Raw genomic sequence first — 140,060 nt, 5'->3', positions numbered from 1 at the left:
ACGAGATTCTGCAGGTGCTGGAAATCCAAAGCAACACAGGCAAGGTCCTGGAGGTCAGGCAACATCTATGGAAATGAATAAAGGGTGGATGTTTCGGACCAGAACGGAAGGGGGCAGAAGCCAGAATAAGAAAGTGGGAGGGGGGAAGGAGTAAAAGCTGGCAGGTGCTTGGTGAAATAGGTGAGGGGCTCGGCCTGAAATGTCGACTCTATTCCTTTCCATAGACGCTGCCTGACCTGCTGCATTTCTCCAGCACTTTGTGTGAGAATTTAGGAATTTATGGAAAGCTATACATAAGGAAAAGCGGACAAACAACCAAGGTGCAAAAGAAGACGAACTGCAAATAATAGAACTAAATACTGAGAACATGGGTTGTAGAATCCGTGAAGGATGGTGACTTTTTGAAAGCAACTTCACAAATGTTTTCTTGCTAGTACTTGACATCTCCACCCTGGCGGAAAAGAGAGTTGTGGACGCAGTAAAGCACATCACTGACTCCAACCTCTCCTCCAGGGACTTTGTCTGCACTTCTTGCTGCCTCAGTGAAACAGCCATCGTAATCACCCACCCACCCCAGCCATTCTCTCTTCTCCCGTCCGTGTGGCTGGTAAAATGCATAACATTCGACCAGGTTAAATGAACATAGAAATACAAGTTACTATCAGTTCACAACTTCTGTTTGCCTGGTGCTTGGATTCGATCGGTTGATTAGGATGAAAAACTTTGTGTAGTACAGGCAGACAGATAAATTGCAAGGGTCACAATGAGGTAGATTGGGAGATTAAAAATTCATCTTTAGTGTATGTGAGATCCATTCAAGAGTCTGCTCGCAGTGCAATAAAAGCTGTCCTTGAGCCCATGTTTTGTATTGTGTTTGTATTGTCACATGTATCAAGGTACAGTGAAAAGCTGGTCTTCCCTACTATTCATGCAATTACACAGAGCATCGACGTAGAACAAGGGAAAACAATAACAATGTGGAATAAAGTGTAACAGACACAGGGAGAGTGCAGTACAGGCGAATGATAAAGTGCAAAATCATAACGAGGTGGACTCCATCTCATCGTACAGGCTCATTCACGAGTCTGCTAACGATAGAAGCGGAAGGAAGCCGACCTTGAGCCTGGCAGTACGTGCTTTCAGGTTTTAGTATCTTCTGTCTGATGGGAAGGACCATAAGATATAGGAGCAGAATTAGGCCATTCGGCCCATCAAGTCTGCTCCACAGAGAAGAGGGAATGCCCAGGGTGGATAGGGGCTTTGATTCTGCAGGCTGCGTGCCTGAGGCAGCGAGAAGTGCAGAGTCCATGGAGGGCAGGTTAGTCTCTGTGACGTGTTGAGCTGTGTCCACTACTCCCTGCAGTTTCTGGCAGTCACGGGCAGAGCGGTCGCCGTACCCAGCTGGGATGCATCCAGACGGAATGCTGTACGTGATGCTTCAGGGAGGGTCATCAGGGACATGCCAAATATTTTTCAGCCTCCTGAGGAAGTTGGTGAGGTGCCTTGGCCGTGACATCAGAGTGGTTGGACCAGGACAGGGATATTGGAGATGGCCCAGGAACGTGGAGCTCTCAACACCATTCTCAGGCTTCTGAAAATGGGAGGGCAAGAGGAGAGAATGAGGGTGATTACACTGGGTGCTTTACTGGGGCAGCAGCAAGTGTAGACAGGGCAGTTTGAATGAGGGCCTGGGCTGTGCTCACAACTCTCCGTAGTTCCTTATCCTTCAAGCACCAGACTCCCGAGCCAGCGCAGATCACCACTCACCTCAGCTTCGAACTGATTCCACAACCTGACTCCTCAATGTCAAGCGCTCTACAGCTCACGCTTTCAGTTACTTTTAATTGATTGATTAATTGTTTCATTCGTTTATATTTGCACAAATTGTCTTTCTTTGTACATTGGTTTTTATCAGTCTTTGTGTGTCATTCTTCATTGATTCTATTGTATTTCTTTGTCCTACTGTGAATGCCTGCAAGAAAATAGTGACAGATACATAGTTTGATGTTGAATTTAATTTAAACTTTGCGATTTGTGGTTGAAGGAGCTGCTTGGAGACTGGGGATAAGGGTTAATTTCTCTTGCAGGTCCCTGAGTCAGTGCTGGTGGATTCCAGCATGTTCAATGCCTGGCAGTGTGAGCACAAAAGAAAACACACAGAGACTGTTCTCAGTTTCCTCCCTGGCTCTGGGGCTGAGGGAGAGCTCTGCTTCATGGGCCATGAACCTCCCCGTCCGTGGGCCTCTGGAGGAATGCGTTCCCAGAACTGGCTGCACATTGGAAGCCGCAAACGGCTTCTGCTGCCAACTTGTGTCACCCTCGCACATCTCCTTTAAACGTTACCCCTCTCGCCCTGAAGGTAAGGAAACGAAAACTGGACAGAACACTTCAGCCACGGAACATCGACGTTAGAACAGTCCAGCACAGTACAGGCACTTTGGTCCACAATGTTGTGCCAACTTTTTAACCTACTCCAAGTTCAATGTTGCACTTTCCTCCGACATAGCTTTCAGTTTTCAATCATTCATCTATCTAAGAGTCTCTAAAGGATCTGCCTCTACCAGCACCTCTGACACCCCCACAACGTTCTGTGTAAAGCGCCTACCTCTAACACCCCCACCACGTTCTGTGTAAAGTATCTACCTCTGACACCCCCACCACGTTCTGTGTAAAGAGCCTACCTCTGACACCCCCACCACGTTCTGTGTAAAGAGCCTACCTCTGACACCCCCACCACGCTCTGTGTAAAGAGCCTAACTCTGACACCCCCACCACGCTCTGTGTAAAGAGCCTACCTCTGACACCCCCACCACGTTCTGTGTAAAGAGCCTACCTCTGACACCCCCACCACGTTCTGTGTAAATTATCTACTACAGACACCCCCACCACGTTCTGTGTAAAGAGCCTACCTCTGACACCCACACCACGTTCTGTGTAAAGAGCCTACCTCTGACACCCCCACCACGTTCTGTGTAAAGAGCCTACCTCTGACACCCCCAACACGTTCTGTGTAAAGAGCCTACCTCTGACACCCCCACCACGTTCTGTGTAAAGAATCTACCTCTGACACCCCCACCACGTTCTGTGTAAAGAGCCTACCTCTGACACCCCCACCACGTTCTGTGTAAAGTATCTACCTCTGACACCCCCACCACGTTCTGTGTAAAGAATCTACCTCTGACACCCCCACCACGTTCTGTGTAAAGAGCCTAACTCTGACACCCCCACCACGTTCTGTGTAAAGAATCTACCTCTGACACCCCCACCACGTTCTGTGTAAAGAGCCTAACTCTGACACCCCCACCACGTTCTGTGTAAAGAATCTACCTCTGACACCCCCACCACGCTCTGTGTAAAGTATCTACCTCTGACTCCCCCACCACGCTCTGTGTAAAGAGCCTAACTCTGACACCCCCACCACGTTCTGTGTAAAGAGCCTAACTCTGACACACCCACCACGTTCTGTGTAAAGAGCCTACCTCTGACACCCCCACCACGTTCTGTGTAAAGAGCCTACCTCTGACACCCCCACCACGTTCTGTGTAAAGAGCCTACCTCTGACACGCCCACCACGCTCTGTGTACAGAATCTACCTCTGACACCCCCACCACGTTCTGTGTAAAGAACCTACCTCTGACACCCCCACCACGTTCTGTGTAAAGTATCTACCTCTGACACCCCCACCACGTTCTGTGTAAAGAGCCTACCTCTGACACCCCCACCACGTTCTGTGTAAAGAGCCTACCTCTGACACCCCCACCACGTTCTGTGTAAAGAGCCTACCTCTGACACGCCCACCACGCTCTGTGTAAAGAATCTACCTCTGACACCCCCACCACGTTCTGTGTAAAGAACCTACCTCTGACACCCCCACCACGTTCTGTGTAAAGAGCCTACCTCTGACACCCCCACCACGTTCTGTGTAAAGAGCCTACCTCTGACACCCCCACCACGTTCTGTGTAAAGAGTCTACCTCTGACACCCCCACCACGTTCTGTGTAAAGAGCCTACCTCTGACACCCCCACCACGTTCTGTGTAAAGAACCTACCTCTGACACCCCCAACACGTTCTGTGTAAAGAGCCTACCTCTGACACCCCCACCACGTTCTGTGTAAAGAGCCTACCTCTGACACCCCCACCACATTCTGTGTAAAGAGCCTACCTCTGACACCCCCACCACGTTCTGTGTAAAGAACCTACCTCTGACACCCCCACCACGTTCTGTGTAAAGAGCCTACCTCTGACACCCCCACCACGTTCTGTGTAAAGAGCCTAACTCTGACACCCCCACCACGTTCTGTGTAAAGAACCTACCTCTGACACCCCCACCACGTTCTGTGTAAAGAGCCTACCTCTGACACCCCCACCACGTTCTGTGTAAAGAGCCTAACTCTGACACCCCCACCACGTTCTGTGTAAAGAGCCTAACTCTGACACCCCCACCACGTTCTGTGTAAAGAGCCTACCTCTGACACCCCCACCACGTTCTGTGTAAAGAGCCTAACTCTGACACCCCCACCACGTTCTGTGTAAAGAACATACCTCTGACACCCCCACCACGTTCTGTGTAAAGAGCCTACCTCTGACACCCCCACCACGTTCTGTGTAAAGAACCTACCTCTGACACCCCCACCACGTTCTGTGTAAAGTATCTACCTCTGACACCCCCACCACGTTCTGTGTAAAGAGCCTACCTCTGACACCCCCACCACGTTCTGTGTAAAGAGCATACCTCTGACACCCCCACCACGTTCTGTGTAAAGAACCTACCTCTGACACCCCCACCACGTTCTGTGTAAAGAATCTACCTCTGACACCCCCACCACGTTCTGTGTAAAGAGCCTACCTCTGACACCCCCACCACGTTCTGTGTAAAGAGCCTACCTCTGACACCCCCACCACGTTCTGTGTAAAGAACCTACCTCTGACACACCCACCACGTTCTGTGTAAAGAGCCTACCTCTGACACCCCCACCACGTTCTGTGTAAAGAACCTACCTCTGACACCCCCACCACGTTCTGTGTAAAGAGCCTACCTCTGACACCCCCACCACGTTCTGTGTAAAGAATCTACCTCTGACACCCCCACCACGCTCTGTGTAAAGAGCCTACCTCTGACACCCCCACCACGTTCTGTGTAAAGAGCCTACCTCTGACACCCCCCACCACGTTCTGTGTAAAGAGCCTACCTCTGACACCTCCACCACGTTCTGTGTAAAGAGCCTACCTCTGACACCCCCACCACGTTCTGTGTAAAGAACCTACCTCTGACACCCCCACCACGTTCTGTGTAAAGAGCATACCTCTGACACCCCCACCACGTTCTGTGTAAAGAGCCTACCTCTGACACCCCCACCACGCTCTGTGTAAAGAGCCTACCTCTGACACCCCCACCACGTTCTGTGTAAAGAATCTACCTCTGACACCCCCACCACGTTCTGCGTAAAGAGCATACCTCTGACACCCCCACCACGTTCTGTGTAAAGAGCCTACCTCTGACACCCCCACCACGTTCTGTGTAAAGAGCGTACCTCTGACACCCCCACCACGTTCTGTGTAAAGAGCCTACCTCTGACACCCCCACCACGTTCTGTGTAAAGAGCCTACCTCTGACACCTCCACCACGTTCTGTGTAAAGAGCCTACCACTGACACCCCCACCACGTTCTGTGTAAAGAATCTACCTCTGTCACCCCCACCACGTTCTGTGTAAAGAGCGTACCTCTGACACCCCCACCACGTTCTGTGTAAAGAGCGTACCTCTGACACCCCCACCACGTTCTGTGTAAAGAGCCTACCTCTGACACCCCCACCACGTTCTGTGTAAAGAGCGTACCTCTGACACCCCCACCACGTTCTGTGTAAAGAGCCTACCTCTGACACCCCCCACCACGTTCTGTGTAAAGAGCCTACCTCTGACACCTCCACCACGTTCTGTGTAAAGAGCCTACCTCTGACACCCCCACCACGTTCTGTGTAAAGAGCCTACCTCTGACACCCCCATCACGTTCTGTGTAAAGAGCCTACCTCTGACACCCCCACCACGTTCTGCGTAAAGAGCATACCTCTGACACCCCCACCACGTTCTGTGTAAAGAGCCTACCTCTGACACCCCCACCACGTTCTGTGTAAAGAATCTACCTCTGACACCCCCACCACGTTCTGTGTAAAGAGCATACCTCTGACACCCCCACCACGTTCTGTGTAAAGAGCCTACCTCTGACACCCCCACCACGTTCTGTGTAAAGAGCCTACCTCTGACACCCCCACCACGTTCTGTGTGAAGTATCTACCTCTGACACCCCCACAACGCTCTGTGTAAAGAGCCTACCTCTGACACCCCCACCACGTTCTGTGTAAAGAGCCTACCTCTGACACCCCCACCACGTTCTGTGTAAAGAGCGTACCTCTGACACCCCACCACGTTCTGTGAAAAGAGCGTACCTCTGACACCCCCACCACGTTCTGTGTAAAGAGCGTACCTCTGACACCCCCACCACGTTCTGTGTAAAGAGCCTACCTCTGACACCCCCACCACGTTCTGTGTAAAGAGCCTACCTCTGACACCCCCACCACGTTCTGTGTAAAGAGCCTACCTCTGACACCCCCACCACGTTCTGTGTAAAGAGCCTACCTCTGACACCCCCACCACGTTCTGTGTAAAGTATCTACCTCTGACACCCCCACAACGCTCTGTGTAAAGAGCCTACCTCTGACACCCCCACCACGTTCTGTGTAAAGAGCCTACCTCTGACACCCCCACCACGTTCTGTGTAAAGAGCCTACCTCTGACACCCCCACCACGTTCTGTGTAAAGAGCCTACCTCTGACACCCCCACCACGTTCTGTGTAAAGAGCCTACCTCTGACACCCCCACCACGTTCTGTGTAAAGAGCCTACCTCTGACACCCCCACCACGTTCTGTGTAAAGAGCCTACCTCTGACACCCCCACCACGTTCTGTGTAAAGAGCCTACCTCTGACACCCTCACCACGTTCTGTGTAAAGAGCCTACCTCTGACACCCCCACCACGTTCTGTGTAAAGAGCCTACCTCTGACACCCCCACCACGTTCTGTGTAAAGAGCCTACCTCTGACACCCCCACCACGTTCTGTGTAAAGAGCCTACCTCTGACACCCCCACCACGTTCTGTGTAAAGAGCCTACCTCTGACACCCCCACCACGTTCTGTGTAAAGAACCTACCTCTGACACCCCCACCACGTTCTGTGTAAAGAGCCTACCTCTGACACCCCCACCACGTTCTGTGTAAAGAGCCTAACTCTGACACCCCCACCACGTTCTGTGTAAAGAGCCTAACTCTGACACCCCCACCACGTTCTGTGTAAAGAGCCTACCTCTGACACCCCCACCACGTTCTGTGTAAAGAGCCTAACTCTGACACCCCCACCACGTTCTGTGTAAAGAACCTACCTCTGACACCCCCACCACGTTCTGTGTAAAGAGCCTACCTCTGACACCCCCACCACGTTCTGTGTAAAGAACCTACCTCTGACAACCCCACCACGTTCTGTGTAAAGAGCCTACCTCTGACACCCCCACCACGTTCTGTGTAAAGAGCCTACCTCTGACACCCCCACCACGTTCTGTGTAAAGAACCTACCTCTGACACCCCCACCACGTTCTGTGTAAAGAGCCTACCTCTGACACCCCCACCACGTTCTGTGTAAAGAACCTACCTCTGACACCCCCACCACGTTCTGTGTAAAGTATCTACCTCTGACACCCCCACCACGTTCTGTGTAAAGAGCCTACCTCTGACACCCCCACCACGTTCTGTGTAAAGAGCATACCTCTGACACCCCCACCACGTTCTGTGTAAAGAACCTACCTCTGACACCCCCACCACGTTCTGTGTAAAGAATCTACCTCTGACACCCCCACCACGTTCTGTGTAAAGAGCCTACCTCTGACACCCCCACCACGTTCTGTGTAAAGAGCCTACCTCTGACACCCCCACCACGTTCTGTGTAAAGAACCTACCTCTGACACACCCACCACGTTCTGTGTAAAGAGCCTACCTCTGACACCCCCACCACGTTCTGTGTAAAGAACCTACCTCTGACACCCCCACCACGTTCTGTGTAAAGAGCCTACCTCTGACACCCCCACCACGTTCTGTGTAAAGAGCCTACCTCTGACACCCCCACCACGTTCTGTGTAAAGAGCCTACCTCTGACACCCCCACCACGTTCTGTGTAAAGAGCCTACCTCTGACACCCCCACCACGTTCTGTGTAAAGAGCCTACCTCTGACACCCCCACCACGTTCTGTGTAAAGAACCTACCTCTGACACCCCCACCACGTTCTGTGTAAAGAGCCTACCTCTGACACCCCAACCACGTTCTGTGTAAAGAGCCTACCTCTGACATCCCCACCACGTTCTGTGTAAAGTATCTACCTCTGACACCCCCACCACGTTCTGTGTAAAGAGCCTACCTCTGACACCCCCACCACGTTCTGTGTAAAGAGCCTACCTCTGACACCCCCACCACGTTCTGTGTAAAGAGCCTACCTCTGACACCTCCACCACGTTCTGTGTAAAGAGCCTACCTCTGACACCCCCACCACGTTCTGTGTAAAGAACCTACCTCTGACACCCCCACCACGTTCTGTGTAAAGAGCATACCTCTGACACCCCCACCACGTTCTGTGTAAAGAGCCTACCTCTGACACCCCCACCACGCTCTGTGTAAAGAGCCTACCTCTGACACCCCCACCACGTTCTGTGTAAAGAATCTACCTCTGACACCCCCACCACGTTCTGCGTAAAGAGCATACCTCTGACACCCCCACCACGTTCTGTGTAAAGAGCCTACCTCTGACACCCCCACCACGTTCTGTGTAAAGAGCGTACCTCTGACACCCCCACCACGTTCTGTGTAAAGAGCCTACCTCTGACACCCCCACCACGTTCTGTGTAAAGAGCCTACCTCTGACACCTCCACCACGTTCTGTGTAAAGAGCCTACCTCTGACACCCCCACCACGTTCTGTGTAAAGAATCTACCTCTGTCACCCCCACCACGTTCTGTGTAAAGAGCGTACCTCTGACACCCCCACCACGTTCTGTGTAAAGAGCGTACCTCTGACACCCCCACCACGTTCTGTGTAAAGAGCCTACCTCTGACACCCCCACCACGTTCTGTGTAAAGAGCGTACCTCTGACACCCCCACCACGTTCTGTGTAAAGAGCCTACCTCTGACACCCCCACCACGTTCTGTGTAAAGAGCCTACCTCTGACACCTCCACCACGTTCTGTGTAAAGAGCCTACCTCTGACACCCCCACCACGTTCTGTGTAAAGAGCCTACCTCTGACACCCCCATCACGTTCTGTGTAAAGAGCCTACCTCTGACACCCCCACCACGTTCTGCGTAAAGAGCATACCTCTGACACCCCCACCACGTTCTGTGTAAAGAGCCTACCTCTGACACCCCCACCACGTTCTGTGTAAAGAATCTACCTCTGACACCCCCACCACGTTCTGTGTAAAGAGCATACCTCTGACACCCCCACCACGTTCTGTGTAAAGAGCCTACCTCTGACACCCCCACCACGTTCTGTGTAAAGAGCCTACCTCTGACACCCCCACCACGTTCTGTGTGAAGTATCTACCTCTGACACCCCCACAACGCTCTGTGTAAAGAGCCTACCTCTGACACCCCCACCACGTTCTGTGTAAAGAGCCTACCTCTGACACCCCCACCACGTTCTGTGTAAAGAGCGTACCTCTGACACCCCACCACGTTCTGTGAAAAGAGCGTACCTCTGACACCCCCACCACGTTCTGTGTAAAGAGCGTACCTCTGACACCCCCACCACGTTCTGTGTAAAGAGCCTACCTCTGACACCCCCACCACGTTCTGTGTAAAGAGCCTACCTCTGACACCCCCACCACGTTCTGTGTAAAGAGCCTACCTCTGACACCCCCACCACGTTCTGTGTAAAGAGCCTACCTCTGACACCCCCACCACGTTCTGTGTAAAGTATCTACCTCTGACACCCCCACAACGCTCTGTGTAAAGAGCCTACCTCTGACACCCCCACCACGTTCTGTGTAAAGAGCCTACCTCTGACACCCCCCACCACGTTCTGTGTAAAGAGCCTACCTCTGACACCCCCACCACGTTCTGTGTAAAGAGCCTACCTCTGACACCCCCACCACGTTCTGTGTAAAGAGCCTACCTCTGACACCCCCACCACGTTCTGTGTAAAGAGCCTACCTCTGACACCCCCACCACGTTCTGTGTAAAGAGCCTACCTCTGACACCCTCACCACGTTCTGTGTAAAGAGCCTACCTCTGACACCCCCACCACGTTCTGTGTAAAGAGCCTACCTCTGACACCCCCACCACGTTCTGTGTAAAGAGCCTACCTCTGACACCCCCACCACGTTCTGTGTAAAGAGCCTACCTCTGACACCCCCACCCACGTTCTGTGTAAAGAGCCTACCTCTGACACCCCCACCACGTTCTGTGTAAAGAACCTACCTCTGACACCCCCACCACGTTCTGTGTAAAGAGCCTACCTCTGACACCCCCACCACGTTCTGTGTAAAGAGCCTAACTCTGACACCCCCACCACGTTCTGTGTAAAGAGCCTAACTCTGACACCCCCACCACGTTCTGTGTAAAGAGCCTACCTCTGACACCCCCACCACGTTCTGTGTAAAGAGCCTAACTCTGACACCCCCACCACGTTCTGTGTAAAGAACCTACCTCTGACATCCCCACCACGTTCTGTGTAAAGAGCCTACCTCTGACACCCCCACCACGTTCTGTGTAAAGAACCTACCTCTGACAACCCCACCACGTTCTGTGTAAAGAGCCTACCTCTGACACCCCCACCACGTTCTGTGTAAAGAGCCTACCTCTGACACCCCCACCACGTTCTGTGTAAAGAACCTACCTCTGACACCCCCACCACGTTCTGTGTAAAGAGCCTACCTCTGACACCCCCACCACGTTCTGTGTAAAGAACCTACCTCTGACACCCCCACCACGTTCTGTGTAAAGTATCTACCTCTGACACCCCCACCACGTTCTGTGTAAAGAGCCTACCTCTGACACCCCCACCACGTTCTGTGTAAAGAGCATACCTCTGACACCCCCACCACGTTCTGTGTAAAGAACCTACCTCTGACACCCCCACCACGTTCTGTGTAAAGAATCTACCTCTGACACCCCCACCACGTTCTGTGTAAAGAGCCTACCTCTGACACCCCCACCACGTTCTGTGTAAAGAGCCTACCTCTGACACCCCCACCACGTTCTGTGTAAAGAACCTACCTCTGACACACCCACCACGTTCTGTGTAAAGAGCCTACCTCTGACACCCCCACCACGTTCTGTGTAAAGAACCTACCTCTGACACCCCCACCACGTTCTGTGTAAAGAGCCTACCTCTGACACCCCCACCACGTTCTGTGTAAAGAGCCTACCTCTGACACCCCCACCACGTTCTGTGTAAAGAGCCTACCTCTGACACCCCCACCACGTTCTGTGTAAAGAGCCTACCTCTGACACCCCCACCACGTTCTGTGTAAAGAGCCTACCTCTGACACCCCCACCACGTTCTGTGTAAAGAACCTACCTCTGACACCCCCACCACGTTCTGTGTAAAGAGCCTACCTCTGACACCCCCACCACGTTCTGTGTAAAGAGCCTACCTCTGACATCCCCACCACGTTCTGTGTAAAGTATCTACCTCTGACACCCCCACCACGTTCTGTGTAAAGAGCCTACCTCTGACACCCCCACCACGTTCTGTGTAAAGAGCCTACCTCTGACACCCCCACCACGTTCTGTGTAAAGAGCCTACCTCTGACACCCCCACCACGTTCTGTGTAAAGAGCCTACCTCTGACACCCCACCACGTTCTGTGTAAAGAGCCTACCTCTGACACCCCCACCACGTTCTGTGTAAAGAGCCTACCTCTGACACCCCCACCACGTTCTGTGTAAAGAGCCTACCTCTGACACCCCCACCACATTCTGTGTAAAGAGCCTACCTCTGACACCCCCACCACGTTCTGTGTAAAGAGCCTACCTCTGACACCCCCACCACGTTCTGTGTAAAGAGCCTACCTCTGACACCCCACCACGTTCTGTGTAAAGAGCCTACCTCTGACACCCCCACCACGTTCTGTGTAAAGAGCCTACCTCTGACACCCACACCACGTTCTGTGTAAATTATCTACTACAGACACCCCCACCACGTTCTGTGTAAAGAGCCTACCTCTGACACCCCCACCACGTTCTGTGTAAAGTATCTACCTCTGACACCCCCACCACGTTCTGTGTAAAGAGCCTACCTCTGACACCCCCACCACGTTCTGTGTAAAGAGCCTACCTCTGACACCCCCACCACGTTCTGTGTAAAGTATCTACCTCTGACACCCCCACCACGTTCTGTGTAAAGAGCCTACCTCTGACACCCCCACCACGTTCTGTGTAAATTATCTACCTCTGACACCCCCACCACGTTCTGTGTAAAGAGCCTACCTCTGACACCCCCACCACGTTCTGTGTAAAGAGCATACCTCTGACAACCCCACCACGTTCTGTGTAAAGAGCCTACCTCTGACACCCCCACCACGTTCTGTGTAAAGAGCATACCTCTGACACCCCCACCACGTTCTGTGTAAAGAGCATACCTCTGACAACCCCACCACGTTCTGTGTAAAGAGCCTACCTCTGACACCCCCACCACGTTCTGTGTAAAGAGCATACCTCTGACACCCCCACCACGCTCTGTGTAAATTATCTACCTCTGACACCCCCACCACGTTCTGTGTAAATTATCTACCTCTGACACCCCCACCACGTTCTGTGTAAATTATCTACCTCTGACACCCCCACCACGTTCTGTGTAAAGAGCCTACCTCTGACACCCCCACCACGTTCTGTGTAAAGAGCCTAACTCTGACACCCCCACCACGTTCTGTGTAAAGAGCCTACCTCTGACACCCCCACCACGTTCTGTGTAAAGAGCATACCTCTGACACCCCCACCACGCTCTGTGTAAAGAGCCTACCTCTGACACCCCCACCACGTTCTGTGTAAAGAGCATACCTCTGACACCCCCACCACGTTCTGTGTAAAGAATCTACCTCTGACACCCCCACCACGTTCTGTGTAAAGAGCCTACCTCTGACACCCTCACCACGTTCTGTGTAAAGAATCTACCTCTGACACCCCCACCACGTTCTGTGTAAAGAGCCTACCTCTGACACCCCCACCACGTTCTGTGTAAAGAATCTACCTCTGACACCCTCACCACGTTCTGTGTAAAGAGCCTACCTCTGACACCCCCACCACGTTCTGTGTAAAGAGCCTACCTCTGACACCCCCACCACGTTCTGTGTAAAGAGTCTACCTCTGACACCCCCACCACGTTCTGTGTAAAGAGCCTACCTCTGACACCCTCACCACGTTCTGTGTAAAGAGCCTACCTCTGACACCCCCACCACGTTCTGTGTAAAGAACCTACCTCTGACACCCCCACCACGTTCTGTGTAAAGTATCTACCTCTGACACCCCCACCATGTTCTGTGTAAAGAGCGTACCTCTGACACCCCCACCATGTTCTGTGTAAAGAGCGTACCTCTGACACCCCCACCACGTTCTGTGTAAAGAGCCTACCTCTGACACCCCCACCACGTTCTGTGTAAAGAGCCTACCTCTGACACCACCACCACGTTCTGTGTAAAGAATCTACCTCTGACACCTCCACCACGTTCTGTGTAAAGAGCCTACCTCTGACACCCCCACCACGTTCTGTGTAAAGAATCTACCTCTGACACCCCCACCATGTTCTGTGTAAAGAATCTACCTCTGACACCCCCAACACGTTCTGTGTAAAGAATCTACCTCTGACACCCCCACCACGTTCTGTGTAAAGCGCCAACCTCTGACACCCCCACCACGTTCTCTGTAAAGAATCTACCTCTGACACCCCCACCACGTTCTGTGTAAAGAGCATACCTCTGACACCCCCACCACGTTCTCTGTAAAGAATCTACCTCTGACACCCCCACCACGTTCTGTGTAAAGAGCCTACCTCTGACACCCCCACCACGTTCTGTGTAAAGAGCCTACCTCTGACACCCCCACCACGTTCTGTGTAAAGAACCTACCTCTGACACCCCCAACACGTTCTGTGTAAAGAATCTACCTCTGACACCCCCACCACGTTCTGTGTAAAGCGCCAACCTCTGACACCCCCACCACGTTCTCTGTAAAGAATCTACCTCTGACACCCCCACCACGTTCTGTGTAAAGAGCATACCTCTGACACCCCCACCACGTTCTCTGTAAAGAATCTACCTCTGACACCCCCACCACGTTCTGTGTAAAGAGCCTACCTCTGACACCCCCACCACGTTCTGTGTAAAGAATCTACCTCTGACACCCCCACCACGTTCTGTGTAAAGAGCCTACCTCTGACACCCCCACCACGTTCTGTGTAAAGAGCCTACCTCTGACACCCCCACCACGTTCTGTGTAAAGAGCCTACCTCTGACACCCCCACCACGTTCTGTGTAAAGAGCCTACCTCTGACACCCCCACCACGTTCTGTGTAAAGAGCCTACCTCTGACACCCCCACCACGTTCTGTGTAAAGAGCCTACCTCTGACACCCCCACCACGTTCTGTGTAAAGAGCCTACCTCTGACACCCCCACCACGTTCTGTGTAAAGAGCCTACCTCTGACACCCCCACCACGTTCTGTGTAAAGAGCCTACCTCTGACACCCCCACCACGTTCTGTGTAAAGAGCCTACCTCTGACACCCCCACCACGTTCTGTGTAAAGAGCCTACCTCTGACACCCCCACCACGTTATGTGTAAAGAGCCTACCTCTGACACCCCCACCACGTTCTGTGTAAAGAGCCTACCTCTGACACCCCCACCACGTTCTGTGTAAAGAGCATACCTCTGACACCCCCACCACGTTCTGTGTAAAGAGCCTACCTCTGACACCCCCACCACGTTCTGTGTAAAGAGCCTACCTCTGACACCCCCACCACGTTCTGTGTAAAGAGCCTACCTCTGACACCCCCACCACGTTCTGTGTAAAGAACCTACCTCTGACACCCCCACCACGTTCTGTGTGAAGAATCTACCTCTGACACCCACACCACGCTCTGTGTAAAGAGCCTACCTCTGACACCCCCACCACGTTCTGTGTAAAGAGCCTACCTCTGACACCCCCACCACGTTCTGTGTAAAGTATCTACCTCTGACACCCCCACCACGTTCTGTGTAAAGTATCTACCTCTGACACCCCCACCACGTTCTGTGTAAAGAGCCTACCTCTGACACCCCCACCACGTTCTGTGTAAAGAGCCTACCTCTGACACCTCCACCACGTTCTGTGTAAAGAGCCTACCTCTGACACCCCCACCACGTTCTGTGTAAAGAGCCTACCTCTGACACCCCCACCACGTTCTGTGTAAAGAGCCTACCTCTGACACCTCCACCACGTTCTGTGTAAAGAGCCTACCTCTGACACCCCCACCACGTTCTGTGTAAAGAATCTACCTCTGACACCCCCACCACGTTCTGTGTAAAGAGCCTACCTCTGACACCCCCACCACGTTCTGTGTAAAGAGCCTACCTCTGACACCCCCACCACGTTCTGTGTAAAGTATCTACCTCTGACACCCCCACCACGTTCTGTGTAAAGTATCTACCTCTGACACCCCCACCACGTTCTGTGTAAAGAGCCTACCTCTGACAGCCCCACCACGTTCTGTGTAAAGAGCCTACCTCTGACACCCCCACCACGTTCTGTGTAAAGAGCCTACCTCTGACACCCCCACCACGTTCTGTGTAAAGAGCCTACCTCTGACATCCCCACCACGTTCTGTGTAAAGTATCTACCTCTGACACCCCCACCACGTTCTGTGTAAAGAGCCTACCTCTGACACCCCCACCACGTTCTGTGTAAAGAGCCTACCTCTGACACCCTCACCACGTTCTGTGTAAAGTATCTACCTCTGACACCCCCACCACGCTCTGTGTAAAGAGCCTACCTCTGACACCCCCACCACGTTCTGTGTAAAGAGCCTACCTCTGACACCCCCCACCACGTTCTGTGTAAAGAGCCTACCTCTGACACCCCCACCACGTTCTGTGTAAAGAGCCTACCTCTGACACCCCCACCACGTTCTGTGTAAAGAGCCTACCTCTGACACCCCCACGACGTTCTGTGTAAAGAGCCTACCTCTGACACCCCCACCACGCTCTGTGTAAAGAGCCTACCTCTGACACCCCCACCACGTTCTGTGTAAAGAGCCTACCTCTGACACCCTCACCACGTTCTGTGTAAAGAGCCTACCTCTGACACCCCCACCACGTTCTGTGTAAAGAGCCTACCTCTGACACCCCCACCACGTTCTGTGTAAAGAGCCTACCTCTGACACCCCCACCACGTTCTGTGTAAAGAGCCTACCTCTGACACCCCCACCACGTTCTGTGTAAAGAGCCTACCTCTGACACCCCCACCACGTTCTGTGTAAAGAGCCTACCTCTGACACCCCCACCATGTTCTGTGTAAAGTATCTACCTCTGACACCCCCACCACGTTCTGTGTAAAGAGCCTACCTCTGACACCCCCACCACGTTCTGTGTAAAGAGCCTACCTCTGACACCCCCACCACGTTCTGTGTAAAGAGCCTACCTCTGACACCCCCACCACGCTCTGTGTAAAGAGCCTACCTCTGACACCCCCACCACGTTCTGTGTAAAGAGCCTACCTCTGACACCCCCACCACGTTCTGTGTAAAGAGCCTACCTCTGACACCCCCACCACGCTCTGTGTAAAGAGCCTACCTCTGACACCCCCACCACGCTCTGTGTAAAGAGCCTACCTCTGACACCCCCACCACGCTCTGTGTAAAGAGCCTACCTCTGACACCCCCACCACGTTCTGTGTAAAGAGCCTACCTCTGACACCCCCACCACGTTCTGTGTAAAGAGCCTACCTCTGACACCCCCACCACTTTCTGTGTAAAGAGCCTACCTCTGACACCCCCACCACGTTCTGTGTAAAGAATCTACCACTGAGACTCCCACCACGTTCTGTGTAAAGAGCCTACCTCTGACACCCCCACCACGTTCTGTGTATCGAGCCTACCTCTGACACCCCCACCACGTTCTGTGTAAAGAGCCTACCTCTGACACCCCCACCACGTTCTGTGTAAAGAGCCTACCTCTGACACTCCCACCACGTTCTGTGTAAAGAATCTACCTCTGACACCCCCACCACGCTCTGTGTAAAGAGCCTACCTCTGACACCCCCACCACGTTCTGTGTAAAGAGCCTACCTCTGACACCCCCACCACGTTCTGTGTAAAGTATCTACCTCTGACACCCCCACCACGTTCTGTGTAAAGAGCCTACCTCTGACACCCCACCACGTTCTGTGTAAAGAGCCTACCTCTGACACCCCCACCACGTTCTGTGTAAAGAGCCTACCTCTGACACCTCCACCACGTTCTGTGTAAAGAGCCTACCTCTGACACTCCCACCACGTTCTGTGTAGAGCCTACCTCTGACACCCCCACCACATTCTGTGTAAAGAGCCTACCTCTGACACCCCCACCACGTTCTGTGTAAAGAATCTACCTCTGACACCCCCACCACGTTCTGTGTAAAGAGCCTACCTCTGACACCCCCACCACGTTCTGTGTAAAGAGCCTAACTCTGACACCCCACCACGTTCTGTGTAAAGAGCCTACCTCTGACACCCCCACCACGTTCTGTGTAGAGCCTACCTCTGACACCCCCACCACGTTCTGTGTAAAGAGCATACCTCTGACACCCCCACCACGTTCTGTGTAAAGAATCTACCTCTGACACCCTCACCACGTTCTGTGTAAAGAGCCTACCTCTGACACCCCACCACGCTCTGTGTAAAGAGCCTACCTCTGACACCCCCACCACGTTCTGTGTAAAGAGCCTACCTCTGACACCCCTACCACGTTCTGTGTAAAGTGTCTACCTCTGACACCCCCACCACGTTCTGTGTAAAGAGCATACCTCTGACACCCCCACCACGTTCTGTGTAAAGAGCATACCTCTGACACCCCCACCACGTTCTGTGTAAAGTATCTACCTCTGACACACCCACCACGTTCTGTGTAAAGAGCCTACCTCTGACACCCCTACCACGTTCTGTGTAAAGTGTCTACCTCTGACACCCCCACCACGTTCTGTGTAAAGAGCCTACCTCTGACACCCCCACCACGTTCTGTGTAAAGTATCTACCTCTGACACCCCCACCACGTTCTGTGTAAAGAGCCTACCTCTGACACCCCCACCACGTTCTGTGTAAAGAGCCTACCTCTGACACCCCCACCACGTTCTGTGTAAAGAGCCTACCTCTGACACCCCCACCACGCTCTGTGTAAGGAGCCTACCTCTGACACCCCCACCACGTTCTGTGTAAAGAGCCTACCTCTGACACCCTCACCACGTTCTGTGTAAAGAGCCTACCTCTGACACCCCCACCACGTTCGGTGTAAAGAGCCTACCTCTTCACCCCCACCACGTTCTGTGTAAAGAATCTACCTCTGTCACCCCCACCACGTTCTGTGTAAAGAATCTACCTCTTCACCCCCACCACGTTCTGTGTAAAGAATCTACCTCTGTCACCCCCACCACGTTCTGTGTAAAGAATCTACCTCTGACACCCCCACCACGTTCTGTGTAAAGAACCTAACTCTGACACACCCACCACGTTCTGTGTAAAGAGCCTACCTCTGACACCCCCACCACGTTCTGTGTAAAGAGCCTACCTCTGACACCCCCACCACGTTCTGTGTAAAGTATCTACCTCTGACACCCCCACCACGTTCTGTGTAAAGAGCCTACCTCTGACACCCCCACCATGTTCTGTGTAAAGAGCCTACCTCTGACACCCCCACCACGTTCTGTGTAAAGAGCCTACCTCTGACACCCCCACCACGTTCTGTGTAAAGAATCTAACTCTGACACCCTCACCACGTTCTGTGTAAAGAGCCTACCTCTGACACCCCCACCACGTTCTGTGTAAAGAGCCTACCTCTGACACCCCCACCACGTTCTGTGTAAAGAGCCTACCTCTGACACCCCCACCACGTTCTGTGTAAAGAGCCTACCTCTGACACCCCCACCACGTTCTGTGTAAAGAATCTACCTCTGACACCCCCACCACGTTCTGTGTAAAGAGCCTACCTCTGACACCCCCACCACGTTCTGTGTAAAGAATCTACCTCTGACACCCCCACCACGTTCTGTGTAAAGAGCCTACCTCTGACACCCCCACCACGTTCTGTGTAAAGAGCCTACCTCTGACACCCCCACCACGTTCTGTGTAAAGAATCTACCTCTGACACCCCCACCACGTTCTGTGTAAAGAATCTACCTCTGACACCCTCACCACGTTCTGTGTAAAGTATCTACCTCTGACAGCCCCACCACGCTCTGTGTAAAGAGCCTACCTCTGACACCCCCACCACGTTCTGTGTAAAGAGCCTACCTCTGACACCCTCACCACGTTCTGTGTAAAGAATCTACCTCTGACACCCCCACCACGTTCTGTGTAAAGAGCCTACCTCTGACACCCCCACCACGTTCTGTGTAAAGAGCCTACCTCTGACACCCCCACCACGTTCTGTGTAAAGAATCTACCTCTGACACCCCCACCACGTTCTGTGTAAAGTATGTACCTCTGACACCCCCACAACGTTCTGTGTAAAGAATCTACCTCTGACACCCCCACCACGTTCTGTGTAAAGAGCCTACCTCTGACACCCCCACCACGTTCTGTGTAAAGAGCCTACCTCTGACACCCCCACCACTCTCTGTGTAAAGAATCTACCTCTGACACCCCCACCACGTTCTGTGTAAAGTATCTACCTCTGACACCCCCAGAACGCTCTGTGTAAAGAGACTAACTCTGACACCCCCACCACGTTCTGTGTAAAGTATCTACCTCTGACTCCCCCACCACGTTCTGTGTAAAGTATCTACCTCTGACACCCCCACCACGTTCTGTGTAAAGAGCCTACCTCTGACACCCCCACCACGTTCTGTGTAAAGAATCTAACTCTGACACCTCCACCACGTTCTGTGTAAAGAGCCTACCTCTGACACCCCCACCACGTTCTGTGTAAAGAGCCTAACTCTGACACCCCACCACGTTCTGTGTAAGGAGCCTACCTCTGACACCCCCACCACGTTCTGTGTAAAGAGCCTACCTCTGACACCCCCAGCACGTTCTGTGTAAAGAGCCTACCTCTGACACCCTCACCACGTTCTGTGTAAAGAGCCTACCTCTGACATCCCCACCACGCTCTGTGTAAAGAATCTACCTCTGACACCCCCACCACGTTCTGTGTAAAGAGCCTACCTCTGACACCCCCACCACGTTCTGTGTAAAGAGCCTACCTCTGACACCCCCACCACGTTCTGTGTAAAGAGCCTACCTCTGACACCCCCACCACGTTCTGTGTAAAGAGCCTACCTCTGACACCCCCACCACGTTCTGTGTAAAGAGCCTACCTCTGACACCCCCACCACGTTCTGTGTAAAGAGCCTACCTCTGACACCCCCCACCACGTTCTGTGTAAAGAGCCTACCTCTGACACCCCCACCACGTTCTGTGTAAAGTATCTACCTCTGACAACCCACCACGTTCTGTGTAAAGAGCCTACCTCTGACACCCCCCACCACGTTCTGTGTAAAGAGCCTACCTCTGACACCCCCACCACGTTCTGTGTAAAGAGCCTACCTCTGACACACCCCCACCACGTTCTGTGTAAAGTATCTACCTCTGACACCCCCACCACGTTCTGTGTAAAGAGCCTACCTCTGACACCCCCACCACGTTCTGTGTAAAGAGCCTACCTCTGACACCCCCACCACGTTCTGTGTAAAGAGCCTACCTCTGACACCCCCACCACGCTCTGTGTAAAGAGCCTACCTCTGACACCCCCACCACGTTCTGTGTAAAGAGCCTACCTCTGACACCCCCACCACGTTCTGTGTAAAGAGCCTACCTCTGACACCCCCACCACGTTCTGTGTAAAGTATCTACCTCTGACACCCCCACCACGTTCTGTGTAAAGAGCCTACCTCTGACACCCCCACCACGTTCTGTGTAAAGAGCCTACCTCTGACACCCCCACCACGTTCTGTGTAAAGAGCCTACCTCTGACACCCCCACCACGCTCTGTGTAAAGAGCCTACCTCTGACACCCCCACCACGTTCTGTGTAAAGAGCCTACCTCTGACACCCCCACCACGTTCTGTGTAAAGAGCCTACCTCTGACACCCCCCACCACGTTCTGTGTAAAGAGCCTACCTCTGACACCCCCACCACGCTCTGTGTAAGGAGCCTACCTCTGACACCCCCACCACGTTCTGTGTAAAGAGCCTACCTCTGACACCCTCACCACGTTCTGTGTAAAGAGCCTACCTCTGACACCCCCCACCACGTTCGGTGTAAAGAGCCTACCTCTTCACCCCCACCACGTTCTGTGTAAAGAATCTACCTCTGTCACCCCCACCACGTTCTGTGTAAAGAATCTACCTCTTCACCCCCACCACGTTCTGTGTAAAGAATCTACCTCTGTCACCCCCACCACGTTCTGTGTAAAGAATCTACCTCTGACACCCCCACCACGTTCTGTGTAAAGAACCTAACTCTGACACACCCACCACGTTCTGTGTAAAGAGCCTACCTCTGACACCCCCACCACGTTCTGTGTAAAGAGCCTACCTCTGACACCCCCACCACGTTCTGTGTAAAGTATCTACCTCTGACACCCCCACCACGTTCTGTGTAAAGAGCCTACCTCTGACACCCCCACCATGTTCTGTGTAAAGAGCCTACCTCTGACACCCCCACCACGTTCTGTGTAAAGAGCCTACCTCTGACACCCCCACCACGTTCTGTGTAAAGAATCTAACTCTGACACCCTCACCACGTTCTGTGTAAAGAGCCTACCTCTGACACCCCCACCACGTTCTGTGTAAAGAGCCTACCTCTGACACCCCCACCACGTTCTGTGTAAAGAGCCTACCTCTGACACCCCCACCACGTTCTGTGTAAAGAGCCTACCTCTGACACCCCCACCACGTTCTGTGTAAAGAATCTACCTCTGACACCCCCACCACGTTCTGTGTAAAGAGCCTACCTCTGACACCCCCACCACGTTCTGTGTAAAGAATCTACCTCTGACACCCCCACCACGTTCTGTGTAAAGAGCCTACCTCTGACACCCCCACCACGTTCTGTGTAAAGAGCCTACCTCTGACACCCCCACCACGTTCTGTGTAAAGAATCTACCTCTGACACCCCCACCACGTTCTGTGTAAAGAATCTACCTCTGACACCCTCACCACGTTCTGTGTAAAGTATCTACCTCTGACAGCCCCACCACGCTCTGTGTAAAGAGCCTACCTCTGACACCCCCCACCACGTTCTGTGTAAAGAGCCTACCTCTGACACCCTCACCACGTTCTGTGTAAAGAATCTACCTCTGACACCCCCACCACGTTCTGTGTAAAGAGCCTACCTCTGACACCCCCACCACGTTCTGTGTAAAGAGCCTACCTCTGACACCCCCACCACGTTCTGTGTAAAGAATCTACCTCTGACACCCCCACCACGTTCTGTGTAAAGTATGTACCTCTGACACCCCCACAACGTTCTGTGTAAAGAATCTACCTCTGACACCCCCACCACGTTCTGTGTAAAGAGCCTACCTCTGACACCCCCACCACGTTCTGTGTAAAGAGCCTACCTCTGACACCCCCACCACTCTCTGTGTAAAGAATCTACCTCTGACACCCCCACCACGTTCTGTGTAAAGTATCTACCTCTGACACCCCCAGAACGCTCTGTGTAAAGAGACTAACTCTGACACCCCCACCACGTTCTGTGTAAAGTATCTACCTCTGACTCCCCCACCACGTTCTGTGTAAAGTATCTACCTCTGACACCCCCACCACGTTCTGTGTAAAGAGCCTACCTCTGACACCCCCACCACGTTCTGTGTAAAGAATCTAACTCTGACACCTCCACCACGTTCTGTGTAAAGAGCCTACCTCTGACACCCCCACCACGTTCTGTGTAAAGAGCCTAACTCTGACACCCCACCACGTTCTGTGTAAGGAGCCTACCTCTGACACCCCCACCACGTTCTGTGTAAAGAGCCTACCTCTGACACCCCCAGCACGTTCTGTGTAAAGAGCCTACCTCTGACACCCTCACCACGTTCTGTGTAAAGAGCCTACCTCTGACATCCCCACCACGCTCTGTGTAAAGAATCTACCTCTGACACCCCCACCACGTTCTGTGTAAAGAGCCTACCTCTGACACCCCCCACCACGTTCTGTGTAAAGAGCCTACCTCTGACACCCCCACCACGTTCTGTGTAAAGAGCCTACCTCTGACACCCCCACCACGTTCTGTGTAAAGAGCCTACCTCTGACACCCCCACCACGTTCTGTGTAAAGAGCCTACCTCTGACACCCCCACCACGTTCTGTGTAAAGAGCCTACCTCTGACACCCCCACCACGTTCTGTGTAAAGAGCCTACCTCTGACACCCCCACCACGTTCTGTGTAAAGTATCTACCTCTGACAACCCACCACGTTCTGTGTAAAGAGCCTACCTCTGACACCCCCACCACGTTCTGTGTAAAGAGCCTACCTCTGACACCCCCACCACGTTCTGTGTAAAGAGCCTACCTCTGACACCCCCACCACGTTCTGTGTAAAGTATCTACCTCTGACACCCCCACCACGTTCTGTGTAAAGAGCCTACCTCTGACACCCCCACCACGTTCTGTGTAAAGAGCCTACCTCTGACACCCCCACCACGTTCTGTGTAAAGAGCCTACCTCTGACACCCCCACCACGCTCTGTGTAAAGAGCCTACCTCTGACACCCCCACCACGTTCTGTGTAAAGAGCCTACCTCTGACACCCCCACCACGTTCTGTGTAAAGAGCCTACCTCTGACACCCCCACCACGCTCTGTGTAAAGAGCCTACCTCTGACACCCCCACCACGTTCTGTGTAAAGAATCTACCTCTGACACCCTCACCACGTTCTGTGTAAAGAGCATACCTCTGACACCCCCACCACGTTCTGTGTAAAGAGCCTACCTCTGACACCCCCACCACGTTCTGTGTAAAGTATCTACCTCTGACACCCCCACCACGTTCTGTGTAAAGAGCCTACCTCTGACACCCCCACCACGTTCTGTGTAAAGTATCTACCTCTGACACCCCCACCACGTTCTGTGTAAAGAGCCTACCTCTGACACCCCCCACCACGTTCTGTGTAAAGAATCTACCTCTGACACCCCCACCACGTTCTGTGTAAAGAGCCTACCTCTGACATCCCCACCACGTTCTGTGTAAAGAGCCTACCTCTGACACCCCTACCACGTTCTGTGTAAAGTATCTACCTCTGACACCCCCACCACGTTCTGTGTAAAGAGCCTACCTCTGACACCCCCACCACGTTCTGTGTAAAGAGCCTACCTCTGACACCCCCACCACGTTCTGTGTAAAGTATCTACCTCTGACACCCCCACCACGTTCTGTGTAAAGAGCCTACCTCTGACACACCCACCACGTTCTGTGTAAAGAGCCTACCTCTGACACCCCCACCACGTTCTGTGTAAAGAATCTAACTCTGACACCCCCACCACGTTCTGTGTAAAGAGCCTACCTCTGACACCCCCACCACGCTCTGTGTAAAGAGCCTACCTCTGACGCCCCCACCACGTTCTGTGTAAAGTATCTACCTCTGACACCCCCACCACGTTCTGTGTAAAGAGCCTACCTCTGACACCCCCACCACGTTCTGTGTAAAGAGCCTACCTCTGACACCCCCACCACGCTCTGTGTAAAGAGCCTACCTCTGACACCCCCACCACGTTCTGTGTAAAGAATCTACCTCTGACACCCCCACCACGTTCTGTGTAAAGAGCCTACCTCTGACACCCCCACCACGCTCTGTGTAAAGAGCCTACCTCTGACACCCCCACCACGTTCTGTGTAAAGAGCCTACCTCTGACACCCCCACCACGTTCTGTGTAAAGAGCCTACCTCTGACACCCCCACCACGTTCTGTGTAAAGAGCCTACCTCTGACACCCTCACCACGTTCTGTGTAAAGAGCCTACCTCTGACACCCCCACCACGTTCTGTGTAAAGAGCCTACCTCTGACACCCCCACCACGTTCTGTGTAAAGAGCCTAACTCTGACACCCCCACCACGTTCTGTGTAAAGAGCCTACCTCTGACACCCCCACCACGTTCTGTGTAAAGAGCCTACCTCTGACACCCCCACCACGTTCTGTGTAAAGAGCCTACCTCTGACACCCCCACCACGTTCTGTGTAAAGAATCTACCTCTGACACTCCCACCACGTTCTGTGTAAAGAGCCTACCTCTGACACCCCCACCACGTTCTGTGTAAAGAATCTACCTCTGACACTCCCACCACGTTCTGTGTAAAGAGCCTACCTCTGACACCCCCACCACGTTCTGTGTAAAGAGCCTACCTCTGACACCCCCACCACGTTCTGTGTAAAGAGCCTACCTCTGACACCCCCACCACGTTCTGTGTAAAGAATCTACCTCTGACACTCCCACCACGTTCTGTGTAAAGAGCCTACCTCTGACACCCCCACCACGTTCTGTGTAAAGAGCCTACCTCTGACACCCCCACCACGTTCTCTGTAAAGAATCTACCTCTGACACTCCCACCACGTTCTGTGTAAAGAGCCTACCTCTGACACCCCCACCACGTTCTGTGTATCGAGCCTACCTCTGACACCCCCACCACGTTCTGTGTAAAGAGCCTACCTCTGACACCCCCACCACGTTCTGTGTAAAGAGCCTACCTCTGACACCCCCACCACGTTCTGTGTAAAGAATCTACCTCTGACACCCCCACCACGCTCTGTGTAAAGAGCCTACCTCTGACACCCCCACCACGTTCTGTGTAAAGAGCCTACCTCTGACACCCCCACCACGTTCTGTGTAAAGTATCTACCTCTGACACCCCCACCACGTTCTGTGTAAAGAGCCTACCTCTGACACCCCCACCACGTTCTGTGTAAAGAGCCTACCTCTGACACCCCCACCACGCTCTGTGTAAAGTATCTACCTCTGACACCCCCACCACGCTCTGTGTAAAGAGCCTACCTCTGACACCCCCACCACGTTCTGTGTAAAGAGCCTACCTCTGACACCCCCACCACGTTCTGTGTAAAGTATCTACCTCTGACACCCCCACCACGTTCTGTGTAAAGAGCCTACCTCTGACACCCCCACCACGTTCTGTGTAAAGAGCCTACCTCTGACACCCCCACCACGTTCTGTGTAAAGTATCTACCTCTGACAACCCACCACGTTCTGTGTAAAGAGCCTACCTCTGACACCCCCACCACGTTCTGTGTAAAGAGCCTACCTCTGACACCCCCACCACGTTCTGTGTAAAGTATCTACCTCTGACACCCCCACCACGTTCTGTGTAAAGAGCCTACCTCTGACACCCCCACCACGTTCTGTGTAAAGTATCTACCTCTGACAACCCACCACGTTCTGTGTAAAGAGCCTACCTCTGACACCCCCACCACGTTCTGTGTAAAGAGCCTACCTCTGACACCCCCACCACGTTCTGTGTAAAGAGCCTACCTCTGACACCCCCACCACGTTCTGTGTAAAGTATCTACCTCTGACACCCCCACCACGTTCTGTGTAAAGAGCCTACCTCTGACACCCCCACCACGTTCTGTGTAAAGAGCCTACCTCTGACACCCCCACCACGTTCTGTGTAAAGAGCCTACCTCTGACACCCCCACCACGCTCTGTGTAAAGAGCCTACCTCTGACACCCCCACCACGTTCTGTGTAAAGAGCCTACCTCTGACACCCCCACCACGTTCTGTGTAAAGAGCCTACCTCTGACACCCCCACCACGCTCTGTGTAAAGAGCCTACCTCTGACACCCCCACCACGTTCTGTGTAAAGAATCTACCTCTGACACCCTCACCACGTTCTGTGTAAAGAGCATACCTCTGACACCCCCACCACGTTCTGTGTAAAGAGCCTACCTCTGACACCCCCACCACGTTCTGTGTAAAGTATCTACCTCTGACACCCCCACCACGTTCTGTGTAAAGAGCCTACCTCTGACACCCCCACCACGTTCTGTGTAAAGTATCTACCTCTGACACCCCCACCACGTTCTGTGTAAAGAGCCTACCTCTGACACCCCCACCACGTTCTGTGTAAAGAATCTACCTCTGACACCCCCACCACGTTCTGTGTAAAGAGCCTACCTCTGACATCCCCACCACGTTCTGTGTAAAGAGCCTACCTCTGACACCCCTACCACGTTCTGTGTAAAGTATCTACCTCTGACACCCCCACCACGTTCTGTGTAAAGAGCCTACCTCTGACACCCCCACCACGTTCTGTGTAAAGAGCCTACCTCTGACACCCCCACCACGTTCTGTGTAAAGTATCTACCTCTGACACCCCCACCACGTTCTGTGTAAAGAGCCTACCTCTGACACACCCACCACGTTCTGTGTAAAGAGCCTACCTCTGACACCCCCACCACGTTCTGTGTAAAGAATCTAACTCTGACACCCCCACCACGTTCTGTGTAAAGAGCCTACCTCTGACACCCCCACCACGCTCTGTGTAAAGAGCCTACCTCTGACGCCCCCACCACGTTCTGTGTAAAGTATCTACCTCTGACACCCCCACCACGTTCTGTGTAAAGAGCCTACCTCTGACACCCCCACCACGTTCTGTGTAAAGAGCCTACCTCTGACACCCCCACCACGTTCTGTGTAAAGAGCCTACCTCTGACACCCCCACCACGTTCTGTGTAAAGAATCTACCTCTGACACCCCCACCACGTTCTGTGTAAAGAGCCTACCTCTGACACCCCCACCACGCTCTGTGTAAAGAGCCTACCTCTGACACCCCCACCACGTTCTGTGTAAAGAGCCTACCTCTGACACCCCCACCACGTTCTGTGTAAAGAGCCTACCTCTGACACCCCCACCACGTTCTGTGTAAAGAGCCTACCTCTGACACCCTCACCACGTTCTGTGTAAAGAGCCTACCTCTGACACCCCCACCACGTTCTGTGTAAAGAGCCTACCTCTGACACCCCCACCACGTTCTGTGTAAAGAGCCTAACTCTGACACCCCCACCACGTTCTGTGTAAAGAGCCTACCTCTGACACCCCCACCACGTTCTGTGTAAAGAGCCTACCTCTGACACCGCCACCACGTTCTGTGTAAAGAGCCTACCTCTGACACCCCCACCACGTTCTGTGTAAAGAATCTACCTCTGACACTCCCACCACGTTCTGTGTAAAGAGCCTACCTCTGACACCCCCACCACGTTCTGTGTAAAGAATCTACCTCTGACACTCCCACCACGTTCTGTGTAAAGAGCCTACCTCTGACACCCCCACCACGTTCTGTGTAAAGAGCCTACCTCTGACACCCCCACCACGTTCTGTGTAAAGAGCCTACCTCTGACACCCCCACCACGTTCTGTGTAAAGAATCTACCTCTGACACTCCCACCACGTTCTGTGTAAAGAGCCTACCTCTGACACCCCCACCACGTTCTGTGTAAAGAGCCTACCTCTGACACCCCCACCACGTTCTCTGTAAAGAATCTACCTCTGACACTCCCACCACGTTCTGTGTAAAGAGCCTACCTCTGACACCCCCACCACGTTCTGTGTATCGAGCCTACCTCTGACAACCCCACCACGTTCTGTGTAAAGAGCCTACCTCTGACACCCCCACCACGTTCTGTGTAAAGAGCCTACCTCTGACACCCCCACCACGTTCTGTGTAAAGAATCTACCTCTGACACCCCCACCACGCTCTGTGTAAAGAGCCTACCTCTGACACCCCCACCACGTTCTGTGTAAAGAGCCTACCTCTGACACCCCCACCACGTTCTGTGTAAAGTATCTACCTCTGACACCCCCACCACGTTCTGTGTAAAGAGCCTACCTCTGACACCCCCACCACGTTCTGTGTAAAGAGCCTACCTCTGACACCCCCACCACGCTCTGTGTAAAGTATCTACCTCTGACACCCCCACCACGCTCTGTGTAAAGAGCCTACCTCTGACACCCCCACCACGTTCTGTGTAAAGAGCCTACCTCTGACACCCCCACCACGTTCTGTGTAAAGTATCTACCTCTGACACCCCCACCACGCTCTGTGTAAAGTATCTACCTCTGACACCCCCACCACGTTCTGTGTAAAGAATCTACCTCTGACACCCCCACCACGCTCTGTGTAAAGAGCCTACCTCTGACACCCCCACCACGTTCTGTGTAAAGAGCCTACCTCTGACACCCCCACCACGTTCTGTGTAAAGAGCCTACCTCTGACACCCCCACCACGTTCTGTGTAAAGAGCCTACCTCTGACTCCCCCACCACGTTCTGTGTAAAGTATCTACCTCTGACACCCCACCACGTTCTGTGTAAAGAGCCTACCTCTGACACCCTCACCACGTTCTGTGTAAAGAGCCTACCTCTGACACCCCCACCACGTTCTGTGTAAAGAGCCTACCTCTGACACCTCCACCACGTTCTGTGTAAAGAGCCTAACTCTGACACCCCACCACGTTCTGTGTAAAGAGCCTACCTCTGACACCCACACCACGTTCTGTGTAAAGAGCCTACCTCTGACACCCCCACCACGCTCTGTGTAAAGAGCCTACCTCTGACACCCCCACCACGTTCTGTGTAGAGCCTACCTCTGACACCCCCACCACGTTCTGTGTAAAGAGCCTACCTCTGACACCCCCACCACGTTCTGTGTAAAGAGCCTACCTCTGACACCCCCACCACGTTCTGTGTAAAGAGCCTACCTCTGACACCCCCACCACGTTCTGTGTAAAGAGCCTACCTCTGACACTCCCACCACGTTCTGTGTAAAGAGCCTACCTCTGACACCTCCACCACGTTCTGTGTAAAGAATCTACCTCTGACACCCTCACCACGTTCTGTGTAAAGAGCCTACCTCTGACACCCCACCACGCTCTGTGTAAAGAGCCTACCTCTGACACCCCCACCACGTTCTGTGTAAAGAGCCTACCTCTGACACCCCTACCACGTTCTGTGTAAAGTGTCTACCTCTGACACCCCCACCACGTTCTGTGTAAAGAGCATACCTCTGACACCCCCACCACGTTCTGTGTAAAGAGCATACCTCTGACACCCCCACCACGTTCTGTGTAAAGTATCTACCTCTGACACACCCACCACGTTCTGTGTAAAGAGCCTACCTCTGACACCCCTACCACGTTCTGTGTAAAGTGTCTACCTCTGACACCCCCACCACGTTCTGTGTAAAGAGCCTACCTCTGACACCCCCACCACGTTCTGTGTAAAGTATCTACCTCTGACACCCCCACCACGTTCTGTGTAAAGAGCCTACCTCTGACACCCCCACCACGTTCTGTGTAAAGAATCTACCTCTGACATCCCCACCACGTTCTGTGTAAAGAGCCTACCTCTGACACCCCCACCACGCTCTGTGTAAGGAGCCTACCTCTGACACCCCCACCACGTTCTGTGTAAAGAATCTACCTCTGTCACCCCCACCACGTTCTGTGTAAAGAATCTACCTCTGACACCCCCACCACGTTCTGTGTAAAGAACCTAACTCTGACACACCCACCACGTTCTGTGTAAAGAGCCTACCTCTGACACCCCCACCACGTTCTGTGTAAAGTATCTACCTCTGACACCCCCACCACGTTCTGTGTAAAGAGCCTACCTCTGACACCCCCACCATGTTCTGTGTAAAGAGCCTACCTCTGACACCCCCACCACGTTCTGTGTAAAGAGCCTACCTCTGACACCCCCACCACGTTCTGTGTAAAGAATCTAACTCTGACACCCTCACCACGTTCTGTGTAAAGAGCCTACCTCTGACACCCCCACCACGTTCTGTGTAAAGTATCTACCTCTGACAGCCCCACCACGTTCTGTGTAAAGAGCCTACCTCTGACACCCCCACCACGTTCTGTGTAAAGAGCCTACCTCTGACACCCTCACCACGTTCTGTGTAAAGAATCTACCTCTGACACCCCCACCACGTTCTGTGTAAAGAGCCTACCTCTGACACCCCCACCACGTTCTGTATAAAGAGCCTACCTCTGACACCCCCACCACGTTCTGTGTAAAGAGCCTACCTCTGACACCCCCTCCACGCTCTGTGTAAAGAGCCTACCTCTGACACCCCCACCACGTTCTGTGTAAAGAGCCTACCTCTGACACCCCCACCACGTTCTGTGTAAAGAGCCTACCTCTGACACCCCCATCACGTTCTGTGTAAAGTATCTACCTCTGACACCCCCACCACGTTCTGTGTAAAGAATCTACCTCTGACACCCCCACCACGTTCTGTGTAAAGAACCTAACTCTGACACACCCACCACGTTCTGTGTAAAGAGCCTACCTCTGACACCCCCACCACGTTCTGTGTAAAGTATCTACCTCTGACACCCCCACCACGTTCTGTGTAAAGAGCCTACCTCTGACACCCCCACCATGTTCTGTGTAAAGAGCCTACCTCTGACACCCCCACCACGTTCTGTGTAAAGAGCCTACCTCTGACACCCCCACCACGTTCTGTGTAAAGAATCTAACTCTGACACCCTCACCACGTTCTGTGTAAAGAGCCTACCTCTGACACCCCCACCACGTTCTGTGTAAAGTATCTACCTCTGACAGCCCCACCACGTTCTGTGTAAAGAGCCTACCTCTGACACCCCCACCACGTTCTGTGTAAAGAGCCTACCTCTGACACCCTCACCACGTTCTGTGTAAAGAATCTACCTCTGACACCCCCACCACGTTCTGTGTAAAGAGCCTACCTCTGACACCCCCACCACGTTCTGTATAAAGAGCCTACCTCTGACACCCCCACCACGTTCTGTGTAAAGAGCCTACCTCTGACACCCCCTCCACGCTCTGTGTAAAGAGCCTACCTCTGACACCCCCACCACGTTCTGTGTAAAGAGCCTACCTCTGACACCCCCACCACGTTCTGTGTAAAGAGCCTACCTCTGACACCCCCATCACGTTCTGTGTAAAGTATCTACCTCTGACACCCCCACCACGTTCTGTGTAAAGAATCTACCTCTGACACCCCCACCACGTTCTGTGTAAAGAGCCTACCTCTGACACCCCCACCACGTTCTGTGTAAATAGCCTACCTCTGACACCCCCACCACGTTCTGTGTAAAGAGCCTACCTCTGACACCCCCACCACGTTCTGTGTAAAGTATCTACCTCTGACACCCCCACCACGTTCTGTGTAAAGAGCCTACCTCTGACACCCCCACCACGTTCTGTGTAAAGTATCTACCTCTGACACCTCCACCACGTTCTGTGTAAAGTATCTACCTCTGACACCCCCATTCCTCTAATTGTTGCAGCAATCCATCCAACATCAGCCTCACGATTTTTTAAATTATTAGCTTTATTTGTTCGATTTCAAGTTTAGTTGTCATTTAACCAAACATATTAATACTGCCAGATAAAACTTGTCTAGTGCCAAGGGGTAAAACACAGAACCAGTAGTCACACACAGCAGATGTAATTATGACAGCAGAAAATCATGCAGTTACAGAACGAAAGATAGCCCAAGCCCCTGCGTGTCATGGCCCGTACTGATGCTCCATGGTCGTGCTGCAGCCATGTTTCTGCAGTACTGACCCGTAGCAGTTCCTCATCTCATGCAAGTGTATCTTCAGGCGAATACAATCCAGCTCGCCTTCACCCGAGCGAACCCTGGAGAGCAGCACTGATGGGAGGGGCCGGTCCCAACCCAGTACGGAATGTACATCCGGCTCTGCTGCCTGCCTACCCTAACCCTAACCCTGCCTGCTTTTCCGGCCGCCACAACAGGGCCTGAGGACTTTGTCCGCTAACAACCGAGACAACGCAGCTCCCCCGCCGCCGGTCTCTCTCCGGTGAACCAGTGAGTCGGAGTCACAGCATTTTACATTACCGACGTCCGACAGGATCTTACAATCACAGCGATCACCAGCACCGTCACTGGATCCATGCATCACCTCTGACCATCTCTTCCCAGTCTGTAACAAGCCCGGCTCCACTGCTACACTGTAGACCTGTCTATCGAAACATCCAACCATACCAACACAATCTGAGAGTGAGCTGGGGCGCCTGCAAGTGTCACCGTGCTTCCAGCATCAACGTAGCATGCTCACAACTTACTGACCCTAACCTGTACGCCTTTGGAAACCGGAGCACCTGGAAGTCATGGGGAGAATGTACAAACTCCTTATAGACGGTGGTGGGAATTGAACCCCGATTTTACAGCTGGCTCTCTAAAGCGTTACGCTAACTGCTACACTAGTGTGTGGTCCTCGCATGGCCCTCAGCAAGGAGGGGAGGTCTCATCATTTGGATGGCATTTGCGAGAAACAGCACAGTAACCGGCTCTTCCAACCCAACAAGTTCGCGTCACCCCAATTACACCCCGTGACCAACTAACCCATAATCCAAACGCCTTTCGAATGTGGGAGGAAACCGGACACCCTGAGGAATATCCACACCATCCCAGGGAGAACACACAATTTCTACCCAGACTGTGGTGGAAATTAAATCCTGGTCCCTGGAACCGTAAAGCTTTACACTATCTGATACGCTCCTGTTTTCATTAAGCTGAGCTACCTTCTTAAATTCCAAATTATTATTGGACGACAGTGGCGGGTTCTGAACACAATTCTCTGGGTCTCCTGTCCAGACCTCTGGGTTAGAATTCCAGGAACCACTTACCATCAGCTCAACCACGAATAAACTGAAAGATGTAACAAAGCTTCTGAGTGGAGAGGCTTGCTGCTACTGATATTTGTAAGTGGTAACACGTGTTGTAAGAGAGGTTGGACAAAATTGAGTTGAGTATGCATTATGATCAGAGATTAAGGGAGCTAGGGCTTTACTCTCTGGAGAGAAGGAGGATGAGAGGAGACATGATAGAGGTGTACAAGATATTAAGAGGAATAGACAGAGTGGACAGCCAGCGCCTCTTCCCCAGGGCACCACTGCTCAATACAAGAGGACATGGCTTTAAGGTAAGGGGTGGGAAGTTCAAGGGGGATATTAGAGGAAGGTTTTTTACTCAGAGAGTGGTTGGTGCGTGGAATGCACTGCCTGAGTCAGTGGTGGAGGCAGATACACTAGTGAAATTTAAGAGACTACTAGACAGGTATATGGAGGAATTTAAGGTGGGGGGTTATATAGGAGGCAGGGTTTAAGGGTCGGCACAATATTGTGGGCCGAAGGGCCTGTACTGAGCTGTACTATTCCATGTTCTATGTTTTCTCTGGAGCGGCGGAGGCTGAAGGGAGCTATGATAGAGGTTATAAGGTTATGGGAGGCATAGATAGAATACACAGAAAATAACTTTCTCATGGGATTGAGATGTCTAATGCCAGAGGAATGCATTTAAGGTTAGAGGGGATAATTCCAAAGGAGAAATGAGGGGCAAGTTGTTTTGTGCAGACAGTGGTGGGCACCTGAAATGTGTGGCAATAGAGGCAGGTTCATTAGGGACCTTTAAGAGGTGTTCAGTGAATGTGAGAAAAATGGAAGGATATGGCATTGTGTAGGGAGAAGAGATTAGTTTAGCTGGTCGATGAATTATTAATTTAGTTGTGGGCCAAAGGGCCTGTACTGTGCTGTTCTATGTTCTATGTCCTGTGGGTGGCAATGAGATTAGTTAGTGGACTTTTGCCAGTTAGTTGCTCTGAGCGGATTCTTGTCCTCTGGGTCCACACCGTTCTGCTGAACACCAGACAATCCATTGGCAAATCCTTGGGAATCTCAGAGAATGATCAATGAACCTTCAGACTACGGGCAAAAAAAAATCCTACAGATAAGAGAAGTCATAAAGTAATGGAATGCTGCATACTATCTGCTCATGTAGCCTCCGCCCACTCGAAACAGATACTCCCGACTTCCTCTAAAGCCCTTTGAACGCCTTCATTACCCCAAGCATTATCTCCTAGGTATGTGGTCCTGAGTGAACACAATCATAGTCATGAGACACTACAGCTCAGAAACTGGCCCTTTGGCCCATCTACTTTATGCTGTACCGTTAGTCTGCCTAGCTTCATCGACCCACACCTGGGCCATATTTCTCCATACCCCTCTCTTCCATGTACCGATCTAAACTTCATTTAAATGTCGCAATTGAGCCTACATCCATCACTTCCGCTGGCCCGACTCTGGAACTACCCTCTGTGTGAAGAAGAACCCCTTCAGGTTCTGCTTAATTATTTAAACCTTTCACTCTTAACCTATGGCCTCTAGTTCTAGTCTGAATAGGAAAGTTTTAACTATCAGTTGACACTGAGCTGGTTGCCGCTATTACAGGAAGGATGTGGAGGGCTTGGAAGGGTGCAAAGCTGGGTGGGACTGGGGCAGTATAATGCTCTGCAGCAGCAGGGCAGTGGTGAGTCCAAGCGGATGGAAACAAGCCCTTTGGCCCAACTTGTCCATACTGTGTTGCCCAGCGAACTAGTCCCATTTGGTCCATAACCTCTCCTATCCATGGACTTATCTGGATGTCTTTTAAACACTGCTAATAGTTCTGCATCAGCCACTACTTAGTCAAAGAGTAACAGAACACTACAGCACAGAGACAAGCCCTTCAGCCCATCTAGTCTGTGCTGAACCTTTAATCTTCCTGGTCTCATCGATCTGCACTGGGACCATAACCCTCCATACCACTCCCACCCATGTGCCCATCCAAACTTCTCTGAAATACAACCCACATCCAACACTTCCACAGGCAGCTCGTTCTTCACTCTCACCACCCTCTGAGTGAAGACCTTCACCCTCATGTTCCTCTTAAACATTTCACCTTTCACCCGTAACCCATGACTTCTAGTTCTAGTCTCATCCAATCTCTGTGGAAAAGACCTACATGTATTTATCCTATCCATACCCCTCAAAATGCTGCATTCCTCTATCAAAGTTCAAAGTTCAGAAGTTCAAAGTAAACTTTATTATCAAATTACATATATGTCACCATATACAACGGCAAAATTCATTTTCTTGTGATTTCTTCTTCATCAGATCTATAGAATAGTAACTACAACAGCATCAGTGCCAGAGTGTAGAAAATGCAAAGAGAGGAAGCAATAATATACATAGATAAAACATAAATATCAAGAACATGAGGTGAAAAGTCCTTGAAAGGGAGTGGGAACATTTCAAAAATGGGGCAAGTAAAGTTGAGTGAAGTTGTCCACTTTGGTTTAAGATGATGGTTGAGGGGTAATAACTGTTCCTAAGCCTGGTGGTGCGAGTCCTGAGCTCTTGTATATTCTTCCTGACTGCAGCAGTGAGACGAGAACATGTCCTGGGTGGTGGGGGTCCCTGATGATGGATGCTGCTTTCCCATGACAGCGTTTCATGTGGATGTGCTCATAGTGGGGAATTCTGTAGAATTTCCGTACAAGGACATTGGTGTTTCCGTACCAGGCTCTGATGCAGAGTCAGAATCAGGTTTATTATCACCAACATACGTCGAGAAATTTGTTAACTTAGTAGCAGCAGTTCAATGTAGTACATGATAATATAGAAAGTAAAAATAAACAAGTAAATTAGTTACAGTAATTATATGTATATATGTATATTGAATAGATTAAAAATAGTGCAAAAACAGAAAGAATATATATAAAAAATAAATGAGGCAGTGTTCATGGGTTCAATGTCCATTTAGGAATCGGACGGCAGAGGGGAAGAAGTTATTCCTGAATTTCTGAATGTGTGCCTTCAGGCTTCTGTACCTCCTACCTGATGGTAACAGTGAGAAGAGAGCATGTTCTGGGTGATGAGGTCCTTAATAACGTATGTGCCTTTCTGAGGATCCTCCTTGAAGATGTCTTGGATACTACGGAGACTAGTACCCAAGAAGAAGCTGACTAATTTTACAACTTTATGTAGCTTCTTTCAGTCCTGTGCAGTAGCCCCCCCACCCCCCATACCAGACAGTGATGCACCCTGTCAGAATGCTCTCCACGGTATGTCTATAAGTGTTTTTGAGTGTTTTCGGTGACAAACCAAATCTCTTCAAACTCTAGGTGAAATATAGCCACAAACAAGAGAAGATCAGCAGATGCTGGAAATCCAAGCAACACTGACAAAAGGCTGCAGGAATTTCACAGGCCAGGCAGCATCTATGGAAAAGAGTACAGTCGATGTTTCAGGCCAAGCACTGCTGAAGGGTCTCGGCCTGAAATGTTGACTGTACCCTTTTCCGTAGATGGTGCCTGCCCTGCTGAGTTCCTCCTGCACTTCGTGTGTGATGAAATATAGCCACTGACTTGCCTTCTTTAATATGTTGGGACCAGGTTAGATCCTCACTGAACTTGAAACTGCTCACTCTCTCCATTGCTGATCCCTCTATGAAGATTGGTTCGTGTCTTTCCCTTCCTGAAATCCAGTCAGCTTTTTTGTCTTACTGACATTAAGTGCAAAGTTGTTGCTGTGACACCACTCAACTAGCTGGTGTATTTCGCCCCTCATCTCCGTCTGCGATTCTACCAACAATGGTTGTGTCATCAGCAAATTTATAGATGCCATTTGAACTTTACCTGGCCAGTCAATATATTCTCCAGCACACATCTATAGAAGTTTGTCAAAGTTTTGAATATCATGCAGAATCTGTATAAGCTCCTAAGGAATTAAAAGTGCTACTGTGCTTTCTTTGTAATTGCTTGCACTTATGTGCTGGGTCAGGACAAGTCCTCTGAATTAATAACACCTAGGAATATAAAGTGGCTGACCCTCTCCACCTCTGATCCCCTGATGAGGACTGGCTCGTGGACCTTAAGTTTCCTTTTCCTGAAGTTAATAATCAGCTCCTTGGTCTTACTGACGTTGAGTAAGAGATTGTTATGAGACCACTCAGCTGGATTTTCATTCTCCCTCCTGATTGATCACCACCTTTTATTTGGCCAATGACAGTGGGTATCATCAGCAAACTGAATATGACACTGGAGCTGTGCTCAGTCTCACAGTCATAAACATAGGACTGGAGGCTAAGCACACATCCTTACGATGCTCCTGTACTGATGGAGATTGTGGAGAAAATATCATGGCCAATCCAAGCTGACTGGGGTCTACAAGTGAGGAAATCCAAGATCCAATTACACAAGGAAGTATTAAGGCCATGGTCTTGGAGTTTAATGATTGGTTTTGAGGGAACGATAGTATTGAATGCTGGGCTGTACTTGATAAAGAGCATCCTGATGTTTGCATCTATGGTGTCTGAATGTTCCAGGGGTGAGTGAAGAGCCAATGAGATGGCATCTGCTGTAGACCTGTTGCTCTGGGAGACAAACAGGAGAGGATCAGGCTGGAGTTGATACGTTTCGTCACCATCCTCTCAAAACACTTCATCACTGTGGATGTAAGTGCTACAGGACAATAGCATTGAGACAGCACCATGCTCTTCCTGGGCACTGGTATAATTGAAGCAGGTGGGTGCCTCAGACTGTCAAAGCGAGAGGTTAAAGATCTCAGTGAACACTCCGACCAGCTGATCATCTCAAGTCTTTCGTACTTGGCCGGGTACCCTTCTGGGCCGGATGCTTTTGGTGGCTCACCTTCCTGCGTGTCATCTTCGGAGACTGAAATGGTCGGATCATCGGGGCATGTGGGAATTTGTGATGGCGCCTCCATGTTTTGACAGTCCAAGCAAGCCCGACTGGAAGTGAAGCTCTACCGTCTCCCATGTCGCTTGATTTTGGAACAAATTTCTGCAGCCACAGAACATCACTGATGCTCACTGATGCCATCTTGATTTACGGTTCAGGGAATAAAACTCAAAGTTCAAAGTAAATGATCAAATTACATGTACGCCACCACATACAACCCTGAGATTAATTTTCTTGCAGGCACACACGGTAAATCCGAGAAACACAATAGAATCAATGAAGGACTGCACCGGGCAGGATGGTCACCTTTCCCTATAACTCAGCTCTTCAAGTTTTGGCAACAGCCTTGTAAATTTTCTCTGTACTCTTTCAGTCTTATTGACATCGTTCCTGTAGATAGGTGACTGGAACTGCAAACAAAACTCCCGGTTAGGCCACAACAACATCATAGCATCCCGACTCCTGTACTCAATACTTTGTTGTTGACTGCTGGCCCATCGTTCCAAATACGAACCACCGTCTGCGGAGAAGCTGTACCTGATATCCCTTTTAAATCTCCTGCCTCTGATCTTAAAACGATGCCCTCTTATTTTTAGCAGCCCCTCACAGGGAGAAAGACTGTGTAGAGCCAAGATCCCCCCACCCAAACCTATCCTGTCTGCCTGTGTTTGAACCATCCCCCTCTCTTCTTGCTACGACTATTGGGTGGCAAGTCTTGGGCCCTGAGCCACCAGGTTCATGAACAGTCGTTGCCTTATTACCATCGGCCCCCTGGACCAGTGTGGGTAACTTCACTCGCCTCGGTGTCAAACTGACTCCACAGCCTGTAGACTCACTTTAACGGACTCTACCTTTGTGATGCACGGTTTTCCATGGGTTCTTTTGCATCCTTTATGTTTCTGTGGGCGCCTGCGAGAAAATGAATCTCAAGGTTGTATATGGTATACGTACTTCGATGATAAATTTACTTTGAACTTTGAACTTTCTGTGCCCCTCATGATCTCATATACCTCGATGGGGTATATACCTCAGCAGACTGAGGCATGCAAAGTTCGCTGTCCCCGTTCTAACAACTTTCTACAGGAGCAACTTCGAGATTGTCCTGCCTGGCTGCGCCACTGTGCAATGTGGAAGCTGCAAGGTATCGGACAGCAGGACCCTACAGAGGACAGTAAAAACCACAGGGAGGATCGCCGGGGTCTCCCTCCCCACTATTTGTACATGAATACCCTCCCTCCACCGAGGTCTTGTCACTAGGATAGCAGCGAGTGGTTTACCATCTCCCTGTGCCGTGCACTACTTGCATTTTGAATTATGTTTTATTAACGTAATTGTGGTAGTAGTTTGGCTTATGTTGTGAGTGTGATATAAGTTTTGTGGGCACACCGTGGTCCACAGGAGCATTATTTAATTTGGCAGTGTATATATTTGGTTGTACAGATAACAATTGTACAATTGAACTTGTACAAGGTTACCCCCCTCAATCTCCTAGCAAAGTATAAAGGGGACTCCAGCACTTAAGGTCAACTTGAACTTTCAAAAGCCATTTGATAAGATACCACACCTAATATTTACAATTATGGCTCAGAGGATTAGCAGATAGGAATCAGCGTGGATGGAGAATTCGTTAAAGATAAACAAATGGATCTTTTCTGATTGGCAGGCTGCTGTTACTTACAGCAGCAATAAGAATTAGTGCAGGCACATGCCAATTTACTATCTATGTTAATGATGGATATGTCATTACTGAGAAAGCCCAGTGGGAAGGTAAACTGTGAGGATATTCTGTATGGGTAGCCTCCATCCTGATAACATGAACATTCGTAGCTCTAGGACCTCAGCACTGAAATGACTCCACAGCCTCTAGACTCTCTTCAGGTTCAAGGTTATTGTCAACTGACTCTACCTATATAGCCCCAAACAAAACAACGCTCCTCTGGACCATGGTGCACCCACAGAACATATATAGTGGATTCTGGTTAATCGGGACAGTCGCTTATTTGGGGCAACTCTTAAAGAACAAGAACAAATCTAGAAAATTGCCCGGATCCCCTTTGTTTATCTGGGACACTATTCCATTTAATTGGGTCAGGTGACTGTTGCTGAACAGTTTCCAATTAGCATCAGTCGCGTGTGCTTGTGTGGCCATTGGACTACACCGTGCTTAGAGAGAACAGTTTTTAATAGCATCAGTTGTGTGTGTTTGTGTTCAAAAAGCAGTGATTTTTGTCACTGATTGTTGCTGAGAAATTAGTAATAAGACGATTCAGAACGGTTTTGCTCACTGTGGTTTCAAGCATTCAGGCTTGGAGATGCCAGAAATGGCTGTAAGTGAAACTGAAATAATTTCACTATCTCAGCAAGTTAGAAATTGTGAAGAATTTGAAGCTATGGACAATCATCATGAATGTGGCAATGAGAATAAAGATTTGAAGGATGCAATCATTGAATGAAGGCAGTCCATTATATTGCTCTTTAGACATGTCTTATCTTTTTCCTGTTGTAATCTGTGGCCCTCATCCCAGCTGCTGTTGGGAGGCCTGTGTATAACTGCCATCAGGGTCCTTTTACCTTTGTAGTTTCTGAACTCAACCCATAAGGATTCAACATCTTCCAATCCTATGTCACATCTTTCTACTGATCTGATTGCATTCTTTACCAGCTTAGCCACACCACCCCCTCGACCTACCTTCCTATCCCTCCGATACAAAGTGTAACCGTGGACATTCAGCTCCCAACTACAACCATCCTTCAGCCACGATTCAGTGATGGCCACATCATACCTGACAACCTGTAATAATGCAACAAGATCTTATTTCTTATACTCCGTGCATTGAGATATAACACTTTGAGTACTGTATTTACTACCCTTTTTGATTCTGTATCCCTAATGCACTGATACTCACCCTGCTGGCTGCAATTATGTCCCATCATCTGTCTGTCCTTCCTGACTGTCTGACTGCAAGCTGTCTTTGCTTTTTTCCTTCCTATCCTAAGTCCTTTCACTCTGGTTCCCACTCCCAAGTCAAATTAGTTTAAACCCTCCCCAACAGCTCTAACAAACCCGCCCGTGAGGATATTGGTCCCTCTCGAGTTCAGGTGTAATGTGTCACCTTTGAGCAGGTCTCACCTTCCCCAGGAGAGATCCCAATGATCCAAGAACCCGAAGCCCTGCCCCCAGCACCAGCTTCTCAGCCCTGCCGGAGGATGAGAGGCAACTCCGTAGACATGTACAAGATGATAAGGGGCGTAGATTGAGTGGACAGCCAATGCCCTTTTCCAGGGCAGAATTGACTAATATAAGAAGGCATAATTTTAAGGTGCTTGCAGGAAAGTATTGGGGGTATTTTTTTTTACACAGAGAGTGGTCAGTGTATGGAACACGCTGCCCGGGGTGGGGGTAGAGACAGATACATTAGGGGCATTTGAGAGACTCTTTTATAAGATGCAGCCAGAGCCATCACAGACACAATCCTGCTCGCCATCGAGAGGTGTCGTTTTAAGAAGGCAGCTTTCATCATTAAGGACCCTCACTATCTGGGACATGGCCTCTTCTTATTACTGCCATCAGGGACGAGGTACAGGAGAGCCACTCTCAATGCTTTAGGAACATCTTCTGCTGCTCTGTCACCAGAGTTCTGAACAGTCCATGAAACCTGCCTCACTGTTCCTCTATCTGTCTAACTGTTCATCTGTTTACTTAGTTATCTATTTATCTATATATTGTTCTGTCTATCTCAAAGTCCAAAGGCCAAAGTAAATTTGCTATCGAAGTAAGTATATGTCACCATATACTACCATAAGCTTCATTTTCTTGCAGGCATTCACAATAGAAGGGAGAAGTACAATAGAATAAATGAAAAACTACACACGACTGACAACCAATGTGCAAAATGAGACAAATTCTGCAAATAAAAACCACAAATAATAATAATAATTATAGCAAAATAAGTAAATAAATAAATAATTCTGAGAACATGATTTGTTGAGTCCACGGGTTGTGGAATCAGTTCAGTGTTTGGGTGAGTGAAGTTATCCAGTCTGGTTCAGGAGCCTGAGGGTTGTAGGGTAATAACTGCTCCGGAAGCTGGTAGCATTGACCCCAAGGCTCTGTACCGCTTGCCTGATGGTAGCAGTGGGAAGAGAGCATGGCCCGGATGGTGGGGTCCCGGATGATGAAGTCCACTAACTTCCCCTGACGGTAGCAGTGGGAAGAGAGCATGGCCCGGATGGTGGGTGCTGCTTTCCTGTGACAGGGATCATTGTAGATGTGCTCAATGGTAAAACACAGAAACGTAGAAACCCTACAGCACAATACAAAGTTGTGCCGAACATGTCCTTACCTCTGAAATTACTAAGCTTACCTATAGCCTATTTTACTAAGCTCCATGTATCTATCTAAAAGCCTCTTAAAAGACCCTATCATGTCTGCCTCCACCACCATTGCCGGCAGCCCATTCCACGCACTCCCCACTCTCTGAGTAAACAACTTACCCCTGACATCTCTGTACCTACTCCCCAGCACCTTAAACCTGTGTCCACTTGTGGCAGCCATTTCAGCCCTGGGAAAAAGCCTCTGACTATCCACACAATCAATGCCTCTCATCATCTTATACACCTGTATCAGGTCACCGCTCATCCTCCGTCACTGTGGTGAACTACATATACCTGTCTGGACTGCTCCTGTGACTCCTCCCACAGACCCCTGCTGACTGCTCCTGTGGCTCCTCCCACAGACCCCTGTATAAAGGAGATTGAGGCCTGAGCCCGGCCTCATTCTCCAGGATGTAGTGTTGTTCATTCTTCCAGTCAATAAAAGCCGATATCTCGCTTCTTACGTCTCAGAGTGAGTTATTGATGGTGCATCAACTCCAAGGAGAAAAGGCCGAGTTCACTCAACCTATTCTCATAAGGCTTGCTCGTGAGGTGACCAGACCCCACTTGGAGTACAGTGCTCAGTTCTGGTCGCCTCACTACAGGAAGGACCCTGGTCAGACTCCTATTTAGCTGCAGCATTACCTCTCGGCTCCTAAATTCCATTCCGCAGTTGATGAAGGGTGGGGCTTTTCCTGTGATGCACTAGGCTGCATCTACTACGCTCTGTAGGTTTTTCCATTCCTGGACACTGGAGTTCCCATACCCGGCCAAGCTGCAACCTGTCAGGATACTCCCCACTGTCCGTCTATGGAAATATGTCAAATTTTTAGACGCACAAACATGCACAAACTTCCAAGAAAGCAAAGGAACCATTGTGCCTCCTTTGTAATGACATATGTTATTTATATTTCTATCTATCTATCTATCTATCTATTTAGTTACTTGTATGTTTGTAACTCATGGTAATTTTAATGTTGCTGCAAAACAGCAAATTTCATGACAGGTCAGTGATAATAAACCTTTTCCAAGGGTAAGTTTCACAACTTCCCCCGTACTAATGGCCACTGCTTCCAGAATCCCTGGTAGTCACTGCTTTCAAGAGTGTTTGTGCTGTGTGTTCCCTTGGACACTAACAAACTGATTTGAGGTCAAATTTGGATTTTAGCGATTCAGGGAAACAATGAGCAAGTGTCTGGGTGTAATTGGAGAGGAGCGTAGTTGTTAATCTGCTGATTAAAGACCATTTTACTCTGCGAGGGGCCATTAACAGGGTTGGGAGTCCCTCTACCAGACGGAGTACAGCTCTGTAAAAGAAGGGAGACTGTGTAAAGGACTTTCCAACTCCACTCGAGGATCAGCGGAGTCCCAACGGATCTGAAGGAGTTCTGCTGGATTAACAAGGTCTGTGATCAGAGGATGGCACTTTAGAGTCAGATTTAGATTTATTAATCACATGTACATGGATACGCATTGTGAAATGCATCGTTTGCGTTAACAACCAACACAACCTAAGGATGTGCTGGGAGCAGACCTCAAGTGCTGTCACACATTACAGGTCCGTAACGTTCAGCAGAACAAAACAACAGCAGTGAAGCAGAGGTGGGAGACGACTGTTTCTCAATGTTTTGAATTTGATGCAATCGGGGATAAGATTCAAATGCAATGATGAAAAGGGAATTAGATCAGCAATTGCCCAAGTTGTATGCTGTAGATATTAGAGCAGAGAGTCTGATTTAAGGAGAGCTCTTTGAAAAAGTTAGCACAGGTGTGTTTGTCTGCATGTCTCACTTCTTCATCCCTGGCATTGATCAAAACCCCCTCACGGGGAGTCTAGGACAAGAGGGGACAGATGAGGAGGAATTTATTGAGCCAGAAAGTGGTGAATCTGTGGAATTCATTGCCACAGACGGCAGTGGAGGCCAAGTCATTGGGTATATTTAAAGTGGAGGTTGACATGTTCTTGATTAGTCAGGGCGTCAAAGGTTACGGGCAAAAGGCAAGAGGATGTGGTTGAGAGGGATCATAAATCAGCCACAATGGAATGGCAGACCAGACTCGATGGGCTGAATGGCCTAATTCTGCTCATATGTCATGGTCTGAATGGGGGAGAGTGGGTGAGTTATGGCGGGATATGGGTAAAATGGTACATTAAACTGGTGTTTTAGGAAATGTTTGGTGAAAGGTGGAAGGAGCAGTTGAGGGGGATCTTCTTACCCAGAGGGAGGTGCCAGTGTGGAACGAGCTGCACACCACTGTTGTAACATGAGGTTATTTGAGTTACTGTCCCCTTCCTGTCAGCTTGAACCAGTCTGGCCGTTCTCCTCTGACCTCTCTCAATAGCAAGCCATTTTCTCCCACAGAACTGCCAGTCACTGGATTTTTTTTTTATTTTTTGCACCATTTTGTGTCTGAGAAAACCAGGAACTCTGCAGTCTGGAGATAGTCAAACCACCCCATCTGGGACCAACAATCAATCCATGGTCAAAGTCACTTAGATCACATTTCCTCCCATTCTGATGTTTGATCTGAACAACAACTGAACCTCTTGACCGTGTCCGCATGCTTTGATGCATTGAGTTGCTGCCACGTGATTGGCTGATTGCAGTAATGAGCAGGTGTATCTAATAAAGTGCTACTGAGCGTATGTTTGCTTCCGGGCTCATTGCCTCTAGCAGATGTTCTTTATGTTGGGATGAGCTGTACCCATGATGGAAATGGTTGACTCAATCTCTCTCTGTTGCTGTGTTCATGGGTCTGCAGACCAGACAGTGAAGCAGTCCGAATGCTCCCCACTGTATACCTGTAGACATTTGTCAGAGTCTTCGATGACATACTCGTTTGGTGTAGCTCGTTCATGTTGTACCAAACTTTTAACCAACTCTAAGACCCATCTAACACTCCCTTCCCATGTTCCCCTCCATTTCTCTATCATCTATGTTCCTAATGTATTTGCCTCCACTGTTACCCCTGACAGTGCATTCCACACACTCACCAGTCTCTGTGTAAAAACTTACCTCTGACATTCCTCCAATCAGCTTAACATTATGCCTCCTCATATTAACCGTTTCTGCTCTGGGAAGAAGACTCTGGCTATCCACTCTATATATGCCTCTTATCATCATTTTTATCCATATCAAGTCACCTCTCATCCTCCTTCAATGCAAAGAGATAAGACATATCCCGCTCAACCTGTTCTCCTAGGATGTACTCTCTAATCCAGATATCATCCTCTTAAACCACCTTATGGCACTTAAACTCAATCTTGGTGATAGTGTAATGGGAACTCACTCAAATGAGTTGGGCGATTCGTTCAACTGAACACAGAGTCCATTCACACTCACCGGAATAAGGCTATTAGGGTCCTTGAAAAGACTGTGGGCTACAATCACAGACACGAGAGATTCTGCAGACGCTGGAAATCCAGAGCAGCACACACAAAATGCTGGAGGAACTCAGCAGGTCAGGCGGCATCTGTGGGGAGATATTAACAGTCGACATTTTGGGCTGAGACTTAATGAAGTCCTAAGCAAGGTTTTCAGCCTGAAATGTTGACTTTATTACCTTTCGTAGATGCTGCCTAACCTGCCAAGTTCCTCCCGCACTTTGCGTGTGAGGCTACAACCAATTCATGAACTGATTTTTATTAATTGATCAGCAATGACCAATCACACCCAGCGGACAAATATTTAACCTAGTTTGGTCATATCCCGCGCCCTGTTCTTTTGATTTGGTCGTGGTGAGTAATTTTGAGTTTGGTTCATCACTCTCTCGCTCTCTTAAACCACGACAGGTTGCCAGTGCTGATTAGCTGTGCAGGTAATTTGTGGGGCGTTCACAGAATCTGTGAGTGCAAAGTCCACCTCTAGTCCCGGACAGAATTCTCAGTTTTTTCACACTGACAAGCTGCTCTTTTGAAGGTAAGCCTCTCTCAGGACTGCGTTTCCCCACTGAATATTGAAGATCATATCACTTCATGAATTTCTAAAGACTGCTGGAAGTTAACAGCCGGATTCTGCAAAAGAGGATAACCAGAATTAACAGCTGATTATCAGGTTTAAAACTTCCTCTCTGGCTGATGTAGTAATTTAATTTGTGACATTATTGTCTCTGATATGTGTACTAAATCTGAGGTTTTATAAAGCATTGATCAGAATGTATTTGGAGTACTGTGAGCGATTTTGGTTCCCTTATGTGCTGGCATCGAGGCGAGTCCCCAGGAGGTTCACAAGATCTGTTCATAATCCTCAGAATGAGATCTGTTCAAGAGCCTAGTAACAGTGGAATAGAAGCTATCCTTCAGCCTGGTGGTACGTGCTGTCAGGTTTTCGTATCTTCTGCCCGATGGGAGGGGGAGAAGAGTGAATGCCCGGGGTGGAGTATTGTGTGCAGTTTCAGTCATCGTACTATGGGATGGATGTGGTTGCACTGGGGAAAGTGCAGAGGAGATTCATCAGGATGCTGCCTGGGCTGGAGGACTTTACTTGGAAGTGAGATAAGAGAGGCTGGGCTTGTGAATTAGGCTAAAAGGTGACATAATGGATATATTAAAATTATGGGGTGCATAGATAAGGTAGATGGTCAAATCATTTCCAAAACAAGAGGAAATACGTTTGAGGTGAGGACAAGGAGGTTTAAAGGGATCTGAGTTTTTTACACAGAGAGTTGCTGATACCTGGAACTCGCTGTCAGTGGAGATGGAACCATACATGATGTGTGTGGCATCTGTTAGTCTCGCGAGATCTGTGTCCTCTCCAGGGTGCAGGCCTGGGCGAGGTTGTATGGAAGACCGACAGTTGCCCATGCAGCGAGTCTCCCCTCTCCACGCCACCGATGTTGTCCAGGGGAAGGGCAAGGGCTGATACAGCTTGGCACCAGTGTTGTCGCAGGAGTTGCCAGAACGAGGTTGAAGATAACGTTGGACTGCCTTAGGGACTCCAGCTCCAGATTTGTCCTCAGGGTTTACTCCCGAAGCCTTTCCCATGAGCGGGTATGGCCGCAAGGCAGTGGAGGTTTGAAATCAGTTTTCCCTCTCTTAAATGGGCTGCCTTCCCAGGCTGACGAGCTCCATCCACCCGAAGCACTGGTTTTAAGGCACCAGGACCTGCCTTCACCCCTTCTCCTGTCAGTAGAAACAGTTCTGCCGGGCTTAGAGGCTAAGCCACACGAGAAGGCCAGGAGTTGGACTTGGTTGTCAGAGGCTATTTGAGGCACATGCCGTGAGGAGCACTTTTAGGTAGTGGGAGCTTGTCCCCACTACCACTCCTCGGCTTGACAACCTTGGAACCCATACATGATAACTACTTTAAAAAGTATTTTGGCACAAGACCAATCAGTTTCATTATGGGCACAACACCCCCACCATTGAGGACGTCTTCAAAACGCAATGCCTCAAGAAGGCAGCGTCCATCATTAAGGACCTCACTATTCAGGACATGCCCTCTTCTTACTGCTACCAGCAGAGAGGAGGTACAGGAGCCTGAAGACGCACCCTTAACGTTTCAGTCCTGATGAAGGGTGTTGGCCTGAAATGCCGACTGTCCATTCCCTCCATAGACGCTGCCTGACCTGCTGAGTTCCTCCAGCGTTTTCTGTATGTTGCTCTGGACTTCCAGCATCTTCGGCTGGATAGTGAAAAATACTTGTTTTGCCTGCTATCTGGACAGGTCATTCCATACAGACGAACAATGAGGCATTACAAAGAATACAGAATGTCCAGTACGGCATTGCAGTTACAGAGAAAGTGCAGTGCAGGTAGACAAAATGCAAGGGAAATCAGATTTCATCTTTGAGTGTAAAAGAGGTCTGTCTGATAGCCTTATAACAGTGGGATAGAAGCTGTCCTTGAGCTGGCTGCTACATGCTGTCATATTTTTGTATTTTCTGCCCAGTGGGAGAGAGGAGAGGAGGGAACGTCCGGGGTTGGAGGGGGCTGATTATGCTGGCTGCCTTACTGAGGTTGAGAGAAGTGTAGACGGAGTCCAGTGGGGTGGAGGGTGGGGGCTGGTTTCTGCAATGTGTTGAGCTGTGTCCACAACTCTCTGCAGTTTCTTGGCCAGAGCAGTTGTCATAGCAAGCCATGATGCAACCGGATTGGATGCTTTTTATGTTGTATCTGTAAATATCGCTGAGGGTCATCGTGGGCTTGCCAAATTACCCTCGCGTTTTAAGAAGTAAAAGGTGTCGGTGTGTTTTCTTGGCTGTAGTGTGCACACAGCTGGACAGGACAAACACAGAACATAGGACATGGAACATGGAGCTTGGAACAGTACAGTACAATACAGTCCTTCAGTCCTCCATGTTGTACTAACCCTTTAACCTCTTCCACAATTAATCTAATTCTTCCCTCCCACATAGCCCATAACCCTGTATTTTTCTTACAATTATATGCCTATCTGACTCTTTTAAATGTATCACCTCTCCCACCACCCCTAACAGAATGTTCCAGGCACTCTCTTGACTACTAATGTCCCTCAAAACTTCCCTCCAATGAACATTGAAAAATCTGAACCTAATGATGGAATTAAACTCTGGACCCAAGCTGCATTAACAGAGGACTGACATTGTAATTTTATTTCACCAAAGCCTCTCCACAAACTAACAAAATTGTGTAGAGAGTTGAAATTTTGGGCGGTGGCAGGGAATATGGTGGTGTGGGGTCTGAAAGATTGGGCAAGGACAGCACAAAGTTCATGAACCAGACAGGTTTTTAATGGCAATCATTTTCAAGGATTACAAATTATATTCTCAGTTTTATTTACCTATCTATCTATCTACTCATATATTGGCACAGTTTGTCTTTTGTACATTGGTTTTTATCAGTCTTTCTGTGTAGTTTTTCATTGATTCTATTGTATTTCTTTGTTCTACTATGAAAATGTATCTCGGGGTAGTATATGGCGACATATATGAACTTTGATAATACATTTACTTTGAACTTCACAAGGCCAGGTTTTGTGTGAGTAACTGAGGGCCTGCTATGTTGCTGCCAGAATGGGTGGTGATGTTTGCGGGCTGCCCCCAGCACATCCTTTGTTTGTGTTGGTTGTTAATGCAAATGATACATTTCACAGCATGTTACAATATAAATGTGATACATAAACTTGAATCTGAATTTTAATTAGTTCCCACAATGGAGGTGCGAGGGACTTTGTTTATGTATAGTTTTTCAAAAATTCTATTGTATTTCTTTATTTTCCTGTAAATGACTGCAAGAAATGAATCTCAGGGTGGTAAATGGTGACATATACACACTTCGAGAATCTCTCTTCTCTCTCTTCGGTTATCAACATCCACTTCTTTAACGATGAGATCTTTGATGACTACACAGTCCTATCCTGGACTCACAAGCTCTATTGCAGGTGGGACATGTATATGTGGTAGTGATGGCAATCATGGCTGCATTTCTCCGGGCTCTGTTCTGCTGTCTTCTGGTTGTTCTTTCCATCTCCAGAATACAAACCCCGTCCCTACACAGCTGTCGCCAAGTGTTACGGTCAGCAGCAACATCCTCCAGGTCCTCGGGTCTGATCTTGCTCTTCCTTAAAGCATTCTTCATCTGATCCTTATAGCACTTCTCCGGCGCTCCAGCTGAGCGTCGACCGTGATGTAGCTGGCTGTGCAACACTCTGCGGGGTAGCCGACATGGGGGCATCCTTATCACGTGCCCCAGGCACTGCAACTGACAATAAGTGTACTTTGACATTGACTTTGCAACCGCTGGAATCTTGAGCAATAAACAATCTGCTGAAGGAACTCAACGGGTTGAGCAGCATTTGTGGTGGGAAAGTATTGTCGACACTTAGGGGTGAGCTGGTCACACATATCCCCACACACACTCACAGACGCTGCTCGAGGCAGTGAGTTCCGCCAGCGGATTGTTTGTTGATTTAAATCCTGCCACGAGCATCACTTAACTCTGTAACTCTGGGCCGACCCTGACCAGTTTTTATCAACGTACCGTCGAAAGCGTCCTATCCCGAGGCATCACGGCTTGGTCTAGCGACTGCTCTGCCCATTACTGCCAGAAACTGCTGAGAATAATGGACGCTGCTCAGCACGTCATGGAGCCCAGTCACCCCTCCATGGACACTATCTACACTTCTTACTGCCTTAGGAAAGGAGTTAGCATAATCAAGATTCCCACCCACTCCCAAACATCCTCTCCTCTCCCCCTCTCAATGGGCAGGAGATACAAAAGCCTGAAAGCACATACCACCAGGCTCAAGCTTTTGACCCATGATATCAGACAGCTTCTAGTGCTATAAGATGGACTCCTGACCTCACAGTCTACCTTGTTATAAACTTGCGCCTTATTGTCTACCTTCACTGCACATTCTCTGTCACTATAACACTTTATTGCTATTGGTTCCGGTGTGGTACTTCAGTGCACTGTTGTATTGTATGGATGGTCTGCAAAATAAAGTTTTAACATAGAACATAGAATAGTACAGCACAGTACAGGCCCTTCAGCCCACAATGTTGTGCTGATCCTTAAACCCTGCCTCCCATATAACACCCCACCTTAAATTCCTCCATATACCTGTCTAGTAGACTCTTAAGTTTCACTAGTGTATCTGTCTCCACCACTGACTCGGGCAGTGCATTCCACGCACCAACCACGCACCAAAGTTTATGACTGTACTTTGGTACTTCGACAATATCAAACCAATTCACTCCAGGGATTAGCAGCTCAACGGCTGTGACTCTAACCATGCCTCCATCCTGTACATGAGGGTGTGGATGGCAGAGACTGACTCAGTGATCTGAATCTTCTCAAATGACAGCAATCCTCTTGGACAGTCGTTAATTGTGCTTGCTTAGTATTAGGCCTAGTTGTTTCACCATCCGCATGGCCTGAATTCAGTAACTGCGAGGGAATGACCCCACCCATGTGGACATTCTTCCTCCCCCCACCGCCCTTCCATCAGGCAGAGGATGAAAAGCCTGGAAGGAAGGCCAGTACAGCAGTGTTGTTGTCAGCGTGACACTTTTCACCACCAGCAATCCAGGCTCCATTCCCGCTGCTGTCTGTTAGGAGTTTGTACGTCCTCCCCGTGACCGTGTGGGTTTCCTCCAGGTGCTCCGGTTTCCTCCCACACTCCAAAGGTGCACGGGCTAGGGTTAGTGAGATCTGGGCATGCTATATTGGTGCCAGAAATAAGACAACACTTGCGAGCTGCCCACAGCTCATCCTCGGACCATGTTGGCCGTTGATGTAAACAAAGCGTTTCACCGTATGTTTCGATGTGCATCTGGCAGATAAAGCTATTCCTCTAGTCTTCTTCTTCACCAGACTCACAAGCAGCTTCTACCTTGCTGTTAAAAGACTATTAAATAGTTCCCTAGTATGATAAGATAGCACGTCAAAATCTTGACCTCACAATCTACCTCGTTTTGCCCCTTGCACCTTATTGTCCACCAGCACTGCACTCTCTCTATAACTGGTACACTTTATCCTGCATTCTGTTGTTGTTTCACCTGTACTAGCTCAGTGCAGTGTGTAATGATCTGATCACTGTAGCTTTTCACTGTATCTTGGTACATGTGACAATAATAAACCGATTCCAATTCATGACTGCTGAGAAGGAAGGGAAGGGAGAAGTTAATTCCAGAACAAGTAATTCTTCTATCTGGAGGCAGAAGAGATGACAGTGTGCACTTGAAACAAACAGAGTCGTGACACAACCCTTTGGCCCAGCTCGTCCATACTGGCCAAGGTGTCTTCCTCAGCCAGCCCCAATTGCTGGCATTTGGCCCATATCCCTCTAAACCTTTCCTCTGCATGCAGAGCTTATTGTCATGTGCACAAGTAGAGTGAGGGACAGGTACAATGAAAAACTTGTTTCAGAATCATAGGTCCATAGGAGCAGACAACACACAGGGTACAGGATATGAACTAAATAGGACATAAATTGTATTGTAAATGTCATACTATTAAACTGGAATAAAATATGTGAAAAGCAGGGATTCTCCTGTAATATAATTTCCCAACACCTTCCCTAAACCTGTTGAGCAGTTGAGTGTCAGAACTAGGTTTCTTTTGGCCAGAGGTGCTGAATCCATGGGATTCATTGCCACGGACGGCAGTGGAGTCCAAGTCACAGGGTATATTTAAAGCGGAGGTTGATAGGTTCTTGATTAGTAAGGGTTACGAGGAGAAGACAGGAGAATGGGGTTAAGAGGGAGGATAAATCAGCCATGATGGAATGGTGGAGCAGACTTGATGGACCAAATGGGCTAATTCTGCTCCTGTATCTTGTAGTTTTATTTACAGTGACACACACTCAGTGACCAGTTTGTTATGTACAGGAGTGGTGTATGCTGCTGTAACCGGTCCACTTCGAGGTTTGATGTGTTGTGTATTCAGAAATGCCCTTCTAAGCACCAGTATCGCAACACGGGAGTTCCACTCTGACTTGGGTTCTCTGCGGGAATGGGACCCGCTCTCAGGGCCTCTGGACCAGTGCTTTTTGTTATCCCAAGGACACGGCCTGGAAGGTGGGCCTGCCTTCAGGGTTTCGGATTTTCGTGGCTGTGGGGAAGTGCTGATTCTAGGCCGGTGCCCCTGACTGAGGCGTCGCGGGAGAACACGGAACACCGGGAGCAGCGGGTTAGCTGCCGTGGGTCGTGTGCCCGGAGAGCAAACCCTTTTTGCTGCCGACTCTCTGGGCGCAGAGCTCGGAATAAGTGACACAATAGACTTTTAACATCGTAAATCAGCGAGTTGTTTGTTATGTCTCCCCTTTCTCTGTAAAACAGGGGCACCTCTTTTTTCCCTGTTAGGGAGAGAGAAAGCATATGGTATGTCAAATTATTGGATGAACGAGTAACTTTCAGGGTACTGCAAGTCTGTTTCCTTATTGATGCTTTGCTGCACGCTTGAGTGCTTAGTGGAGGGGGCTGGTGCTTTTTTGCTGGTGGGGGTGGGATCGTTGTTTTGCTGCTGCTTGTGTGTGGGAGTGGGAGTTGGGGGAAGGTTTTGGGGTTCTATCATTTTAACTGTCACTCATTCTTTGGGGCACTTCTCTGGTTTCATGGATGTTTGCGAGGAAAAAGCATTTCAGGATGTGTATTCTCTGACCTTGAACTTTGAAGTATATAATCAAAGATGGAAATAGAGCTGTTTCTGAAGATGCAAGCAAAGGAGGTTACTGTTTTGTGCCATTTTGACTTTGCTCCACCTTCACTTTCTGTCAGCTTGAACCAGTCTGGACGTTCTCCTCTGACCTATCTCATTAAGAAGGTTTTTTTAACACAAAAATTCTGCTTACCAGATTTTTTTCTTGTTTTTTGCACTCTCTTTGTAAACTGTAGAGACAGTTGTGTGTGAAATTCCCAGGAGATCAGCAGTTTCTGAGATACTCAAACCACCCCACCCGACACAAACAATCATTCCATGGTCAAAGTCACTTAGATCACATTTCCTCCCCATTCTGATGTTTGGTCTGAACAACAAATGAACCTCTTGACCATGTCTGCATGCTTTTATGAATTGAGTTGCTGCCACCTGATTGGCTGATTAGACATTTCCACTAACAAGCTGATGTATAGGGATAGCCACTGAGTGCATGTAGTGAATTATATTGTTTTTGTCAACTGAAGCTTTGGCAAGAGGCAAAGACGTGTTACTGAGCAACGGCATTGAATGAGATGGAGCTGAAACACATATTACTCATGGTGATACTGAGTAGCGAAGGGGGTTGAGGGGTTGGACAAACCTAAACAGGGTTTTGCATAAGTCAGGAGTACAAGGGTGTGTCAGTCAGTGCTAAAGGTACCGTGCGATGAGATGAGTCAGGAGCAGGGTTCAAAGATTTCTCTCTTACTGATGGTAGTTGATAAAATCTTGCACTTTCCTAATTCAAAAGTTTTTTATGACTCGTTTCTGTATGAGGTATGGTTGTAAACTATTGGCTCCTATTGCTACGTTTATAGCCCTCTTTCCCATAACCTGTGATAAATGACACCCTGCACGTTTGACCTTTGAACCCCTGTCATAACCAGGGATCAGAGAGGATGGCGGCTGCCCTGGTGCAGAGCAGAAACCCGGCTGAGCAAAATGATGACATGGACCTCGAACCGGGGCAAGAGGGTGGCCTCGTCCTTGCTAATGTGTCCACATCTGTTCTGGGAAGGTGGAGGATGCCCTTGGAGGGAATGAGTACATTTACCAGAAAGTTTACTACTGACATCTCCCCCATACTTTCCTCCAATCACCTTAAAATTATGCCCCTTGATTTTGCCATTTCCACCCTGAGAGAAAGTCTCTGGCTGTCCATTTTATCCATCCCTTTTATCATCTTGTACACCTCTGTTAAGTTAGCTCCCCTCGTCCTTCGCTCCAAAGAGAAAAGACATAGCCTGCTCAACCCATCTTCAGGCAGGAAAGACTACTGATCTAATGGGAGTAGTACAGATTAGTAGATGTTCATGGTGGGACGAAGAGCCTGTTTCTGTGCTGTATGGCTTAATGACTTTTTGACTCTGCTGACACCTATAGGGTATTCATACTCGTTAATCATAGAGCAATGCTAGCACGTACTGGGGTGGCAGTAAAGATACGCACTTCAAAAGGGTCGTTTAGATAGTCACATGAGCGTGAGGGAAATGGTAGGATATGGACAATGTGTAGGCATAAGGGATTAGTTTAGTTAGCCATTTGATTACTGATGTAATTGGTTCAGCACAACAGTGTGGGCCGAATGGCCTATTCCTGTGCTGTACTGCTTTATGTGCTCTGTCCTAATAGAGCATGGAAGCATGACCTTCGGTTCAACTCAGCCATGCTGACCATGGTGCACGCCAAGCTAGTCCCAGCTGCCCATGATTGGCTCAAATCTCTCTTACACCCCCCCCCCCACCGTCCATATTCCTATCAAAATGTCTTTTAAACATTATTATTGTGTCTGCCTCAATCACACCGCACCCTGCATGAAGATACCTGCAATTCAAGTTGACAGGGTTGTTATGAAGGCTGAGGGTGTGCTGCCCTCAGGAGAAGGGCATTGGAGGTCCATGAGGTCAGTTCTCATTGGGAAATCAGAGCTGGGAAGGATCAGCAACTGTAAGTTCCTCAGTGTTATCGTTTCGGAGAATGGGCCCAAGAAAGCACGGCACACCTCTACTTAGGAGTCCGCTAAGATTCTGCATGACATCCAAAACTTTGACAAACCTCTGTAGGTGTGTGGTGAAGAGTATATTGTCTGGTTGCTTCATGGTCTGGTATGGAAACATCAATGCCCTTCAACGGAAATTCCTGCAAAAAGTAGTGGATATGGCCCTGCCTGTCACAGGTAAAGCCCACCCCACCATTGAGCACATCTACATGACTGCTGTCACAGGAAAACAGCTCCCACCATCCAGAAACGCCCACTGTCCAGGCTCTCTTCTTGCTGCTGCCATCAGAGTGAAGGTACAGGTACCTCAGGACATACACTTCCAGGTTCAGGAACAGTTCTTACCCCTCAACCATCAGGCTCATGAATCAGAGGGGATAACTTCACTCACCCCATCACTGAACTGTTCCCACAAACTATGAGCAACACACATAGTTGTTACACTGTCGACGTTTTGGGCCGAGACCCTTCGTCAGTCCTGATGAAAGGTCTCGGCTCGAAACGTCTACTGTGTTTCTCCCTTTAGATGCTGCCTGGCCTGCTGTGTTCCACCAGCATTTTGTGTGTGTTGCTTAAATTTCCAGCATCTGCAGATTTCCTTGTGTTTGCTTTTGAAATCCACAAACTACGAGTTCACTTTCAAGGGCTCTTCATCTCATGTTCTTAATATTTGTTACTGATTTATTTATTGTTATTATTACCATTATTTCTTTTTTTTTCTTTCTTTTTCTATTTTCACATTGGTTGTTTGCTCGTCATGTTTAGGTGTGGTCATTCATTGAATCTATTGTGTTTTTTACAGCGAATGCCTGCAAGAATATAAATCCGAGGATTGTATATGATGACATATACTGTATATGCTTTGATAATAAATGTATTTTGAACTTCAATTACTCAGGGGAATTGAGTTGCAGCTCCATAATACTTTTGTTTGACCTCATAGAAACATAGAAAACCTATAGTATAATACAGGCCCTTTGGCCCACAAAGTTGTGTTGAACATGTCCCTACCTCAGAAATTACTAGACTTCCCCATAGCCCTCTATTTTTCTAATCTCCATGTACCTATCCAAAAGTCTCTTAAAAGACCCTATCGTATCCACCTCCACTACCGTTGCAGGCAGCCCATTCCATGCACTCACCACTCTCTGAGTAAAAAACTTACCCCTGACATCTCCTCTGTACCTACTCCCCAGCACCTTAAACCTGTGCCCTCTTGTGGCAGCCATTTCAGCCCTGGGGAAAGCCTCTGACTATCCACACAATCAATGCCTCTCATCATCTTATACACCTCTATCAGGTCACCTCTCATCCTCCGTCACTCCAAGGAGAAAAGGCCGAGTTCACTCAACCTGCTTTCCATAAGGCATGCTCCCCAATCCAGTCCTTGTAAATCTCCTCTGCACCCTTTCTATGGTTTCCACGTCCTTCCTGTAGAGAGGTGACCAGAACTGAGCACAGTACTCCAAGTGGGGTCTGACCAGGGTCCTATATAGTTGCAACATTACCTCTCGACTCCTAAATTCAATTCCACGATTGATGAAGGCCAATACACCAGACGCCTTCTTAACCCCAGAGTCAACCTGCGCAGCTGCTTTGAGCATCCTATGGACTCAGAACCCAAGATCCCTCTGATCCTCCACACTGCCAAGAGTCTTACCATTAATATTATATTCTGCCATCATATTTGACCTACCAAAATGAACAACTTCACACTTATCTGGGTTGAACTCCATCTGCCACTTCTCAACCCGGTTTTGCATCCTATCAATGTCCCGCTGTAACCTCTGACAGCCCTCCACACTATCCACAATGCTCTCAACCTTTGTGTCATCAGCAAACTTACTAACCCATCCCTCCACTTCCTCATCCAGGTCATTTATAAAAATCACAAAGAGTTGGGGACCCATAACAGATCCCTGAGGCACACCACTGGTCACCAGCCTCCATGCAGAATATGGCCTGTCTACAACCACTCTTTGCCTTCTGCGGGCAAGCCAGTTCTGGATCCACAAAGCAATGTCCCCTTGGATCCCATGCCTCCTTACTTTCTCAATAAGCCTTGCATAGGGTACCCTATCAAATGCCTTGCTAAAGTACATATACACTACATCTACTGCTCTTCCTTCATCAATGTGTTTAGTCACATCCTCAAAAAATTCAATCAGGCTTGTAAGGCACGAACTGCCCTTGACAAAGCCATGCTGACTATTTCTAATCATATTATACCTCTCCAAATGTTCATAAATCCTGCCTCTCAGGATCTTCTCCATCAACTTACCAACCACTGAGGTAAGACTCACTGGTCTATAATTTCCTGGGCAATCTCTACTCCCTTTCTTGAATAAGGAACAACATCCACAACCCTCTAATCCTCTGGAACCTCTCCTGTCCTCATTGATGATGCAAAGATCATCGCCAGAGGCTCAGCAATCTCCTCTCTCACCTCCCACAGTAGCCTGGGGTACATTTCGTCCAGTCCCAGTGACTTATCCAACTTGATGCTTTCCAAAAGCTCCAGCACATCCTTTTTCTTAATATCTACATGCACAAGCTTTTCAGTCCGCTGTAAGTCATCCCTACAATCACCAAGGTCGTTTTCCATAGTGAATACTGAAGTCAAGTATTCATTAAGTACCTGTGCTATTTCCTCTGGTTCCATATACACATACACGCTTTCCCACTGTCACACTTCATAGCTCCTATTCTTTCACGTCTTATCCTCTTGTTCTTCACATACTTGTAGAATGCCTTGGGGTTTTCCTTAATCCTGCCCGCCAAGGCTTTCTCATGGCCCCTTCTGGTTCTCCTAACTTCCTTCTTAAACTCCTTCCTAGTAGCCTTACAATCTTCTAGATCTCTAACATTACCTAACTCTCTGAACCTTTCGTAAGCTTTTCTTTTCTTCTTGACTAGATTTACTATAGCCTTTGTACACCACGGTTCCTGTACCCTACCATAACTTCCCTGTCTCATTGGAACGTACCTATGCAGAACTCCACACAAATATCCCCTGAACATTTGCCACATTTCTTTCGTACCTTTCCCTGAGAACATCTGTTTCCAGTTTCCTGCCTGACAGCCTCATAACTCCCCTTACTCCAATTAAACGCTATTCTAACTTGTCTGTTCCTATCTCTCTCCAATGCTATTGTAAAGGAGATAGAATTATGATTAGACTGCAAAGTGATTTAAGTGGTCATAGTGTTGCTAAATTGTACTGTATAGTGTCGCTCCCCTCTCAGGTTAAACATATGTGTTTTGATGTTCCCTTCCTCAGGGAAACATACAGTACACATCCCCCTATCTGTGCCCCTTGTGGTTGCAAAGATTTCTGCCCTTCCTTAGAGGTAGTGAACTGAGGGGTCCCTATCACAGGCAGGTAGGTGGTTCAGGGGTTTAATGAGGTGGGTTAGAGGGTGATGGTAGTGTAGTGGTTGGTATAATCCAGCCCTAAGGTCAGGGTTCCATTCCTGCCGCTGTCATTATCCCAGCGACCGTGTGGGTTTCCTCCGGGTGCTCCGGTTTCCTTCCACATTCCAAAGACGTACGGGTTGGGGTCCATAAGTTGTGAGCATGCGAAGTTGGTGCCTGAAGCATGGTGACAATCGCGGCCTGCCTCCAGCACATCCTCGGACTGCGTTGGTCATTGATGCAAACCGGCGCGTCTCACTGCACATGTGACAAATAAATAGAGCTAAAAGGTAAAAAAGCTAATCAAATAGATGACAACAATCTTTGTCTCAGGACAGGAGAATAAAGTTTTAAGTTGAGTAGAGAAAGATTTAAATAGCACCTGAGGGGCAAGTTCTTCACCCAGAAAGTGGTGGGTATCCGCATATAAACGTTGTGGTACTTGCAGACTCCCCAGCACAATCCTCACTGATCTGATTTGATGCAAACGATACGTTTCGATGTACAATAAAGTTATTTACAGATAAATGGGTGTGAAGGGAAGTACTGGCCTCCTGCACTCTCTTATGACATCGATCAAGTTGAACTTGGAGTATTGTGAGCAGTTTTGGGGCCTTATCTAAGAAATTCAGAAGAAGTTTACAGAATGGTCTTGGGAATGAAAGAGGAGCATTTGACGGCACTACACCTGTACTCACGGGAGTTTAGAAGAATGAGAGAAATCTTATTGTAACCTATTGAATATTGAAAAGCTAAGACAGAGTGGACATGGAGAGAATGTTTCCAATAGCAGGAGAGTCTAGGACCAGAGAACGCTGGCTCAGAATAGAAGGACATCCCTTTAGAAAGAGACAAGGAGGAATTTCTTTAGCCAGAGGGTGGTGAATCTGTGGAATTCATTGACAGAGATGGTTATCGAGACCAACTCCATTTAAAGTGGGGGATGATAGGTTCTGATAAGGATGTCAGAGGTTATGGGGAGAAGGCAGGAGAATGGAGTTGAGAGGGATAATAAATCAGTCATGATGGAATGGTGGGGCAGACTAAACTCGATGGGCCGAATACCCCAATTCTGCTCCCGTGTCCGATGTTCTTGTGCAACACCTCACACTTCTCCGCATTAAATTCCATCTGCCATTTTTCCATTTAGTCCAGATCCCGCTGTATGCTTTGATAGCCTTCCTTGCTGTCCACTATGCCCCCACTCTTGGTGTCATTTGCAAAACTCAATGTACTGTGTAATGATTAGATTGGTATAAACAGCATGCAAGACAAGCTTTTCACCGTACCTCGGTACGTCTGACAGTAATAAACCAATTCCAAAACTGTAAATTAACCCGAGTGTTTACGGGAGGGGTGGAATCTGGGAATGATGATGGGGATGTTGTGGGGAACAAAATGAGATTACTGTAAATGCTAGTGTGGACTTGATGGGCTGAAGGGCTTGTTTCCATCCCAGATGACTCTCTGGCTCCCTATTTATCTTGAGCAACTTCATCACTCTGATCCTTCTCTGGCCGTGCCTCTGTTAGTAAGCTACCTTGGTCAATTACTCAAACTCATGCTGATCACTACCTTTACGACTTTGTTTTTGAAGGTGATCCACATAGAACACCATGCCGGACCTGCCCTCGGACATCACCAAGAGCCTGAAGAAGACCACGCCTGGCATTCAAATATGGCGAATCGAGGCAAGTGGAGAAGGGACTCATGTTTATCTTGAGGGAGTGGTCAGAGCAGCGAGGGGAAGCCACAAACACAAGGGATCCTGCAGATGCTGGAAATTCACACACAAAATGCTGGCGAAACTCAGCAAGTCAGGCAGCATCTATAGAGAGGAATAAACATTTCAGGCCAAGGCCCTTCTTCATCATAATTTCTGCAGCATTTTGCCACTGAGGGCCTTCCTCAGCATTTTGTGAGGGGAAGCACGTTAGGTTTCACTATTGTGTGTGTGAAAACAATGACACTATAGATTCATGACATACTCAGTTTGTTTGCAGATGGGACCTTAGTGATGGCCCCTCAATTTGGCCGAAGGAAGCCAAGACTTCCTACCTTCCTCAGAGGGTATGAAAAGCAAAGATTCATTCTCTGAAGAGTGGTCACAAGGCTTATTCCATCTGATAGTCAGATTTGCAATCACAGTTTTAAACTTCAGGTTGTTTTCAGATTATTTTATCTTTTCAGATATCTCACTATGGCCCTGTTCCTGGGAGTGTGTGATGGGACAGTGTGGAGGGAACTATACTCTGTGTCTGACCCCGAGAGTGTGTGATGGGACAGTGTAGAGGGAGCTTCACTCTGTGTCTGACCCTGGGAGTGTGTGATGGGACAGTGTAGAGGGAGCTTCACTCTGTGTCTGACCCCGGGAGTGTGTGATGGGACAGTGTAGAGGGAGCTTCACTCTGTGTCTGACCCTGGGAGTGTGTGATGGGACGGTGTAGAGGGAGCTTCACTCTGTGTCTGACCTTGGGAGTGTGTGATGGGACAGTGTAGAGGGAGCTTCACTCTGTGTCTGACCCTGGGAGTGTGTGATGGGACAGTGTAGAGGGAGCTTCACTCTGTGTCTGACCCCGGGAGTGTGTGATGGGACAGTGTGGAAGGAGCTTCACTCTGTGTCTGACCCCGGGAGTGTGTGATGGGACAGTGTGGAGGGAGCTTCACTCTGTGTCTGACCCTGGCAGTGTGTGATGGGACAGTGTAGAGGGAGCTTCACTCTGTGTCTGACCCTGCAGTGTGTGATGGGACAGTGTAGAGGGAGCTTCACTCTGTCTGACCCTGGCAGTGTGTGATGGGACAGTGTAGAGGGAGCTTCACTCTGTGTCTGACCCTGGGAGTGTGTGATGGGACAGTGTAGAGGGAGCTTCACTCTGTGTCTGACCCTGGGAGTGTGTGATGGGACAGTGTGGAGGGAGCTTCACTCTGTCTGACCCCGGGAGTATTTGATGAGACGGTGAAGGGGCAGCTTGAATCTGTTGAAACCCAGGCAACTGTTGTGGGAGAGTTTTTAGATATAAAATTGCGTCACTCCAACCAAAGCCAACAAACCAACTATGTGCTCAAATCACAAACAATAGAATATCTGCAGATGCTGGAAATGCAGGTCCTGCCACAGGGTTTCATCCTGAGACGTCGACTGTACTTTTTTCCCATAGATGCTGCCTGGCCTGCTGAGTTCCTCCAGGATTTTGTGTGAACCACGTGCTCAGTTAGGTGGGCACTGTGGATGATGTGGACTGAAAGGCCTGTATCTATGCTGTATTGCTCTATGAGCTAGTGTTTCCAAAGCAAGTTTCTATTTTGACTTGTGGTTTTATTCCCTTTAGAAAATGGTGATGGTTCCTGTTCCTCAGAGGTCATATGGAAACTTTTACGATGGGGATTGTTACATCCTGTTTGCAGTAAGTTGTTTTTGTATCATCCTGGACTCCCCTCTCCCCCACCCCTCTTTGGCTCCTAGTTCAATGAACGACTCATTTTTAACCCCCCCAATCCTGTCCTTTTACCTCCCTTGTTTGTGTTAAATGAAACCTTCAACATATTTGACAATTCCCTCCTTCCTAGATGTTCTTAGGTTCATAGGGATGGTTTGGAGGCAGTGAGGTGTTAGGGTTTAGGGACAGGGATGTGGGGAATTAGATGTTCTTAGGTTCATAGGGATGGTTTGGAGACAGTGAGGTTTTAGGGTTTAGGGACAGGGATGTGGGGAATTAGATGTTCTTAGGTTCATAGGGATGGTTTGGAGGCAGTGAAGTGTTAGGGTTAGATTAGGGTTTAGGGACAGGGATGTGGGGAATTAGATGTTCTTAGGTTCATAGGGATGGTTTGGAGACAGTGAGGTGTTAGGGTTTAGGGACAGGGATGTGGGGAATTAGATGTTCTTAGGTTCATAGGGATGGTTTGGAGACAGTGAGGTGTTAGGGTTTAGGGACAGGGATGTGGGGAATTAGATGTTCTTAGATTCATAGGGATGGTTTGGAGACAGTGAGGTGTTAGGGTTTAGGGACGGGGATGTGGGGAATTAGATGTTCTTCGGTTCATAGGGATGGTTTGGAGACAGTGAGGTGTTAGGGTTTAGGGACCGGGATGTGGGGAATTAGATGTTCTTAGCTTCATAGGGATGGTTTGGAGACAGTGAGGTGCTAGGGTTTAGGGACAGGGATGTGGGGAATTAGATGTTCTTAGGTTCATAGGGATGGTTTGGAGGCAGTGAGGTGTTAGGGTTTAGGGACAGGGATGTGGGGAATTAGATGTTCTTAGGTTCATAGGGATGGTTTGGAGACAGTGAGGTGTTAGGGTTTAGGGACAGGGATGTGGGGAATTAGATGTTCTTCGGTTCATAGGGATGGTTTGGAGGCAGTGAGGTGTTAGGGTTTAGGTACAGGGATGTGGGGAATTAGATGTTCTTAGGTTCATAGGGATGGTTTGGAGGCAGTGAGGTGTTAGGGTTTAGGTACAGGGATGTGGGAAATTAGATGTTCTTCGGTTCATAGGGATGGTTTGGAGGCAGTGAGGTGTTAGGGTTTAGGTACAGGGATGTGGGGAATTAGATGTTCTTAGGTTCATAGGGATGGTTTGGAGGCAGTGAAGTGTTAGGGTTAGATTAGGGTTTAGGGACAGGGATGTGGGGAATTAGATGTTCTTAGGTTCATAGGGATGGTTTGGAGACAGTGAGGTGTTAGGGTTTAGGTACAGGGATGTGGGGAATTAGATGTTCTTAGGTTCATAGGGATGGTTTGGAGACAGTGAGGTGTTAGGGTTTAGGTACAGGGATGTGGGGAATTAGATGTTCTTAGGTTCATAGGGATGGTTTGGAGACAGTGAGGTGTTAGGGTTTAGGGACAGGGATGTGGGGAATTAGATGTTCTTAGCTTCATAGGGATGGTTTGGAGGCAGTGAGGTGTTAGGGTTTAGGTACAGGGATGTGGGGACTTAGATGTTCTTAGGTTTATAGGGATGGTTTGGAGGCAGTGAGGTGTTAGGGTTTAGGGACAGGGATGTGGGGAATTAGATGTTCTTCGGTTCATAGGGATGGTTTGGAGACAGTGAGGTGTTAGGGTTTAGGGACAGGGATGTGGGGAATTAGAGGTCAGGCTGGAGTCTAGGCCTCCGCTCCACAATCTGATTTTGCCCAGCAAGGTGGATGGGGGACAAAGGACATATGTGGTCAGATGTTGGGCTGGCAGGCCTGCGAGGACGAGGGCTGCTAGAGCACCAAGTACATGTTTAGAGGGAGATGGCTGAAACACAGGCATAAGAGACTGGCACAGGCTACTTGGTATGAACATTGGGCTGCTTCCATGTTGCGTCACTCTGTGACAGAGTGGGGCAGTGAACTGAAATGACAGGAATCTCCAGACAACTTCGCCAATGTTGTGGGGGCATGCCAAGCTGGAAGAGATAGGTTTTCTCCTGGGAGTGGATGAGGCTGTGAAGCAACATAGCTAACGTATGTAAAATAGAAGGGGTTGTATTGAGTAACAAGACTAAATGCCCGTAACTGTGTTTCAAAAACTGGGAGTGGGAGTGCAGACAAATAGAGGGGAGATATAGAAGAGAATAGACCCCACGGTGGGCTAGTGGTTTTAGTACAAGAGATGGGGGGAGTCCTTGTTGCTAAACTGAGGGCAAGCATGCTAGTGCAGTGCTTTACAGCACCAGTAATCAGCGATTGGGGTTCGATTCCCACCTCTGCCTATCATATGTTTGTTCGTCCTCCCTGTGACCATGTGAGTGCCCCCATGTTCTCCAGTTCCCTCCCCCAAAACAAAGACATACAGGTTAGCAGGATAATGAGTGTGGTGACAGTGTTGGTTGTTGATGCAAATGGCACATTTCGCTGCCTGGTTCGATGGAAATGTAGCAAATAAAGCACACCAACTGAAGACGTTCCTCCTCAGCCTCAGCCTCCCTTAACTATTTCCTTATTTCACTTCCCCTTAAAATAAACCTGCCTCGTAAGTCTCCTTTACACTTTCCCCTTTTAAAATTATGCCCACTAGTATTTGAATTTCGACTCTGGGGATAAGGTCTGCCTTATCTACAGTATTACCTTTCATGATTGAATAAACTTCCATCAGCTCTCTCCTCACCCTCCAACGCTCCAATGAAAACAACCCAAGTACGAGGGGCGATTGATAAGTGGAGTCAATTTTAGAAAACCTAGCACATTTATTTTTCAACATAGTCCCCTCCTACACGTACACACTTAGTCCAGCGGTCGTGGAGCATACGGATCCCTTCTTTGTAGAAGTGGTCGACAGCAAGGGTGATTGATAAGTTCGTGGCCCAGGGTAGAAGGAGATGAGTTTAGATGAGGAGAAGGCTCTCGTTACATTCACATGCAGTTCAACTCTTTGAGTGAAAATGCAGAAAGTTTGAAGTTAATAACTCATCTCCTTCTACTTTGGGCCACAAATTTATCAATCACCCCTGCTGTGGACCACTTCTGCAGGTCCAAGACGCCAACTTCTACAAAGAAGGGATCCGTATGCCTCACGACCGCTGGACTAAGTGTGTAAATGTAGGAGGGGACTATGTTGAAAAATAAATATGCTAGGTTTTCTAAAATTGACTCCTTCTACCAGGCCACAAACTTATCAATCACCCCTCATATGACCACCCTCCCTTCTCTTTAAGCCCAGCACCCTGACTGGAGCATAGACCACCAATCACAGTTGGCCAGAGGCCTCTGTCTGGGACCAGACTTCCAAGTTGTCCCTGGGTGTAGCCCATCTTGGAAGATCCTTTTCTTCCAGGGATAAGGTCTTTGGAGCTACTGTTGGCATTCCTATAGCACCGGGGTCTTTACGGAATAGGGTTGCTAGCCCCAGGCTCAATCTCCTCCTTTTGCAGTTAGGACTGGGACCATCCAGCTGGAGTTCTCCTTATAGAAGATGTTCTTTAATCCAGGTAGCATCTTGATTAATTTCTTTTGCTCCCTCTCCAAAGAGTCCACACCTTTCTGTACACAATACTCCAAAATGCTCTACGGTTCCATCACTCCCCACAGTACACGGTTCCAGACAATAAACTCAGCATCTCATACTCTCGACAGACTCACAAAAGGAGAGGCTCCTTCAACTACGACATTCACTTCTGGGTCGGAGAGAACTCGAGCCAGGACGAGCAGGGAGCATCTGCCATCTATACGGTGCAGATGGACGATTACCTTGGAGGGGTGGCCATACAGCACCGTGAGGTCCAGGGATATGAGTCCCAGAAGTTCAAGGGTTATTTCAAGAAGGGCTTTATGTGAGTATAGTCCTCTATTAACGTTTCGAACATGGAACATTGCAGCATAGTACGGGTATTTTGGCCTGTGATGTTGTAACGTGTAACCCACTCTAAGGTCAATCTAACCCTTCCCTCCTACACACCATTTTTCTTAGATGTGCCTACCTAAGAGCTTCTTAACTGTCCATATTGCGTCTGTCTCTACCATCACCCCCGGCAGGGTGTTCCGTGCACCCACCATTCTGTGTGCAAAGAACTTGCTACTGATACCACCCCCCCCCCCCCCCACCAACTTTTCCTCAATCACCTTAAAATTATGCCTCCTGCTATTAGCCAATTCCACACTGGGACAAGATCGCAGGTTGTCCATTCGATCTATGCCACTTATCATCTTGTACACCTTTAAGGTCTCATCCTCCTTCACTCCAAAGAGAAAAGCCTTAGCTCACTCAACCTTTCCTCAGAAGACACGTTCTCTAATCCAGGCAGAATTCTGGTAAGTCTCCTCTGCTCTCTCTCCAAAGCTTCCACATCCTTCCCATAATGAGGTGACTAGAAATGAACACAATATTTCATATAACCATCTAACAATTACAGCACAGAAACAGGCCATCTCGGCCCTTCTAGTCCATGCCGAACGCTTACTCTCACCTAGTCCCACCGACCTGCACTCAGCCCATAACCGTCCATTCCTTTCCTGTCCATATAGCTATCCAATATTTTTTTTAAATGACAAAATCGAATCTGCCTCTACCACTTCTACTGGAAGCTCGTTCCACACAGCTACCACTCTCTGAGTAAAGAAGTTCCCCCATGTGTTACCCCTAAACTTTTACCCCTTAACTCTCAACTCATGTCCTCTTGTTTGAATCTCCCCTACTCTCAATGGAAAAAACCCATCCACGTCAACTCAATCTATCTCCCTCATATTTTAAAAACCTTTATCAAGTTCGCCCTCAACCTTCTACGCTCCAAAGAATAAAGACCTAACTTGTTCAACCTTTCTCTGTAACTTAGGTGCTGAAACCCAGGTAACATTCTAGTAAATCTCCTCTGTACTCTATTTTGTTGACATCTTTCCTATAATTCAGTGACCAGAACTGTACCCAATACTCCAAATTTGGCCTCACCAATGCCTTGTACAGTTTTAACATTACATCCCAACTCCTATACTCAATGCTCTGATTTATAAAGGCCAGCATACCAAAAGCTTTCTTCACCATCCTATCCACATGAGATTCCACCTTCAGGGAACTATGCACCATTATTCCTAGATCACTCTATTCTACTGCATTCCTCATTACCTTACCATTTACCATGTATGTCCTATATTGATTAGTCCTACCAAAATGTAGCACCTCACACTTATCAGCATTAAACTCCATCTGCCATCTTTCAGCCCACTCTTCTAACTGGCCCAAGTCTCTCTGCAAGCTTTGAAAACCTACTTCATTATCCACAACACCACCTATCTTGGTATCATCTGCATACTTACTAATCCAATTTACCACCCCGTCATCCAGATCATTAATGTATATGACAAACAACATTGGACCCAGTACAGATCCCTGAGGCACACCACTAGTCACCGACCTCCAACCTGACAATCAGTTATCCACCACTACTCTCTGACATCTCCCATTCAGCCACTGTTGAATCCATTTTACTACTTCAATATTAATACCCAATGACTGAACCTTCCTAACTAACCTTCTGTGTGGAACCTTGTCAAAGGCCTTACTGAAGTCCATATAGACAACATCCACTGCTTTACCCTTGTCAACTTTCCTAGTAACCTCTTCACAAAATTCAATAAGATTTGTCAAACATGACCTTCCACGCACAAATCCATGTTGACTGCTCCTAATCAGACCCTGTCTATCCAGATAATTATATATACCATCTCTAAGAATACTTTTCATTAATGTACCCATCACTGATGTCAAACTTACAGGCCGATAATGTGGTTTAACTAGAGTTTTGTAGAGCTGCAACATTACCCCTCAGCTCTTGAATTCAATTCCCTGACCAACGAAGGCCAACCCATCATACATAAAACTCTATCAACTCTAATTTGCCCAACTTGCTGGGAGCTTGGGCTTATTGACCCAATCTTTCATATTCAAGGCCATCAGATCCTACAGAGGGATCAGAGAATACAGATCAATAATTCCTTGCAAGTGACAGCACAGGTAGTTATGGTCACAAAGATAGCTTGTCCTCACATTGGGCCTCATTGGAGTACTGAGTACTGGAGTTAGAATGTTAACTTGAATTTGTACAAGATATTTGTGAGGCCACATTTGGAGTATTGTGTGCAGTTCCACCTACAGGAAAGATATCAATAAGATTGAAAGAGAACAGAGAAAATTTACAAGGATGTTGCTGGGGCTTGAGAACTGGATTTACAGGGTAGGTTAGGAGCAATGTTTCCTCTCATTTGTAATGACCAGTGATTAGAAATAGAAGTTATAGATTAAGGGTGAAAGATGAAATATTTAAAGGGAACCTGAGGGGAACTTCTTCACTCCGAGGGTGGTGTGCATGGGACAATCTGCCAGCTGACAGGGTGAATGCAGGTTCAATTGCAATATTTAAGCCATGTTTGGATAAGTGCAGTACATGGATGGGAGAGGTATGGAGGGTCATGGCCCAGGTGTGGGTGATGGATCTAGGCAGGATAATAACTCAACATGGACTAGATGGGCAAAAGGGCCAGTTTCTGTGCTTTGGCATTGTATGACTCTATCTCCCGTGCTGAAATTCTCCGCGGGAAATCATCTTCTTGAACCATTACAGTCCTACTCCCGAGGGTGCAGAGGTGTTCCCACGGCAATGTTCCCTCTAAGGCGTGTGCGTGTGAGCACAAACATATCCTTTGTTACTAATGCACAAGGGGATTTAAACTGTGCACGAGAGGTTGTCACCATCTACCTTGTTTGCACATTAAGTATATTTCACGATCGTACACCATCACATTTCCTTTTCTTGTTTCTGATGTGGACAGTGTTGACAACGTGGAGTTTGTGATGATTTGTCTGCAGATTTTAGAACTGGTTTGTACTTTTTTTAAATTGAAGAAATTATTGAAAGAAGCAAAGTGCGAGAAGCACAAAAGCACTGCCAGTTTATTTAAAGCGGAATGAAACAGCAGAAACTGCTCAAGCGGTCAGGAACACGCAGCGATGAGAAACATTTATGAACAATACAGAACTGGTGTTACCTGTGTAAATTGTCATTGCACAAAAGTTGCTGGAGAATTTGCAAGTGGGAAGAAGTGGAGTGATATTTGGAAACTTGACTTTTTAAAGCACCACTTACCAAGCAAATCACCTATGGACGGTGTGCAAAAGCTCTGATGAAAAAATCCTTCATTACGACCACAGGCCTGCTACGTATGTTTTGTGAGAGTGCAGATGAACGAGAACAAAAACGATCAAACCCAGAAGAGATCAAAGTTCTTATTGACAGTGTTTTTCTAGCTGTTAAAAGGAATACCTCCATCTATATATAAAATTCAGTGCGTACTTGTTGTTGTCACTGGGCAAAAAATTGCACATCGCAAGATTTTTCACACACTTGTCATTACAAATTAGAGGGAACATTGTTGCACAATGCGGGTAGTGAGGGGTTTCAGGGCTTAAACCCAGTGGCGATGAAAGGATGGAGATATACCTCTGGAACAGGGAGATGTACTGAGGCAGCGAGATGTGGGAAACCTACAGGTGGTAGTCCTGCAGAATGGTCTACGCCGAAATATCTCTTTTCCATAGATGTTGTCTGGCCTGCCGAGTTCCTCCAGCATTTTGTGTGTGTTGCTTGGATTTGCAGCATCTGCAGATTTTCTCTTGTTGGTGGCAGAATTTGCCTGGAACCGCTGCTCTGGTCCTTCCTGGCTGGAGAACTCATTGGGTTAGAAGATGCTGTGGAAGTAACCGAGGAGAAGAACGGCAGTGCGTCGTGTAGACAGGCCAGCCACTGGGTTACTGGTGGAGTAGGTGTTTTGGGTGCTGAATGGGGCTTCAATGTAAGTTGGTAAATTGGTTTATTATTGTTACGTATACTGAGATACAGTGAAAAACTTGTCTTGCACACTGTACATGCAGATCAATTCATTAAAACAGTGCATTGAGGTACAACAAGATAAAGCAGTAACCGTATGCAGAATAAAGTTACAGAGAAAGTGCAGTACTGGTAGACAATAAGGTGCAAGGACATAAGACGGTAGATTGTGAGGTCAGGAGTCCATCTATCAAACTGGAGATCCATTCAGTAGTCTCGTAACAACAGGATAAACGCTGCCCTTGCATCTGGTGGGATGTGCTTTCAGACTTTTGTATCTTCTGCCTGATGGGAGAGTGAAGAAGAGAGAATGTCCGGGGTGGGTGGGGTCTTTCATTATGCTGGCTGCTTTACTGAGACAACGAGAAGTGTAGACAGAGTCCATGGAGGGGAGGCTGATTTCTGTGATGTCCACAACTCTCTAACTTTCTGCCTGATGGGAGAAGGGACAAGAGACTGCCCAGGATGGGGAGGGGTCTTTGACTATGCTGGCTGCTTTACTGAGGCAGCGAGATGTGTAGACAGACGGTAATGACTGGGTGACCCACAGTGTGAGTGTAGAATTCGACAGCATCTTCTAACCCAATGAGATCTGCCAGCAGCAAGGACAAGAGCAGGAGCACCACCACCTGCAGGTTCCCCTCCAAGTCATAGAGCTCCCTGTTCTGGAAATGTATCTCCATCCTTCCATCACCGCTGATTTTAAGCCTCGAAACCCCTCCCTACCAGCACTGCGAACCACAGAACCACAAGGAAACCATATCCACCAGCAATGCCCTGATGTGAGCGTCTCCTCACCTCACTGAAATACAGAGATCTTCATCTCTGCAGATTCCAACTACACTGGGCTTGTCAAACAAGTCCTACAAAAACCCTACAAAAAGTAGTGGATCCAGCCCAGACCATCATGGGTAAAGCCCTCCCCACCATTGTGCACATCTACGTGGAGGACTGTCGTAGGAAAGCAGCATCGATCAGGACCCCCACCACCCAGGCTGTGCTCTTTTCTCTCTGCTGCCATCAGGGAGAAGGTGCAGGAGCCTCAGGACTCACACCACTAGGTTCAGGAACGAACATTACCCCCCAACCATCAGGCCCTTGAACCAGAGTGGATAACTGCATTAACTGAACGGTTCCCACAAGTGGACTCACTTTCAAAGGCTCATTTTCTCGATATTTATTAATTATTTATTATTATTATCATTGTGTTTGTTTTTTCTTCTTTCTCTATTTGCACGGGTGGTTGTCTTTTGTCTTGTGTGCCGTCTCTCATGGATTCTGTTGTGGTTCTTTGTATTTACTATCAATGCCTGCAAGAAAATGAATCTTAAGGGTGTATATGGTGACGTGCATGTACTTCGATAACAGATTTACTTTGTACTTTGAACATATGATACTATGCTTCCACAAAGGAAATCTGTTCTCTGGTGTCAATGTGAAGGTGAGTGTAGTCAGGCAGGGGGTGATACTCTGAGCTTGTAGTCGCCTGTCCTCATGCTGTGCAACACCATCACACACTTGCACAGAGCAAGAATGACAATGGAGTAGTGCGATTAAACGTTTCTACTGAACCATGTACATGCTGGACAGCTTACAGTGTGGGAGCTACAAACTGGGCCCACCAGGACAAAAGCATGCGTACTCGAAAGCCCGCGCCCGGCAGAGAGAGCCCTCCATGGAATATCGGAGGCCCAGTCGCTTCACTATAAACAGCCACATTCTCACCATCAATCTGATACAGTGTCTCTCTGAATCAGACGGCGACTGCAAACCCTGCTTTGTGTTTCTTTGTTTTTTTTTTAAAAACAGCTACAAGAAGGGAGGTGTTGCCTCTGGATTCCAGCACGTGGAGACCAACACGTACAACGTGCAGAGGCTGCTTCATGTCAAGGGGAAGAAGAACGTCCGTGCTACTGAGGTAATCAGTAAATTGGGTTTAGTGTTGCCATCGGATGGTGGGTTTGGTGGCCTTGTGGCCAAGTTCGTGGACGATATGAAGTCAGGTGGAGGGACTGGTGGGGTTGAAGAAGCAGGGAGTCTGTAGAAGGATTTGGACAGATTCACAGAATGGGCAGATGGAATATAGTGTGGGGAAGTGTACGGTTATCCATTTTGGTAGAAGGAATAAAAGAGTAGACTACTCTGTTAAAATTCAGAAATCAGAGATGCAAAGGAACTTGGGAGTCCTCATGCAGGATTCTCTAAAGGTTAACAGCACGTTGAGTCGGTGGTAAGGAAAGGTTAGCATTCATTTTGGGAGACCTAATCCCAAGTCTTACTGTCTTATAGTAAAGAGTCCATCTTATCATACTCAGGGACCATTGAAAACAAACTGTCTTTGAGCCTGGTAGTGAACGCTTTCAGGCTTTTGTAACTTTTGCCCGATGGCAGGGACAGGGGAAAAAGAGAATGGGAAGAAAGAGAGACAAGCAGTTAATCTCCATTCTAACTCTTTGCATCAGTTGGAAGTTGGAGGTTGATCAGTCAGGGCATCAAAGGATATGGCAAGATGACCGGTGTATGGGGTTGAGTGGGATCTGGGATCAACCAAGGTGGAATGGTGGAGCAGACTCGATGGGCTGAATGGCCTAATTCTGCTTCTGTGTCCTATGGTCTTCTCTCATTGGTTGGGAGTACAGAGAATATTTATGAGGTCGTTGCCAGGACGTGAGGGACTGAGTTATAGGGAGAGGTTGGACAGTTTAGGACTTTGTTCCCTGGAATGTAGGACAGCATACAGCTTACAAATGTGCACATGTCCATGGGGGCATCAGGAGGGTGAATATACAGTCCTCTCTTCCCAGGGTGGGGGAATCTGAAACCAGAGGGCATAAGTGTAAGGTGATGGGGAGAGATTTAATGGGAATCTGAAGGCAATTTCTTCACCCCGAGAGTGAAGGGATATGAGCCAAATGTGACTTACGGATTTATTCAGTTGTTTGTTTGTTTATCTGTTTCGGGTGGGCCCTTCTGGTCCTCAGGAATCCAGCAACCATGAGTAACTCTGACCTAATCACGGGACAATTTACATGACCAATGAATGTACCCAGCACCACTTTGGACTGTGGGAGAGAATCCGAGCATTTCACGAGGAGAGCATTCAGAGATTTCTTACAGAATGGTGCTGGAGTTGAACTCTGAACTCCGAACTCCAGAACACCCCTATGCTACCATGGCACCCGGTTTCCATAATAAAGATAAAGATTAGCTTTATCTGTCACATGTACACTGAAACATACAGAGAAATGCGTCATTTTGCACAATGATTAACACTGTCCGATAATGTGCTGGGGACAACCCACAAGTGTGGCCACGCTTCCAGCACCAACATAGCATGGCCACAACTTACTGACCCTAACCTGTGCGTCCTTACCATGGGAGCAAAGCGGGGCACCCGGAGGAGACCCACACTGTCATAGGAAGAATGTACGGACAGCGGTGTGAATTGAATCCTGATGACTGGCAGTGTGACTCGCTAACTGTATCACCCATGATGTGTGACTCTATGACTATCCCCTATGTCTTACCCACAGTGCCTCGTGGAAATAGGCCCTTCAAAGTTCAAAATACATTATAAGTATGTATACCATACACAACCTTGAGATTCAGAGCAAAGAAACACAATAGATTACACAAAAAACCCACACAATAAAGACCGTCAAACATCCAGTATACAAAACAAAGATTAAATCATGCAAATAATAAAAAAGATAAATCAACGATACAGAGAACATGATCTGCGGATTCCCGAAAGTGACATGAGTCCGCAGCGATGGACTCAGTCCAAGAGACCGATGGCCACAGGCCACACAGCGACGGACCCAGTCCAAGAGACCAATGGCCACAGGCCACAGCCACGGACCCAGTCCAAGAGACCGATGGCCACAGGCCACACAGCGACGGACCCAGTCCAAGAGACCAATGGCCACAGGCCACAGCCACGGACCCAGTCCAAGAGACCGATTGCCACAGGCCACAGCCACGGACCCAGTCCAGGAGCCTGATGGCTGTAAGCGAGTAAAGACTCATGAACACCAGTTTGTCCTTCTCCCCTCGGCCTCAATGCTTTAATCTTTTTAATCTGGCTTTCCATTTATATTGGCTAAACGTCAGTTGATTTTCCATTCTCAGGCCTGGGCTTCATCCCATTGTGTACACACCGAACACCAGCTACCCAATGACACCAATCCTACACCAGTCTTGACTTACTATCCCTGCATTCCATCAACTGCTCCCCAAATTCTACCTCTGGCCTACGTACAAGACTACAGGGACCTTACAGCAGCTGATTAAACCACCAAAGTGGACAGCAAAGGCCTCCATAAGAAATAGAGCCATAGAGTCATACAGCTTGGAAATAGGCCACAGAGACAGAATAGAGAACATTGAACAGTACAGTGAAATACCGGTCCTTCAGCCTACAATGTTGTGCTAACCCATTAACGTACTCTAATATCAATCTAACCCTTCCCTCCCACATAGCCATCCATTTTATTTTCATCCATGTGCCTATCTAAGAGTTTTTTAACTTTCCCTGATGTACCTGCCTCTATCACCGCCCCGGCAGTGTGTTCCACACACCCACCACTCTCTGTGTAAAAAAACCTACCTCTGACTTTCTTCAACTCTGACCCTCTGATCACCGTAGAATTATGCCCTCTTGCGTTAGCCACTGGGAAAGAGTCTCTGGCTGTCTGTCTACTCTACGCATGCCTCTTATCGTCTTGTGCACCTCTGCTATATCACTTGTGACCCTCCTTCACTCCAAAAGGCATAGCCCTCGTTCACATTAGCCACTTATGTCCTGGGACGGAAGTGAAAGTTACGTTGTGGTATCTTCAGAATGGACATCTGACTGAAATATCATTAATGTCGGCAGGTCGAGATGAGTTGGAAGAGTTTCAACCAAGGAGACGTCTTCCTGCTGGACTTGGGGAAGCTCATCGTGCAGTGGAACGCCCCACTGAGTAATCACATGGAACGTCTGAAGGTATCAAAGAAAGTGGGCGCGAGGGAAGGGATCAACAGTGTCCTCTTGACTGTGGGTCCCAGCTTGTGGTTGGGTAGGGTGGGATTGCTGGGGAACACAACTGGAATTGATGGCTTCGTGGCCAGGTTTGAGAATGATAGGTAGAGGGCTGGCAGTGTTGAGGAAGCAGTGAGCCTGCAGAAGGATTTAAATAGATTTGGAGAATGGGCAGAGAGGTGGCAGATGGAATACAGTGCAGGGAAGTGTATGGTTGTGCACTTGGTAGAAGGAATAAAAGTGTGGGCTATTTTCTAAACCAAGAGAAATACAGAAATCAGAGGTACAAGGGGACTTGGGAGTCCTCGTGCAAGATTCCATAAACTTGTGAGTTGAGTCAGTGGTGAGGAAGGCAAATGCAATGTAAACCTTCATTTCAAGAGGACTAGAATATAAAAGCAAGGACGTAATGCTGAGGCTTTGTAGGAAATTGGTCAGACTGCGCTTGGAGCATTGGGAGCAGTTTTGGTCTCTCATCTAAGAAATGATACGCTGGATGGAGGAGTCTTTGATGCCTCTAGATCTGTACGCACTGGAGTTTAGAAGAATGAGGGGGGAATCTCATTCAAACTCTGCAAATATCGGAAGGCCTGGATAGAGTGTACGTGGACAGGATGTGGGAGAGTCTAGGACCAGGGAGCACAGCTTCAGAATAGAAGAACATCCATTTAGAACAGAGATGAGGAGGAATCTCTTTAGCCAGAAGGTGGTGAATCTGTGGATTTCATTGCCACAGAGGGCTGTGGAGGCCAAATCATTGGGTGTATTTAAAGCAGAGAGTGATAGATTCTTAATTAGTCAGGGAATCAAAGGTGAGATGCACCAAAGGAGAGGTGAGAGGGAGAGGGCAGGAGAATGGGGTTGAGAGGAGTAATGCAATGGCAGAGCAGACTTGATGGGCCAAATGGCCTAAACCCACACCTACATCTTTCGGTCTTACGGTATTAAAATTGACATTTCACCTTGTTTGCAGGGAATGCAACTGGCCAAGGACATCCGTGACCGCGAGCGAGCGGGACGGGGACAGATCGCCGTGGTGGACGGCCAGGACGAGGCCGCCTCTCCAGAGCTGATGAAACTCATGAACTTCATGCTCGGTGCCAAGCAGGAGATAAAGGCGGCGACTCCAGATAACGTGGTGGATCTGGAGCATAAGAGAGCAGTCAAACTGTACAGGTGAGCGAGCACTCCTGCACACAGTAGGCTTTTATTGTTATTTCAGAAATACAGCTCAGTAAATAGGCCCTACTGGCCAAATTACACCCATGTGACCAATTAACCTACTAACCCCTACGTCGTTGGAATGTGGGGGGAAACCAGAGCATGTGGGTGGTGACGGGAAGAATGTTCAATCTCCTTACAGACAGTGGTGGGAGTTAGTCCTGGGTCACTGGCGCTGGAGCATGCACATAATTTACTAACCCTAGCCTGTACGTCTTTGGAAAGCAGTGACGGGGGGAACTTACAAAGTTCTCATTTAGGTCTTTATTCTTTGGAGTGTAGAAGGTTGAGGGGGGGACTTGATAGAGGTATTTAAAATTATGAGGGGGATAAATCGAGTTGACGTGGATGGGCTTTTTCCATTGAGAGTAGGGGAGATTCAAACAAGAGGACATGAGTTGAGAGTTAGGGGGCAAAAGTTTAGGGGTAACACGAGGGGGAATTTCTTTACTCAGAGAGTGGTAGCTGTGTGGAACGAGCTTCCAGTAGAATTGGTAGAGGCAAGTTCGGTTTTGTCATTTAAAAAAAAAATTGGATAGGTATATGGACAGGAAAGGAATGGAGGGTTATGGGCTGAGTGCAGGTCGGTGGAACTAGGTGAGAGTAAGCGTTCAGCACGGACTAGAAGGGCCGAGATGGCCTGTTTCCGTGCTGTAATTGTTATATGGTTATATGGTTACCTACAGTCAGCAGCAGGAATTGAACCGTGGTCAGTGACTGTTGTCGTTAACCACTACACTACCATCCCATCTGAATAGCATCATAGGTTTTAAAGACAAGAGATGCTGGAAGTCCAGCGAAACACACACACACACACACGATGCTGGAGGAACTCTACAGGTCAGGCAGCGTCTATGAAGGGGAATAAACGCTCAACATTTCAGGCTGAGATCCTCTGGGCCGAATCGCCGACTGTCTATTTCCCTCCATAGATGCTGCCTGGCCAGTTGAGTTCCTCCCGTGCTTGGTGTACCATACGATTGGTGAAGCTGTTGCTGCCGGTTCTGTGAGTGTGTGAGGAACCCACCTGCCTCTCATTGCCTCTGCTTTCTCCACAGTGTGACCGACTCCCAGGGAAACCTGGTTGTCCACGAAGTGGCCTCTCGACCTCTGACCCAGGACTTGCTCAAGAGTGGCGTAAGTGGTGCTGCTTTCAACCCGTGAAAGAAAAGTCTTGCAGGGGTGGATGAGGAGGGATTTTTCAGCAGTAGGAGGGCTGGAAACTCAGGGCAACACACACACGGTGCTGGAGGGGAATCGATAGTCGACCTTTTGGCTGGACATGCTTCATCAGGAATGGAAAGGAAGGGGGCAGCATCCAGAAAACAGGTGGGGGGGAGTACAAGCTGTCAGCTGATAGGTGAGATCAGGTGGGTGGGCGGGGGAGGGGGTGAAGAGAAGTGAGCATAAAACGTAACAACACAATACAGGCCCTTTGGGCTACGATATTGTGCCAACCTTTTAACCTAAGATCAAGTTAACTCTTCCCTCCAACAAAGCTCTCCACTTTTGTATCATCCAGGTGCCCATTTAAGAGTCTGTTAAATGCCCCTAATGAACCTGCCTCTAGCACCACCCCTGGCAGGGTGTTCTACACACCCACCACTCTCTGTGTAAAATAAAAACTTACCTCTGATACCCCTCCCCCTGTACTTTCGTCCAATCACCTTAAAAGACAAGAAATTTAGAAAGGGATAAGAATTTAACGTCTGGTTATTTGGGGGCCAAATTGAAAAGGGTGATGAATACAGGACAGATGGGAACTGGAGTGATAGGGCAGTTATACAAGTGTGTAGTGAGACTGTGAGAAAGGACAGGATGATCCGAAGTATAACTTGGGGGAAAAGAATGATGAATGCAGGACTGAAGGTGTTATATTTGAATGCACGCACTATACAGAATAAGGTAGATGATCTTGTAGCGCAGTTAGAGATTGGCAGGTATGATGTTGTGGGCATCACTGAGTCATGACTGAAAGAAGATCATAGCTGGGAGCTTAACATCCAAGGATACACATTGTATTGAAAAGACAGGCGGGTAGGCAGAGGGAGTGGTGCAGCCCTGTGGTAAAAATGAAATCAAATCCTTATAAAGAATCCGTTTTTATTTACTGGTGGATTTTTTTTCTCTCCACCATTGCTGTGTGACTTGTAGGTCTTTGATTTAATTTCATCTTTTGCTTTTGTATTAGAGCAGACTCTAAATGCAGTTTGACCTTTTCTGTCTAGGAGTGCTACATCATAGACCAGGGCGGAGTTAAGATCTTTGTGTGGAAGGGGAAGAACTCTTCGCAGCATGAACGAGAGGCTGCTCTAACCAGAGCCATAGTGAGTATAATTGTGTGTGTGTCTTCCTCTCTCTCTTCCCCTCACTCTCTTTCTCTCTCCATTCCCTCTCTCTCTGCCTCCTCACTCTCTCATCCCCTCTCTCTCTTTCTCTCTCCATTCCCTCTCTCTCTGCCTCCTCACTCTCTCATCCCCTCTCTCTCTTTCTCTCTCCATTCCCTCTCTCTCTGCCTCCTCACTCTCTCATCCCCTCTCTCTCTTTCTCCCTCATTCTCTTCCTCCCTCACCTTCTCCATCCTTAAAAATGAAGACATTGGCTAAGCTTAAACTAGCTGGTTCTGTGAAATGATATATCGAATTGGGTTAGTATAATCATCTCACAAAACCAGCTAGTTTAAGTTTAGATTAGATTAGTTTATTGCATGTAGACACAGCTCAGCCCATCACTGAAACAGCCTCCCCTCCATAGACCCTACCTACACTTGTCACTGCCTCGGTAAAGCATAATCAAAGACTCTCCCTACCTTAGACATTCATTCTTCTCCCCGCCGTGCCCCAACAGACAGAAGATAGAAAAGCCATGAAGCATATACAACAAGTCTCAAGGACAGCTTCTGCTCTGCCGTTATAAGACTACTGAAGAGTCCCCTAGTCTGATAAGATGGATTCTTGACCTCACAGTCTACCCCTACATTTTCCTGCACTCTTGGGCAGAGCAGTTGCCACGCTAAGCCATAATGCATCCAGGCAGGATGCTTTCCGTAGTGCATCTATAAAAGTTGTTGAGGGCCAATGAGGACATGCCAAATTTCTTTAAGCTCCTGAGGAAGTAGAAGCAGTGATGTAATCTTTTGTCCATGATGTTTTGGCCAAGACAGGCTATTGCTGATGTCCACACCTAGTATGTAATCTCCTAGGATCCCACAAAGACCAGATTCACATTCAGATTCACTCCTTTATCTCCTGCACATTGAAACATACAGTGAAATGGGTCATTTGTGTTAACAACCAGCACACCTGGGCACGTGCTGAGAGCTGCCCGCAAGTGTCACCACACATTCCAGCGCCAACGCAGCGTGCCCACAGTGTACAGCCGAACAACGCAAGGAGCAAGGACAACAATGCGACAAAACAGGATCCGTTCCTCCCTCCCACCTACGCAGCCACCCACCACCCACACAGACAGAATCCTGATCCCAGTGCTGGTTTGGATGAGTTTGGCCTAGCAGCCCCAGTTACTGTCTCACGTGAGAGTGCAGTGTCTGGTCCGTGGTTGGACCAGGGCAGGTTATTAATGGTGTTCACTCCAAGGATAAAAATACCTGCAACACTATTTCAAAGACCCAATTCAGATTCATTTTCTTATCCCATCTGCTGTGAAAGGCATCATTTGTGTTAATAACCAACACAACTTAGGGATAGGCTGGATAAGGTTGCCACACATTCTGGTGCCAACATCGCATGTTCACAATGTCCAGCAGGACAACACAAGCAGCAACAACATCCGCAGCAAAACAAGACAACAGCAAGGCAAGCCCCTTTACTACCCTCCCACTCTCCACCCATCCATTCACACACACAGGCAGGCCTTCGATCCCAGAACAGGCCGCAACAGGCCTCTAGGTTCCAGTCCTCGGCCTCAGACATTCAGATGTTGGGTCTCCAGACTCCATTCCCTGGCCCGGACTTGCAGTCGCAGACTCACAGACATCAGGACTCTGACTTTCAGACACAATGACCCAGGGGCTTTAATCTTCAGTATTGAAACTCAGGACAGGCTGGTCACGGAACTTTGAACTCTTGGCCTTAATCTGGACTCACAAGGACTTCTGACTGCAGTCTCATCAACCTTAACTGGCCGCAGTACCTCCTGTCCCCAAAGACATCTGCCTCTGGGACTTTGGGGAGAAACATCAGCCCTCATTCCTGATGCCTGGTGTCCATGGTCCCTGATCATATCAGTTACTCATTGACATCCAAACATGAGGATTTGGCTACCTATTGAATACTGACACACCTAGACGGAGTGTACCTGGAGAGGATTGTTTCTTATAGTGGGGGGTGTCTAGGACCCGATAGAACAGTCAGAAAGCAAGGACATCCCTTTAGAACGGAGAAGAGGAGGACTTTCTTCGGCCAGATTGTGGTGGATCGGTGGATGGCTGTGGAGGCCCAGTCATTGGGTATATTTAAAGTGGAGGTTGATAAGCTCTTGGTTAGCAAAGGCATCGAACATTATAGAGAGGAGGCTGGAGGATGAGGTTGAGTGGGAGAGTAACTCAGCCATTATCAAATGACAGGTCTTATTCTGGTCCTATGTCTTATGGTGTTATGGGGGGGTGGAAGTGCTAACTAGAACAGTTGATCAGATTAACTGCCCGGGGAAAGAAACTTTTAAACCAGCATCACACACAAAATGCTGGTGGAACACAGCAGGCCAGGCAGCATCTATAAGGAGAAGCACTGTCGACATTTTTGGGCCGAGACCCTTCGTCAACCCTGACGAAGGGCCTCAGCCTGAAACATCGACAGTGCTTCTCCTTATAGATGCTGACTGGCCTGCTGTGTTCCACCAGCATGGACTGACGAAGGGTCTCGGCCCGAAACGTCGACAGTGCTTCTCCTTATAGATGCTGCCTGGCCTGCTGTGTTCCACCAGCATGGACTGACGAAGGGTCTCGGCCCGAAACATCGACGGTGCTTCTCCTTATAGATGCTGCCTGGCCTGCTGTGTTCCACCAGCATGGACTGACGAAGAGTCTCGGCCCGAAACATCGACAGTGCTTCAATCCTTATAGATGCTGCCTGGCCTGCTGTGTTCCACCAGCATGGACTGACGAAGGGTCTCGGCCCGAAACATCGACGGTGCTTCAATCCTTATAGATGCTGCCTGGCCTGCTGTGTTCCACCAGCATTTTGTGTGTGTTGCTTGAATTTCCAGCATCTGCAGATTTCCTCGTGTTTGCTTTTAAGCTAGCATGAAGTTTTTGTTTTAATAGCCCTATAGTGCTTTCCAGAAGGGAGCTTTTGGAAAAGGCATTTTACAGGGTGAGTAGAGTCTGATCCTATTGTCTTATAGTTACTACTGCCTTGTTTTGCACAAGTTGAGAGCTGTGAATTCTAGTATGGCAGCAGTGACCATTCTTCCTTGGGATGCCCCGTGCTAATGAAAGACACAGTGGAGATGTCTCCCCCTCAGTCCCATTGTACTATTTTGTTCCACAGGGCTTCATTAAAGCCAAGGGCTACAATGCGCATGTGAATATCGAGTTGGAGAATGAGGGTGCAGAGTCCGCACTGTTCAAACAGCTCTTTCAGAAGTGGATGGTGAAGTACCAGACTGTTGGCCTGGGCAGAACCCACAACATTGGTAAAATCGGTACGTGAACGTCTCTTGGTGCGGGAGGGGGAAGGGCAGATGTTTCGATAAGGGTAACTCCACCAGCTGATGGGACGAGAAGATCTGTCCTGGGACCAGCACGTAAGGCCCATCACAAAAAAGGCGCAAAGGTATCTCTGCTTTCTTAGAAGTTGGCATAGATTCAGAATGTCACCAGAAACTTAGAAAAACTTCTATAGACATACAGCGGAGAGTATCCTAGTTGGTTGCATCACAGTCTGGTATAGAAACACTAATGGCCTTGAACAGAAACGTCTACAGAAAGTGATGGATAAAGCCCAGTCCATCACAGGCACATCTACAATGAGCGCTGCCACAGGAAAGCAGCGTCCACCATCCAGGCTATGCCCTCTTCTCACTACTATCATCAGGCAGGAGGTGTAGGAGCCTTTGGTCTTACCCCCCCCCCCCCCCCCCAGGTTCAGGAGCAGTTATTACCCTAAAACCATCAGGCTTCTGAACAAACATGGACAACTTTACTCACCTCAACACTGAATTGATTCTACAACCTACAGACTCACTTCCATGGACTCTGCAACTCAGGTTTTCAGTATTATTTTTCTTTTATTTGCAAAATTTGTCTTTTTTGCACATTCCTTGTTTTGTCAGTCTTTATTACTTATTTTTCATAACTTCTGTTGTAGTTCCTTATTTTTCTATAAATGCTTCTAAAAATGAATCTTAAGGTAGTATATGGTAACATATACTTCCAAATGATTGTCAGTAACTTTAATCGGCTTGTTTGAAGAAACCTTTGCCCAGTTGTCATAAATGTATCACCTGCAGTACAGGGGTCCAAACATTCTCAACCACAGTTACATTACAAGTGGAAATACCTACTGTTCCATCCCTAGACCACACTTCAGAAAATCACCTGGCTGTCCTCCTTCTACCTATGTACAGGTAGAGGCTAAAGAGCAGGACTCCATAGATAAGGACAACAAAGAGGTGACTGCAGGAGGCAGAGGAGTGGCTTCGAGTTGGTGGACCTGGCCATGTTCAAGAAGTCATCAAAGGATCTGAATGAATATGCTACGCTTGTCACGAACATTATAAAAACAGTCGTAGATGTGTGTGTCCCCACAACGTGTTTCAAAAATTCTTCCCCAACCTGAAGCCTAGGTTGAACCAAGAGATCAGCAATCTGCTAGGGGCCAGATCAGTGGCGTTTTGATCTGGCAACCAAGTCAAATACGAGAGGTCCAGATATGCCTTCCAGAAAGCCATCTCATATGTGAAGTAGCAATTCCACACCAAACTTGAATCACTGAAGGATGCTTGACAGCTGAGGCAGGGTTTGAATGCTTTCACCACGTACAAAGGAAACCAGGTGACATAGATGACAAGGTATTGCTCCCAGATGAGCTCGATACTGTTTCTGCTCACTTTGACCGTTCAGAACATGGAGGCACCTTCATAAACTCCCACAGCTCCCGGCCCGCCAGCCATTTGATTCCAGTGTCTGATGCTGCTGTGACAGCTAACCTCATGAGGGTGAACCCTCAGAGAGCATCTGGCCCAGATAGGCACCTGGCTAAACACTAAAGACTTGTGTTGATCAGCTGGCTGGAATGTTCACCAATATCTTTAACCTCTCGAATTGGTAGTCTGAGGCACCCATCTGCTTCAAGCAGGCTTTAGTTGTACCGGTGCCGAAGAAGGAAGTGGAAACCTGCCTCAATGACTATCATCCAGTAGCACTTACATCCACTGTGATGAAGTGTCTTGAGAGGTTGGTGATGAAACACATGAACTCCTGCCTGAGGAGTGACTTGGATCCACCCTGATTGCTTATTGGCACAACAAGACAACAGCAGATGGCTCTTCACTCAATCTGGAACATCTGGACAGTGAAGATTCATACATCCGGATGCTCTTCATTGACTACAGCTTGGTATTCAATATCATCATCCTCCCAAAACTAATCAATAAGCTCCAAGACCTCATCCTCAATACCTTCTTGTGCAATTAAATCCTCAATTTTCTCATTTGCAGACCCCTGGTCAGTTCAGATTGGTAGCAACATCTCCTCCACAATCTCCATCAGCACAGGTGCACCACAAGGCTGTGTGCTGAGCCCCCCGCTCTACTCACTTTATACTAATGACTGTGAGGCTAAGCACAGCTCCAATGCCATATTTAAGCTTGCTGATAACACCACTGTCATTGGCTGAATCAAAGTGGTGATGAATCAGCATATAGGAGGGAGATTGAAAATCTGGCTGAGTGGTGCCCTAACAACAACCTTTCACTCAATGTCAGCAAGACCGATTATTGACTTCAGGAGGAGGAAACCGGAGGTCTGTGAGCCAGTCCTCATCAGGGGATCAGAGGAGGAGTGGGTCAGCAACTTTACGTTCCTCGGTGTTATCATTTCAAAGGATCTGTCCTGGGCCCAGTATATATTGTAATTGCCATTACAAAGAAGGCATGACAGCACCTTTACTTCCTTAGCAGTTTACAACAATTCGGCAGGTCATCTAAAACTTTGACAAACTTCTATAGGTGCGTGATGGAGAGTATCGTGACTGGTTGCGTTATGGCCTGACATGAGAACATCAAAGTCCAGAAATAGAAAAATCTTCATAAAGTAGTGGATACAGCCCAGTCCACTAGGGGTAACAGCCTCCCCACCATTGCGCACGTCTACGTGGAGCGCTGTTGCAAGAAAGCAGCATCCATGGTCAAGGACTCCCACCATCCAGGCCATGCTCTCTTCTCACTGCTGCCATCAGGAAGGAGGTACAGGAGCTTCAGGACCCACACCACCAGGTTCAGGAACAGTTATTACCCCTCAATCATCAGACACTTGAATCTCAAGGTTATATATGGTGACATATATGTACTTTGATAATAAATTTACTTTGAACTTTGAATGTTGAACATATAGTACATACTTTGATCATAATTTACTTTGATTTTAATGTAACCCTTACTCTCTCCCGTCATTTCCTCAGCCAAAGTGGAGCAGCTGAAATTTGACGTTACTTTGATGCACGCCAATCCTGAGATAGCAGCTCATGAAATGATGGTGGACGATGGCTCCGGGGAAGTTGAGGTATTGTTCATCTGTGGCATGATCTCCTTCAAGATTTTAAGTCTCCCACTCTGGTCCATACCCATTCCCTTATTCCTCCCAATCACTCATTGCCTCTAGACCCATGACAATTCTGCTTTCTAGAGTAACACGCACAAAATGCTGGAGGAACTCAGTAGATCAGGCAGCATCTATGGAAAGGAATAAATAGCCAACGTTTTGGGCTGAGATCCTTCATCAGAGCCCTTCTTCTCTGCTTTCCATCCCACTCTCATCTATACCACTGTTACCTGATATAGATTCAGTCATAGAACACTATAGCATAAAAACAGGCCCTTCAGTCCATCTAGTCCATGCTGAACTGTTCCATCGACCTGCACCTGAACCATAGCTCTTCATACTTCTCCCGTCGATGTAACTATCCCAATGAGGGGCCTCAGCCTGAAATGACAACTGTTTATTCCCCTCCTTAGATGCTGCCTGACCAGCATTTTGTGTATTTATTCTACACTCATATTGTTTATCTTGTTCTATGTCAATGCACTGTGTAACAATTTGATCTGTATGAAAAGTATGCAAGACAGGCATTTCACTGTACCTCAGTACATGTGATAGTATCAAATCAATTCAAATTCCAACTTCTAGGTTTATAATGTCATTCTTCAACCAATGAGAATAAACCTGCCTATCCTTATAACCACAGTCCCTTTCCATCCCAGGCACTGAGCTGGTGAGTCTCTTCTGCGCTCTGTCTACCACACCCCATTTTTCCGTTGATGCACTGTCCTCTGTTTGCCTTGCAGGAGTGGCGTGTGGAGGACCAAGAACTGGTGCCAGTTGAGAAGAGGTGGCATGGATTCCTTTACAGCAAGGAGTGTTACCTGATCCTGTACACTTACCAAGTCAACAACAAAAACCGCTACATCCTGTACATCTGGCAGGTTTGTGTACTCCGTACCTTCCTCTTCACCAAGGGCATCAGGGAGAAGTGACGTCTGAGGCAGCTCAACACTTAAATTTGCCTTCTAATAAGGTCTTGTCCATCACAGGCACAGCCCTCCCCACCATCTTGTTTTTTTTAGTCAATTGTTTTTTAAGTTCTTAGGGATGGTTTTGGGGACAGAGAGGGAGTTAGGGGTCACGATAGGGTTTAGAGACAGTGGTGTGGGGAGTTAGAGGTCAGATTAGGGTTTAGGAACTGAGATGTGGAGGAATTAGAGGTCAATGCTCCATTCCACATTCAAAGGCCAGCAACTAGGATGGTTGATGAAGGAGATCTGGAATTGAGGCCTCTGCTCCGTACCTGAAAGGCCAGCAATGTGGTCCTGGGGATGAAGGACATCCATAGCTATCAGGTTGTCCCAGGTCGGTGCATGTTCTTGTAAGCAGGAGGAATGAAGGCTGGTCAGTTGTTGCACCTGGAGTTCAGTGTGCTGTGTGCTGTTGGTAATGTCTTTTGCACCTTGGCCCCAGAGGAAGGATGTTTCAATTGGCTATGCTCACGTATAATTGAATGATAATTAAACTTGAACTTGAGAGTCCAATACTTGCTGTGGCTTCTCACGTTCCCACACTTCAGCTTCTCACATTCCTACACATTCAAATTGCCATTCAAACCACGATGGAACCAGTCAGGGTACTAATTCTCCAAGTTTGTAAGTGTTCAATGATAAGCAGAACCTCATTAAACATATAAGGAAGTAAAGATTCTGGTGGCCTTCCTTGTAATTGTATCTACAGTATGTGCTGGGCCCATCTGATATATTAATACCCAGGAATTTAAAGTTACTGCGTCTTTGTACCACCAAACCCCAAGTGTAGATGGGTGTATGTTCACCTTCTTCCCCTTCCTGAAGTCAGCAATCAGTTCTTTATGTTGAGTGATGGGGGTATTGTGGCACATCTCAAACAGTGTCCTGTCTCGATCCAGTAAGCTGACCCTTTGCCAAATGGACTTTCCTCTGATTGTGTCTTCATTTTTGTTCTGATGAAGGATCTTGGCCCAAAACGTTGACTGCATATTCTTCTCCATAGACGCTGCCTGACTTGCTGAGTTCCTCCAGCATTTTGTGTGTGTGACTTACTTTTGCAGTCTTTCTCTTCCTCTCTGATCAGAATCAGAGTCAGATCTGAGGGACTGCCTCAGAAGAACAAAGATCCAGGAGTCACTCATAGGCTGGAGCCAAGAGGTTGGGGACCTGAGAAGGGTGGAATGGGAATATATATAAATTAAGAGCCGCTGGTTTAATCTCAAGAGTTTTGGGATGGCGCATTAGCATAGCCCTATTACAGTGTCAGTGACCCAGTTCAATTCCACTGACAATAGACAGTAGGTGCAGGAGTAGGCTATTCGGCCCTTCTAGCCAGCACCGCCATTCACTGTGATCATGGCTGATCATACACAATCAGTACCCTGTTCCTGCCCTCTCCCCATATCCCTTGACCCCACTATCTATATGAGCTCTATCTAACTCTCTCTTGAATGCATCCAGAGACTTGGCCTCCACTGCCTTCTGGGGCAGAGCATTCCACATATCCACCACTCTCTGGGTGAAAAAGTTTTTCCGCATCTCTGTTCTAAATGGCCTACCCCTTATTCTTAAACTGTGGCCTCTAGTTCTGGACTCACCCATCAGTGGGAACATGCTTCCTGCCTCCAGCGTGTCCAATCCCTTAATAATCTTATATGTTTCAATCAGATCCCCTCATCCTTCTAAATTGCAGTGTATACAAGCCCAGTCGCTCCAATCTTTCATTCTACTGTCTACATTCTCCGCATGGCCACAAGGGATTCCTCCACGTGTTCTGGTTTCCTCCCACATTCCAAAGACTAATTGGGCTGTGTGGGCTCATAGGGCCTGAACGGCTTAGTAACCATGCTGCATCTCAAAATTTAAAAAAAAGATTCCAGAAGATAAATGGGTTAGTAGATTAATATAGCAATGAATTCCACAGATTCACCACCCTCTGGCTAAAGAAATTCCTCTTCAACTCTGTTCTGAAACAACATTCTTCTTTTCTGAGCCCTCTAGTTCTAGAATCTCCCACTATTGTAAACATCCTCTCCACGTCCACTCTATCAAGGTCTTTCAATATTCAGGAGGTTTCAATGAGAGTCCCCTCATTCACATAAACTCCAGTGAGTAACCTAGAGCCGTTAAACACTCCTCATGCATTTACCCTTCTATTCCAGGGACCATTCTCATGAACCCTCTCCAATGCCATCCTTTCTGAGAAAAGGGGCCTGAAACTGCTCCGAATACTGTCTGCCTAACACCCTTTAAAGCCTGGACATTGCATTCTGTATTCCAATTCTCCTGAAATGAACGTTAACATTGCATTTGCCCTCCTTACCACTGACTCAACCTACAAGCAATGTTCCCTCTAACTTGTAATGACCAGAGTGTGCAAAAACCTTGGGCTGTTCAAGTTTTTGCCCAGTGACAACAACATGTGCACACTGAATAACTTCTTCAATAAAAGCTGTATAAATAAGCCAGTTCTAAAACCTGCAGACAAATCATCGCAAACCTCATGTTGTTCACACCGCCCGCACCAGACACCGGAAAAGGAAACGTGATTGTGTACGATGGTGAAATATACGTAACATGCCAACGAGGTAGAGGGTGACAACCTTTCGTGAGCAGTTCAACTTCCTTTGTGCACCAGTGGCAGAAGACATGTGCACGCGCACATGCGCACACCTTAACGGGAACATTGCCTGCAAGTTAACCGTTAAGGAATCATGCTCCAGTGAGTACCAGCCAGAGCCATCAAACGAGGCTGAACTGAAAGAAGATGTGAAATGGTTGTCTAACTTTACTCAAGTATGATTTAACAGCGGGGTGTTGTTGGAGTGGTAAAAGCCATTTTAACCAATATTTTTTTATTCTTATTTCAGGGCAAACATGCAAGTCAAGGAGATATCGCTGCCTCGGCCTTTCAGGCTGTCATTATTGACCAACAGTACAATGGTGAGGCTGTACAAGTCCGAGTAACCATGGGCAAAGAACCGAAACACTTGATGGCCATCTTCAAGGGGAAACTTGTAGTGTTTGAGGTAATGTTGTAAAGCTGGCTGGAAGGGAAACGGCTGAAGGTGAAAGGTCTATGCTGTCGTTCTGGTAAATTTAGTGCTGGCATTGGAGAGGGTCCAGAGGAGGAGAACAAGAATGATGCCGGAAATGAAAGGGTTAATGTAAGAGGAGAGAATGATGGCTCTGGGCCTGTACTCATTGGCTTTTAGAAGAATGAAGGGGTGAGGAAGATCTCACTGAAACAGCGAATATTGAAAGGCCTAGACAGAGTGGATGTGGAGAGATGTTTCCCACAGTGAGGCAGTCTAGCTCTAGAGTATATAACTTCAGAACAGAAGGATATCTCTTTGGAACAGAGATGAGGAGGAATTTCTTTAGCCTGAGGGTGGTGAGTCGGTGGAATTCATTGCCACCAATGGCTGTGGAGGCCAAGTCATCGTGTATATTTAAAGCAAAGGTTGATAGGTTCTCGATTAGTCAGGGTGTCAAGGTTTACAGGGAGACGGCAGAAGAATGGGGTTGAGAGGGATGATAAATCAGCCATGATGGAATGGTGGAGAAAACATGATAGGCTGAATGGTCTAATTATATTCCTATATCTTATGGTCTTATTGGGATTTGGCCACAGTGCAAAAACCAACCTACTGATGCTTTGCATTCCAATGGATCTGAGGGGCATCTTTACACAGAGGATGGGAGGTATATGGATGAGCTGCCAAAGGTGGTTGTTGGGGCAGTGTAATAACAACACTGAAAAGACTCTTCGACATGTACATGAGTAGGAAAAGTTATAACAATAAAGGCCAGGCATGAGCAAATGAGACTGATGAATGGTCTTGGCCTAAAACACGGACTCTATTTCGCTCTATAGATGCTTTATCCCTCCCTGACCTGCAGAGTTCCACAAGCATTTTGTGTTCTTTGCAGATTTGGTTTAATTCAGATGGGTATCTTGGTCCATTAGACCATAGGACATTGGAGCAGAATTAGGCCTTCTGGCCCACCAGGTCTACTCCATCGTTATATCATGGCTGATTTATTATCCCTCTCAACCCCATTCTCCTGCCTTCTTCCCGTAAACTTTGACACCCTGACTAATCAAGAACTTATCAACCTCTGCTTTAAATATACTCAATGACTTGGCCTCTACAAGCACCCATGCAATGAATTTTACAGATTCGCCACCTCTGGCTAAAGAAATTTCTTCTCATCTCTGTACTAAAGGGACATCCCTCTATTCTGAGGCTGTGACCTCTGGTCCTGGACTCCCACATTATAGGAACCATCCTCTCTATGTCCACTCTACCTAGAACTTTCAAAGTTAGATAGATCCCTTCCTCATCCTTCTAAACCTCAACAAGTACAGTGCAGAGCCATCAAACACTCCTCATATGTTAACCCTTTCAATATGGATGAGCTGGGCCGAATGCCTGATTTTTTTGCTGTGTTACTCTATCTGAACCAGATTTATGGTGGATGGTGACAGTCTTTTCTCCAGGGTAGGGGAGTCCAAATCTAGGGGACATAGTTTTAGGATGAGAGGTGATAGGGACCAGAGGGAGATGCGGTGAGTATTTGGAATGAACTGCCAGAGGCTGGGAAAATAGTATCGTAGAAAAAGTATTTGGCTGAGCACAAGGAGAGTTGGGGCTTCGAGGAATATGGGCCAAAGGTAAGAAATTGGTGCCAGCTGGGTCAGAACCATGATCAGCATGGACATGTTGGCTGAGGGGCCTTTACCCCTGCTCTTTTGCTCTATGATTCTGTAAGGATTCTGGACTATCCAATCCAAACATTCCAGTATTTTCCCTCTATTACCAAACTTCAGCTCCTACAATGTGTAAGTCCTGCTACTTACGTTCAGATTTGTTTTATTTACCACATGTACATCGAAACATGCAGTGAACTGCGTTGTTTGGGAGTGCAGCCAGTAAGTGTCACCAGGCTTCTGACACCAACGTCCACTGCTCACTCACTCTCACCTGTACGTCTTTGGAACATGGGGACAAACACGGGGAGAGTGTACAAACTCCCTACAGGATAGAGGCGGGAATTGAACCCTGATCAGTGGCACTGGAAGCAGGGCGACCCTTCCAGTATGCTCCAATGCATCCTCGAACTGTTCCTCGCTCAGAGGTTGCTGAGAGCGTGGAACGAGCTGTGGATGGAAATGGTGGATTTGGGAAGCTTGGATAGGTAGTACATGGACAGAAGGTGTATGGAGGACTATGGTCCCGTTGTGGGTAGCTGGGACTAGGCATAATAACAGTTCAGTATGGACTAGATAGGCTGAAAGGCCTGCTTTTTTACTGTAGTGCTCTCGGACTCCAATATAATTAGAGCTATAGAGTCCATGCTGAACCATTCAAGCTGCCTACTCCCATCGAACTGCACCGGGAACACAGCCCTCCATACCCCTACCATCCATGTACCCATCCAAACTTCACTTCATGTTGAAATCAAGCTTGCAAGCAGCACCTGCACTGGCAGCTCATTCCACACTCTCACCACCCTCTGAGTGGAGGGGTGTCCCCTCATTTTCCCATTAAACTTTTCACCTTTCACCCTTAACCCATGACCTCCAGTTGTAGTCCCGCCCAACCTCAGAGGAAAAAGCCTGCTTGCATTTACCCTATTTATACCCATCACAATTTTGTATCTCTATCAATCTCCCCTCAATCCTCTACGTTCCAAGGAATAAAGTCCTAACTTATTTGATCTTTCCTTATGAATCAGGCCCTCCAGCCCCAATCAGATTAGGCCTCACCAACACCTTATACAACTTCAACATAACATCCCAACTCCTGTACTCAATACTTTGATTTATGAAGGTCAGTGGTGCCAAAAGCTCTCCTTATGACCCTATCTACCTGTGATGCCACTTTTGATGAATTATGGACCAGAATTCCCAGATCCATTTGTTCTACACACTCTTCAGTGTCCTACCATTCACTGTGTAAGACCTACCCTGGTTGGTCCTACCAAAGAGCAACACCTCACACCTGTCTGCATTAAATTCCATCTGCCATTTTCAAGCCCATTTTTCCAGCAGGTCCAGATCTCACTGAAAGCTCTGATAGTCTTCTCACAGTCCACTACACCCCAAATCTTTGTGTCTTTTGCAAATTTGCTGATCCAATTAACCACATTATCATCCAGATCATTGATATAGATGACATACAGCAATGGACTTAGCAGTGATCTCTGTGGCACTCCACCAGCCACAGGCCAGCAGTCAGAGAGGCAACCATCTACTACCACTCTCTGGCTTCTCCCACAAAGCCAATGTCTAATCCAATTTACTATCTCATCCTGAATGACGAGCAAATGAACTTCCTTGACCAACCTCCCATGTGGGACCTTGTCAAATGCCTTGCTGAAGTCCATGTAGACAACATCCACTGCATTGCCTCAATTTTCCTGGTAACTTCCTTGAAAAACTCTATAAGATCATTTAGACACGACCTATCATGCATGAAGCCACGATGACTATCCCTAATCAGTCCATATCTATCCAAACACTCATTATCTGGTCCCTTAGAATACCTCCCAATATCTTTCTAACTACCAATATCTGGCTCACCTAATTCCTGGTTTATTTTTAGAGCCTTTTGTAAACAGCAGAACAACACTAGCTATTGTCCAATCCTCCAGTACTTCACCTGTTGCTAAGAATAAATTAAATATCTCTGCCAGGGCCCCTGCGATTTCTGCACTTGCCTCCCACAGGGTCAGAGGGAACTCTTTGTCAGACCCTAGGGATTTGTCCACCCCAATTTGCCTCAAGACAGCAAACATCTCTCCTCCATGATCTGTATCCATGAAGTTGATGCTGCTTTGCCTCACTTCTGTAGACTCTGTGTGCATCTCCCAAATAAATACAGATGCAAAAAATCCATTTAAGACCTCCCCCATCTCTTCCGGCTCCACGCATAGATTGTCATTCTGATCTTCCAGAGGACCAATTTTGTCCCTTGCATCCTTTTGCTCTTAACATATCTGTAGAATCCCTTAGGATTTTACTTCAACTTGTTTGATGGGGCAACTTTGTGCCTTCTTTTAGCCCTCCTGACTTCTTTCTTATTCTTCTTGTATTCCTGTGTATTTTTGAATAATAATAATTATTATAAAAATATTTGAAAAGAAAAGTATTCCTCAAGTACCTCATTAGTTTCTACCTGCCTATACCTGCTAAGCAGCTCCTTTTATTTTCTTAACCAGGGCCTCAATATCACTTGAAAACCAAGGTTCCCTGAACCTGTTATCTTTACTTTTTATTTTGACAGACACATACAAGCTTCGTACTCTCAAAATTTCACTTTTGAAGAATGCCTCTCACTTGCCAAGTACACCTTTGCCAGAAGCAGCCTGTCCCAATCTACGCTTGCCTAATCCTTCATAATACCAGAAGAAACTGGCCTTTTTCCTGTTTAGAATCTCAACCTGTGGATCAGAGCTATCTTTTCCCATAGTTACTTAGAAATTATTAGCATTATGATCACTAGATGCAAAGTGTTCCCCTGCACAAACTTCTGTTACCTGCCCTGCCTCATTTCCTAATAGCAGATAAAGGATCGTGCACTCTCTTGTTGGGGCTTCTACGTACTGATTAAAGAAACTTTCCTGAACACGTTTGACAAGCTCTATCCCACCTAGTCTTTTTACAGGATGGGAATCCCAGTCAATAGGTGGAAAGTTAATATCACCTACAATATCTTCTGCTGAGTCCCATCTACATGCTCCCGGACCATATACTTCCAAACCCCTCCAGTTGAAACTTCTTTTAAATGTTACATTGAACCAGATCTAGCATTTCTACTGGCAGCTCATCCCACACTCACATCACTCTCCGCGAGAAGAAGTTTCCCTCCGATTCCCCTTAATCATTTCACCATTCACCCTAAGCCTATGGTCTTTAATTCTAGTCTCAACCCGAAGGGAAAGAGCCTGCTTACATTTACCATATCTAAGCCCTTTGTAATTTTGTAAAACTCTAGCATCTTTCCTCATTCTCCAGGGAATAAAGTCCTAACCTGTTCAACCTTTCTCGATAACTCAGATCCTCAATTCCCAGCAACATCCTTGCAAATGTTCTCTGTATCTTTCAATCTAACTGATATCTTTCTGGTAGCAGGTGACCAGAAATGCACACAACACTCCACATTAGGCTTCACCAATCTCTTGTACAACTTCAGTTCGACACAACATCGACTTGGACACCTCAACATCACAGGTCAAGGAATCAGTGATCAACTTTATACATTTATATGTATTGGGAATTGCTGTGGTGTGTAGGTCAACAAAAAACAACATTTAACAATGATAAAGAATTATATTAAAATAGAGGTTCAAGAACATATATGGAATAAAATGTGCATCTTGTAAGTGTCTTGTACAACTTGATTTCAGCACAGACATCATGAGTTGAAGGGCCTCATCCTGTGCTGTACTGACCTATGCTTTATGTTCTGTTTTACAGGGAAGCAGTTCAAGGACTGAGGATTATGAGTCAGAGGACCATGGCAGTCTCTTCCAGGTTTCTGGCAAGAATGAGTACAATACTAAAGCATTTGAGGTCCCAGTACGCTCCTCCTCCCTCAACTCCAATGATGTCTTTCTGCTCAAGACCAATAGCCATTGCTACCTCTGGTACGGGAAGGTAAGGACCAGTTCAATTCTTTGGGATCCCTATAATGAATCATGTTCTTGCCTTGAATCTCTGGAAAGCAGCCTTAACCCAATACAACTCCGTTGAGTTGTCAAGATGGTGTTGAACATTTAGTGAATTGCTTGCTTGTTTGAATCCAATGAATTATAAACCAGAAACACGAGAGATCTAGAAATCCAGCAAGGCGCTCACAAGACCTGATGAAGGGTCTCAGTCCAAACGCTGAATATTTATTCCCCTCCATAGATATTGCCTGACCTGTTGAGTTCCTCCGGCATTTTGTGTTAATTATAACTAGATCCAGATTCAAATTTATTTATTGCATGTACATTGAAAGCTACAGTGAAATGGGTCATTAATACCCAACACAGCCTGAGGATGTGCTGGGGTCAACCTGCAAGTTTCACCACACAAATTGGCTGCACAACAAGTGTCAAAACAACAATAGCAAAACAAGCCCCGTTCTCTCTCCCATCCACACGCACCAATGGGCAGTCCTCCAAATTCAGGACAGACCTCCAGCATCCTGTCTCCAGTCTTCAGCCATTGGGCTTTGAATTCTGGGCTACCAACCAGCCTTCAGGCTCTGATCTTCAGTACCAACCCCCAGACTAGCCAATGACATGACCCCCAAGCAAGGCTTGAATTCCAGACCTTGAGCTTCCTTCTGTCTCCTGCTCACATAGACTCCTCTTCGCTGGCCTTCAAGCTTGAAGTGAAGGTCTAGAATATGGATGTCCTTTTTCACCTGCCCCTGTCACTGGCCTTTACTACAGGGCAGCACTGTAGCATACGAGGTAGCATTGTGGTTAGCGTAATGCTGTTATAGGCATCCGTTAGTCTCGTGAGACCGTGGATTTGCGCCTTGGAAGGTTTCCAGGGCGCCGGCCTGGGCAGGGTTGTATGGGAGACCGGCAGTTGCCCAAGCTGCAGGTCTTCCCCTCTCCACGCCACCGATGTTGTCCAAGGGAAGGGCGCTAGGACCCAAGCAGCTGTAATGCTGTTACAGCGCTAGTGATCAGCGATTGGGGTTGAATTCCCACTGCTGTCTGTAAGGAGTTTGTACGTTCTCCCCATGACCACGTAGGTTTCCAACCACGTTCCAAAGACCTGTGGGTTAGTGTAAGTTAGTCATGGGCATGCAATATTGGTGCAGAAAGCATAGGGACACTTGCGGGCTGTCACCCGTACAATTGTCAGAGATTTGATTTGACCCAAGCGACACAACTCACTGCATTTTTCAATGAAAATGTGACTAATAAAGCTAATCTTTGAACTGTTTGAGTGATCAGGGCATTTCTCCTTAGAAGAACAGAGGATAAGAGATGACTTGATAGTGGAGTATAAGATTTTCAGAGACAGATAGAGACATTTTCCCCAGGGTGGAAGTTGCCAGTACCAGAGTATATTTGTTAAAGCTAAGTGGAAGAAAGTTTTGGGGGGGGGGATATCAGAGGTAGCTTTTCTCCCCCCACAAGAGAGTGGTAGGTGCCTGGGATACACTGCTAATTTTGGTGGTGGTGATTAAAGTTTTATTTGTCACGTGTACATCAGAACATACAGTGAAATGTGTTGTTTGCATCATGTAAAACCAGCAAGGATTGTGCTGGGCAGCCTGCAAGTGTCACCACGTTTCCAGCGTCAACAGAGCATGCTCACATCTCATTAACCCTTTGGAATGTGGGGGGAAGCCAGAGGACCCAGCGAAAAACCCCATGGTCGCAGTAAGGAAGTACAAACTCCTTACAGACAGCGGCAGGAATCGGACCCCCGACCTCCAACTGAAACTGTGGTGGTGCACTAAGAACTACGTTACCATGCCACCCAGTAGAGGCGGATACTATAGGGACTTTTAAAACACTTTTAGACAGCCACATGGATATAGGCAAAGTGAAAGATTATGGGCTGTGTAGGAGGGAAGAGTCAGATTGATCGTGGAGTTAGGTTTATATTGGTCAGCACAACATTGTGGATGTGGAACATCGTGCTGAACCTGTTCTGTGCTTTATTTGCTTCCATTCTTGACTGTACTCTACAGTTTATTTTGCACAGCGAAGGAGTCTTCATTCTCTGTTTTCATGGCACATTCTTGGTCTTCTGATTGTATGGGTAATCTTCACAATGAGTCTGTGTAATCAGGACTTCTCCTTAGCATAGGAGTGATTCCTTTGAGAGTGCTAAGATAAATAATATTGCTGTTGAGGAGCAAACATGCCTTAGCTGATCGAGCCCAAGGTGAGAGAAAGATTTGACCCTGTATTACTTGCTGACAAACAGCCTTGGCCCTGAGATGTAGAGTCTACAGTACAGAAATATGCCCTTCCACCCCTCAGAAAATAAGACATGGGAACAGAATTGGGCTTTTTGACCCATCAATTCTGCTACTTCATTCAATTGTGGCTAATTTATTATCTTTTCTCAATCCCATTCTCCTGCTTTCTCCCTGTAACCTTTGACACCCTAGCTAATCCTCTTTGCAGCTAGCACAAACAGCTATTTTATACCCATAGAGATAAGGGAAATTCTATTCTAATATAGATAATAATAAACCAATTAGAAAGTACCTGATCAATACTGCTGTGAAAAGGTAACCAACGAGAAAAACACTCACTTGATGCAGAGCTTCCCCAGCTTTCCAGAATTACACTTTGTATAAACACTATTAAACTCATTTATTAAACTGTTAAGCATACTATAGCCACCAGAAATCATAGTAAGCATTTACTTATGCATAAGTAATTATATAAAATACAAGCAGATAATTAATTATTGAAATCTAAAGAAAATTACAATTAAACATTCAAATTCAACAACCCTCCTTTTTCTAAGTCACACGAGGGGACTTCTGCTTCCCCTCTGCCATTTGATTCCTAAATGAACATCGAAGCTTTGGACACCACCTCACTTTTTTTTAATATACAGTATTTCTGTTTTTGCACATTTAAAAAAATCTATTCAATATACATAATTGATTTACTTGTTTATTTATTATTATGTTTTTATTTAATTTTTTTCTCTCTCTGCTAGTTCATGTATTGCATTGAACTGCTGCTGCTAAGTTAACAAATTTCATGTCATGTGCCAGTGATAATAAACCTGATTCTGATTCTGATGTTTAGAATCATTGCATCCAAAAATTCAGAGGCAGGAAAACTTGTGGTGCCTACTTTACATATGAAATAATCAAGAAAACTACTTATTTTATGAAGTATCAGAGTACTGTATGCATAAACCAAGATTACATCATGGTTAGGCAGATTAGTAGGCACACATGCAAGTTTGAACTAATCTGTTAACGATTGCTTTTAAACAGGTAAAAAATATGTGAATTATGATAAGGCCTATAAGTATAAATAATATGACTCGTAATATTGAACAACCTCAGCTTCTGAGACTTGAATGAATCCAATCAAAGAAATCCCATCTGTCAGGTTGATGTATTTTAGCTGCTTCTTTACGAATATGATCAGTCAAATTAGTCATGTCTTCAGATTCATTAGGCATGTAAATACAACAATCTTGTCTATAACTGCACATGCAACAGCTAAGAGAAGGTCTAATGGTTACTTGTCATTGAAGCTGGAGTTTTCGGAACAGATGTGGGAGTGGCTGGGGTCCTGGATACATTAGTGCTGGTTTGTCTGGACCCGGTCGAGAAGGGCAAAGCTTCAATTCTCATGGGGAGAATTGTGAGGAGATAGTGGGAGCCCACAAATAGAGAGTTGGAGAGAGCTTTCTGAAGACCTTGACCGTTCACCCTGTGTTCCGAGCTGCTTTTGAGGAAGTGTGTGGCCTCACTGGGCTGGATGATGAGCATAAACGAGGGACTGTGCGGTTCACCCAGTCGAAACCAGTCGTGCGACAGCCTGGGGAAATAGCGAGAGTGACGGGAAACCCCAAATTTCCCGGAAAGCCTGAGGCTGAGGTCCTCTAGGTGGATGCTCCGGAAGACCATGAAGAGGAGTCAGGCTGACCTGCTGGGGTACTGGTGAGGAGCCCGTGGTTATACAGGTGAATAGAATAACAGTAAGTGTCAGGAACACGGGCGAGGTAGGCCACCCTCAGCTGGGGGTGCCACTGGCACTCCTCTTTCCAGTGATGGTAATGACTAGTGTCCCTGTGAGACAACCCGGGGAGAAACTCTCTCCGAAAAAGAGGAAGTTGATTGCCGAGTTATTCAACTTCAGGGATTCCCTGGTACCTGGAGTGAGGAAGAAGAGGTTGATAGGGAAGATGTCTCTTCTACCGACGAGTTTGATGTGTGTTGTTCCAAGAGCACTTGCCACACCATCTGGAGTATTGGACTCTGAACAGGCGTACAGTCCCCAACAAGTATACGGTCCTGAGAATCGAGGTTGTGCTGGCCTGTCTGAGAGGTGTGAAGTGGTTCAGTGTGCTGGGCTTGAGGAGTGGATATTATCAGAACCCCATGAGTGAGGCTGACAAAGAGAAGACAGCATTCATATGTCCACTGGGATTCTTCCTGTTCGAAAGGATGCCCCAGAGCATATCAGGGGCCCCTGCGATCTTCCGGCATGTCATGGAGAAAATGGTGGGGGATACGAACTTGCATGAGGTGTTTGTGTACCTGGATGATCTCATAGTGTTCAGGTCCACCTTGGAGGAACACGAAGCGAGGCTACTGAAGGTGCTGGGCCGCCTGAAAGCTGAAGGGTTAAACCTTTCCCTGGACAGTGCTGGTTCTGTAAGAGGTTGGTCAACTATGTTGGGCACATAGTCTCATAGAGGCCTGACGAAGGGTCTTGGCCCGAACCGTTGACTGCTCATTTCAACGGATGCTGCTTGACCTGCAGAGTTCCTCCAGCGTGTTTGTACGTGTTGATTTGACCACAGCCTGCAGATCCATCTAAGATAGAGCCGATGACCAAATGGCCAAGGCCCCAGACTGTGAGTGCCTTGCACTCTGTGGGTGCTACCAAAGGTCTGTGAAGGACTACTCTAGGGACAGTAGCCCTTTAAATCAATTTCTGTGAGTTTACCCTCCCATGGGGAACAAAGGGAGGAGGATGAAAGGGGAGGATGGTAAATCTAAGCCCTTTGGAGGCCTTAAGAGCAAGATTGGATGCGAAATGTGAAGAGGCCTTTCAGCTGTTGAAGGGGCTGCTGATGAAAGCATCTGCATTGGCTTTTCCAGACCCCTGATTGCCCTATGTACTGCAGACAGATGCCAGCAGAGAGGACTTAGGCAGTGTTCTGTATTAGATCAGGGGACAGGGTTGAGACCTGCCTCTGAGCGAAACTATCCCGCACACAAGTTGGCGTTCCTGGCGTTGAAGTAGGCTGTGGTGGATGAGCTAAGTGACTTGGTGTCAAGTTTGAGGTGAGGATGGACAACAACCCATTAATGTACATCCTGACCTCAGCGAAACTGGATGCCACAGGCCATTGGTGGTTGTCAACGTTGTCTGCCTATGATTTCAGCCTGAAGTACCGGTCGGGGAGCCAGAACATTGATGTCGATGCATTGTCCTGACGTGTGCACGAGGGGCTGGACAGGGATGGAGAGTGGAAGAACGTTCCTGCCCTTGGAGTCAAAGCCAGTCTTCCATTACGGGGAAGGCAGGGGAAAGGCAAGGACAGGATCAAGCGGTAGATCATTTGGGAGCTTTTGATGGTGCCATTCCACAAGCTTACTGCAACCTGATTGTTCTGAAGACAAAGCAGTTGCTGGAATTGAGTCCTGGGGAAGTGGCGAGATGACCCATGCATAGGTAGCGTCTGGTTAGCAGATGTACAAGTGGATGTGGCCCAAGTGGACAATACGAAACACTCTGCAATATCTCTATGACTGAGTGAATGGACCAGATTGGAGTTGAGGAACCAGATCCTACACAGGGTCACGACGCCTCGACCAGCCTCAGCGTTACCAGCTGGTCCTGCCTGAGAAGTATCGGAGAACTGTGTATTCATGATGTTTGGGGTGGGGATCTGAAAGACAGAGGGCAGATCATCACAGTAAGAATGTGAGTGGACGGGGTGGAGCTAGAACTGACAAGAGTGATTGGTGATCCAGGCGAGGAGGGAGAAGGCAGATGGCGATGGAAGGGTGGAAAGAGAAACAGAGGTCCTCTTCCCTCCCCTATCTGCTAGTCCTTGCTCCACCCCTTTCCTTCAACCTTTCAACCTTTCAGTCCAGCTGAAGGGTCTTGACTGTCCATGTCCTTCCACAGACGCTGCCTGACCTGCCAAATCCCTCCAGCGATTTGTGTGTTGCTTGAGGAGTGTCATCAAGTCAAGTTCATGTTCAAATGCATTGTCATCTGCCTGTACATATTTACAACCAAACAAAACAACGTTCCTTCGGACCTCGGTGCACCCACAAAACATATATCACACATAAAACTAAATATTACTATAAAATACAACTCAAAATGTTTGAGTACACGGTACAGGTAAACAGTAAACAGCTTGCTGTGCTAGTGATGAGACCTTGGTGGTAGTAGGGTATTCATTAGTCTCTCAGGCTGAGGGAAGAAGCTGTTACCCAGTTTGACTGTCCTAGTCCTGATGCTCCTGTACCTCCTTCCTGATGGTAGCGGGTCAAAGAGATTGTGGGATGGGTGGTAGGGATCCTCATCAATGCTTCAGGACCTTCATCTACAACGCTTCCAGTAAATGTCACAAATATGTGGGAGGGAGAACCCAGAGACCCTCTCGATGGATTTTACTTTTCTCTGCAAAGTCTATAATTCCTTATAGCATTCGTACCACACAGTGATGCAGCCAGACAGCACACAGATGCTGTTCCTGTAGAAAGTTGTTAGAAAGGGTGCGGGGAGCCTTGCACGCTTCAATCTCCGCTTTCCTGGTCCTGGTTGAATGGTAATGATTGATGTTGTATCTACAAATGTTTGTAGTTAGTTGCGAGAAGTCTTTTTGGTCTTTTCTCTGTACTGTTTATTGATTGTCATAGAATCATAGATCAGGGAAACAGGCCCCTCGGCCCAATACGTTCATACCAACCAAGATTCCCAATGATGCTAGCCCCATTTGCACAGTAGAGAAGCAGTTAACGTAACACTTTACTGGGTGGTAGGATCTTCAACATGGCTTCAGGCCCTTTACCTATAACGCTATTGGTAAATGTTACAAATAGATGTGGGGCGAGACCCCAGTGATCCTCTCAGCAGTTTAACTCAACTTTTATGAGGAGATGTGGGGCGGAGGGTGGAATGGAACAAAGGGACTATCTTTGAAGGTGCCGCGGACCTTTATCAGCACACTTGTCCATGACGATACAAGAATGTGACTGAAAAATCAACATGGTGCAGATGCTGGAAATCAGAAATAAATACAGAAAATGTTGGAAGTTCTCTACAAGTCAGGTAGCGTTTGTGGGACGAGAAACAGAGTCAAGCCCTCCAACCCTGGTCAATCTCCTTTGCACTCCCTCCATTACAATTATTTTTTGTCAGAACTAAGGATGTAACTGTGCTAGAGAGAGTGCAGAAGATGGTGCTTGGATGGAGGACTTTGATTATGAGGGGAGACTGGATAGGCTGGACTTGTTTTCCCTGGAACTGAGGGGTGAACTGATAGAGTTATATAAATGCTATGAGAGACATAGATATGCTAAATAGTCAAAGTCTTTTTCCAGTGGTAGGGATATCAAAAATAAAAGGATATACTGCAGGTTTAAAGTAGGTGACAGCATATTTCCATTCCCATTTATGTTTTTGATGTGACCGCGTGGGTTTCCTCTGGGTTCACTGGTTTGCTCTCATATTCCAAAGATGTACGGGTCAGGGTAGGTAAATTGTTGGCATACTATGTCGGTGCTGGAAGCGTGGTGACACTTGTGGGCTGCCCCCAGCACATTCTCGGACTGTGTTGGCTGTTGAAGCAAACAATACTTTCCGCTGCATGTTTCGGTGTACGTGTGACAAACAAAATTAATCTGAACGTGAATGCCAGATTTGAGCATTGTGGGAGTTTGGAAGAGCCGAAGTTTGGGAATGCAAGGAGAATGCGGGAATGTCTGGATTGGATGGTCTGGGATCCTGGCAGAATCACAGAGCAAATCTACACAGATACAGGCCCTTCAGCCCAATGGATCCACGCTAACTGATCATTGTTGTTGATGGTGATGATGCATTTCACTGTATGTTTTGATGTACACACAACAAATAAAGCTAATTGCTTTGTTAAAAAGGGTAAAAGGAAGGAAGTTTAAAGGGGATTGGAGGGGCAAGTATATTTTTATCCCCCACATAGTAGTTGATGTCTTGAACTCACTATCAGAGAAGGTGGTGAATTCAGGTATGATCACCACACTTCTCATTGCAATGGAAAAACAGCCAGCATAATCCAAGATTCTTCCTGTCCCAGTCTTTCCTTCTTCTTCCTCCCATCCTCCCCCCAACATCAACCATGCACTTTCAGCAAAATCCCCCAAACTCACTGGAAGAACAAGCATGCCACCATCAGTGTCTTTCCCCCAGGTGCCATGACAGTGTAGTGAACAACACAACACTATGACAGATTGGGGCGTTCTGGAGTTCGGAGTTCAATTCGTTTGTACCTCCTCCCCGTGAACCACGTGGGATTCCCCTGTGTTCTCTGGTTTCCTCCCACAGTCCAAAGATGCACTAATTAGTAGGTTAATTGGTCATTGTAAATAAATAGATTAAATAAGTATATAGATGGATGGATAAACAGACATTCCAAGCTTTCCTTGGGCAGGCAACACCACAGCAGTAGACTCCCAAAAAACACTCGTTCCCAAGTGGTCAGGGAAAGAGGTTACCCTGGTGGAGGAGGGAAATTCAAGGATGTGGTCAAGGCCTGCTTCAGGAAATGCAACATCCCTATTTTATCCTGGGAACCTCTTGCCCACAACTGCTCAACGTGAAAAAGGGGCATTGGGGCTGGCGTACATTGGGAGCACACGGACTTTTTGCAAGTGGTGGGAGGAGTGCACCATCTCACAAACTACCCACCTCCTGCTCCATGCCCCATTGGAGGTCTCACCGTTCTCACATGGACCTCATCGGCAACCTCTGAACCCACAAATCAGGAGAGGAAGTTGGTTATCTTTGAACCCAAGAGGTTGTCTTAAGAGGGATAAGAAGACCAAGAAGAAATAAAATTAATTCCAAGTTGGCAGTGTTAGCCCAATGCTTAGTTTGGATTAATATACTCAGATAACAAAACAAGTTTTCTTGGGATTGTACTTAAATACTTACAGTTAGAATGACAATTTTAAATGTTACTGGGCTGTACAGTAGATTTCTAAGGTGGGGCACTAAGAGCAGAGAGAATGCAGGAGAATGGGGTTGAGAGGGAACATTTATCAGCCATGATGGAGTCCCATCATTTTGCTCCTCTACCTCTGGTCTAATGGACAAGTGCCCTAACAGATTTTGTCTTGCTGACTGCTCATATAACCTTGTAAATTCAAGGCTGCACACTTTGAACTTTGGTCTGACTTTGATGTGGCCATAGGAAAGGACAGTGCACTCTGGGATAATGGGGAGGAGGCGGGGAGGGGTACTGGTGGGAGGAATGTGTGGGTGATGGGTGGATTGAAAGGACGAGGGAGGGGAAAGAGTCAGCATTTCAGGTCCCAGTATAAACACACTGCTCCTTTCCAGAGATGCTGAGCTCCTCCAGCAGTCAGTGTGCCTGTTACATTGCATTTCCAGCATCTGCAGGAACTCCACAATGTATACGATTTGCAACTCTTTTGCTATCCTGCATCAGATTACTGAACAGTCCTGGAAACTATGAACACTGCTTCACTATTTTTGCTCTTTCTTGGCACCACATAAATGAATAAATGTACATGTATATCAAATTGTATTTTATAGTACAGTATATTTTATGCCTTGCACTGTACTGCTGCCACAAAACAACAACTTCCCCAGCATAAAGTACATCCATGATAATAAGCCTGATTCTGGTTTGAATAGAAAACGTTGTCTCTACATGGTTCCTATAAGCTCTCTGCTCCTGTTACAGGGCTGCAGCGGTGATGAGAGAGAAGTAGCCAAAAAGGTGGCTACCACCATCTCCAAGAGAGACAAGCAGAATGTATATGAAGGCCAGGAGCCTGCTGAATTTTGGGTAATCCTCGGAGGAAAAGGACCATACGCCAGCAGTAAGAGGTATGAGCTTCATCTTCATGGACAGCCCTTGGGACTGAGGATAACTTACCTCCACACCATTCTTTGTAAGAGCAGAAGATAGCTATATGTGACTTCTTTTAATATGTGGTAGCAGAAGTATACTAGCTACCACAAGTTCTTGTTAGTGTGAGGTCTTGGTCCAATAGCTCGGAGCTAGAAGATCATAGGAGACAAAGCTCTCTGATAGTCATAGAACATAAAACATACAGCAGTACGGTACAGTACAGGCCCTTCAGCCCACAATGTTGTGCCGAACTTTTAACCTACTCTAAGATCAATTTAATCTTTCCCTTCCATATAGCTTTTCATTTTCTATCATCCATGTGCCTATCTAAAATGTCCCTAATGTACCTGCTTCTCCCACCACCCCAGAAGCATGTTCTACACACCCACCACTCTGTGTGTAAAACACCTGTAGGTTCTACACACCCACCACTCTGCGCGTGAAACACCTGTAGGTTCTACACACCCACCACTCTGTGCGTAAAACACCTGTAGGTTCTACACACCCACCACTCTGCGCGTGAAACACCTGTAGGTTCTACACACCCACCACTCTGTGCGTAAAACACCTGTAGGTTCTACACACCCACCACTCTGCGCGTGAAACACCTGTAGGTTCTACACACCCACCACTCTGTGTGAAACACCTGTAGGTTCTACACACCCACCACTCTGCGTGTGAAACACCTGTAGGTTCTACACACCCACCACTCTGCGTGTGAAACACCTGTAGGTTTTCACAAGTAAAATGGCGTGAGGCATTCTATGCTTAAGAAAAACAGTATCAACTCATTTATTGTACTCCAAACACTGAACAAAGAACTTTACGTAATAACGTCATCACATCAGACCAGCCTCTCAAAGTGAAACCCCAACTCAATGTTGGTGGTTGTGAATTACGTACATTTCCACCAGTTACGATTCCTTACACAGGCCCTCCAAGAATTCACTGAAACCAGCATTGCTCGGACGAGCCTCCTGGCTCTGGTCCTGTATTCCACGGGTGGAGGAGCAGCAGGTGCCTCTGGCTTGTCCAGAGGTGTGTTGACACGCTCATGGTCATATTGTGATGCCAGGGGCATGGCACTGGAATCCTCCGAATCTTGGTGGTCCAGTTTAAGGTGACTTACCGAAATACATTCAGGTATACCCATCTTATCTATGAAAATATCTCCGTTCTTATCTCTGTTCCAATGGGCCATTGTAAAGGGGCCTAAAGGGATGTTGGTGTGCGTCATAGTGGACGAAAACATACCAGGCAGATTATAGGTCAACAGGAACCCAAAAGTGCTGTGTGCCAAGTTGGGAGGTAGGAATAGGTGAAAAGGAATTGAATTTGCTGAGGAGAGTGGAACGCCGTTGAGAGGCCGACCAGGCAGTTGTGGCATCAGAAATAAAATCACCAGGCACTCGTAACAGCTGCCAGTATTCCAGCTCCGCCATGGACAGCTGCAGATCCTCTTTTGGAGCAGTTCTGAATGCCAGCCAGACCCATGGGGACAATCATGCCAACTCTCATCGGTCAGGGAAGCCCTCAGAGCAGCCTTTAAGGAGCGGTGAAACCGCTCACTCAGGCCATTGGACTGCAGGTGATACGCCATGTTGTGATGCAGTCTAATGCATCCATCGCAGCCCGGAGGTCTAAAATGAAATGGGGACCACGGTCAGAGGAAATATCAGATGGAGTGCCAAACTGAGCAACACAGGTGCTAATGAACCCCAAGCCATGTCTGAGGCTGTCGTCGATGCTAGAGGGACGTCCGCCATGGTCAGGAGATGCATGAAACGCGAGGGGAGGACCAACAAGGTCCACATTGACATGGTCAAGCTGTCGCTCAGGGACCACAGAAAGTGTCAATGACGCCTGGACGTGACACTTAACTTTTGCCCACTGGCACACAACACAGGATTCACTCCAATCACGCACGTCCTTTCTAAGGCAGTGCCACAAAACTTTAGTGCAACCATTTTCTGTGAGACCACCCAGCTCAGATATGAGAGGCCGGGTATGGAGTCAAAAACAGTCTGCCTCAAGTTTGCCTGTATGGGGTGAGGGTGATGGTTGAGACATCACACAGGAGAGAAACCCCAGCTTCCCCAAGCTTGATGTCAGCTGACCGCATGTTGTTCGGACAGCCTGGACCTCTGGGTCAGTATCTTGGTCGGCTACCGTGCCAGTATTGTCGACCGCTATGTGTATGGCCTCAATGACTGGCAGTGGCATGATTTTCCTCCATGATACGTTGAACAAGGGGTTTGTGATCAATGAATGCTGTGAGATTGTTGACCCTCTAGTTGGGGAATGGATGTGCCAGTAGGGTCGCATTGGAAAGAACTGGTTTAGTATCATCAGCTGCCCTGGTCATGTCTGCTGACCAGTCCAGCACGTGATTAGGGGTTTTGCCTTTAAGCCACTATACAGGGGGAGCATAAGCTCAGCAGCTCATGGAATGAAGCAGTGATAGAAATTCACCATGCCTGAAAACTCTTAGTTTCTTTGTGTAGTGTGGGGCAGTGGGAAATCCATAATAGCAGCTACATTTGATGGAAGGGGTTTCACACCTTCTGCAGAGATGCGATGGCTGAGAAAGCCAATGGTCAACAACATATACGGGCATTTAGCAGGGTCAATAATCAACCCATGCTGGCTTCAGTGTTCAAAAGGTGTGCGGAGGTGAGAGAGGTGGTCAGATTTGGATGCACTGGCAACAAGTACGTCATCCAGGTAAACAAAAAGAAAATCTAAGTCTTTTAATAGAGCCGTTGGAAAGTCTGTGCTGTATCTTTCAGCCCAAACAACATGTGCAGAAGCTCAAAGAGGCCAAATGGGTTTATCACAGCTGTTTTGGGAACGTCCCCCAAGCACACAGGCACCTGATGGTATCACTAACTAAGATGACTTTAGAAAAAATTAACTTTCTGACTAAACATGCCAAAAAGTCTTGAATGTGTGGAAACAGGTAACGATCGGGAGTGGTGGCCTCGTTAAGGCATCAGTAATCACCTCATGGGAGGCAACCACCATTGGACTAAGGAACCATATGGAGGGGCGAAGCCCAGGGACTGTTTGACTGGTGTACAATGTCAAGTCTTTCCATGTTGGCAAACTCAGCCACTTTAGCCAGGACGAAGTCCCTTGTATAACGTTGCCCACTGAAGCAGACCGCCACCCATCGTGTCCCATGTGCTCTATAAAAATAAAACAAGGATGGTGATTTCCCAGGAGAGACATCATGTGGTGCATTAGCTCCGACAGCTTAGCGGCACTGAGGGTGAATAAAAAGAGCAACTGTTCGGTGCTCTCAGACTCCGATAGTCTGAAAGTCTGGAAAAGCTGAGTTTTCAGCGATCGGTATTTATCGTGTTCAGATGGGTGTTCTAGTAGACTCAGCACTCTTGCAACTGTGGAATTGCTGAGCAACGCTATCACATAGTAAAATCTGGTGTTGTCAGCACAGATTTCTCGCAGAGCAAATTGGACCTTGGCCTGCATGAACCAAGCAATGGTATTTTGCTCCCAAAACTCCGGCAGTTTCAAAGCGACTGCTTTGGTTGACATGTTCAACAATTCTGGAATCATCCTAGAGCATTGGGGTCACCAATGTAGGTTTTCACAAATGGCATGAGGCATTTTATGTTTAAGAAAAGTTGTAACAACTGTTTTATTGTACTCCAAACACTGAAGATATGGCGTGGTAAAAGCACTTTACATAATTATGTTATCATGTCAGACAAGCCTCTTAAAGTGAAACTCCAACTCAATGTTGGTGGTTGTGAATTATGTACATTTCCCCCAATTACATTGCCCTACACACCTACCTCTGACATTCTCCCATATTTTCCTACAATCTCCTTAAAATTTTGCCCCTTTATTCACCATTTCTACCCTGCCTGTTTACTCTTGTCATCTTGTACACCTCTATTAAGTCACTTCTCATCTTCTGTCACTCCAAAGAGAAAGGTCATAGCTTTCTCAACCTTTCCCAATAAGACATGCTCTCTAATCCAGGCAGCATCCTGGTAATTCTCCTCTAAAGCTTCCACATCCTTTTTATAATGAGAGCTGAACACAATATTCGATGTGGAGTCCAACCAGGGTTTTATAGAGCTGCAACATTGCCTCATGGCTCTTGGACTCAAACCCCCGACTAACGAAGACCAATGTACCATATACCTTCTTAACCACCCTATCACAGAGCAATACAGCATGGGCCAGGCCATTCAGTCCAACTAGACCATGCTGACCACTTCGCCCACCCAACTAGTCCTAATTTCCTGCATTCTTATCCAAGGAGATAAGTACCTATACAAGTGCCTTTTAAATGATATTATTGTACCAATTTCAACCATTTCCTCTGGGAGCTCATTCCATATATTCACCGCACCCCCATGTGAAAAATATGACTCTCACTTCCCTTTTAAATCTTTCCCCTCTCACCCTGAACTATGCCCCTTAACTGAGGTCTCCCCTGCCCTGGGGAAATACTGTTACCATCCTTCTTATTTATGCCTTTCATTATTTGGCAAACACGAGGAAATCTGCAGATGCTGGAAATTCAAGCAACACACACGAAATGCTGGTGGAACACAGCATGTATAGGGAGAAGCACTGTCGACGAAGTCAAAGTCCTGACGCTGTCGACAGTCCTGACGAAGGGTCTCGACCCGAAACGTCGACAGTGCTTCTCCCTATAGATGCTGCCTGGCCTGCTGTGTTCCACCAGCATTTTGTGTGTGTTGCTTGCATTATTTAAACATTTCTGTTAGGTCGCCCCTCATTCTCCAATGTCCCAAGGAGTAAAGACCCAAGGCTGACCACCTTCTCTCTAACTCAGGCTAGACCTGGCAACATTCTCTAAATCACTTCTGACTGGCCTTGGCATATGCACATGAACACTCAACTTTAATGGCATCATTTCTTTATATTCCCCTTCCTCATACCGCCCACACACTTGCATACAACTTAGAAGGGGGTATATGGTGCATCTTATCTATGATGGCTTACAGAGCAATCCCATTCTCCATTCCCTTTCCTGGCAACCGCTTCTGTCCATGTCTTCACCATTTTCCCACAGATCTGACCAGTGACCTTGGCCCTTGGGACGACTTTCAGTTGCCTATTAACTCCCCAACCTGCATGCCCACAGGATATAGAACCACGGGAGAAAACCAGATGAAAAACATACATCTTCTGCACAGACATTACCAGGTCAAGGTCAAACCTGGATCATTTTACTAAAGGTGTGTCACTACACTGTTCCCACCTTAAAAGCTGCACCCCCCCCCCCAATGCCTCGCCACCTCTAGTTGGCTCACTCTATTTCTTCTTAGCTTTTATCCTCCTTGACAGCGAGGCAAAGAAAACCCGTGGAATACCCCTCACAAGAAATAGGAGCGGGAGTCGGCCATCTAACCCATTGAGTCTGCTCAGCCATTCAATAAGGTCATGGACTCAGCTCCACCTACCTGTCTTTTCCCCAGAGCCCACCATACGAAAATCTATCTAACTGCATCTTAAATATATCTAATGAGGTAGCCTCCACTGCTTCCCTGGGCAGAGAATTCCACAGCTTCACTGCTTTCTAGGACATCCATTAGGGCCATTTATAACAACCATCTGGATATAATATTACAGGATAAACTTACTAAATAGATGTAGCCATTCCAAACACACATAACGTTCAGAAATCAACAAGTGAAAAGAACCAGAAAGATGCTGAATTAAAAGAGGAAATTGAAAGACTATGGAACATGAACAGAGTGTATGTTGTCCCAATAGCAATATCTACAACTGGTATCATCCCAAAGTCACTACACAATAGCATTAAACAATTAGGCCTTTACAGCAATATTTATGTAAATCTCCAGATAACCATACTAAACACCACTAAGGTAGTCCGAAAGCTCCTAGCAATTGAGAAATTAGTGTGCTTGGCTATGTCCATACATCAGGTTTTACCAGCTTGAGTTGAGAAAACATAAATAAGACAGGACAGTGGTGATCTATTGAATGTGATTGCAGGGAAGAACCATTTAGGCTGGTCCTGAATGTTTTGAGAGAAATGAGGCTGAAGAATTCTTCCTACTAAAATCGAGTTTACTCTTTTTGGCTCAGGTTACAAGATGAGTACCAGGATGTCAGTCCCCGCCTCTTTGAATGCTCCAATCAGACGGGGCGCTTCATTGCCACGGAAATCACTGACTTCACTCAGGATGACCTTGATGACGATGATGTCATGCTTCTGGACACCTGGGATCAGGTATATGCGGCAAAGAAAATTCATGAACGCATTCCAAACAACTCCCAAATCCTGAATTAGTCCAGCAGTTTCTTGACACTTGGCTCTAGAAATTTGATACCAGAATACTTTATTGTAAAGTGTGCAGGAGTCATGTGTCCTTTCACATCTACTTCATGCAATGGATTGGTTGGGACACAAGCGACTGCAGATGCTGGACTATGAAGCAACAAACAATCTGCTGGAGGAACTGAGGAGATTGAGAAGCATCTGTGGAGGGGAAGGAATTGTTGACATTTTGGCCCAAAATATCGGCAGTTCATTTTATTTTTATTTATTCTGAGATACAGCACAAAATAGGCCCTTCTGGCCCATCAAGCGCACTGCCTAGCAACCCACCTATTTAACCCTAGCCTAATCAGAGGGCGATTTACAATGACCAGTTAACCTACTAACAGGTGTGCCTTTGGGCTGTGGGAACAAACCAGAGCACCAGGAGGAACTCCACGCATACAGACTTTCTTACAGAGGACACTGGAATTGAAGTCCAAACTCCAATACCCTGAGCTGTAATGGTGTCCGTGCTACCCCACCGATGCTGCTCAGTCCTCTGAGCTTCTGTAGCAGATTGCTACGGTGAATTGGTAGATTTTGGGTAGACATGAAAGGCTATAGAACCACAGATTCAAAGCGCTAATCAGCCATGATCTTCTCGAGTGAAAAACGAGCAGTATGGCAGAGTAGTGGTTGGTGTAACACCATCATAGCACTAGCATCTTGGATTCAATCCCACCATTGTCTGTCATAAACAGTTGTATGTTTTCCCCTGACCATGTCAGATTCCCCCCCACACATTCTGAAGGGTTAGGGTTAGGACGTTGTGGCCTTGCTGTATTAGCACTGGAAGAGTGGTGACACTTGTGGGCTCTCTCCAGCTGTGCTGGTCGTTGATGCAAATGACACATTCAGGCCATATTTCGATGTACAGAAGGCAAGTGAACCTAATCTTTATAAACCACTGGAGGAACCCAGCAGGTCAGGCATTATCTACGGCGGGGGACACTTCCGGTTGAGACCCTTTATCAGCGCAGGTGAAGGGTCTTCACTCAAAATATCTGCGATCTTCCAGCAGTTTGATTTTTGCTCCAGATTCCAGTATCTGCAGTCCCTTGTGTCTCCACGATCTCCTTGAACATGATTGGCCTCCTCCGATGTAATACAAGAGGACTTGGCCGGTGGGATTTAAAATGCAAGGTACCATTCATCCCAGCTAATAATGTGGCCACAGGAGTGAAGCCCACTCATCCACTTCAAGATTTGATATGTTATGTATTTAGAGATGCTCTTCTGCACAGCACTGTTGTAATGTGGTTATTTGAGTTATTGTCACCTTCCTGTCAGCTTGAACCATCTGGCCATTCTCCTCTGACCCCTCTCATTAACAAGGTGTTTTCACCCACAGAACCTCTTCTCACTGGATGTTTTTATGTTTTTGCACCATTTTCTGTAAACTCTAGAGACTGTCGTGTGTAAAAGTCTCAGGAAGTCAGCAGTTTCTGAAATACTCAAACCACCCTATCTGGCACCATCAATCATTCCACAGTCAAAGTCACTTAGATCACACTTCTTCTCTATTCTGATATTTTGTCAAAACAACATCTGAACCTCTTGACCATGTCTGCACACTTTTATGCAATAAGTTTGCTGCCACATGATTGGCTGATAAGACACTTGCATTAACACACAGGTGAACAGGTGTACCTAATAAAGTGACCACTGAGGGTATGTTACCAGAGTTTGGAGAGACCAGAGACTGCAGTCACAGGACTTCTGGAGAAACACAACGGCGTCTGTGGAGGGGAATGGGTGGTTGACATTTTGGATCAGCAGAGATTAATCGCTCTCTTTTTGCCTTTTGGCAGATTTTCCTGTGGATTGGCAATGGGGCCAATGAAACAGAGAAGAAAAACGCAATTGCACTTGCACAGGAATATCTCAGCACCCACCCGAGCAACCGAGACCTTGGAACCCCCATACTCATGATCAAACAAGGCTTTGAGCCCCCAACGTTCACTGGATGGTTCATGGGATGGGACCAGCACCTTTGGACCGTAAGTGTATTAATTTATTACTGTCAATGTGCCAAGGTACATTGAATAACTTGTCCTGCACGCTGTCCATAGGAAACGATTCATTACAAAGTGCATTATAAACCATACCCTTCCCATCCATGTAGAGTATTCATCCAAGCTTCTCTTAAACATTGCAAACAAACCTGCATCTCCCGCTTCCACTGGCAGCTTGTTCCACACTCTCACCACTCTCTGAGTGAAGAAGGTTCCCATTAAACACTTCACCTTTCACCCTTGACCCATGATCTCTAGTCTCACGAGATCTCTAGTTGAGGTCTCACCCAACCTCAGTAGAAAAAGCCTGCTAGTATTCACCCCATCTATACCCCTCATAATTTTGTCTACCTTTGTCAAATCTCCCATCATTCTCCCACACTACAGAGAATAAAGTCCGAATCTATTTTCAACCCTTCACTATAATTCAGGTCCTAAGTCTGATACACCATCAATAACTCTCGAAGACGTGAGGCGAGATAGGCTTTTATTAGCTGGAAGAAAGCACTGTCAGCAGCAAGAGACCATTACATAACATCCTGGAGACTGAGGGAGGAGCAGTGCCTCCAATCGCCTTTATACAGGGGTCTGTGGGAGGAGCCACAGGAGCAGTCAGCTGGGGTGGGGGGGGGCGTGTCCAGACAGGTATATGTAGTTCACCACAAAGTCCTGGCAACATCCTTCTAAATTTTCTCTTGTAAACTTGAACATTGAGGTGGTATAAGAAAGACCATAACAGAGTGCAGAATAAAGTGTTACAGTTACAGAGAGAGTGCAGTGCAGGCAGTCTTTAAGGTGCAAAGTCAAGAATCATGGTCAAGAGTCCATCTTATTGTACTAGGAACTGTTCTATAGTCTAATTGGTTAGATATTTCAATGCATATGTGATAAATAAAGCTGATCTTTAACCTTTTATAACAGTGGGATTGATGCATCCTTGAGCCTGGTGGTACATGTTCTCAGGCTTCTGTATCTTCTGCCCGATGGGAGGGAGAACAGAGAATATCTGAGGTGGATGGGATCTTTGGTTATGTTGTCTGCTTTACTGAGGCAACCAGAAGTGCATGCAAGAGCAACCAGAGTCCATGGAGAGGAGACTGGTTTCTGTGATGAACTAGGCCTCTATTTAATTACATCTCAAAAGCACACCCTCGATCCTATACTGGAACCTGTCTGAAGGATGATGCTTACTAAGGTTTAACACACACAAAACGCTGGAGGAACTCAGCAAGTCAGACAGCATCTATGGAGGGAAATCAATCAGTCGACATTTCAGGCCAAAACCCTTCATCAGAACTAAAGGCTCTTGGCCCAGGATGCCATCTGTTTATTCCCCTTCATAGGTGCTGCCTGTCCTACTGAGCTCCTCCAGCATTTGGTGTGTGTCGCTCAAGATTTCCAGCAGCTGCTGCATCTGTGGTTTTAATAAGATTTATTCTTTTTCTCTCTTTATCCTTCCCAAACCCCAAGGATGGAAAATACGAGGAGCTGAAGTACGGACTAGATGATACACGAATTGTTGATGAACTGATGAATGTAAGCACAATTTTCATGGTAATCAAAGTCAAAGTTGAGTTTACTGTCAGGCGCACAAGTCCATGTGCGCACAGGTGCAAGAATGAACTCACTTGCAGCGGCAACGCAGGCACAGAGAAGCAGCATTCACCAGAAAAACAAATTAACCATCAATTATGCAAGAAAGAGCAAAATTAGAACCAAACAAATCATCTAATTTGGAATAAAGTGATCAAAGGGGTAATAGTGTGGCTTTGGTTGTAGCACAGACCAGGTCCTGATGCCGTGGGGTCGCCTGTAGCCTCCCAGGGAGAAGACCCCAGAGGTGGTGTGGGACTGAGCAGAGGCCCGGCTGGGTAGGGAGCTGTCCTCTCCTGTCAGCGTTGCTCTCTGGTGTTCACTCAGTGGCAGACAAGCTGGGTTGCATTCATCTGTGGCTGTGATGAGAACTGCTGCGTGCTTATTCGTGTAGAAATTTAGCTCCAAGACAGCATCCTATACACCATCAATCTTCAGGCCAGGACACTCAACGACTTGGTCTATATTATTTTTGGTGACTGTATGTTTTTCTGCTATTGTATGTGGTGGGTGCTGTGTGTTATTGTTGGTTCTGTGTTTTGCACTTTGGCCCCTGTTTCATTTGACTGTATTCATGTGTATGGTTGAATGACAGTTAAACTTGAATTTCAACTTAAACTTAAAATAAACTGGTGATTATGGTTGAACAGAAGTAGCTATTCCTGAACCTGATGGTGTGAGGTAAATGGTTTGGTAGGGTTAGTGAGCTCTGGGCATAAAACATAGCAACACTTGCGGGCTGCCCCCAGCACATCCTCGGAATGTGTTGGTCATTGATGCAAAAATCAGAATCAGATCAAATCAGGTTTATTATCACTGTGAAATTTGTTGCTTTGCAGCAGCAGCCCATGCAGTGCAATACATAATTTATAATAAAAAATATATGCAGTAAAAAAATAAGTAGTTTGTTTCAATAAGATCTCCTCTCATCCTTCTGAATTCCAGCGAGTACAGTCAATGTCTCCTCATAGTCTAACCCCCTCATCTCTGGAATCAACCTGGTGAACCTCCTCTGCATCACCTCCAAACCCAGTATATCCTTCCTCATGTAAGGAGACCAGAACTGCACACTGTACTCCAGATGCGGCCTCACCAGTACCCTGTATAGTTGCAGCATAACGTCCTTGCTCTTAAATTCAATCCCTCTAGCAATGAAGGCCAACATTCCATTTGACTTCTTGATAGCCTGCTGCACCTGCAAACCAACCTTTTGTGATTCATGCACAAGCACTCCCAAGTCCCTCTGCACAGCAGCATGCTGCAATCTTTTACCATTTAAATAATAATCCGATCTTCCAGTTTACCTTCCAAAGTGGATGACCTCACATTTACCAGCATTGTACTCCATCTGCCAGACCCTTGCCCACTCACTTAAACTATCCATATCTCTCTGCAGACTCTCCATATCTTCTGCACAATCTGCATTTCCACTCAATTTAGTGTCATCAGCAAACTTAGATACACTACACTCAGTCCCCTCTTCCAGATCATTAATGTATATCGTGAACGGTGCGGGCCCCACACTGTCCCCTGCAGCACACCGCTCACCACTGACTGCCAACAAGAGAAACACCCATGTATCCCAACTCTCTATTTTCTATTGATTAACCAATCCTCAATCAATGCGAATACATCATCCCTAACTCTATGCATCCTTATCTTATTGAAAAGGCCTTTATGTGGCACCTTATCAAATGCCTTCTGGAAATCCAAGTAAAGAACGTCCAAATGTTCTCTCTATCCGCTGCGCTCATTATATCCTCAAAGAACTCCAGTTAGTTTGTCAAACAGGACCTGCCTTTGCTGAATCCAATCTGTGTCTGCCTGATGGATCCCTTTCATTCCAGATGCCTCACTATTTCTTCTTTAATGATAGCTTCAAGCATTTTCCTAACTACAGATGTTAAACTAACTGGCCTACAGCTACCTGCCTTCTGCCTACATCTTTTTTTGAAAAGTGGCGTGACATTTGCTGTCTTACAATCTGCCAGGACCTGTCCAGAGTCCAGAGAATTTTGGTAAATTATCACCAAAACCTCTACTATAACTTTTGGCATTTCTTTCAGTGCCCTGGGATGCATTCCATCAGCACCAGGGGGTTTGTCTATCTTCAGGCCCACAAGTTTGCTCAGCACTACCTCTTTAGTGATAGCTTTTGTATGGAGGTCCTCACCTCCCATCGTATCCACAACGTCTCTCTTTGGCAGGTTAGACATGTCCTCAACCATGAAGATTGACACAAAATAGTCATTCAAAGCCTCTGCCATTTCCTTATTACCCAATATTAATCCCCCCTTCTCATCCTCCAAGTGATCTATGTTCACTTTGGCCACCCTTTTCCACTTTATATAATTATAAAGACTTTTACTATCCATTTTTATATTTTCTGCTAGTTTATTTTCATAATCTATCTTTCTTTATTGCTCGCTTAGTGGTTCTTCGTTGCTTTTTAAAGTTTTCCCAATCTTCCAGTTTCCCTCTACACTTGGCAACTTTGTACGCATGAGTTTTTAAGTTTGATGCTTTCCTTTATTTCCTTAGTAATCCATGGCTGGCTCTCCCCATACTTACTGTCCTGGCTTTTGACTGGAAAATGCTTTTGTTGAGCACCGTGAAAAATCTCTTTGAAAGTCTTCCACTGTTGCTCAACTGTCCTACCATGAAACCTGTGTTCCCAGTCTACCCTATCCAACTCCTCCCTCATCCTGTTGTAGTCTCCCTTGTTTAGGCATAATACATTGGATTTGGATTGAACTCTTGCACCCTCAATCATACTGCGATCACTCTTTCCAAGAGGATCCCTAACAACAAGATTGCTAATTTTACCTGTCTCATTGCACAGGACCAGATCTAAGACAACACGTTCCCTTGTAGATTCAGTAACATGCTGTTCAAGAAAACCATCATGGATGCATTCTATGGATTCCTCCTCAAGAATGCCTCAATCAACCAGATTCACCCAATCTATGTGCAAGTTAAAGTCCCCCACAATAACTGCTGTTCCATTCCTACATGCCTCAGATATTTCACTGTTTATTGCCTGGCTACTGTAATGTTGTTATTCAGTGGCCGATAGACAACTCCCACCAGTGAGTTTTTTTCCCTTTACTATTCCCAATCTCTACCCAGATAGATTCAACATTCTGCTCCTTAGAACTTGTATCTTCTCTCACTATCGCCCTGATCTCATCCTTAACTAACCTCCCTTACCTTCCTGCCTAACCTTCTGTATTACCTGATATCCTTGGATATTTAATTCCCAGTCCTCTCAACCCTGCAACCACGTTTCTGTAATGGCTACTAAATCATACCCCTTTATACTGATCTGTGCCACAAGTTCACTGACCTTGTTATGAATACTATGAACATTCAGATAAAGTGCCCTTACACTCCCCGTGCCTTTAAAATCTGGTACTCTTTGTCTCTTGGCTTTTCTGCACTCCACCCTTACTTTCCTCTTTGTCAGCTGTTGCTTTTGCTTTATCTTTACCCACACTTCACGCTGGTTGCCCATTGAGGTGGTAAAGTTGCATTCTGGTGAGGGCACAGGGAGAGAATAGAGAATTGGCTCTGGGATTCCTGCCTGGATTCTAAGGCTATGTCTAGACTACACTGGATAAATCCGTAACCAAAGCTTTTTCTCTTCATTTTTACTCTCCGTCCACACTAAAAGGGCGTTCTTGTCCCCCGAATCCGGAGCTTTTCAGAAACTCTTTCCAGGGTGGGTATTTTTGAAAACGCTGCTCGGGCAGATCGGTGTGGAAGGGGTAACCGGGGAAATCTGAAAACGCTATCAGACGGCAGCGTGCTATTTCATTGTTTTCTTGAACGCAACCTAACAATTTCAGAACAGACGGCAACGAGACTGAAGTCAGAAGAGTTAGAAATGTACTCACCAAATACTTTGACCCATAATTTACTGAATAAATAAGTAAACTTACTTTGCCCTGTTTTCTGTCCTTGCTCGTATGAAGGTGGTTTACCTATTTATGCAAGTACTTCTCTGATAATAGATGTGTAACAGCCTAATGTAACATTGTATGGAAATACAAGAGAACACTGATGCAGACATGTTTTGTACATTTAACAAGGTGCTTTATTAATGCAACAGAGTTAGTCAGTTTTTCAATGTTTGTCATCAGCCGGATCAATCTGTCCGTGAACTCCCTGTCGGTTGCCTCTGTACGCTCCAGTATTTTTTTTTTTTACTTTTAAGTTCTCCTGCGCGAAAGCCAACAGCTGTCCATCGTTTTAAGTTTTTCTAGTCTGTAACTACACAAACACGCACTTTTACGGCGAGATTCGACACCAAACATATCGCTTGTTTTTGGTAATGTGTCCTGTGCACGCCCACTAGGAGGAGATTCACCGAAATCTCCGTTTCAATGTGGACAGAGATATTTTCAAAAACGCATAGTGTGGATGATGCACCATCAATAACTCACGCTGAGACTTAGGAAGCGAGAAATCGGCTTTTATTGACTGGAAGAATAAACAGCACTACATCCTGGGGAAAATGAGGGAGAGCAGCAGGCCACAGTCGCCTTTATACAGGGGTCTGAGGGAGGAGCCACAGGAGCAGTCAGACAGGTATATCTAGTTCACCACAGTGGACGCCTATCGTTTTTACACAAAACCGGCGTTTTCAAAACTATCCGGTCTAGTGTGGATGTAGCCTAAGATGGGCTGAACCTCCTTCGTCAAAAATCGCAGCTACCATCAGGCAGAAGGTACAGAAGCCTGAAGTCCAACACAACCAAGTTCGAGAAGAGCTACTTCCCTTCAACCATCTGGCTCTTGAACCAGCCAGCGTAACCCGTGCTGTTTAGCGACACTACGAGCACTGTGATCACTTTGCATTTCAATGGGCTTCATTTTTCCTTTGTTCAAATTGTGTTCTTCCCTGTGAAAATTGTGAATAATTTATTTTTAATTCATGATTTAGTTTGTTTTTTTATTAGATTCCACACAGAGCAGGGGCACAGGGTGAAGGAGTCATACAGCAAGGGAACAGGCCTTTCGGCCCAACTGGACCCTGCTGACCAGGATTCACATCTAATCTAGTCCCATTTGCCGCATTGAACCCATATCCCTCTAAACCCTTCCTATCCATGTACTTGTTCAAGTGTCCTTTAACTCCAGAGCAGCACGTTCCTCTTTCTCAGGCAAATCTTAATGTTGGATGAGAATGATATCTATTTAAGCATACAAAATGCTGGAGGAACTCAGCAAGTCAGGCAGTATCTTTGGAGAGGAATAACCAGTCGATGTTTCAGGCCTCGATAGTGGACCCTAATAGACTGAACAGTTTTGTGTCAGTTGCATGTGTTTGTGGTCAAAAATGAAATTATTTCACTACTTCAACAAGTTATGAATAACTTGGTATCGACAATCATCTTGAATATTACAAAGAAAATGAAGACCTGGAGGATGCAATTGTTAACAGTATTGTATGAACGCAGTCTATTATCGGCACTAGGTGCCCGCTCTGACTTTGTTCACTGTGTACACAGGATGAGTTCCTCCATCGATAACAATTAGGAACCAATACTACTGTAGGCCTATTGGTAGTGTTCTGATTTGTTCTGCATTTCATTTAAATACATAACTTGCTATGCAGATTGTCTTTTTTTATACATTTTTAACTACTTCTATGAAACTTCAGCTAATTGGGACAGGTCCTAATGTGTCCCAATTAACTGGAATCCACTGTATTATTTATTCATTTATTTGTATTTGCACAGATTGCTGTCTTTTGCACATTGGTTGTTAGTCTGTCTTTGTCATGTGTGGCCTTTCATTGGTTCTATTGTGTTTCTTTGCATCTACTGTGAACGGCCACAGGAAAGTCAATCCCAGGGTAGTATACGGTGACATATATGTACTTTGATAATAAATTTTCCTTGACCTTTGAACTTTATTAGCCCTTGCTATTGTTACCCCGTAACAAAGAACTTTTCATTGGGCCTTGGTACGTGGGATAACGGCAAGCCAATCCCAATTCTAATTCCAGGCCACTCCACTCCAAGTGGGAGCAGCAATATCACCAACTGTATCTGTGACCATTTTTTGTTCTCTCCCTTGTGCTAGGACGTGAAAGAAATGAAAATATCTTGCGGCTACAGTAGCATGTCCATGGCTAACGAATCCCGGCAGACATATGCACCAGAGCAGCTGATAAACAAGGTCGCTGAGGAGCTGCCTCCCGGAGTAGACCCAATCAAAAAGGAGGTGAGTTCGGCAACGTTGGCGGGTGATGCCTGAACCCAGGCCGGGAGGAGGTTGTTCATCATGACTGCTGGGAGCAGAAAAGAGTTTGGGTGCCATCTAGTTTGGGCTGTGGAATCTCAGTCACTTTGTGATTGGTTTACTAAGTAATACATGAGGGCGGAACAGTAACGTAAAGGGTGGCTTCGGTGGTTGAAGCAACCCCGGCAATTAGGGCTCAACTTCTGCCGCTGTCTGTAAGGAGTTCTCCCTGTGACTGTGTGGGTTTCCTCTAGATGATCCGGATTCCTGCCACATTCCAAAGACGTACCGATTAGTAAGGATTAGTAAACTGTGGGCACGCTGTCATGGTGCCTGAAGCATGACGACATTTATTGGGCTGCCCCCAGCACGTCCTCGGCCCCCTTGTGTGTTTGTCGTTGGTGCAAAACGATACATTTCACTTTATGTTCCAATGTAGGTGTGACAGGTAAAGCTAAAGTTAAGGGAAAAGCTGTTACTGTTACATCTACAGAGATACAGTGAAAGACTTGTCTTGCATACAGATCAATTCATTACACAGCACGTTGAATAAGATAAAACACAGAATCAGGTGTGAAAGCTCCTGAAAAAGTGCAGTACAGGTAGATGATAAAGTACAAGATCATAATGAGGTAGATTGTGAGACCAAGACCCAATCTTATTGAACAAGAGGTCCATTCTAACAGCCTGGGGGTATGTACATTCAGGCATTTGTATCTTCTGCCTGATAGAGACGAGTGAAGAGAAAATGTCTGGGGTGTGAGGTTATGCCTACATGGACCATGACATCTAGGGACCAATGAGGTGGATAGGAAGGAGAAGGAGGTCCTGCAAAGAAAGCTTAGGGAGTTAGGTGCAAAGTTGAAGGACAGGACCTCCAGGATTGCAATCTCAGGATTGCTCCCCGTGCCATGTGCTAGTGAGGCTAGAAATAGGAAGATAATGCAGCTAAATACGTTGATAAGGAGATGGTGCAGGAGGGAGGGCTTCATGTTTCTGGACAATTGGGCTTTGTTCCAGGGAAGGTGGGACCTGTTCCGACAGGACTGGTTGCACCTGAACTGGAGGGGGACTAACATCCTTGCGGGTAGATTTGCTAGTGCTGCTCTGGAGGGTTTAAACTAGATTTGCCGGGGGAGGGGAACCAGAGTGTTAGAGCAGATAGTTAGGTGGAGGAGGATAACGGTCATGCGAGGACTGCATGTATAGACAGAAATCAAAGGTTTGTACGTGATAGAAATGTTCTCAGGTGCATCTATTTCAATGCAGGAGTATTGTAGTTAAGGCAGTTGAGCTTAGGGTGTGGATTGGCACGTGGGATTACAACATTATTGCTATTAGTGAGACTTGGTTGCAGGAGGGGCAGGACTGGCAGCTTAATGTTCCGGGGTTCTGTTGTTTCAGACATGATAGAGGGGGAGGGATGAAAGGGGGAGGAGTGGCATTACTAGTCGGGGAAAATATCACAGCTGTGCGTAGACAGGACAGCCCGGAGGGCTTGTCTACAGAGGCCATATGGGTGGAGCTGAGGAACGGGAAAGGTGTGACCACACTAATAGGGTTGTATTATAGACCACCCAATAGTCAGCGAGAACTGGATGAGAAAATCTGTAGAGAGATAGTAGACTGATGTAAGAAACAGAATGTTGTAATATTAGGGGATTTTAACTTTCCACATATTGACTGGGACTCCCACACTGTGAAAGGGCTAGATGGCTTGGCATTTGTCAAATGTGTTCAGGAAAGTTTTCTAAATCAATATGTAGAGGTACCTATGAGAGAGGATGCAATACTTCATCTTCTATTAGGTAACCAGATAGGTCATGTGACAGAAGTATGTGTAAGTGAACATTTTGGGTCTAGTGACCATAATGTCGTTAGTTTCAAGTTAATTATGGATAAAGATAGGTCTGGTCCTCGAGTTGAGGTTCTAAATTGGAGAAGGGCCAATTTTGTGGAAATGAGAAAGGATCTAGGAAGAGTGGATTGGGATAAGTTGTTTTCTGGCAAGGATGTGTTCAGTCAGTGGAAGGCCTTCAAAGGCAAAATTTTGAGAGTGCAGAGTTTGCACATTCCTGCCAGGATTAAAGGCAAAGTTAACAGGCATAGGGAACCTTGGTTTTCAAGGGATATTGGCGATCTGGTTAAGAAAAAGAGAGGTGTATAGTAGGTATAGACAACGAGGAACAAATGAGGTACTTGAAGAGTATAGAAAATGTAAGAAAATACTAAAGAAAGAAATCAGGAAGGCAAAAAGAAGACATGAGGTGGCTTTGGCAGATGATGTGAAGGAAAACCTGAAGGGTTTCTAGAGGTATATTAAGAGTAAAAGGATAGTAAGGGACAAAATTGGTCCCCTAGAAGATCAGAGTGATCACCTATGTGTGGAGCCTCATGAGATGGGGGAGATCTTAAACAGTTTTTTTGCATCAGTATTTACTCAGGAAACTGGCATAGCATATATGCAAGGATGGGAAACAAGCAGTAGTGTCATGGAACATATAAAGATTAAAGAGGAGGAGGTGCTTGCTGCCTTACAGCGAATAAAGGTAGATAAATCCCCCGGGCCTAACATGATATTTCCTCAGACCTTGAGAGAGACTAGTTTAGAAATTGCAGGAGCCCTGGCAGAAATATTTAAAATGTCCTCAGCCATGGGTGCGGTGCCGGAGGATTGGAGGGTAGCTCATGTTGTTCTATTGTTTAAAAAAGGCTCCAAAAGTAAACCAGGTAATTACAGGCCGGTGAGCCTGACATCAGTAGTAGGTAAATTGTTGGAAGGTGTTCTGAGAGATCGGATATACAAGTATTTGGACAGCCAAGGGCTGATTAAGGATAGTCAGCATGGCTTTGTGCGTGGTAGATCGTGTTTAACGAATCTTGTAGAGTTTTTCGAGGAGATTACCAAGAAGGTGGATGAAGGGAAGGCTGTGGATGTTGTCTACATGGACTTTAGTAAGGCCTTTGACAAGGTCCCGCATGGGAGGTTAGTTCAGAAGGCTCAGACACAAGGTATCCATGGAGAGGTTGTAAACTGGACTCGAAATTGGCTGTGTGGGAGAAGACAGAGAGTGGTAGTGGATGATTGCTTCTCAGACTGGAGGCCTGTGACTAGCGGTGTGCCTCAGGGATCTGTGCTGGGACCATTGTTGTTTGTTGTCTATATCAATGATATAGAGGATAATGTGGTAAATTGGATCAGCAAGTTTACTGATGACACTAAGATAGAGGTGTTGTGGACAGCGAGGAAGGCTTTCAAAGCTTGCAGAGGGATGTGGACCAACTGGGAAAATGGGCCAGAAAATGGCAGATGGAGTTTAATGCAGACAAGTGTGAGGTATTGCATTTTGGAAGGACAAATCAAGGTAGAACATACACAGTGAATGGTAGGGCACTGAGGAGTGCGGAGGAACAAAGGTATCTGGAAGTTCAGATACATAATTCCCTGAAAGTGGCATCACAGGTAGACAGGGTTGTAAAGAAGGCTTTTGGCAACCTGGCATTCATAAATCAAAGTATTGAAAATAGGAGTTGGGATGTTATGGTGAGGTTGTATAAGACATTGGTGAGGCCAAATTTGGAGTATTGTACGCAGTTCTGATCACCTAACTATAGGAAGGATATCAGTAAGATTGAAAGAGTGCAGAGAAGATTTATTAGGATGTTGCCAGGTCTTCAGGAGTTGAGTTACAGGGAAAAATTGAACAGGTTAGGACTTTATTCCTTGGAGCGTAGAAGAATGAGGGGGGATTTGATAGAGGCTTACAAAATTATGAGGGGCATAGACAAAGTAAATGTGAGTAGTCTCTTTCCACTTAGATTAGGAGAGATAAATACGAGAGGACAAGGCTTTAAGGTGAAAGGGGAACTTTAGGGGGATCTTCTTCACAGAGAGTGGTGGGAGTGTGGATCAAGCTGCCATCTGACATGGTAAATGTGGGCTCACTCTTAAGTTTTAAGAATAAATTAGATAGATACATGGATGGGACAGGTCTAGAGGGTTATAGACTGGGTGCAAGTCAATGGGACTAGAAGAATAAAGTTTCGGCACAGACTAGAAGAGCTGAATGGCCTGTTTTTTGTGCTGTAGTGTTCTATGGTTCTATGATACATCTGACTTTAGCTTCTCCTTCTCAAATTGCAGGGTGAATTCTATCAAATTATGATCACTGCCTTCTAAGGGTTCCTTCATCTTAATCTCCCAATGTAATGAACTCTCTGGCTCTGTGCGGGGAGCCAGAGAGCTTTGGGCTCTGAATTTTATAGAGCACCTTAAATGGGTAATTGTGGTTTAATTAGTATGGTTGATTATTTTACCTTGTTAAGACTCAGGGATTCTGGGGTCATCTGCGCTATTTAAGCTTTCGCTCCTTAGCACTCATCTCGGGGTCCTAGTCTTGTGAATGTTACATTTTGTGCTGTTGATCAGCTGAGGCACCGATGTTCTGTCAGAATTCCAATGTATAAACTCGGTCAGGGGTCTCTACATAGGAGTCTGTCTTTCTTCTGCACCTTGGTTCTATCATTGTCAGCATATACCCTAATCAAATCTGTTTCATTACACGACATCCAATCCAGAATTGCCTACTCCCTAGTGGGCTCAACCACAGGCTACTCTAAAAAGCCATCTCATGGCATTCTACAAATTCTCTCTCAGGATCTAGCACCAATTTGATTTTCCAAATTTACTTGCAAATTGAAATCCTCCATGACTGTCACAACATAGCCCTTTTGACATGTATCTCCCATTGTAATTTGTAGCCCACATCCTGGGTACTGTTTGGAGGCCTGTGTTTAACTCTTACTGCTTTGCCGAGCACCTATGCTCCGTCCGCCAGAACAAGCAGGATCCCCCAGTGGCCACCCATTTTAAATCTACTTCCCATTCCCATTCCGATATGTCCATCCATGAACTCCTCCACTGCTCGGATAAGGCCTCACTTAGGTTGGAGGAACAACACCTTATATTCCATTTGGGTAGCTTCCGCCCCTTCACCATTTCCCATCCCCTTGACCCTCTCTCATGTTATCTCCTTGTTATCATGTCCCTCTCTCATGTTATCTCCTTGCCCGCCCATTGCCTCCCTCTGGTGCTCCCCCCACCCTTTCTTTTTTCCATGCCCTTCTGCCTCTTTCACTAATCGACTTCCTCGTCCCTCCCTCTGCAAGTTTCACCTATCACTTGGTGATTTTCTTTCCTCTCCTCCCCCCCCCCCAAAGTGTATACTTATTATTGACAGGAATGCCACCGGGGGGGACTCTACACTGGCAGCCTGTTCCCTTTCCCTCTCCTGACAGTCACCCAGGTACCTGCCTCCTGCAACTTAGGGGTGACTGCCTCCCTGTAGCTCCGATCTATCAAATTACCAGAAACTTAACTTGCCCAAGCCTATTCTCTCTTAAACCTGTTCAGCCAAAGCCTCCACACTCTAATACTGGTAAATTTAACACCAATCCACTCCAACAATGGCCGCTCCACTAGTCCCTACCTTATTTTTATTTGTCCTTGTGATTCGATTGAGCCACTGAGAAAGCTGAAAGTCTTTTTAAAAATTAAATTGTCCTTTTTAAATCTTTTGCTCCAACCTGTGTGTAGCCTCTTCTCTCAATTCAATTGAGCCACCCTAATGAGCCAGGAGTTTGATGTTCAATGAGTGTTTGATGGCTCTGGGCCTGAACTCTCTGGAGTTTCGGAGAATGAGTAGGGATTTCATTGAAACTTATCAAATATTGAAAGGCCTAAATAAGTGGAAAGAATGTTTCCTACAGTGAGGGAGGCTCGGACCAGAGGGCACAGCCTCAGAGTACAAGGATGCCCCTTTTTAGAACAGAGATGAGAAGGAATTTCTTTAGCCAGAGGGTGGTGAATCTGTGGGATTCACTGCCACAGACAGCTGTGGAGGCCAAGTCATTGGGTATATTTATTAAAGTGGAAATTGTTAAGTTCTTGATGAGTAAGGGCGTCAAGGGTTGTGGAGAGAAGGTAGGAGAATGGGATTGAGAGGGATAATGAATCAGCCATGATCAAATGTCAGAGCAGACTTGATGGGCTGAATGGCCTAATTATGCTCCTATGTCTTATGGTCTTATGATACTGAGATAAGGGGTATTTCTGTGTGGCTGCTTACCTCTCCTGCATTGAAGGATGTTTTAATTGGCATGTTCTTAACTGCTTCATTCATTGTAGGAAGGATGAGGAAGCTTTGGAGAGGGTGCAGATGAGATTTACAAGGATGCTGTCTGAATCAGAGAGCATGTCTGATGAGGAGAAGTTATGTGAGCTAGGGCTATTCTTTTTGGAGGAAAGGAGAGTGAGAGATGACTTGACAGAGGTGTACTAGATGATAAAAGTTCAAAGTTCAAAGTAAATTTACTTTGAATATACAACGCTGAGATTCATTTTACTGTAGGCACATTCAGTGGATCTATAGAATAGTAGCTATAACAGGATCAATGAAAGATCAACCAGAGTGTAGAAGAGAACAAACTGTGCAAATGCAAAAAAAAGTAATAAATAATGATACATGAGATAATGAGATAAAGGGTCCTTAAACTGAGATCATTGGTTGTGAGAACATTTCAATGATGGGGCAATTGAGTGTAGTAATCTCCTTTTATTCAAGAGCCTGATGGTTGAGGGGTGGTAACTGTACTTGAACCTGGGGGTGGTAAGAGGCATTGATAAAGTGGATGGCCAGAGATTTATTTTCCCAGGGGTGGAAAAGGCCCTGGGAAGGTGAATGCAGTAAAGTATAAGGGGGAGCTATTTAACAGAGGGAGTGCCGGGTGTGTGGAATACATCCATCTGCATGCTTTCTTTGTTGCAATGAGTGACTGAGGTGAACCCACGTGCAGGACACAGGCACGGAAATTGAGTTAGGATGCTTACGCGGACGTGAACGTTGAACAGCAAACAGTAGGGATCTTGATACAGAGCCTTGACACACAGTCCTAGGCGGCCGGAAACGTTAATCACCACACAGGCAAAACCAATGATCTGGAGACTAGTGCTTGTAATGTCGGGGTTCTTATGCTGCGGATCTTGATGAAAACCAGGTGTGCCATCATCAGAGAGAATTAGTAGCAATTGGGAAATTAACGGTTGGAATCGTGGCACAATCAAAGGAAATTAGGAGCAAGATAGGGAATTAATAATCCAGACTGTGACATTCTTTCTTCAAGTACAGTAGCTCTTAAGACTGCCCCAGTCAGAAGTTCCAGATATCAGCCACTCTCTGTGCAAAACGTTTAAGACACTCTTAGATGAGCATATGGATGAAAGAAACGTGGAGGGTTAAGTGGGAAGGAAGGGTTAGATTGATCTTAGAGTGGGTTAAAATGTTGGTATCACGTCGTGGGCTGAAAGGGCTGTAGTGCTCTGTGCTGTTCTGTTTATTTATTTATTTACAGATAGGGCACTGAACAGGCCCTTCCAGTCCAATAAGTCACACTGCTGGGCAACCCACCTATTTAACCCTAGCTTAATCCAGGGCAATTTACAATGACCGGTTAACCAACTACCTGGTATGTCTTTGGAATGTGGGTGGAAACCAGAGTCCCTGGAGGAAACCCACATGCTCACGGGAGGACGTACAGAGAATGCCAGAATTGAACTCCAAATTCTGCAGCCCCGACCTGTAACAGAATTGTTCTATGTTCTATTCCTCAGGAGTACCTATCCAATGCTGACTTTGAGAAGATTTTCGAAGTGTCGCGGATAAAATTCAATGCGATGCCAGAGTGGAAGCAGAAGAACCTGAAGAAAGCAAAGGGATTGTTTTAAGCACACAACCTGCCCAGCAGGCCCATCTGGAACTGATGCAATTTTTTGTTATATAAACTAAATAATTCTGAGGTGTTGATTATCAACCTTTGTAAAGAGCAAAGCACTCCTGCCAAATCCATTGGTACTGGTTATTGGTACATGTAAGTCACTGTGAGCGAATTTTGGTCTTAGCAGAAATGTCTGCGACAGTGAAGTGACCAACCATTCAGCCTCTTTGAGATCCATGTTGATAACAAGCTGCAATTCCCAATTACAGTTCAAAGTATTATCAAAATGTGCATATGAGTCATTTTCTTGTGGGCATTCATAGTAGATACAAAGAAATACAATGGATACAATGAAAAACTACACCGACAAACAGCCAATGTACAAAAGAAGACAAACTGTGTGAATACAAAAAAAACATAAGCACACAGATAAACAAACAAATAGAATTAAAAATATGAGTTGTAGAGTCCTTGAAAGTGAGTCCGCAGGTTGAAGAATCAATCAGTGTTGAGGTGAGTGAACAGTTCGTTGGAGCCACAAGAGTGGCTCTCTAGTGAACCCATATCAGAATCAGGTTTATTATCACTGACCTATGTCATGAAATTTGTTGTACTGCAATACATAAATTATTCTGTGAATTACAATAAGAAGTAGTGCAAAATGAGAGCCAGATTAGTGAGGTCATGTTCAAGGGTTCATTGTCCATTCAGAAATCTGATGGCGGAGGGGAAGAAGCCGTCCCTGAAATGTTGAGTGTGGGTCTCCAGGCTCCTGTACCTCCTCCTTAATGGTGGGTAGTAATGAGACGTGGGCATGGCCTGTTGAGGGTCTTTAATGATGGATGTTGCCGTCTTTAGGCAGAACTGAAGCCTGCTATTAGTGGAGCACCAAGTTAAACTATTTAATGCATAAACCTGTCCCAAAGCTTTTACCGATGTGCATTTTCAAACTATGGCAATATAATTGTCAGCTCAAAAGTTCAATGTAAATTTATCATCAAAATTAGCATTTGAGATCCATTTTCTTGCAGGCATTTACAGGAAAATAAGTACAATAGAATTTCTGAAGAGCTATAAATAAAGACTGACCAACAACCAATATACAAAAGGGGACAAATTGGGCAAATAATTAAAAAAGTAAATAAGTAACACTAAACTGTGGAGTCCAGGAAAGTGAGTCGATAGGTTGTGGAGTCAGTTTGGCATTGAGGTGAGTGAAGGTATCCATGCTGGTTCAGGAGCCTGATGGTTGAAGGGTAATAACTGTTCCTGAACCTGGTGGTGTGAGACCTAAGGCTCCTGTACCTCCTGCCCGATGGCAGCAGTGAGAAGAGATCATGGCCTGGGTGGTGGGGTCCTTGATGATGGAGGCTGCTTTCCTGTGGCAGTACTCCTTGTCAATGTGCTCAGTGGTGGGAGGGCTTTGCTGATGATTGGGAAAAAATAGCTGTAGATTCCCAGAGTTTAACACATGCTACCATTTTATCTGCAATCAGACAAGTAAAATATCTGAAAATTGGGTCCTAGTTAACTTGCTGAATGTACAACCACTGCCAGTGGCAGTTTCAGAAAAGGGCTTTAAAACTGCAACTACTGTGACAGTTACACTCAAGGCTGGGTCAGAAACCTGGACATAATACAATCCAGTTAACTAAGAGATGTTCCTAACCTTTTGATAAAACATTGCGGAATCACTGAACACTTGCATGAATTTCAATTTCTCACTCCTCCCCCTCTCTCTTTTTCCATTCCCCATTCCAACTCCCCTCTTATCCTTTCTCTTCTTCTCATCTTACACAGTACTGTCTACTGGCGTTGTATTTTCTCTAACTGTAGCACTTTATTCTGAATATCGATTTCTCTAAGTTCTGGTCATTTCTTCCCCCTCCCTCTGCTCTCTTTTTCTATTCCCCATTCTGGCTCCCTACTCACCTCTTCTCTTCTCCTTATCTGCCTATCACTTCTCTCTGGTGCCCCTCCTCCTTCCCTTTCTCCCATGGTCCACTCTCCTCTCCCATCAAAATCCTTCTTCTTCAGCCCTATCCACCTTCCACCTATCACCTCCCAGCTTCTTACTTCAGTCCCTCCTCACCTGCCAGTTTGTAACCCTCCCCTCCTTCTTATTCTGGCTTCCGCCAACTTCCTTCACAGTCCTGTTGCATCGTCAGCTCTTCATTCCCCTCCATAGATGCTGCCCGACCTGCTGAGTTCTTTCAGTACTTTGTGTTACTTTCAGTGTTAGATGTCTTTCAACACACTGTCGTAGTGTGGACAACTCATGGACTACTGCCACTCATCTAGCTCCTTTTTAATGGCTAAATAGTGTTTGAAATTGAGATCAGTGTCTCATTTGAGAGTGAAAGCAATTCTAATTGTACAATAGCCAGTGAATAATTTTCTGCATCAGTCCAACCTTTGAATAGAGCATTTAGAAGAAGTGTTGATTGTAAAAGCTTTCTGTGTGCCCGATGAATTGTTAGCGAATAAAGTTTTGAAATCTGACTTGATTTTGTGCTTTTTTTAATTGTTGGTGAGGAGCAGAGAGGCTAAAGGTGTGGAACATGGAACATAGACCATAAAACTTAGGAGCAGAATTAGGCCAGTCAGTCCGTTGAGTCAGTTCTGTCATTTGATCTTTGGCTGATTTATTGCTCCTCTCAACCCCATTCTCCTGCCTTCTCCCTGTAACCATTGGTATAATCAAGAACATATCAATCTCCATTTTAAGTATACCCAGTGACTTAGCTTCCACCGATGTCTGTGTCAATGAATTTCACAGATTCACCAGCCTCTGAGTAAAGAAATTCCTCCTCATCTCTGTTCTAAAGGAGCGCACTTCTACTCTCAAGTTGTGCCCTCTGGTCCTAGACTCCCCCATACAGGAAACATCCTCTCCACTTTCAATATTTGTTGGGTTTCAATGAGATCGCCCCCCCCCCCCCTCTTTCTTCTAAACCCTAGTGAGTTTAGGCCTAGAGCCTTCTAAGCTATTCATTCATTAACCCTTTCATTCTCAAGATAATTTTTGTGAAGCTATCAACCTCTGCTTTAAATATACCCACTGATGCACCATCAATAACTCACTCTGAGACGTAAGAAGCGAGGTATCGGCTTTTATTGACTGGAAGAATGAACAACACTACATCCTGGAGAATGAGGCCAGGCATCAGGCCTCAATCGCCTTTATAAAGGGGTCTGTGGGAGGAGCCACAGGAGCAGTCAGCAGGGGTCTGTGGGAGGAGCCACAGGAGCAGTCAGCAGGGGTCTGTGGGAGGAGCCACAGAAGCAGTCAGCAGGGGTCTGTGGGAGGAGCCACAGGAGCAGTCCAGACAGGTATATGTAGTTCACCACACCCACACAGAACAGTATAGCATGGTACAGGCCCGTCAGCCCACAATGTTGTACTTACCAATGAGTTGCAACAACAAACTTTGCTCTTTTGAATTGGAATTCATTTATTATTGTCACATGAACTGAGATACAGTGAAAAGCTTTCTTGCATACTGTTCATACAGATCAAATCATTAGCACAGTGCATTGAGGTAGAACAAGGTAAAACAATAGTAATACAGAATAAAGTGTTACTGTTACAGACAAAATGCATGGCAATAAGGTGCAGGATATAATGTCGTCGATTGTGTAAGTCAAAGTAAATCTATTATCAATGTATGTATATGTCACTGTGCACCATCTTGAGATTCATTTTCTAGCAGGCATACTGCTAGAAACAGGAAAATAAATACAGTACTGTGCAGAAGTCTTAGGTACATATACAGTGCCTAAAAAGTATTCACCCCTTCCCCTTGGAAATGTACATGTTTTATTGTTTTACAACATTGAATCACAGTGGATTTAATTTGACTTTTTTGACACTAGAAAAAACTCTTCCGTATCAAAGTGAAAACAAATTTCTACAAAGTATCTAAATTCCTTACAAATACAAAACACAAAAGAATTGATTGCATAAGTATTCACCTCCTTCAAGTCAGTATTTAGTAGATGCACTTACAGCAATTACAGCCTTGAGTCTGTGTGGATAGGTCTCTACCAGCTTTTCAACATCTGGACTCTGCAATTTTTCCCCATTCTTTACAAAACTACTCAAGATCTGTCAGATTGCATGAGGATCGTGAGTGAACAGTCCTTTTCAAGTCCAGCCACAAATTTTCAATTGGATTGAGGTCTGGGCTCTGATTTGGCCACTCCAGACATTAATTTTTGCAATACACACAAAATGCTGGAGGAACTCGGCAGGCCAGACAGCATCTATGGAAAAGAGTACAGTCGACATCTTGGCCCAAAAAATTGACTGTACTCTTCCATAGATGCTGCCCTGCCTGCTGATTTCCTCCGGCATTTTGTGTGTTGCTTGGATTTCCAGCATCTGCAGATTTTCAGCTGTTTGTGATAGATCACTAACTTTGTTGTTTTAAGCCATTCCTGTGTAGCTTTGGCTTTATGCTTGAGGTCATGGTCTTGCTGGAAAATAAATCTTCTCCCAAGTCGCAGTTATCTTGCAGACCGCATCAGGTTTTCCTCCAGGATTTCCCTGTATTTTGCTCTATTCATTTTACCCTCTCCCTTCACAAGCCTTTCAGGGCCTGCTGCAGTGAAGCATCCCCACAACATGATGCAGCCACCACCATGCTTCACGGTAAGGATGGTGTGTTTTTGATGATGTGTGGCATTTGGCTTACACCAAATATAACATTTAGTCTGATAACCAAAGTTCAATTTTGGTTTCATCAGACCATAGAACCTTCTTCCAGCTGACCTCAGAGTCTCCCACATGCCTTCTGGCTGAGATTTCATGTGTTTTATTTTCAACAGTGGCTTTCTCTTTGCCACTCTCCCAAAAAGCTGCAACTGGTGAAGCACCCAGGCAACAGTTGTTGTATGCACAGTCTCTCCCATCTCAGCCACTGAAGCTTGTAACTCCTCCAGAGTGGTCACAAGTCTCCAGGTGGCCTCCCTCACTAGTCCCCTTCTTGCACAGTCACTCAGTTTTTGAGGATAGCCTGCTCAAGGCAGATTTACAGCTGTGCCATATTCTTTCCATTTCTTGATGATTGACTTAACTGGGATATTCAGTGACTTGGAAAATTTCTTGCATCCATCTCCTGACTTGTGCTTTTCTTTTTTTTGTAATTTATTTTTTTATTGAAGTTCATCATCAAACAAACATTTCCATAAGATGTATTTCAGACATTGTACATATATATCATATAATCATATATACCACAAATCTCCACAAAGTATTTATCTGGGGTATACACTTATAGAAAAGAGTGGAAAGAAAAAACAAGCAAAAGGAAAGAACTATGTACAAGTAGGGAGTGATCTTTTTTTTTTACAACAGATTCATTGATTTGTGAGAATAAAATCAGGCCTATGAGGCATTATGCAGTTAAACCATTTTTCCCAGTATGAATCAAATTGTTCCAGCTTATGATTAACAGATGCTGTTATCTTCTCCATTTTGTAAATGTCCATTGTAATTTTCATCCATGTATTTAAAGTTGGGCTCTCCTCTGATAACCATTTCCTAGTAAGAGTCTTTTTACCAGCCACCAACAATATATTCATTAAATATTTATCTCTTTTCAACCATTCTTGAGGTATATATCCAAAATATATGGTCTTACTCTCTAAGGGTATTTCACATTTAAAAATGTCTTGTAGGGCATTGTGTATCCCCCTCCAATAGTTTTTGATAACAGGGCAGTCCCAAAAAATATGATAATGATTTGCATTTTGATTTCCACAATTTCTCCAGCAAACAGGGAGGTTACTATCATAATGGGATTTCTGAGAGGGTGTAATAAAATATCTTATCAAGTTTTTCCATCCAAACTTACTCCATTTCTGTGAATTGGTACACTTCCATTGATACCTCCATATTGTTGTCCATTCTTCCTCAGATATAATTATCCCTCCTTCCTTCTCCCATTTTGTTTTAATGTATGAAGTCGAATGTGTTTTAAGATTTGACAACCCCTTATACATGCTTGAAATGATTCTACTACCGTTATCTGAATTATATGCTTTTCTAAAGAGCTCTATCAAACATGTATTTGCCTTGGTTACATTTTTAAACGTCTTATTAACATATTGTCGCATCTGTAAATACTGATAAAAATCTTGTTTTTCTAATAAGTGTTTCTCTTTAAGCATTTCAAAACTGAACAGTGTTCCGTCTTTCATTATGTTGCAAAGAACTGTTATTCCTTTAGCTGTCCAGTCCTTAAATCTAGCATCCAATTTATTTGGTGTAAAATCCGAGTCATATGCACACCATTTAAGAATTGCAATATCTCCCTCTAGATTATATTCTTTTATAGTAGTTTTCCATATTTTAAGAGTCAATTTCACCCATGAGTTATCAACAGTATTTATGTACCTTTGCAGGTTGTTATCAGCCAAAATTGCCTGTATGAGGATGGGAAGTACCCGCTCCTCAATGATTTTCCATTGAGCGTCATATGATGGGTTACACCAACATATCACAGCTCTCAACTGTGCTGCAAAATAATAATCTCTAAGAGAAAGTATGCCCCATCCCCCCTTTTCCTTTGCTAATTGCAAAGTTTTGAGATGAACTCTAGGCCTTTTACCCTGCCAAATATACCTTGATAGCATCTTGTTCCATTCATTGAATTGATTTTGATTAATCTCTATTGGTAGGGTCTGAAAGAGATATAACAGTCTGGGCAATATATTCATTTTAATAGACTCAATCCTTGAACTGAGACTGAAAAAAGGAATCAGGCTCCATCTTGCCACATCTTCCTTAATTTTTTTATATAAAGGCTGATAATTAAATTCTGATAATTTTGCCAAATCTTTTGGCATAATGATGCCCAAATATTTGAAAGACTCTGGGTGCCATGCCCAGGGGTATCGACTTTCAATTTCTCTTGGTGGGCTATAGTAACATGAAAGCAATTGGGTTTTATCTACGATGATCTTATATCCTGATAATTGACCATATTGTTCAAAGGACTGCATCAATTTAGGTAAAGAGTATGTTGGTTGCCCTAGATAGATCAAAATGTCATCCGCGTAACAAGCCAATTTATGCTCTGTCCCTTTAATAGTAATTCCCCTGATATCTTCATTTTGTCTGATGTATTGAGCTATTGATGTATTGGTTCCAGATATAACGCGAAGAGTAGTGGTGACCATGCACAACCCTGTCTCGTGCCCCTTTCTAGGGTAAGACTATTTGATAAATATCCATTGATTTTAATCCTAGCAGTAGGATTGTCATATAGTGTCTGTGTAGTTTTAATAATTGTGTCTTGGAAATCAAATCTATGTAAAACTCTGTAAAGAAAATTCCAATTAACCGAATCAAATGCTTTTTCCGCATCCACACTTATCACTATTGCTTCAATTTTTTTTTGTATATGGTCCATAATGTGAAGTGTCCTTTTATATATGTCTGTTTGTGTCTGGCGTTGTCGTATAAATCCTGTCTGATCATTATGTATCAGTATGGCTAGAAACTCCTCTAATCGTTTGGCCATGATGGAGGTAAATAACCTATAATCTACATTAAGAATGGATATTGGTCTAAATGACACACATTCCATTTTATCCTTGCCTTCTTTCGGTATAGCTGAGATTATCGCTTCCTTCCAACTGGGTGGCATTTGTGCCTTTTTTAGAGCCCAGTTCAGTGTGGGGAGTAAAACAGGAATTACCTAGCTCATTTTTAAATTCTTTGTACCACTCTGCCGTATACCCATCTGATCCTGGTGACTTGCTTAATTTAAGCCTACTAATTGCAGCTTTTAATTCAACTTCAGTTATGTCAGCAGTCATCGTTCTATTTTGTTCTTCACTTAAAGTGGGAAACTCTAGAGACTTCAAGAAGGTGTCAATTTGGGTTATGCTTCCCCCTGGAACTTTGGAATATAGTGTTTTGTAAAACACTTCAAAAGCTTCTTGAATTTCACTTAGCTTATTTTTTATTATTTTCATTCTTGGATCCTTAATTCTATGAATTGTATTTTCTGCTATCTTTTTTTTCAGTTTCCATGCCAGTATTTTCATAGATTTTGATCCACTTTGATAATGTCTCTGTTTCAGAAACATTAAGTTTTTCCTGATTTCTTGCGTAGCCAAATTATTGATTTCATTCCTAATTCTTTTAATTTCCCCTAATGTATCCTGTGCCAAACTCAATTTGTGTTTCTTCTCTAGATCCTTCAGCCTATTTTGTAATTCCTCTAATGTTTTATTCCTTATTTTTTTTCTTATATGAAGATATTGCTATAATTTTCCCTCTTAAGACCGCCTTCAGAGTATCCCATGAGATGGGAGGCGAAACCTCTCCATTATCATTAAATTCTAAGTAGAGACCAATTTCTTTTCTAATTTGTTCTTTAAAGTACAGATCATTGAGTAGATTTGAATTTAGTTTCCAAATAGTATTCTTTGGTTGTAGGTCAAAACCAACAGATAAATATATAGGTGCATGGTCACTTACATCTATTGTCCCAATTCCACAGGTGTTTATTTTGTCTTTGTCTTTTCCAAATGTTATGAAATAGTCTATTCTTGTATATACAGAATGGGGAGCAGAATAATGAGTGTAATCCCTTCTGTCAGGGAAAAGGTCCCTCCATATATCAATTAAACCAATATCCTCAAAAAGTGTATTGACCTTCTTATGTAAAGATTTTGTTTCATAGGTTTTTCTATTGAAAGAGTCTAAGTTTGGTTGTAATTGTAAATTTAAGTCTCCCCCACATATCAAGAGACCTTCTGTTTCCATTACCATAATATCAGTAATTTTCTGAAATAAACCAATATCACTTCCCAGGGGTGCGTATATATTCAATAGAGTAACTGAATTGTCGTCGATATTCCCCCTTACCAGAATATATCTGCCCTCTTTATCTCCCATTTCGAATACTTTTTCAAAATTTAGCCTACTTGAGATAAGAATAGCAACTCCTCTCCTATGTCCTGATTTATATGAGGAGAAAAACAGATTAGTGTTTTTTATGTTCTTTAGTTTTTTTATGCTCATTATCACTTAAATGAGTTTCCTGTAAATATACTACATGGGCTTGTTCGTTTTTTCATTTTGGACAAATTTCTCTTACATTTGATTGGATTTAATAGCCCATTTACATTAAAAGAAATGAATTTTACCTTGTCCTTAGCCATCTGTATTTATCTGTCAATGTATCATTGAAATTAGAATAAAACTTAATCGATCTACTCCCTGAACAAATAAGAACCAAGAAACACAAATAATAACAAAAATGGCAACGAACGTGTGATTCCAAGGTTGAGGTCTCTAGTAGATGACCCTGCGTTGAGCTAGAGGAAATGTCTAGCTGCGGGGGATAACCCCTCCTACTTGTGAGTTGAGGGCCCCCAGTACAGTATTCATAAAAGTCAGTGAACAAATCCATTACACAGAAAAGATTTCCCTGTGTACTCCTCCTATATATATATATATATATATATATATACAAACACACACATATATATATATACACATACACACACACACATATATATATACACATACACACACACATACATATATACACACACACACACACATTACACACATACACATATATGCACACATATATATATTCACATTTTGGTGGGGAAAAGGGAGTAAGTGAGCAAATAAAGAATAACAACTAAGTAATATAAAATCCACATTATAATAAGTATTTCTGGAGATAGGTATATCACCGTGTACTTTTGCTTCCCTTTAGCTTCTCAACATTTTTAAAGTTAGCCAAACCTTATGGCTCTTCTGAAGGGGGTAAGGACTGTCTTTGGGAAACTCCCAGTCTCTTCCTGATATATTTCTCTCGGCCTCCTCCCGTCTCCTGCCTTCTCAATTCTCGCATTATTTCCCAAGTGGAGCGGGATAATTCTTCAGCCAGGCTTTCCCTCATTTTGGTCATGCTGACAGGCAATCCTCTGGCCTTCATGTCTGTAGTCGCCTCTTCCGCTGTCTGGTACAACTGTGTCCCGTTGTCATAAAACACACGAAGTTTAGCAGGGTATGGAGTTTGAAATCTAATCTTATTTTGCTTTAGTACTCGCTGTACTTTGGAGTATTCTTTGCATTTCTGGAGGACCGTGGGGGGGGGGGGGGGTAATCTTGGTCGAAATATATTAATTTATCCTCTAAAAACACTCTCTTCTTACCCCAGGCCCTTCGTAGAATCTCCGCCTTGGTGCTGTACCGAAGGAATTTAATTATTATTGAGCGTGGC

The 140,060-nt window shown here is 46.6% G+C and overlaps 1 protein-coding gene across 2 annotated transcripts; it reads left to right on the top strand.

Moving 5' to 3' along the window:
• The first annotated feature begins 44,452 nt into the window (after positions 1-44,452).
• Positions 44,453-132,303, top strand: vil1 (villin 1). 2 transcript variants are annotated; one of them, XM_073046252.1, is made up of 20 exons: positions 44,453-44,567; positions 61,293-61,386; positions 63,025-63,099; positions 66,756-66,952; positions 72,806-72,914; positions 75,876-75,986; positions 76,996-77,198; positions 78,302-78,380; positions 79,472-79,570; positions 82,754-82,907; positions 85,886-85,986; positions 86,769-86,906; positions 89,867-90,025; positions 95,482-95,661; positions 105,652-105,797; positions 111,937-112,081; positions 113,983-114,171; positions 115,657-115,722; positions 121,870-122,010; positions 129,698-132,303. In XM_073046252.1, exons 2-20 carry the CDS (start codon positions 61,312-61,314, stop codon positions 129,809-129,811), a joined length of 2,481 nt encoding a protein of 826 aa, XP_072902353.1. In that variant the 5' UTR covers positions 44,453-44,567; positions 61,293-61,311; the 3' UTR covers positions 129,812-132,303. The 2 variants fall into 2 exon arrangements, with proteins under 2 accessions (XP_072902353.1, XP_072902352.1); XM_073046251.1 differs by lacking the exon at positions 44,453-44,567 and adding an exon at positions 46,948-47,083.
• Positions 132,304-140,060: the final 7,757 nt, after the last annotated feature.

Source organism: Hemitrygon akajei, chromosome 5, assembly GCF_048418815.1.
Source record: "Hemitrygon akajei chromosome 5, sHemAka1.3, whole genome shotgun sequence".
NCBI lineage: Eukaryota > Metazoa > Chordata > Chondrichthyes > Myliobatiformes > Dasyatidae > Hemitrygon > Hemitrygon akajei.
Note: the sequence above shows the minus strand (reverse complement) of the source record. Positions and strands in the feature narration are given on the sequence as shown.

Bases quoted from the DNA above. Each gene is read 5' to 3' on its own strand.
- vil1 (XM_073046252.1), top strand. From the start codon at position 61,312: ATGCCGGACCTGCCCTCGGACATCACCAAGAGCCTGAAGAAGACCACG. The intron at 66,953-72,805 runs GTGAGTATAGTC...TTTTAAAAACAG, and splicing joins TATTTCAAGAAGGGCTTTAT to CTACAAGAAGGGAGGTGTTG. The intron at 115,723-121,869 runs GTAAGCACAATT...CCCTTGTGCTAG, and splicing joins TTGTTGATGAACTGATGAAT to GACGTGAAAGAAATGAAAAT.